Below are 144,179 nucleotides of genomic sequence, written 5' to 3'. Positions count from 1 at the left end.
TTGCTCATATTGAGACGGCTTAGAAGAGATCCTGAAAAGACCTTTTGAAATGGACCAGAGCTGGCAGTCTGGCTATTTGGTAACCCCCTCCTTTTCCTCGGCCTGTTTTACAATCTCATTAAATCAGCCCTTTGTTTTGCCACTTTCCAAGCTCTGATCTCTGGCTTAGGACGAGTCAAGAGGCCGAGACAGTTTGAAAAAGGCTCCCTCCGCCACAAAGAGGCCGCTTGTTCGCAATCATTCCCCTCTTCAACGCCGCCCAGACAAAAAAAAAAAAAAAAAAAAGGGAGCGAGAGAGCAAGCGGGTCATTCACTGGCGCGATATCGTGAGAACTTAATGAAAGTTTTATAACACTTGAAATGTTTATGACCTTCCCACTCAACAGCTTGTCCCACCAATTAATGGCTGATTCTGACAGACTCGATGAGCTCAGCTGGCCCAACCAGATAAAACAAGGAAAAAAGGCAGTGAGAAAAATATTTCAAACGCCTGACACTGCTGACATGTTCATGATTTACTAAGTAATGTGATTAACATTCAAAGCTAAAACTACTACCCGAAACAAGATGTGGTACTCCTATTTTTTTATTAAGCAAGACTATCCCCATCTGGGTTGTTATTTACTTCCTGATAGTTTATGCCATCAGTACTTTACGCTGGCTGTTCAGATGCTACAGGGAAGCACAGCAAGCAGATATTACAATCTCTCTGGCAGGCCAGGCCTCTCAGGCACAGCTAACAAAGTCTTCCTACTCTTCCCTGCCCAGAAGCTCTCCAGTGCTTGATAAATGCTGCTTTATAGAGGCCTTATTATGCAACCGTTCACTCGATTATGTCACGATGTTTACAGGGTATAAAAAAAAGAAGGGGGAATTGAAAAGGCCACAATCAAAGGTTTCCAAATAATGCATTCAAAAGTGCTGCACCAAAGACCAAATGAACAGTAAGTGAAGCCTCTTTCATCCAGTAGACAGTAGTTACTGAATTACTCTTCTTGCAGGGACTTAGCAGAGATCCATCTTGGTACCGTGAACCTGTCATAGAGCAATGAAGGGGAATCCAGCGCCCATCTGAAACAAATGACAAAGTCTATCGCCCAAGGCCCAACTCTCCCTCTTCTTAACAGCTATGCTGAGAAGCCATCACTGTCCACAAAATATGATAAAACCCATGCCATAATAGGATTCATAAACATGCCCAAATACAATTTGCTGAGATGTATTTCAGGAAAAGACAATCATTTACAACTTCTGAGGGGGATTTAGAATAAGTATGTTTGTATGCAAATCCGGCAAACACGTTTTATGTACTCCGCTCCCACAGATCATGAAAGCGCATTAGATTTATGGCAATGCATGTGCATAATTGTGAAAATGGTGGGGTGGGGGAAAAGAAGAAGAAGAAGAAGAGGTCTCAGGATTTATACTGAGACCTTTTTTGGGGGGTTTTGATTAGTGTAGAACGAGCCCAGCTTTCATGCCCCCGACATGGAAAACAAACGCTGCCACTTGGCTGAGTCCTGGGCATCAGGGCCCCCATTGCTTCCACATGGGATGCCGCCAACATTCGCTTTTGGCAATAAAGATAGCTGAGGACAAAAAAACAGACAGCAAGTACCTCTTGGCAAGTTCTTATTGCAAGCAGGGCTTCTTAATTTATATATGTTTTATTTTTTTTATAAGACCCGTTATGAGGAAAAAGTTAAACAGGAGAGGAATTTGGAGACTCGAGAATTATTCTGCTGCTTTAGTTTTGAAGAAATGAATTAATTAAACATGGTTTGACTTTATTATGTTAACATTCGCCCTAAAATTGCATTGTTAGGGTTTACATTTTTCTTTATATTTTTAACACATTAAAGATCATTTTCTGACTGATGTCATGATTGCATTCCTCGCCACATTTTGCCACATTTTTCGTTTTTTTCTCCCGTCAAGAAACTAAAGGATTTTTGTCTTCTGTGAAGATATGACTTTAAATACAGACACCATTATTGTGTGTAATGACTTTTTTTTTCCAGACGTGCTCTTATGTAAACACCGTTAGAAAGTTTAATCCAATAAAGTTCAATTTACAAACTCATTTATTACCAATAAAGAAGAAGAGAAACACCTGCTTCGTGCCATCCTAACCTCATTTTGACATGTTTTCTTTTTCTCACTCACATTATGTCTCGATTGTTGCTCTGTGCATAAATGTGGCGTAAATTTGGTGTCTGAGACAGCAGCCACCTCTTCCTCTATTTGAACTACTGGTGGGAGAGAAATTGGGGGGTGTTACCCAGGAATCTGGAGGTTTTTTTGGAATGAGAGTTCAAAGGAACTCCCCGCAGCCTACATAAACCACCCTCAATTGGCACAAAGAGGAAACTCAATTTGCAGGGAGCTGTGCTGTATACTTTTTATAGAGGAACTTTTAGTCATTAGGCCATATACTCCATCTCACTCAAAGAGCCAGGCGACGCGGCAGGAGGCTGCAACGTGCTTCTTCTACACAAAAAAGCAGGACAGAACCCCCCCGTCAACTCTAGAGAAGAGAGAAAAAAGAAAAGAAAATGGTCTTAATGAGAGCCTAGTTAGTTCCTGTGTCTTCAGATGGTGTCCTGTTTGTTCGGCAAAGCAGGGGGATCTGTGTTAACCCTTCCACAACGAAATCTGCTTAGATGGTGTAATCCTATCTAGTATGCATGTAGCAGTCTTCAGGCGGGGCTGTGCGGGAAAAACAGCCAAAGATGCTGTATCAAATCAAACATATGTGTGAAAGAAGCACACTCTTTTGGGCAACAATCAGGCCGCATTGAAAGAGACTGAATTTGTTCTGAAAATCTAATTTAGGGTTGTCATATTCATTTTAGTCAAATGGGATTTGAGAACAAAACACAGTTTGAAACATGACAAAAGCAGACCCAATAGTTGATCTGTTTATAAAGAGAAAAAAAGAAAAAAACACATCTGCATTCTCTGTTCAGTCACTGTAGGACTTAAAGCAAGTCCACAGCACCTTAAATGAAATTGGGGGATATTATGACACACATTTAATACTAAAAGTTATTAAATACAATCATCTAAATATTATTGATGTAAATATTTTAGTACAATGGAGTTGGAAGTCATAAATAAAAGAGGTGCATTGGCAATGAGACATTTACTTATTGAAATTATGAGCTAGGAATGCATTTATATGTGTTGATTACGGTCATGCAAAGTTGAGTCACCTGCTGTTTATGTTCTATTTTCTTTTTCTTCTTCTTTGCATTGAAGTAGCAAGCATGAGACTTTGTTCCTGTCTTTTTGGAATTGCTGTGGTAAACAAAATCCTGTCATTCCAGTGTTTACTTTTTTTACTCGTTTGCTAAGTGAGCAAGTCAAATCTAAAGCCGTGTGTGCAGGTGGAGAAAATAAAGTTGCATTGCATTTGTGTGCTGCAACAATCATTAGGTTTATTTTCAGTTAAGACTCCATCCAAACGCTATCATTCATAATCTCCACCACCTCCTCTAGCCCACCTGGGTTCTTGCTAACCTTTGCGAACTTTGACCTTACCACACAACCCTTTGCCAGCCATCATATTTGTCTCTTTGTGTCCTTTGTTGCCCTTCTCTCCTCCCCATTCTCCCCCTTCACTATATATGGCAGATTAATGACAGCTAATAATATCTGATGTTCCTGGACATTGCGTCCGGTAATGAGATGCATTCCCAATGGGTAGGCAAGGTGTCACCACTAACAAATTCACCATTGCTGTGCGCAATTAGCCTGTAAAAAGGGTGGAAAAATACACTAAATCAGTATCGGCCAAGATGGATGAAGTGTGCTGAAAGAAAAATACCCCTTTGTTGCCAAAACCCCAGCATTGAAGAAGAGAGGGGGAGCGAGAAAAATGTCTCTTTTCCTCCTCCACATCTTTCTCCTGCAGGAGATGTGGACAGGTTACCTTTATGGAAACATTATTCCTTGACTGCTCCCTGGCAGGACTTCATTACAGCTCAGCCTAACGTTGAAATATTCTCCGCAAAATGTCAGCATATGTAAATGAGGACTCAGCACTCATTCGCATGTCATGTTTTGTTAAAAGTTGTTGCAACCTCTCTTTGCTCGTTATTTCTGCCTTTCCTTTCCCCATTCTTCCTCATCAACAAGAATTCCGTCTACTTCCGAAATGATAGATGTCCGCTAAAAAAGGACAGAAAGGAAAATGTCTACTGGTGTATTTGTACAGTACTGATGATCCCTGGCGGCCATTTTTGATTTAATAAAGTATTAAATATTTTCAGTTTAAAATAAGACATGAAAGAGTTGTTGTCTCTTTAAAAAAAAAGTTAAATCTGAGACCAAATAATCGATTTTCTGTGTTATGTGGCTGTATTTATATCTGTACTAGTAGGCCATATTAAATCATGTTCAACAGTATTGATCCCTCAGGGCAGTTTAAATATTAGTGAGCATTAAATCAATATCAATGCAGGCTGTTGTTACACACTAAAAGGACGCTGGCATGATTCAACATTTATGCAAAACAACAGCTAAACTCTGGCATAATGTCTTGGCTGGTGCCATCCTCACTGTACAGGCCCTGTGGCTACTCCAAATGATGAGAATGGATAGAGCTTCCATTCACAACCATCCATGTGCGCCCAGTAGCTTAAAGCATCAACTAGTTGCCCAGTCATTCCCCAATGTGACAGCTAGCTGCAGTCAGAGCGAGCGGCTAACGCTACGCTAATGCTGAAACATCACCCACTTCTTTGCTGTGAACTTGCGCGGTATTAGTGCTGATCAGCACCAGAATAAAAACTCTTTTTCTTACAAATCTGCGCGTGACGCTGGCTTAGATGGAGGGCAATATGGTAAATAATTTCCCACTTTTTCGGGGTCTTGTAGGGGGGGTGCTCAATTTATGCTACTATGCATGCATGAATGCATTGACTTCTCAGCGTTGCACTGTCAAAAATTCATTTTATGCAAGGGTACAGTTTGAAGTTGCCAACTAGTTCACCTAGAGCTGTAAGAAAAGGGGATTTAGTGCATTGCGCCGTTGAAAAGAAAACTGCAGTACTCCCATATTCAACAGCCAGCTCCCTGCTCTGTTCTGTGCCCCTACTTTACCCGTATGCACAGGCTGGATCTGTGGGGGCTCTATCAGCAGCCTGATGAAAATTACATTCACACCCGCGCCATTCCTGCCTATACAGTCTACATTATGCAACAGATGAGCATTGGGGCCATGGTGTCTAAGTTTGATAGCATTTCTTAAGCAGGATCAGACTGGAAGCGCGGGAGGAGTGTTGGCAGTGATGTGAATTTGATGAGTTCAACAGTAAAAATATTCACTTTTCACGTATAATGAGTATGACAAACAGGTCGGCGCTGGGTAGACTTTTCGAGTAGACTTTTCAGGGGGTGAATCTTCTTTGCAATATCATTATGTGGGGTAAAATTGATATAAAAATGAACTTTTTGGAATAATTGACTCTGTGCTCATAAGGAGAGGGGATCCCGTCATTTGTTATGAGCCAAATGTATGCTACAATATAGGAAATCCAGTTAGAAGAAAAGTGATGAGTTTCAGGAAGGCACTGAAATCTACATGCAAATGCATAATAATCACACATCTACAATATTGCAGTGTTAAGAAAAAAAAATACCTTGAATTCAATTATCATGTGGGCTGGAATAATCATAATGTTATTGGAAACTCAATTATGGAGGCAAGCCATGTCTGGAAATTAGCTGAACTTAGCTAAGGCAAGTCAGCCCCTTGAATTCATCAAGTATGGATTATCACAATATTACATGTTCACTTTGATTCTGCTGTCCAAAGACAAACATTCACAGTCACTGCTGCATAGTCCCCACGTTTGTTTTATTCATGAACTGCGCTCTGATCTATTATACATACAAAACTGATTCTATGCTGATCGCCCCAGGCTAAGAGGCTCAGACATAGAATTAATTATATTATATACACATGCATGATAATTGTGTACGATTCGGTCAAACACAGAGGTATTTCTCTATGTGTGATTACCATTGTTGCTTCACCGGCAATTATTTTCATTATTGTTGCTAATATTGTTAATGTTATTGTTTTCTCATTACAGCATTTCTCTGGGGCTTATTTTTAAGTTATTAGAATGTATGTGACCGCTACTCTGGAATAAATCATGGCATTGGCTGACGAGGCCCATGACATTAATACATAAACTGCATGCTCATATAGCAAGAAAATGACTTTGAAATTAAACACCAGGCTAGCACAGGTCGGGCACAGGAAATAGAGATAAGGGTGCTAATTCATTAAAAAATATTAATGAAATATCCCCCTCTACACAGTGTGCATGGAGACAACCATACTTTTGAATATTGCAACATTAAAAGCATTTCCTCTGGCTGATATGAACAGTAGATCTATCTTTATTATTAATAAGTTGATACTTTTAGCCTGTTTTCCACGCCTGAACGTGATTGAAAATATCATTTCCATTTGGTACTGGGAGCATCATGCATGGTTTTGTTATCAAATTCCAACACACACAGCGAGGTGATCCCAGCCCAAGATTGTCCAAAGACATTTACAATAAATACATCGGCTTTATGCAGATATGAAAAAAAAGGTCAATTGCATGCCTGGGTAGCATTTCTAATAACCATATTTAGGCCTGGACCACGAAAAAAAAGGTGCAAGGAACTTTATTGATATTTGCATAGATTCATCCACAATGTGAGAGCATTAGAAGGTCATAAAGAAGACAAAGGATCTTGTAGCACAAGAGGAAATTCCCTTGATTTTAAATGATCAGGGATGTTAGACGAATTATGCTAGTCCTATAATTTCTTCTTTTTTTTTTTCTGTCGGCCAGCATCGAGGATTCTTGTCATTTGTGCGTTCCTGTCCTTGTGTGCATATCAGTGTGTATGCTTCTGTCAACTTTGAGAGTTCCTTTCAGTTCACTCTGTCACCAGCCTTACCCCCGTTCCCTCTGCACCACTGCTTGCCATGGCTGAGCTGGGGAACATGCAGCCTCGCTTCGAGACGACTTCAATCCCCTATTATCAGGAGAGCGCACATTGCCGCTCACAAGGGTTTAATTTATTTGTGCCTGTTTCAGCCCAAGATTAAAGTTTAATTGGCGCTGACTGGCAGCTCCCAAGTTTTGACTAATTCTCCTTATCGGGAATCCTTACCGAGTAGCTGTGGGCAATGTGAGGCCTGCCTGCTTGCCTGCCTGTGTGCATGGCAGCGGTGCCCCCCCCCCCCCCCCCCCCCACACACACACACGCACACACACACATTCAACATAGTAATCCTTTATTTTAATTAGTCGATATATTGAGTACCTGTGACTTTGTGTTTATTTGAGTTGTGCGTTTTCTACTCGTGTGAGCTAGTGTGAAACCAATTATGTGCATTTGGGATTTTTAAATATATGTGTGTTTGCATGGTATTACGTGTGTTTGCTCCATTACTCCTTGGCAAGGCCCCCAAAAGCTTTTGAATTGTTGGGTAATAAGACACGCATCATATTATTTAGTCCGGACTTAATAATTGATTTGTAAAGGTGTAACCATTGTACTCTGTACACAGACCACTCGTGTTTCCGAAACACAGCCTGAGCCTTTGTGATACATGCACATGTAAGCATTAGCAAGAACCGCGTCTCAGTTGGGAAACAGGAGGGGAAGAAATGCTAGTTAAAAAAGCAACTTTGGATTGTGGGTTGAATCTGCCTATATGCCGCCCCATTTTCCATGAATCATTTCGGCATAAATCATTGCTGTGTCTTACCACAGAAGGATTGCATTTCCATAAATGCGTGTTTATGCCAGAGAAATACAAGCGTAAATAACACTGATAATCTCAGTCTGTGTTTGATCAGCTAAATCTGAGTCTCAGGGTGCAATCATTTGTGACCTGTAATATTAGCGGCAGCTATTAAAAGCTGTAGAGGATTTGCAAAGCTTCATTTAGTCAGTCGGGGAGATGTGCGTGAAATAGAGTTCCTTTGGTCGTAACTAATGTCTCTAATTCTAATGAGCAGAGCTTCTGCGTTGCAGCTACATGCTCCTAAACTGGGAACCACTGGATTAAGAGAGTTCTCATGAGGGCAAATGGACCCTAGTTCAAAGTCATCAGCTTTGATCATGCGTGCAGATGTACAAACTGGCATAAAAGCCTGTTTCAAATCACTCTACTGATGTACTATGCATGCTTAAACTACGCATACTCCCTTTCATCCTACAGATTTGAGGCACATTTGAATGTATAACCCTGACTTTTTTCCAACATTTGATAATTTGTCAGTGTTCCCCCATAAAAGGTTTTGATGCAACCCTACCAAAACTTACTTAGTACCACCCTTTATCCTGTATTAAATTACAGTTGTTTTAGAGGCTTTAATAAATAAACAATTTCAAAGAGAAAAAATAAAAAAAGAGCAGAGAAGAGAGTAAACAGACATCTATGCTGGGAATTGAGGACTGAAAAGAAAAAGTCAGGAAGGAAGGAGGGGCTGACGCAACTTCAGAGAGTGGATCGGAATAAAAATTAGTGACACACGTAAACAGAAGAAGAAGAAAAAAAAGGAGGAGGGTGGGGGGGTGACTGAGCCAGTCTGGCCGGCTGGAAACAGTTTCTCATTCGGCAGAGCAAATCTGGGATAACGCCAAAACTCGCAGGTAGCATGAGTGCTGTGTCCAGCTGGAGACAGCAGGTTCCCCTGTAGTACCAATAATGACTTAATATACAATCCCTGACCACATTAGCACATTTCCAGGTTGGGCTTGGCTGTGTAAGCAGACATACCACCACTGATTAGATGTATGTGGTAGAACAGAGCACAAAGTGGAAACAGCTCCTTGCTCATTTATACATTTATGACTTCAGCTAACAACTTCTGTTGATAGAAATCTTAAAAAGTCAAAAAAGAAGGAGAAAATTTTTAAATAGATATTCCTCCTTCTGCAGCTCTCCCCTCCCTGTTGTAAGCCCAGGTGTCAGGGGGCATATTGTGCTTCCTACACACCAAAAAAACAGGTGAAAGTCTTCTTGTTCCTGCTATGGTCTGCAAAGAAGTGTGATTAGCCAAAGTCTCCCATAGCCTAGATTTTCTAAACCCTGTAAACAGAGCAAAGAAGAGCTGCAGGAGTCTAGTTCCCTGCACTTGCATGTGATGATAGGTTGTTATGGATTTTTATTTGGTTCAGTAATGCCAAAAAACATGTTGCCAAGCCATGTACATAATCAATTTATCACAGGTAAGTCTCTCTCACAGAAGCTCTTTCATGACCTTCGTCTTTTCAAAACTTGAGAAAAAAACAGTACAACGTTCAGGAGGTACATTTATTATTTTCCTTGCCAGGCGTTGATGAGACTATCAATTTTACTCTCATCTGTTTCTTATGTATGAAGCTGGAGTTTGACTTGCTTAGCACTTGTCCAAAAGCAATGGATTTTTTGAAAAAAGGCACACTAGTGAGATTTAGAGGTGGTTCTGGGTGGATGTTTGTTATCTGGTGAGCTGTTTGGCTAATCTAACCACATGGCAGGTCTGCTTATCTTCATATGTGTCTCTTATATTTGTTTAAAGGGTTAGGTAAGGCCAATATTATCACTATACTATACAACACTTCAAACTACAGTTTGTATTATGATACTTTCACTGGTGCCGTATAAATCATAAAATCAATGCCTAGACACCATAACAAAACATTTTTTTTCTAATTTGGGTTTTCTGTCAATCAAAATGTAAAACTAGGAGGAAGCAGTACAAGGAAAAATGATGAAAAGCTGAGAGATAACTTCTTTAGTGATTCTGCTCTGATGTTATCTTATTGAAAGAGACAGCAAGCTTGTTGAAGTGTAGAAGAAGATACTTGTGAATGATGTTTTGTAGTTGGTGTGGTGTTTGCTGAAGTGGCCCTGTAGCATCACACACGTCCTCACAGGCAAAACAGAGAGGGCCAGGACACACATGCACTGACAAACACTCACTAACAGACACACGCATGGATACACGCTCCTCTTTGAACTTGGTGAGACTTTTCGCTGGGAGTCATTATTTGGAACAGACGGGAATGGAGTGTGTCTACCACGCACGTGTGTGTTTGGAAGTCAAGGGTGGAAGTGTGAAGGGCTGTCAGCTTGCTGAGATGGGGGCGGTTGTCCCTAATGAATCCCCCAGGTCTGAGGGTCCTTTTATTGACGGCTGCTAATTTCACCTGACACTGCTGAGCCGCTGCTGAGCACGGCCTCGCAACCAATCGGCATGCATCAGTCTCAATCAGAAAGGAGATGCCCCCTTTCTGGTGGTCACGTGCACGCTCACGCACAGACATGAACACTTTATACAGGGTCAGGGCTGCTAACAGGGTTCCCACATCGCCCGTCCCCAAGGAGAGCACCTGATCCTGACCAGGAGGAAGGTTTTTACTGAGTCTACCTCCACCTGACCTCTAGGTGCTAAAGACTGTTCTGACTCTGTTGTCACATCTGTCACACCTGAGGAAGAGGGCTAGCTGCTCTGGAGAAACACACTAATACAACACTCAGGGCCTCTTCTCTTCTCTTAGTAAAAACCCTTGATGAAACACTTGGGCTTCTTGCCATCTTTGCACGCTCAATGAAAAGTGTTCTAAGACGCGGTTTGCACCACCTGACGAGCGCCAGACTAGATTCCTCTTGAGCTGAAGTCAAGCAGCACCAAACAAACAGCACCCAGCAGACAGATCGTGTCACGCTTTTGAGCTTGAGCACTTGGGAAGCACTTCCAAATAACCAGGATTTCCTATAGAAAGAGTGTATGAATCCATGTTATATGTTAATTTATTTCTTTTATTAGCTCAAAGTCTCATATGTGCACGCTTACTTCAGCATTCAGACGGTGTCAGTAACTTGGCTGGAGAACTCTCGCATATAACACAGATGCATGATGGCAGTCTCTGCTGGTCATCTGTGCAGCAATAACTCCACAAACATCTCTTTAATTCAGAAATCTGACAAATGCACAACCATCGTCTGCCTTCATCATCCTCCCACTGGTCCTTTTATTTGGGCTTTTTTTTCAAGGTCGTTACTCCGGGGCACGAAAAAAAAAAAAGCTTCTTTCTGCCATCCACTGTCGAGTTATGATGAACAAATCGTAAGGCAAGAGTTGTTTACAGGAGAAACAAAAAAACAAGAAACAATGTTGAAAAATGGGCTCCGCAGTTAGCTTTTGCGAAACAATTAATGTTGCTTGTGGTGGGCAAAAGCGCTCGGGGCCAAAACCCATCTCTCGTTCTCCTCAGCTTGTGTATGTAGTTGACGTTGTGGGTTTCTCACTGTGTCAAGATAGAACATATTCAAATGTGTATTGCTATTAAATGTTAATTTGCACAACAGATGAATGTCAAGTACAGTACTTTATCAAGAAAATGCCCCTTTGTTTCAGCATGCAAAGAGCGGGCTTCCACCAAGTCGAATGAGCTCTTGATTTTGGCATTAAAGAAAAACTCACAAAGCGTATCATATTTCTTTCCGAGCTTTGAAAAGTTTGCTCTTGTTTTTCCACCTAGCTTCACATTTGGAAGCGGTTGATGTTTTGTTCAGCTTGACAGCAGAAAGCTTTTAATGCAACTTATTTAAATAAAAGCTCTTTTTCCTTCAGCGGTGATCAAAACACTCATTTCTCTTCTTCTGCTACACTGTACCGCGATGAGAAATGAATCTGAGCGAACAGCTTGAGCTGGCCGCAGACACAATGTGGCTAATATGTTCGCTCTGTGCAGAGTGAGGTGTCTTGATGAGAGCCTTTATTGGAAAAATGTCTTTAAGCACTGAAGATAACACTTTTTATCGCAGCTAGCTTAGTGTGTTGATAGATGGAGATTATCAGTGGCAACGGAGAGTTGTGCCTCTCAACACTTGAATGAGAATTTTAAATCCAAACTCAAACAGCTTTTGATTCCTTAATGCCTCATGTATCTTCAGCTAAAGAGTAGGTTAAGCAATACTCTTACTGTTGCTTTTTTGAGAGAAAGGTGTGGCTACTACGCCTGCGCCTTCATCCTTTTTATATTACTGTACAGTTTTGTTCATGAATCCCTAGAAATGATGTGATGGTGTGTCATATTAGGCTATGTGGGCTGTTTTATTCATGCTTCATTCTTAAAATTATTAAAAAACGGTCTCGACCAGAGCTTAAGCTTTTGTTCCCTGTCTGTACTGTAGCTAAACCACAAAGCAATGTCCAGAGGTGAGTCAGCCCCGCTCTCTTTCATCTACACATGCACTAAAGCGCCCCTGTCAGAAGTGCTCTCAGTGCATACACACCTGACACCTTCTCCCAGCCGCGATGAAGACACACAGCACGCTCGCACTCCAGATGCTGATGCAGAGACACAAAGAAAGGAAACAGCCTTCTGTGCCTCACACCCAAAGCTTGAGCTGATGTTGCTTGACACAGTCAAAACAAAGCTCGGTGTTCCTTCACCGCTACGTTAAGCATCGAGGATGGTGTGTCAGGCCTTACCTGCTTCCTGTTTAAAGGCTCCATGGAAACACGTAGTGACGAAGCCACCTGGTCAGTGTCAGCAGAAGTCAGTATGAGACAGATAACAGGGGAAGGGAAATGGGGAATAAAGGAACACCAGATCCTCATACCGTTTCCCTTTAGTGAACCGCTGTCTGTATTTACCAGCATTACTTTGATCTAAAGCAGGACCGTGCTTGTTGTCGGTCCCTGCTAGATTTTTCCACAATGCTGCCCTTTGGACTTAATTTAGACAATATGGCATTGTACTAAACCCTCACATGGAGTGTTAATCACCCTGGGTTAAAGTTTAAAATAAATGTATTTAGCACTGTTTGGGTTTGGTTGGAGCAAAAAAACTGGATTTTAAGACAGGTGAGCAGCATTAAAATGCAGTTGCTTCTGGGACACATGTGAGAGGTAATTCTCAGAAATATTTCTCTGATAATGAACCTGTTTCTTATTTTTTATTTTATTTTTTGAGCTGCAGTGTTGTCAGATGTAGCACATTGAGGCTAGAGAAACACAAGATGCCTCCGGGGGATTTTCTTTAAGCTGCTTGTGCATTTTAAGAAGTTACATACATAAAATGTATTCCTGGTGTCAGCCTATTATTTATTGATAACTAAAGCTGTCCCATGTATTCATATTTTGTATTTTGTAAGCTTGATAAAAAATAATAATAATAATAACAATCATAATAATAGATTCGGGAACATAATCTAGAAATTGTGGCTGATTTAAATTACAGTTGATTATGTAACGTGTCACTCTGTGTTTTTGAAGAAAGTGAAATATTGTAGAAAAGATATACAAGTTCTCCTAGAGTGATTCCAGTGGTGCTGTTCTTTGGTTGAATCCAACAGCTGGGGAAACTCCAATGATCAAGTCTAAAAAGCTGATATCTGATTTGCAGTATCTGCAATTAATTTACTTCCATTTTTGTGAAAAACTGTAAACAATCATGGTGATAAAAGTAGGCCATTGCAGCACAAGTGCAACGCAGAAGGAGAAGCAGAACGCGTGCATGTTTTTTTTCAGCCTTCCCCCAAATTGAGGCCACACTTTTAAGGTCAGCAGAGTGCGAGGAAGTGCAGCGGGTTGCAGAATGTTGCTGGCACTTAGCTTGGCGCACTTCTGAACCTCGTAGACGTCTGTGGCAAGGTCACCGCAGGAAGCATAAATGGGAGTTGATGGCTCCGTTGTTCCGTGTCATCCGACGTGCTCGCCACCATATTTTTTTTCAGGGACGGCACTACTGAGCGCAGCTGACGTCGTATGTGAAGAAAGGAGGAAGGCAATGTTGAAAACACGTGTGTGTGTGTGTGTGGGGGGGGGGGGGGGGGGGGGGGGGGCAAAAAAATAGAGCCGAGGTTGACATTATTAAGACACAAGCTTCAGTTAGCCCACACAATGTGACGATGGGAAATAATTGAGGCATCTCCCATTTTAAACCTGAGACAGCTTTTCACGCTAGCCTTCACAAACACACATCCTTGAGCCTTACGCCGTGCGAGTGCAAGTTTTTAAAATCTCCCCTTTCAAATGCAGAGGAATAATGGAAGCTCATGATGCGAGGGCCAGAGTTGTCCTGATTCTCCGCTCATCCTTTTTCTACTTGAGACTTTCTTTCTTTCTTTTTTTTTACTTTGGGAATGCATTGTTTTACTGCAAATTATAACCATAAAAAAGCCTCTGATCCCCCATTCTGTTAAATTAATAGAATTACGCAAAAAATGTAATGATAGCAATTAAGTCTTGAAAATGCAAATTTTATAGTCAAGGACGATTACCTCATTTATAGCATGTGCTGGAATGATGCCAGACGAAGGTAATTTAGATCCGGGTTGCTCACGGTTACATCATGATGAATATGAGGCGAATGGGGCCTCATCGCGTACCTCCAGTCACCCAACTCTCAATCAAATGAAGAGGCGGCGGCGGCGGGGGGGGGGGAGTTTTAGGGGATGAGGCGTACGTATGCTGTTAGGACAGCTCTCCCCCAAGAAAGAAAGACATACATCAGGAGTAAATGGGACTGAAGGAGGTTATTCTACAGGTATTTCTCAAAGATTTTTTTGTCTCCGTGTGTGTGTCTGTGGCATTTAAAAGGGCACTACGCACTGACCATAGGTTTTAAAGTGTCTGCTCTTGACTTCCTTGACTTTACAAATATTATGCATTCCAGCAACTTCCCACCGAGAGAAACAGTAATGCACTTTACAACCAATCTTGACATTTTAGACCGGGCTTTGATGGAAGCATCTCAGATGACAGCGAATGTCCTGTTAACCTCGTAACGTTTATTGTCCCAGATTAAAAAGTCACATCAAAAGTCCGCTCACAAATGACATTTAAATGCACAGATTTTTGAACGATAACTGCATTTGGCTGAGCAAAATACTCACATTAGTTAATTATTCGAGAAGGCAGCTGTGAATGGCATGAATCTTTTATGGTGTGGGGGGTGGGCGGGGGTCTGCCTGGTGTCACGATCTCTAATAGCTTAACATTTCACTTTAGCACTCCCTAGCACTGCTAGTGCAGTATAACCCAGGTCTGCCCTAATAAAAAAAAATGCTTTACATGCTAGAGTGTGATGCTAACTTGAGTCCAAATCATGGGTGCTATTTTTGTTGTTGTTGTTGTTGTTGTTTTTTTAATAAATCCTGATTTACTATCTGCCTGTCACTGGTTTAATCACTGCGGAGGATAACTGATTGCCATGAAAATCAAGAAAAAGATCATTTTGCTTTGGCGGTTTCAGTCGTATTTTCAAATATACTGATTTAGTTTGAGATCACCTCTAGGGAGAGACAATAGGGTAAAAAAAAGAAAAATGCCAAGATAAAATAAGAGAAATAGCACAAATATCCCTCCTGTTTCTTTTAAAACTGGAAAGCCATTTAACTAACATTTCACCCAGGCCTGGCTATTACACAGTCTATTGACACACATTGCACCCGGGCTGGACTCATTCTCAACCCCATCCATCGGTCACACAGAATGTCCCCTGGTAGGCAGAGGCCTGCGACGTTAATGGAAATGGGGCGATGCTGGGAGCATAGAGCCTGGAGAAGCCTGGATGATCCCTCAGGCCATGGCTGCCACGGGATGAAATAGAGAGACTATTACAGCAGAGTTGTAAAGCCCCACACGCTCCACGCACTATCATAATAGAATATTGATTCTATCAGATGCCAGGCCCCAGCCTGTCCCCGCAATGAAGAAAAGAGCACTAAAGGTCACTGTGCAAAAGAACAGTGTGGGGGAAGAGAGACAGAAGAGCAGAGAGGCAGAGTGGACAGGAAAGAACGAGTGGACTGCTGCTGATGCGATGCTGCATTTGTCTAATAACAGAACTTATGATGCTGGAGGCTCCGAGCTATAACTATTCGAAAAAAGTGTAACGGCAAAAATATATATATTTTGTTCCCAAGCTTGTATGAATAAAGTTAAATAAATCTGAACTTCGTTTCTGTTGTTCAATTAAACTTCTTTTTCCCACTATTTTTTTAGTTTTTTTTTTTTTTTTGCATTGCTGCATCTGTCTCCACAGCCATAAGTAACAGGGAAGCAATTTCAACCATTAATTGTTGATCAAGGCGGTTGGGAAAAGCGCCAAAGGAAAAGGATGACAAATAAGCGCCCACCACGCGAACAGCAGTACAAATTACACCACAAGCAGGAGACGTTTATGCTTGATTGGAGCAATTTAATGTTTTCTTACAAAAAAAGCCCACAAATCCTGGGAGGACAGTTAAGGAAATGACTTTTTAATCATCCAAGGAGCCGCTGCGCCTTGTATCTCCTGATGGCCCCATATTGAAGACTTGAAGCCATTAGGAGAAGGACTTCATTGGTAGAAGCTGTTGTTAGCAACAGTTGGGCTTTTTAGGGATGAACTAGTCCAAACTGAAGAGCGCCTGGGATGAAACACTGGAAACATCTGATGTGCATTTCTTTTTTTCTTTATAAATAATGGTTTTAAAAATTCTGTTCTTTGTTCAGGCCGCTTGCTGCGTACATACGCATCGATAATATATGTTTTATAAGATTCGACACAGCTGCAAATCTACTCCCATTAAATTATAATTTATGGAGTATAGATTTAATTGGGCTCTAAGGCTTTTAGGAGAAACCCAAAACACAGTTTTACTAAAACAGCACAAAGTTTTGCACCCTGCCCACAACCATCCCACTCTGTAACTCTGCGAGTCAGGAGAGGCGTATGCTTAACAGTGCCACTGTGCATTAGGAGATTGACTAATCTTTGCTGTGACATTATGGCCTGTATACAAACTTCATGATGAATTCTGTTTTTCCTGGCCCTTGGAAAATATATTCATGAAATTTCAATGTCCGATGAGACAAGTCATCTTTTAACCAGAGCTTGACTGTGACATTCCATTCCTCATTTCTTTACCAGGCAAGGCTTTATTTTAGTCAAATAAATATCCATTTGTCTTGCTGTATTTCTTTTTTTCCTTCTCCCCAATTCACAGACATCCCGGGTAATTGAACAGTAGTTGTTGTCGAGAGGCCCCAGCAAATGAAACTGCCATTGTAGCATCAAAAATAATCAATTTGATGAGTCTTGTATATACTCCCATACTAAGTAATGCGATATTGATTTGCCACTCTGATGTAGTACTCCTCTCCTGCACCAGAATGATTATTGGCTTTTGACAAATTCCAGCACAATCTTTTATTCCCGCCCTCCTCGCTCTGCCCAGCCACCTCCTTTGTCTCAAAGTCCTCGGCACCAGTGCTACACGGCAGCCTGTCTTAGCGTGTGTTTGTAGCACACTCGGACAATAAAAGACGACTTCCTTTATTTCTTCTATCCTTTATTGCTAAACAACAGTGGGAATACAATTTGACCCAATCAGTCTGCATCAAACCATTTTACACGCAGCTCAATTTGCATCTAAAAGACATCCAATTTCATCTCCTTTGCTTTCCTTCACCTTCGCACACAAGCCTGCACGCACACACGCGCACCTTTAAGTTATTATGTTTCACAGTGTTGTGAGGTATTGTGGATGGTAGCTCTGAAAAACTAATACATTATTTAAATCCAAATCACCCTCCCCTGTCCAGCTACGTTATGGATGACAATAATGCTGCCAGCCCACAATTCACTGCCGCCACACCCCCACCTCTCTTTGCGCACTCTTTCTTTTACTCTTCACAACTTCTTGTGATGCCCCCCCCCCTCTCCCTGAATCAAAGGGATGCCAAGGACCGAGACAGTCATATAGAAGGAGTGATGGCTGGGCAGTGAAATGAGCGGATAAGAGCTGATAGATGGACGAGGAAGGGGATTGATGGCATTCAGGTGCGGAGAGGTGAAGGAGGGAAGGAAAATGATAGATGAGCGATGGGTGCTGGGGGTGGAGGGTTGAAGAGGGTGTGTGTGTTGGGGAAAGATGAAAAGATGGCAAGCCTCAACGCCAGGTCAGTCTGTATTGATTAATGTGTACATAATAAAGAAAGTGAGACACCTGGCCCCCGAGAGGCCACGGTTCACTTGGTGTCTGCTTTAACAAGAAGTGTACTGTATGCGTGTGCGAGCGCGCGTTTAAGATCTGAGACCACTAAATATGCCGATGCCTGCATTTTACTCACAGAAATGCCAAAGGGTGTCTACAGAAATGAATAAATGAACAAGTACAGTATCTGTGCGTGTGCACCTGTGCATGCATCTTTTTGTGCGGCGCATTTAGCTGTGTGCGCGTGTGTGTTCGTGCATGCTGCAGGCTGCATTCCCTATGCGCTGTGCATGAAAACACTTCACACACATGCACACACACATACAACAAGGGCCTGCTCATGGAAAAATCAATTTGATGGTGATAGAAATATGCTTGAATGTGATAGATTGATCTGAGCTCCACAGAGAATCTGTCCGAAGCCAAATAATGGTTAGGAGCCAGTGACCCCGAGATCTCTGCAGAAAACAATAATTATGACCACACTGTATATGCCTGGAATAAGCATAAAGGTGTGAAAGATGAACACTAATGTTACAAATATTGTGTTTCAGCATAAAAGAAAAACCTGGAACTTTCAGCAATAATTGCATTCACACTGTCAACACTTCTGTTTCATTCTCAAATATGTGTCTTCTGGTACACATCATTTACCCTAGTTAACTATTTCCTAGCCACCTAATGATTCTCACTAAACTTGGTCACTTAAAGACAAAAAACCCTGGTTACTGTAGTAAACTTAGAGTGCTGTGAGTACTTTTCGAATGCATAAATTCTTAGACGGACGTCAATAGATTATAAAAATATTGCCTAAAGTAAAATGTACACACAAAATGTTTTACAGAGGTATCAATAATGAACACACATGAAACAAATAAAACACAAAAACCATACAAAAGCCTGAACAGATGAGTTTTAAGCTCCTATAGAGTCAGGGGTGAGAAGAATGGATGGTAAGCCGGTTTGGACTGTACAGTATCCTTAGTTTTTAGACGGGTAAGTGCAATCACAAGAAGGGCTCTGAGCATAAATAAAGATATAAGAAGAATTAAGAAACAAAACAAAATAAAAGACAAATATTCTTTTATAGATTAAACTAAACTGAAAAAATAAATGTCACAAAACCCAGATTCAAATGCATCATGTTGAGCATGCAGATCTTTATGGCAATGCCTGTGTCCAGCCTGTTCTTGGCAAATGCATTAACTGAGGCGAGTAAGACAGACTGATGGTGTGAAGCCAAAGCGTGCTGGAGGTCCTGTGGGTAGCACAGAACTAACTGGTCCAGCCCTATTGTCAGGCACAGCCTAATGAAAATAAAGTTTCTCAAATATATTCTGCCATTTTTTTTTTCAATTATGTTACAGGAGCCAAAGGTTTTCCATATGAAAAACATTTCCAGGCTCAGACTGAGTCCTTTAAGTGTTTTGGTGGAAAATATGATATTAAATTGCCCAAGTCAAATTTTTTAAGTAGCTGTTCATAATTGCAAATGAAAAAATATGCTAACATGTGACCTGGTCTTTTTCTCTCAAGGCTGGATCGGCCAACAGAACAATCTTAATATTACCTACCAAGCCTAACATCAGCACAGCCACTTTTTGAGTGATGAGTCTCCTACAGGAACCAACAGCTGTATGTGCAAATCATGCATATAAATCAATTACCGGGGCCCTATGTACTTTAAATGCACCCATTAATTAAGCAATGTCAGACACAATGAACCGTGAAGTTCATTACATTTTTAGCATTCAAACCCAGGATTATTTGAAGAGTGCATGAGAGAGAGGGAGACGGGTTTACCTAATGATTAGCCCCATAGCTCAATGTCGGGCAGACGCCAGCGGAAATTTCAGGAAAGCTGTTGCAAGAGGAGACAGAACAGCAGTGAGCTGTCTCAGCAATCTACAAAACATGAAAGGGTTGATCAAAAGGAAGCTGGGAACAACAACAACAACTATGAGCTGTGCCCACTTTTTAAACTTTCAGCTCCAAAGAGCTTGATGCAGCCGCTTAAACAATAGATCATCCAGTAGACGGTCAAGCTGCTGGATTGGAAAGAGACATACTTTACAGCCTCTTTTCCATTTTCTGAAGCTGTGCAAGCATCGCTCTGCACAAATGAAACACACGACATACAGCAGCAGTCACTTTAGAAAGTATTCTTATACCTTAACTTTTGTTTTTAAAGAGTAAAACTGATATTTTTACTTACAGGTGCACCTAAGAAACTATAATGATGCTAAAAGTAATTCAGATCAAACCCAAAATCTCTTAGTTTCCATACTTAGAAGCCCATTTGGTAACAAACACAGTCCTGCTGAGGCGATAGTGTAACGTATCAGCCAGATGATAATCACCAGATCTGGTCTCGGGAGTTCTGACCAAAATTTCTGACTGATCAAATATGCTGTCAGGTTTATTCACATGTGGTTTGGCAAACTACATGCAGACATATCAGGATAATTTATACATACACAGTAAATCATGCAATTGTGTTAAACTGAAGTACTTCATAGAAGCAGCAGAGTTGTCTTAATCGGGAAATTGAACAACACAAGGTTTCCTTTTAGGTTTCCTTATAGCTACGGAGACATCCAGGTGTCGTGTACCTGTAGCGTTTGTGAGTACCTTGCGTGCATTTGTGTGTTTTTTGTGAACTGTGTTGCCAGGCTGTAGTTTGGTTCAAGTTGCTATGAGATGACAGCAGAAATGGTGGTAGTGTTGGTGGTGAGGGTGGGGGGGAGCTCATAGAAAAGAATCTGGGCCCAGCTGCCTGGCATTAAGCAATGACCTCTGCATAATGAAAGATGGCAACAACATTTCCCACTCATTACAAGGTTCCACACTGTGACAAGATTTGCATATTCATATATTTTTCCCTTCACCACCCCACCTCTCCCCCCTTCTTTTTTTTTCTTTCCCCCCCACTGCAAATTATTTTTCCTGTGAGCAGGACATCTGCCTCCCCGACACTGCTCTGGAAGAGGAAAAATAAATAAATATGTGTGTGTAGAGAGGCACATGATCTATCCAGATGCCACAGAAATATGGCACGATGTTGACATCGTCACATACCCCGACCGTGTGGATTTTCCACAGCTTAAGCACCAGGGAATCCTTTTCGGGGTCAGCGGAGAAGAATACAGCCTGAGCATAAAAACCTGACAGAGGTCTGGAGTGTATATCTGTTTTGCATAATATTGTTCTTCCACAGTGGCAGGAATGCTGCCATCGCACTGACGTTGAGGTTTTACGGAGACCCTACTAAATTCATTTGACAAGAGGATCAGCGGACTTGCTGCTGAAGCTAGATCGCTATGCCTTGTATCTGATTTGGCACAATCTAAAGCAGAGGGATGCTTTCTTTAAAAATAACACATGAAATAATAGATAAAATAACGTAGCACACCTTTCTGACTCTAATGGTGCACACTCTATAAAAAAAGTTTGGGATTTTAAGAAGTGTGTGCCAAGAGAAAAACAAGATTTGGATTGACACTCGATCACTCTCTATGGTCTCAGACCTTCTTAAGGTCACAAAGCAACAAGCTCTTCCACTCTTTACAAGGCATAATACAATTTCAACATCAAACAAAGCGATGCCATAAATGGGGCTGTGCAAATAGAAAATCCAGGCGTGTATGCCAAAGACTAAAGGTAGAAAATTCCTCATCAAAAGAAATGCTCGGTTGCCTTAAAAACAGGTTTGAAAAGAAGAAAAAAAGTAGGAATTTGAATCCCTTTTATTTAGTTGAGCAACTTTAATTCAAATGAATCAGGCTGAGCTGCACCCGCCAACCGTGCCCGAAGAGTTGCCGATCTCAACGTGCAGCATAACGATCACGGCAGCACTTCTGAATACAAACTGTTTTATGTGAATACCTCAAGCTGAGGGCTACATAAATATAGAATTAGACAAAGTGTTATTTTTTCTTTTTATGTTTTATTTTCCCCCCTCTGTTCTCACTCTCCAGCAACATCCCCAGGTTGGGTTGGCTGCAAGCAGATGCAGGCACTTACTTCAAAAAGTTGCTGCTCCCTTATGATAGCACTGCAAAAAGGTTTTCTTTTAACTTAAATCAGCAAATGTGTGTAGCAGAGACCTAGCGGCGTGTTTCTCTCCCCTCAGAAATAATTGCTCCCAGGGATCAATTTGAAATTTAAATCGCTGTGAAACGGTGTTTGTCATTAGCAATCAAATATTTGAACCGCTGAAATACCTTTGCCCCCTCCGTTTCTGCACCCTCTGCCCCTAGTTGGGAAAAGAAAATACTGCACGGGGCATTGTTTTGATGATTGTGAACAGAAAAAGGTGATGGAGCTCCCAGAGAACATCACACGAAAGAGAAAGCAGGAGGAGAAAGAAGAGCCATTTATCAAATTTTCTCTATTTATATATGAAAAAAGAGAATAACATGCCAAAGCAAACAAGAAAACAGGTGATCATTCAGCTGCGATGACCTCAGACCAAGGTCATGTCACATATATACTATAGAACAAAGTAAGACAGAGGACACTGAGTAGTTCCGTGAAATGACGCAGGCAGCAAGGTAAGAAAATTAGAGAAAGAGCTTCCTGTCATCTCTGAAAAACAGCATCTCTGTTTAATGTTCATTTCAGGGCTGATTGAATTGGTGGGTGTAGCACTGTCACCGTTAATGGAGCGATCTCTAATTAGCTCTGTAGGTTCTGGCTAGTGTCAAAGGCAGACAGAAGGGCAAGGTGCAACACTACTCTGACACATCCTGCGAGTGCTGGAGGTACACTGTGATAAACAAATAGCTGACATTTGCATAAATTACAGATAACCTATCAACAAGTATGCCGATGTCTTCTAACTTCATTTTCTGTATTAAAAATGGACTTATGAGCCTTAAAGTGCTTTCATTCTTTTCTCTCTTTTATAGGGATTGAGAGCCCGCTTGTATGTGTGTGTGTGTCCATACGCACTGTGCACCGGGCCATAGGGGCAGGGCTGTGATGGTTTAAACATGGAGGTGAGGAGCAACTTCAAGGCCAAAGTAAGGTGTGTTCGCGATAATGATGGGCCGCAAACGGGCGCTATCGCCATTCAGCAAGACCCAGAAGTTGATCTATAATGGCTGCCCATAAAGGAGAATCATCATCAATGAAAATGACAGGTTATTAAGATCCGATTTTAGGGGGGTGGCAGGGGGTGCTATGGCTTTAGTATGATAGGTTAGCTATCTATAAAACCTTTAAAGCCTGGCCCTCAATGACAGCAGTCCCGATCCTCATCTCCCTCCACCCTGTGCAGAGACACATGCTAATAAGCTCACAACCTTTAATTAAGCAATATGTGTAAGTAGGCGGCCATTACAGTCTGATTTGTGAGCCACTTCATTACACTAAGCACCGGCTAGCAGACACATATTCAATACAAATCAAGCTGGCCTGAATATTATCCTGCTTAATGTGGGGCCAATATTGATATTTTATCACTCGTGTTCTGATTAGTGACTTTAAGAATCTTCATATTTCATTGTGTTGAGGCAGTCCCCAGCACTTAACAACCTGTATCCATTAGAAGTGGTGGTGAAGTATTTATTTGCTTTATTAGGTCACAGATGGCTTATCAGTTCACATACACCATTTATGTTTACTTGCACAGGGTCTCAAGAGTGAAAAGTACAGTGCATTTCTCACTGTAATTCTTTGAAGTACTACACAAATACACAGAACAGGGGGATATTTTTTGTAACTACTAAAAAACAAACAGGTGATGAGAGCTGTTGTCAGGAACTGTGCTGTTAGGAGATTAATAAATGCTGATTTTAACACAAAGAGCAGGAAAAGTAACATTCAGAATGCATAACTTCTGCAGTGTATTGCTAAATGATCAATAAGAGGACTCAGTGTTTATTCTCTCTTCCATCTGGTGTCATTGATTGAGGTCTTGTAGTGCAAAACTGGAGTCACACCTGTTTCCTCCTACTGGCTCAACACGATGGGACCCTAAAGGCAATGAAACGACTGATAAAACTGTGTCAATAACAGGTAGGTTTGCACAAGCAAGTGAGTCAAACGTGTGTGAGGTGAGGTGACTGGGACTACTGAATGTGCTCTAGTTGTGTGCTCTCAGTATGACTGTGAAAAACATATTTTTGTTACAGTGATAGAAATAACACAGAGAGACACTCACGCCAGAATCGTTTCTTTCGTTTCCGTAGCTGGAGAGCGTCGCCTCCTTTGTCCTCCCTCTGTTTGTCAGAGCTCTGAGCCGGGCAGGGCACCGTGCTGGATGCGTTGTCGAGGCCTTCTATGTCACCCATCACCTTCAGAAAAAGAAAAAAAAACAAACACCCAAAGCATGCTTAAATCAGCCAGGTAGCATAAACGAGAAAAGGTAACAAAAAAGAAATGAACAGCACAACAATGATAAACCCGACTGTTTCAGGAGTCCCCGCGGCCTGTAAACGTATCAAGCGTCACAAAGTGCAGGTTGAACTTGGATGACAGTGACTGAGATTGGCAGAAGAACTGCAATTTTCCTCGAGGCCTCCGAATAGTGTTGTCATGCACAGTCTCTTCCTCTGTCCCCGTGCTTAGAGTGAAGTTGGAGGAGAAGCAGAAATGGAGACTTTATATGACACACTACCTCTCGTCCCAGAGGGGAAACGGCTCTCACAACTCTGGGTTGGCCTACTTATATACAGTGATAGGAAATATAACTTAAATCTCACTGGTATAAGCAATTACAGAATGATGAACCACACATTTGTCAAAAAAAGGCATATAAAAGAAGAGAATAATGTTTATCATGTTGTGCTATACATCAAGTGGTCAGGCTGAAAATGCAGGCTGGCACAAAAGCACCCTATACATGAAACCAGTCTATATATTCAAAGTTTAGTTTTGCAAGTGTTGACAAAAATTGTTTTCTTTTCTATTATTTATTTCATTTTAGCTCATTTTACTTTTTTAAATTTTTTTCTAAAATTAGTATAAACTTGCTAGACAATTGCCTGTGGTGTACTTCAGGGAAGTCCTGTTGAACAGATATGACTGCCGGGGAGGCATTAATCTCCTCATGCAACATATAGTACATAGCCAAGGACATTCCCCTCCCTAATTCTTTTCCTCTGCCTCTCGTAGACACACGCAGCACATGAAACGGCATCACACACACGCACGCACACAGAGAGCGCGCTCACTTCCTGTAAAAATCAAATTCATATTTCTGAGGGCTGCCGATGACCTCACGGCAAATGAAGCGCAGGTCTTCAGCTCCACAGCGGCAATCAAACATGCAGCAGAGTAATTACAAAAGAGGGGTAGGAGGGAGAATTGATGTGGTTTGTCAATTAATGTTGCTGCAAGGTGTTTTTTCAAAAGGTTAACTTCTTCATATTGTCTGCATGTTAAATTAGGTCAATATTGGTCCGGTGAAGAGTCGTCATGTGCAGAAGGACAGTGGACTGAGCCATGGGAAGGAAAAAAAACACAGACACAAAAACAGCTCTGTTAATGAGAGATGGTATATAATGATTATTATGAAAACTCTTCCCAGCTTTGCATTTCTCTGCATCATTATTATCATATTTGTTTGCTTTGTCAGTGTACTTGTAAAACTCCATAAGTCCAGCTGGGAAGGTAAGCTAATAAATGTTATGGAGTTGAAACCGTATGTGTCTAAACTGCATAGCTTTGGTTTCTACAAACAGTTAAGTGCATTCCCAGAACAGGGAGAGAGAGAGAGAGGAGGGGAAAAAAAGCACAGCTGAAATTGCAGAAAAAAAAAGTGTTTTTATTTATACAAGTCGCTGGAGATGCTCATCATCAGCGTTTTTTCCGAGCCATAAATAATTTGCAGAGAGAGGTAATATTCAAGCTGGCAGAGCCTTAGTTGTGCATCTTTAATGGAAGTTTTACAGAAGCTGAGCCAGTTCTTGCATATGCTGCTGCCTCCCATATGGAGGAAAGGAGACAAAAGGAGCACAGTTGGCTTGTCCTATCTTTTTATAAGTCCATCGACACTTAAATGTTAGCCCCGGAGAAAAAACGACACAGGGGGACATAAACCCACTGTGGTTTTAGGAGGGAAGATAATGACTTTGCCTGCATTAATTTCTTCATCAGCCATCTTGTTTCTCCAGACAGAGTGGTTATGAGTCCTTCTCTGAAGGTCCTAGGTTATATAGATGCATTTCCCTGCATAATTTTGGCCCTAACAGTTGTTGTCAGCAGTGCGTTTTGTGAGTCGGCAGCTGTGGAACATCTGTTTATAGGTAATGAGTGTTTGAAAAGCTACACCTCACTTTACCTTTAATGTCTTTTATTGGAGCACACTGATGGGAACGTAGCTTTAACTTTTTCTATTGTTGTGATTCAGCGAGAAGATTCCTTCAACATGGTCCATATTACAGACACCTGCCTTGGGCAACAAACTGAGCATATGATGGATCATTAATATTAACTTTCTTTAAACAGAATTCAATATGCAAGTCAATAAAGACTTGAGCATCAGTTAATTTTTACGACGCACCCACGATTTCAGCTTTACTCCGTTTGGTCCTACGTGTCACCGAGGACGGAACGCAAACAGAGGAAAGAAAAGAACGGAGCTGTTTCAACAGTAGCTGAATAAACAACAGAAATAGTTTAGTTTCTCGTGACTCTCGCTCAGACGTTCATTTTACAGCAAATCAAACAGTACACACCTAACTGTTTTGCTCCTTCCAAACGGTGTCTTACAGTGTCTATAGCTCAGGGCACTTCTTCTGGGACTTGCTTTTTAAAATGTGCATTTAGGCAAATCTTGGGTGTATATGTGTTGCGTTATGCAAAGCTACAGGCCCCTCGAGCTGTGGTCATGTTAGGCTAAGGGCGGAACAAGTCCTCCAGGGCACCGATGTCCAGGACGCTGCCTGAAAAAAACAAAGGTTTTTAAAGGAAATGAGGCATCAGTCAATATTTCCACAGTAAATGGAAACAGACTCCTTAAGTAGTAAGATTAGCTTTTAATCTAACTGAGGCGGAGAATCGAGTACTGTCAGTACACAGTTTAATTAAGATAAATGCTTTTGTCACTGGTTGTGAAAATTTCACAAAGAAAGAATCCAACTGTAATGTAACCACATCATCACATCTCAAAACATATTTTTTTACATAAATAAGGAATGTACATATATATATACATATATATACATATATATATATATATATATATATATATATATATATATATATATATGTAGGATCCTTTGTGCTGTTCTCATCTCTCAGCAGCTGTCACCTTACATTTGAAGGCCATTTTGAATATAGGACCCGACTGCAGTGTGTATATCACTGCCACAATTACATAAAGCACTAATAAAATCAGCTCAAGTGTTCTTCCAAGTGCTGGGGATGCCCTTTGGAGATTCCTAGATCTTGCCCTATACATAAAACCAGTCTATATATCCAGGGGATTAGTTTTGCATATGTAAAGAGGGGATCTGTTCTGAAAAGCAAAAAGGAAGCAACAAAGTACTCTATCGGCGACTCCGCACATCGGCGCTATCATTCCCACCACTGGCGGGTGAAAGAGGATGCCATCAGCATCTCTTGCTGCTGGGGGTCCTTTGCCTGTGAAGTTACAAGGAACAGACAGCAATACCCATGGGACATTGTGTGTGTGTGTGTGTGTGTGTGTGTGTGTGCGTAAGAGAGAGAGAAAAGGGATCAACAGAAAGATTATGAACAGCATGTGTCTGTGTGTGCGTGTGTGTGTGTCTGTGCATGAGTGCGAGCCTGTTTTCCACAGACAGTGACACCTATCTTTCACTTGCGGTGGCTTCTCTGACACTTCCTGCGCTGTTTAAAGAATAGCATGTTGCCAGGTTGGGAATGAATTCTGTTTCTCTGAGTGAGCTAAGGCTGTGTCTGCCAAGGTTATTGGTGTAGTAAATTTGTGTGTTTATGCGAAGGGAGAGCGCTGAAGGTTTTGTGTGAACACTATAACTTATTTTTTTCACAGACAGAAAGGATCTGTGAGTCGGTGTGTGCGCGGTTTTGTTGTTTGAAAAATCCTCCCAGATGTCTCATCTGCTATGCACAGGTCTAGAGGCTACGCACACACAAACAGACAGACAGTGTGACACCAGTAATAGATATACCATGCCATGTGTTTATTCACATAAGCGCTCCATCATTCAAATTATGATTGAGAGCTATTAGCGCACAACAGAGCCTCAGAGCTAATTGTTAGTGCATATGACACCCTCCATCCTCACTCTGTTGACATTCAAAATATTAATTTTGTTGGGACGATCCAGGTTGTGAGGGGAGTGACAGAATGATTGAGGAAAGGAAAACATTCTTGCCACAGCAGCAGTCGTTAGGAAGTCCTACTTTTAATTAGGCAACAAGCTATGAATCAGCCGGTTACTCTGGCCTGTCTCTCTTGCAAGTGCTTAGAGGACAGCAATCAATATTTTCCAATGTCACCGTAAGTCGTGACTTAAACCGATGTCCGGGACTTTATACAGAGCAGACCTTTGCACCTTAAAAATTCTAAATGATTGTTACCCACACACACGGAGACAGAGGAAATTGTTTTGTTGGCTAAATTTCGGCTTGTAGTTACGCTCACATGTTGAACTCAGTCATGATTTGTTTCTCGGGGCAAATCCTGTCGTTTTCTGTTTGAAAAGAAGAAAGAATTTCAAATCTGCTTTAGCCCAAGGATAAAAAAAAAATGAATCATAGTTATTCACCCTTTCAGGCCACAGAGCTGTACTGTTGCCTCTCATTGTACTGAAAGTAGAATAGAGAAATAGTTGCTGCATCCACTTCTGTCCTTTCCCATTCTTACTCTATTCAGAGGGAATAAACCAAGTGATGCAAGGGCCAGTGCAACAATCACACCCTCTGTCTTCTTCTTGCTCTCTCTTGCCCTCTTCCTTTAATTTCCCTCTACCTTCAACGTCAGTAAGTATTAAAAGAAAGAGTGAGGGAATGAGATAAAACAAATTAAAATGGTCTCAAACTGAATAAAGATACAGATCAGTTTTAGTAATATGATCTACATTAACAGATTTCTTTTAGTCTCTTTTAGTATGACATAAATCCCAGCAACTCCACATCAAATCAAACACCCGTTGTCATGACGCCTTGTGAATAGGGGAGCAGCCAAAGGTAGCTTTTTGTTTATTTACTGCTGATCTGAATGTAGATGAAGCAAAAAGCTTCAATTTTCAGGGAAGACAACTACTCTGTTTTTTAAATGATACAATTGTCTCATGTTTTGTCATTTGTACACCATCTGAAATCTTTGAAAAGTAAATCTTTGAAAAAACAGGACAGAGCAACAGAAGAGGGAGCCCTGTTTCAGGTTTTAAAGGCATATAAATTCAGATCCAGTATAGATCACTATACAGTTTCATTTTGGAGCAAAACAGGAAGCAACGTCTTCCAACAACAGAGTCTTTTTTCCTTCTTATTTTACATTTGCATAAATTGGAGACATGCAAATAAATTAAGACTTCAGTGTCATCTCCATTGGTATCTCACCTCTATGATGGCTCCATCTGACTGTCGAAGAAAGTGCCTGTATATTTGTTTAAGCCCGCTGAGGTGCAGTGTGTAGACTGCCACGTGGGTGCTGGTCTCACCCTCTGGCATGTGCGCGCCATCCCTATGGGACTCATTGCTGGGCACTGCAGAGTCTGACAGAGTCTCCGTTGTTAAGATAAAGTCATACACGGCCACCTTTGAGAGGGAGATAAGAACATATAGGCCAGCTAACAGCAGGAACACATGAGAAGATATAAAAAAACAAAACAAATATGAACGCCGTTGTGTTAAACAGGAGCTAACAGAGTGCATGAGTACCACGTGGCATGTAAAGAGACCAGTTGTTCCTCTGTGTGTCCATATGCACATATTAGGGATTACACACCTGTAATGTGCTGCCCTTCCCTATTAGGGTGAGGCATGGGGAGCAAGCGGCGCGTGTAACATGTTATGTAGGTCATGTAACTTGAAGTCATCCATGTGTGAAGATCATGGAAGCTCTCTTCCTCTCCGAGAGTGTCTGCTGGTAAAGTCTTGAACGTGTAATGGTCACAGATTGTATACGTCACTTCAACTGAAAGACCAGGTAGTAAAGCCATGAGCACCGCCCATCTAAATCTGGCTCACAGAGAGTCTTTAAATCAACTTTTTTCTTTCATATTCATAAACTGCGACTGTGACATTGCTGAATCGGTGACGCACTCTTTCTCTGCCTGTGTGTACGTGGCTATACTTAAAGACATAATTTAAAGTCTAGCTCACAGCTACCGACCCAAAACAGTGAACATTACACGCACGTAAACTGAGCCACACACAGAGAGTCAAAAGAAGGAGGAAGTTTTTCAAGGTGACCCTCTAATTGGCGGCATAATTATGATTCGTCTAAAAATACGGGAAAAAAGGCAAACTCATTCAGAGGGCCGTGAGTGGCAGGGTCAAGCTGAAGGAGAAGTTTAATTTGGCGGTGTATCGATGTCACCTCAGACTTGGAAACGGTTAGCCAAACACAACTCTAGGCGCTTCACTGAGAAAACAGTGGGAGCTATTACCCCTCTTGTAATTAGAAGCCTAGTATAAACTGCAAAGCACACGACCCAAAGAGTGGAAAAAGACCTCAGAGTCGAAATGTCAGCGGGTTACGAGTGCAGAAAATAAGACTAGCTAAAAACACTCAAAGAAGATGTGTGTGTGTATTTGGTGTGTATGCTAGGATGGATCTCTTCGATGCTAATTCAGATGCTCATTTGTGGAATCCCCTCAGCTGCCTTGCCTCCAGCCTGGCCTCAGCCCACACGAGAGGGAAACTGATTACCTGGATTTCTTTTGTGTTTAGCGCCCCTGCAAGGCAACAATCAGTCTGTTTCGATAGGATGTTTACATCGATGTTGATATTCAGATTTTTATTGTTTTCATCTCTCTCTGAGTAAAAGCTACGTAGATCTCTTCCAATACCACGGTTCTCAGCGAGGTCAGACTGCATTTTTAAGGTCATTCATTAGTCTTAAAAAACAACTAAGAAAGCATCTTTTCCTCCTTTACTGGCCACAGGAAGTGTGCCTATGACTCAATTATGGCCCCTTTCCAGGATGTTTTAATCCAAGCTGTACAGTGGTGATAGAAACACCATGAATTCTGCCTCTGTGCTCTCAGTCACTTTGGTTAAACGCACCTGCTTAAATTCCCCCGGTATGGTGTGCTGCGTGTCTGTATTTTGGCTTGCATGAAAATGGATTTTTATTTATTTTTTTAAATGTTTGCCATGCCACCATCCTATGCTAATTAGCACGTGAAATCCAGTTGACAAGACAAGACAAAAGCTTGAAAAGGTGTTTGTGTGTTCGGTTTGGGTGATGCCATTTCATGCAATGCACCATGGCTCTCAGGAAGCATCATTGCTAAGACACAAAAAGGAAAGAGCATTAGAGGGCCTGTCTGCTCGACACTACTCTGTTCTGGTCTGTTGTGTTGTGTTATGGTGCTAGCCTGGCTTCTAGCCCTAGCTTGAGTGCTCCCTCCACTCCACCATTGTTCCATTTGATAGCACTAAGTGACTGATTTAGGTTCAATGCCTGCATGGAGCAGACAGGCCAGCTGTGGGTTAAGCAGATAGCATTCAAGTGAGCTAACCCAATTCAAACCCAATCAAGCCAGGATTTATCGTTGGGGTCTGTATTTAGAAATCTGATAGAGTCTGCATCAGTCCCTTGACTTGTATCAGGAGAGATGGGCCTTATTTCTTTTAGCGGAGGACTATAAACGGCAAACCATGTTTTCCAGCAGGGACATAAATTTCAGGATTTGTAGACATTACCGCAAATGCACATTGGGAATGGGAGGGAGGAGCAGGGGCACAGGAAGTGGGGATGGCACAGCTGCAGACGTGGCTCCATGGTTCGCAAATATAGTCTGTCTGTCTTTCTGGGAGAAGATGTGATTTCACACCTAGCGAATCATACCATACCACATATGAATGCAGAAGAAAAGCCATCAGTCTTTAAATACAAGCGCCTGTGGAAAGGTTCTCTTTTAAAAAAAAATCCAGTGTGACTTGTGATAAAATTTGACTGACCTGACAGTCATTTTTATTCAAGTGCATGTGCAAATATAAAGTCTAGCAACAGATGGATTTGGATTACCTGTCACCGATAGCATGACGCTTTGTTGCTTTTTTAGTCTGAGGGCAAACAAAATAAAAAATAAACTGCGATCGGAGGCATCTATGGCTCAGAGATAAAAGTATAAATGCACTTCCTTCTAAAAGGGTATTCTTTTGTGTTATATTTTAAGAGCGACCCATATTTATACCTAAATTAGGACTTGAACTTGCAAATAACAGCTAAAAAGAGGGCAGATGGAGAGACGCAGTTCCACTGGGTGACACATTTCTCTGGTAATGCGTGTCTGGGAAAGGTACAGTGCATTTTATTTGATTGTCTTACATGGCCTTCCCCATCATACACATATACATGTGACATCTTGCTCCATTTTGTGACATGACACATGTAAACACCATGTCTAGATTTGATTGTTATGAAAAAAAAACCTGTCATGTCGCTCCTGACAATCAAAACAGTTCCCAAATGTAACCCTGTAACCTTGTAATGAACTGATCAAAACACTGTGTCAGAGTAGGGACTAATCACGGGGCCTCAAGAGCAAGTTAAAAATCTCCCACGAATGTGTATTTTGCGAGTGAGTTAATTACATGTATTAGATATTAAAATGTTATTTTTAAAATGATGGGTTTACTATACTAAACTGCACAAACTTGTTTATACTTATACTGTAATGTACTTGTGCAGCCAGAGTGTGTGTGTATGTTTGCAACTAAAGGGAGGAGGAAAGGAGAAGTTTCAATGAGCACACAAGCTGAGCCGGGCTGGCTACTGTCCAGAACTGGAGCCTAAGGCATGGGCACAAGCAGGCTTGTCAGTCCCCCTGATCCCTTAATGATTGATCCAAACTAGATAGCCATCATTACCATTCGTGCACTCTCTCTTCTCCAGACCTCCCTACCTTCGCCTAATTTTACCTCCCATTTGCACGTTTCCATGGACTAATTAAACATTTCCCTCCTCTCTTGCTCTCTCTGTCTCCCTACCTCTTTCTGTCTCACTCTGTGTCCAGTGGTATGAAAAATAATGCAGCACATTTTTGGCACGTTATTATGTATGAAATGTGAGGGGCATAATGTATTCCAGCCGGTTGGAGTTCTCTTAGACTCGTCTTGCTTGCATCGCCTTGCTTTACAGCCAGTGTGAATGCTATACCTCCCATTTCTGCTTCCCTTCTTAAAAGCTGCTGACCTTGCCTCCGTCCCGCCCGTCACCAACTCACGCCTACTCCGCAAGGGCTGGGGTTTTCTCCACTGTCGTGATCCTTTTGGTTTGTAGTTCTGTCCCACTTGGCTTTAATTTACAGTGGGAAAATAATTAGAATCTCACTTTTGCAAAGAATGGAGTGAAAATGTAAACAATGCTTCCCTGCGGGTGGGTGCTTCATCACTTTGACAGGTGCATTTGAATTTGCCTGGGTGGCGGACAGGCTTGGTTATTTATGTGTCAGTCGCACATGGAAGCCCCGGCTGTGGCTGCAGTTGGGACTCAGACTAGGGACGAGATTGAAACTCAGTGGAGAGGGTGATACGGGGTTTGGATTTTGGGAGACTACAGAGGATGTTGCTGGTTCTGGACCCTTTGCTCAGAACGGTGCTGTGGCTCCTGGCATTTTTGCACATCTTGCCAACCAAAGCAGTTACAGCACCGGTGCCCAACCTAGCACCGCTTCCATGAACTGTTACCACAAAAAGACTGCTGCCCAGCAATTCTGTTTGCATCCAACAAGTTTGCTTGGTCCAAATCAAGATCCACGGTCGTCAGTGGTTTGGGAATTACTGCAAGAAATTAATCAAAGAGTTGCAGATTCAGTCTGCAGATTCCACCCACCATGATTGCTTTTTACCATGTAAATTACCTCAAAAATATGCTGTCTAATATTTGTAATATTTGATTCTAAACCTGCTCGATGCATGCTGCTTCTTATAAGGTAGAAAGGCAGCACCAGCACTGCCACCAAATCAGTGGAAAAGAAGTGTAGAAGAGAGGAAAGAAATAAGGGAGTGAATCTGGATGTATGGAGGAGATTTAAGGCTATAGTGGTAAGAGACCCAGTAATGGGAAGAGTAGTAGGACTGATACCTATGTTGGATTAAAGAGACTGATGTATGTCTGGGACTGTGTGTATGGATTACTGCTTTAATTTGCCCTATAGAGGTTTAGAAATAAAAAACAGAAGTCTGTGTACAGACTTGGTTTTCGGGTATCCTTAGCAAGTTACTTGGAGATTCTTACATAAGGAATATTTTGAGCACAAAGAAAGCTTTATAGAGTTCCAAGTCACCTGGTTTTTAGCAGTCTTTCTGTAAATACATTTTACGCTGTGAACCAGATCAGAGTCATGTTGGCTGGAAATGCTGAACTGTGATATGATCCAAAAGGAAACATTTTAAGTGTTTCAGCAGATCCAGTTAAGCTTCATCTGGATCACTGCATGGCATTAAGTTTACGAAGTAGACTTTGTGTCATTGACAGACAGACAGACAGACAGACAGACAGATAGATAGATAGGAACATATGTAAATAAACACATTAAAGTGATATTGTATATTCACATTTTCACTGTACATTGAATTAGTGCTCATTGGTATTACCATTTAACACCAATTTATCCATATACTTTAGAACAAAAGGCAATCACATCTAAGGCAGTTAATGCAGTGGGTTAGCACAGACAGATCTGAAAGAAGCATCAGTGATTATTACCAAGTGAGAAAAGAGGTAGATATGGTTGCTTCTTTTGTCCAAATGTACACACACGCGCGCACACACACACACACACACACACACACACACACACACACACACACACACACACACACACACACACCCACGCATAGAGAGAGAGAGGAGAGAAACAGTAACACTCATATAAATACTAACACACACATACGACCATGCTCACAGACAGACAAAGCCCCACACAGTAAGGCAACGCATGCGTGCATCTCCAATGCCTGCGGGCGCTTAGGGCTATGCAGCAGGGAGTGGGGGGAGGCAGGGAGTAGTGGGTTGTGGGTTGATGGGGAGGAGGGTGTGTGTTGGGTGTGTGTGTGTGTGTGTGTGTGTGTGTGTGTGTGTGTGTGTGTGTGTGTGTGTGTACTGTGCATTGAGGCTCTCTAAGCTATAGAGGGTCAATCCCTCCTCTCCAACACCACCATCGTTTCTGTCAGAGCTGGCTTGGGTTCAAGGCCTGGTTGCTGAACATGGGGTTCATGTAACAGATACAGACAGTATGTAGAAACACAAACACACTGTCAACATGGACTCGTGGACACATGCACCACCAACATGTAATTATACATTGCACGCAGCACAACAATTTGAATTATTAAGTGCATATGCTGTGGTGCAGATGCACAGGTGCATTGCACATACGTCAGAGGCTAAATTGTACTAAAGCACAAGCTCATTCTCTGATATTACTTCATGCATTTATGAACATAATGTTGGAAATGTTACTGGAAAATCAGTCACTTAACTCATGACATTATTTAAAAAGTAATCGCATTACTCATTACCCAGCAGCAAAAGTCATGAATAACCTGTTGTTACTCGACACTGATCTGAAAGTTTACAAGAAAAAGTTTATTTTGCATCTTAAGGAATTTTGTCTTCAAGGTCACACTAGCCTTATTTCTCAGCAGGTACACTATAACTGTTAAAGATAAAAACTAGGTGACTCCCAGTCAATAGCATGAAACAGTTTGAATTTACTAGAATTGGCATTTGTCTTTTGGTAGAGGTGAACCACCATCCTGGAACAGCTAATAAAAGAGCTAATAGGCCAACCACAAATGTCAAAGTAACAGAGAGGCACTGAGATTAGCAAATGTAATATAACAACTGAATTTCAAATTGTAACCATGTATACTTCCTGTTAAAGGGAAACAAATGCATCCTCGTTAGTGTAACATTTTTCTAAGTAACAAACTGCTGCACGCCACAGTGCATAGCAGCACACGAGGTTCGTGCAGCACATACACATCCAAAGCCAAGACACACTTCAGCACATTGCACATGGCTGGGAACAGACCAAACCATAAAGCATAAAAGACCACCGACATACATGCATGGATAAGCCAAGCAATGTCAGCCATTAGAATGGAAATAGATATGCTATTATTGCAAATTTAGCCAATATGTGGATGCTCAGCGGATATAATTGGAGCAGCTTGAAAATGGCATGGATGCACACTGTCTGCGTTGGGCCTGAGTTGGCTGAAGCAAAGGTCTGTGTCTGGTTAAACGCACCGCTGGACAAGACAGGCCACCCATTCATATTTGCATGGAGGGACACACATACGTGCATGCATACACACACACGCACAGTGACAAAATGACTGTTATGCTACAGTAGCTTCCACCCACCCTCCTCACATGGCTGTGCCCGTAAAGCAAAGATCACCGTCTGCATTTATTTCAACTTGAAGAATGATAGATTATAAGCAATAATACACTCCATCTAAAAGTAGCACAGGCTAAATTGGACTTCTAGAAAAGATAAACAAGCAAAAATGACTGTATTTACAGTCAGAATAAACCAAACGACTTTAAAAGAGATTATACAATGAGATAGCATCTCTGACTGCCTGAGATAATCCAGAAAATAAGATATGCATAATTCGCCATTACTAATCTCCTTTGCAGAAAGCCTACTCTCAACCTACAGTAAACAACTCAGATAGCAGCCCATCTTTTTTTCTGCCACACCATGTCTGACTCACCCTGGGCCTTAGGGAGATCACTTTTTCCAGGTTTGTTCTGGAGAATATTGAAGTTTACTTGAAACTTTAACAAAAGATAAATAAGCCTGTGCTACATTTAAATGCTTCAATGTTTACAGATGACTCACAGTCACAAGTTTCTGCAAGTAAAGGTGATTAAAGTTGATCGGAATCTTCACCAGTGTTGAAATAATGAATCCACCGGGAAAGGTGAACACGTAAACCAGTATCCACGAGCATTAAGACTCTTAAGACCAGGATCTGAACTGCTCTTGATAAGTCATGAGCTCACCTGAATATGATTTATGAAATGTTGCTGGTTTCTAAAATATTGATGATATGCTACTTTTTCCACACTCTTTTTTTCTGTATTTGAATTTCCATTGATCACGGGTTTTACTACAGTATTTCTCATGCATGATTCATTACTGCTTCACTTTTTTATAAAGAAACAGAATACATGCTCTCCTGCCAAGGAACATAGTTTTCACTCTTACCTCCCGTAAAACAGAAAATAAATTAGTTACTATTAGTTAAATGTATGAACCTTATGATACTTAAGAATACTGACAAGCAGGGTGAAATAGTAAAGTAGGCACTCTTTCTCTCTGTCAGGAATAAACTGTATTACTGTTATTACTGGAATAAGAAACCTCTCTCTCATAAAGACGCACAGCAGGCAGCAGCTAGTTTTCAACTGTTTTCTTATTATCCTTATTTTCACTAACAGAACTGATGATAAATGAAACTATAATCAAGTGTCAAACGTTTAGTAATTATTTTGTCTTGTCAACATTTGAACACACTCACGCACACACATGAATGCACTGGGGGCGACGCTACAACCCCAACCTCCAAGAAAGGTTTGTGTGTCATATTGGCTTCTGTCTTTATTGGCTCCTTATTAAATCCAAAATCAAATTTAAAATCTTTCTCCTCACATGCAAGTTCTTGAATTATCATTCCCCATCTTGTCTTAAAGATCTCATAGTAGAGTATCGTACTAACAGAGCACTTCGCTCTCAGACTACGGGCTTCCGTAAAGTATTTAAAAGTAGAATGGGAGGCAGAGTCGTCAGCTTTCAGGACCCTCTTCTGTGGAATCAGCTCAATAGCTCCCAACCAGTCGCAGCAGATGGCTGCTCCTCCATTAGCCTGGTTCTGCTGGAAGCTTCTTCCTGTTAAAATTGAGTTTTTCCTTTCCACTGTCGCCAAGTGCTCAAAGGAGGTCGTTTGATTTTGGGGGTTTTCTCTGTATTAATGTAGGGTCTCTACCTTACAATGTTGCTATATAACTAAAATTGAATTGAAATGAACTGATCGGGGTTCAGTATCTTGCCCAAAGATACTTTGTCATGTAGACTGTAGTATCTGGGGAACAAACCACTGACCTTCCGATTAGTAGATGGGTCTTGCTAGACTTTTCCAGCCAGCCCTTACAGTCAGGACCATAACTTTTTCACATTAAGTGTATCAAGTTCAAACTAATTGTATCACCAGTACTTTCCAACTTACTCATTTGGCATTTGTCGCATGGACTCCTCATGCTAGCCCTTTTGTGCGTCCCGTGGAGGACGCATTTCAAAATGTCATGTTGAGTTCTTAAAATTTTAGGAGACCAGGCTTCGTATTAAGATGCTGCAGACAGATGCCAAAGTTGAGTATTGCCTTTGATATCCAGAATTTGACTTTGGAGTAGCTTCCACCTAATAAAGCCTCGAAGGCTGGAGGTGATAAGTATCCAAGCCAATAACCAAAATGAGAGCTGGGAATAAGTGGTAAGACTTCACACACATTCTCACTCAGACACACTATAGCTGCATGTCCACACACACACACACACACACACACACACACACACACACACACACACACACACACACACACACACACACACTAAGTTGTCTCTTTAAGCTTATGAGGGGGAAAAAAAATCTCCAAATGTGGTGAAAAAAATCCAAATGTCTATCTCTCCTCTGGATGTCACGTGGGGCTGTTAAGACGCGACACCTGTCACAATCACCAGGACTTCTTCATCCCCTAAGGGCCACAGGAAGCAGCCAAGGTCAAACTCTTTAAAGGAGTGAAGGGAGGAGAAGTAAGTAAGGGCAGACAGTCGCAAAAAATCTGATCTGTCAAATTCAAGCCACAAAACCTCTGTGGAGCTAGAAGCTGTATACCTAAGCATGCATGTATGTTGAGTATGCATTACATACAACATCGCCCCAGTGTGTATGCAAAGTATATCTGCCTGCAGGGTACGTGCCCTGTAACATTTCCTCAGCTGATATAATCAAATCTTTTCCTCATATAATGGCATCTCACTGTGTCATTAATCACTTAAAATGTTTGGTGAAACCACATTCTGCACCGGCTTCACAGATCCGAGCCAGGTGCTCTGGGTGGAAAACCTCTTTAACCGATGTAAAACAAGTCTTCCTAAATTTGTTCCATGGTTGGAAAGCTCTCGCTACAGTCTTTTTCTCACTTTCAAGAGTCCAATTTGTTGTCTTCTGTTTCACATTAGGGGATGGCAGTGCAGCAGAAAAAAAGGACTCTTTAGGACGTGGCCCGCTGGAGGAGGAAGAAGTCGAGGGAAGGAAGGCTTGAAAGTGGCGAAAACCTGTTGTCAGTTTAATCTTCCAGCTGCGCATGTTTTGACAGCTGACATGCAAAGCTTCATATTATGAAGAAATTATAGGGAAAAGCTTTTCCTCACTAATGGTTTCATGAGAGTCAAGTGTCCAAAATATTCAAACTCAATGTTTCGAAACAACACCCGAGCATCTTACCTAAGTCCTTTTGGTTGACACAGAGGTCGAACATAATATAGGCTGCTAACCAAAGGCGCTTCCTTGTTTAGACTCCTCTTTTTCCTCTCTCACATTCCATCTCTTTGAAAGAAAAGCCTGCCCAGGCCCAGGCATTGGTAGATAATGACATCCTCTCCCTGGATTAATTGTAAGGGACACATTAAGCAATGGAGCTGACACTCCCTGTAATTAAACTGTTCACACCGACGAGTTCATACTGGAACACTTTCTCCTTTCTCTTGCTATCTAATGTTGGAACTGTGAGCCTGTTTAGGAATGCAGGCTGACTATAAGAAAAGGAAGTGTGTGGTGAAATTTAAACCCAAATAAGATAAGGTTTGTGCTTTTTAACCCTCTTTATGAACCTGCAATGATCTCACTACATTTAAAAGTAGTCAGCTCATTTTACTGAAGATATTCTGTATTTGTGTCCATAAAATCTTGCGTGCGAATTGGAAAAGAGGTGAATGTGTTTGATCTTTATCTGTTTTTTCCCCCCCTCTCTCTTCTTTTTTAACCACTGTGCACCACTTTCACACATTACTGCTCAGCAAAGTCCATGACCTTTTCAGGAACACAGGCATGTAGCCTTTGCAGTCATATCTCATATTGCGCTCCCTAATGCTCCGACTGTGGATGCTGTGCTTGCTGCTGTGTCGCTCCTGTCCTTGCCTGTCTGCTCGCTATCGCCTCGGGCCACTGGGGCCCTCAGCACTGTCCACTAAAAAAAGAAGAAAAAAAAAATCCACTGTAATTGAAGAAGTCTCTCTAATGTGACATGCACACGCAGGCAAGCAGAAAGGTTTGCATGCACACAGTCACACTTATAAATGTGCATGACAGTTTACACACATGCAGGCATACTGGGCCTACATGAACAGGTTTGCCTTCATACACACGCAACCAAGCAAATAAATGCACGCGTGCACACACACGTACACTTGCCCGCACACTGACCACATTGCTCTTTTGTAGAGGTTATTGGGGGTTGGGAGGACTATTTTGGTCCCACGCACAAAGGCGCACACACACAGACACACACACACTACAGACCAGTAGTTGCCCTCTGACTCTAAAAACCCTTCCTGTGCCAGTGAACCACTCAGCTCTTCCTCTCCTCTCCCGGGGTTCCTGTGTTGCTGTTATGGGTTCCTTTTGAGGAGCTGAAGGTTCTATTGTTCTGTGACAGCGGTTCCTGTGTATCCTGTCACGGCCTACTGCTCCCTCTGTCTACCTTCCTCTCCAAAGCTTCTTTCTTTACATGAGTCTAGATTTGCATCTCAAGTGGCTCATACTCATTTAACTGTACTATTTGAACAAGCCCAAGATTGATGAGTACAAGTGCGCAGGCACACACACTTGTAGTGTTTTAAGGACTGAATTGTATTTATTTAACTATGGGATTAAGATTTTTGTGATGCCTCTGAAAATAGAGAACGTATCGTGCAAGCCCTCATAGCTATTGTATAGATTAGGCAGGTATGATATTTGTAGCATATATTATTTTGTCTGAATCCAGATGAACTTTTGCAAAGAGATTAAAGCTCAAAATCTATTTTTATCTCTTGGTAATTGGTGGCAAAAGTGTGACCCTGACAGTCCTCTATGGTCAGGGGCTCACAACACACACAGGCTCTGGATTAAAATGGAGAACACACCTCATATGATTAACAGCCAGCCTCCCAGACACAAGTTATCATTACCACTCCAGTCTGTGCCGTTTGACTCTCAACAGGTTTACTCTCCACCAAGCGCACTGCTGTTGCAAAACACCTTGGGTGTTCCCAAACTCGCCTGCTGGTAACCCATTACCTAGACATACAGAGACAAACGGCACAAAGGTACGCAAATGTTGATGCAATCAGGTTGAGAAAACATCTCCAGGGCCATCATACAAACCCCCTCTCTCCACTCTCTCCCTCCTTCCTCACTTCTTTTAATCTCTCCCTCCCTCCTTCAATTAATACAATGTCACCACCACCACTGGGAAACTTTCCTTTCGGTGAATTAACAGCAACGGGAAAGCTGGTGCTCTACTCTGTCACTGTCATAGCGGTAGCTCCGACAAAACAGTTTGCGTACCTGCTTAAGTATTACAGAAATTAACACCTCCCTTCCAGGTACAGTAATCAAGGGGGTGACGGGAGACAATTAATTAGGTCCATCTGCATCACTGCCTTTACATAATTAATGGGGCTCATTACTGCACCACTAGTAAGATGTGGAGCATGCAAGCCCTCTCACTAGCTTGGAGCATTACTGACGGCACAGGAAAAGTGACGATTTTTGTTTATTTGAAATCACTGAAATGCGCCTCTAGTTGGCTAACCTGTGGTACTGATTGCCGTCTACTAGCAAAATATGTGAAGTTTTTATTAATTTATTCCACAGGTTTTAAAAACATCATCCTGAGTCACAACACGTTGTATATCAGTCGTATATCAGGGCAAATCTGATAAACAAATGAAGAACATATGATGTTTTCTTTACGTCTCTCAGCTGTTTTCCATGATTGTTGTTATCACAGGAAAAGGAAGATTGCATTTATCACACGATTAAATTAAAAAGCTACATACTAGTATTTTACTCGCCCTCTTTGCTTAGTCAGTGGACCCTGCTGTTGACATCTTCACCTGAGGAATTTTTAAACCTTCAAGCAACTCAATGGAACAACTCGATGGATGAATCTTATAATATAAAGTTAATTGGTGAGAAAGTAAAAATGAGATTATGTTTTATGACCACCTTGTGAAAATTACAAGTTTGATAATAATAGGCCATTTGCAGGTTGGTTATTGAATGTGGATTCTTTTTTTATTGTTTCATTGCTTGGGGGACATAGAGCATTACAGAGATTTTGCTGAGCATGCTAACACCATCAAGAATCTACTTTTAGCCTAACTGATTACCTGCCTCTCATATTTCTACTTGGTTTAATTTTAGCCTTTAAAAAAAATTCTTTAAAAAGAAACAGTGGAAAAAAAATAAAATTCAGTTTTGGTATGACTTCATGTTGCACTTGGCAGGTCTGTTGTTTGGAGATTTTTGGAGAAATTGCCACCTGTTGCAGGGCTAATTTTTATGCCCCTGAAGTTTATCTGGACTGTTTTTTACTTTGGGGTTTGGAGCACTGATCGGTGGCTCCATTATTAGCATTGCACAATCTGTAAAGTCCTTGCTTCAAGGTGTTACATGGTAAGTCAGTTCATGATTTGTATGTGTTTAAAAATAATGGAGAAGTCTCAGCAATATAGCTTCTAGAACAAGTGCGGAGATATAATAGAATCATACATTTCAGAAATTTGTAAATGATTGTCTGTAGAAATCTCCAGAATAGAAAAATAGATGGTTCTACAACTTTTAAGGAGTGGAGATGTAAGTATAAGCCTAACTTTTATTGCTCGAAAGGAAAAGAAAGTGGGGGTAAAGTGGAACCCATGCATAGGCCAGAAACAGCTATTCACTGCTAATGTTGTAACGTGCTACAAACGAATGTGTTACTTTAATCCAATTACAGTTACAGATATTTAATTACAAAGGTTCTCAGTGATTTCAACAGTAGTTAAAGAGAAAAAAGAAAACTTGCAGCTTGAAGGCTGAAGAAAACGGTCTAGATGTGGACATTACTTTTACTTGCACAAAAGGACAAGAGGTCAATGGTGAAGTGAAAAGAGCATCCAGGACAGAAACAACTACATTACAGGTAGTAAAGAACAGGGATGCCAACAAAATCTTGCCATATGAGAGCCAATAAAAGTATTGCGTTGGCACAGCAAAAACAGAAGTTCCACTTGTATTTTGCTGTTGTCAAATATAGGTTACCTGAAAAATATGGCAAAAAAGAGAGAACCCAAAACTCTGCTAATGCGCACAATGAAGACTCCGGCTCACCAACGTTCACCCATGCTAACCAACTCTGTGATGATACAGTATAACATTGACAACAACTGTGACTGTGTAACATGCACATTTAAAGTGCATACATCATGCTTGATGACATGGCTAAAGACTAGATATAGCACCCTGTTTTTCCCCATTATTATGAAGCCTCTTTGTATTTCAGTGAGGGTTAAAGAGGGTTTCTTTTAGCAGGTGAGCTTCTGTGCTACATGACAGTTAGGCAGCCAGAATATGTGCAGTTACAAACTTTCATATTTACACACTGTTTAACATGATTTTAGCCTAGATGGAAACCAGCTAGCTGTTTAGGAGGAATCATAATCAGCAGAGTTGTTTCATGCATTTACTTAAGTATGGATGGGAATAGAAGTTTTCCCCAGGCTGAGAAGAATCTGGAGGTATATCCATGATGACGCTGACACTGTGTGAGCACTGAGCAACACCCGCCCTTTTGCACATGGACCACACAAAGGTCAAGTGTGTGGTGGTGGCTGTCTGATGAATGCATTGCCTGCTTTCCGGGGGGGAGAGGGAAAAAGGGGAAGTGGCTTCTCGAAGGTGACCACATTTCAGTAGAGATGCGATGTTAAAAATAAAAAGCAATAATCGTTCTTTTCCCTTTTAAGGCTAAAGCTTCTTCCAGCTTTGGTCCAGCCTCAACACCTCTACAGGGTTATATAGAAGAGGATCTAAGACTATAAAAATATTCAAAAGTGCCAGAGTTAGTTAAAACAAACAAGGGCTATTTGCAGATCCTGATAGCCCAAGATCAGATTTGTTAAAAATATCTCACTCTATCTTTTTCAATAACGTTTTAAATTTGGTTACAAACTCTTGATGTTCCTATGGGTACCTTGTTTTTCCTTCCCCTCATCCCTCCTTTCTCTCACTCAGCTAATGAAGATCTCGTAGCCCACTGTTATTAAAATTACGCCCTTGCCTCTGATATTAATTGGGTCCATAATAAGGAATGCATCAGATTCATTATTTAATTGCAAGGGCACATTTGGAATACAGTTTCTGAAATGTATTTTTAATGAAAAACACTACATCCTGACCTAATCATATCAACCTTATTCTATCTAATTAAGGATGCAAAAAATCATTAGAGTTGCAAAATATTAGTTTCAGCTCTTTTGGGCTGCTCCTTTGCTCGCTTTCATGAATATATTTTTCCCTGTCTATGATAAATAGTTAATGAGGGAAAAATGACAAAAATTTGCATGTAGTCAAATTAGTCTAATAGGGATATGTCTTTGCTGAGTTAGGAAAGTGACCCTTTTCATAGGAGAAACTGTTACAATAATTATGAAATAATGGTAAGGCCCATCTTATTTTGATGAAAAATGGTCTGCTTGAATAATGTAAAAATGTTAAAATGCAATAACCCTAAATTTTCATCATACCAGAGAACGTGTTAACGTGTTAGCATTTTATCAGTTTAATAACATCAAATTAGGTATAATATGAAGTATGCTGTAATTGTTACCATGGAGGGGGATATGCAGTAATGCAAAGATGATTTAGCAGTGCACCACAGCAAGAGGCCATCAGCTGCTAAATGAGGCATTTTCTTAATCACAAACTTTGGGGATGTAATTTCTTTTAAAGTCTCCAAACAACGGAAGGCTCAATTTTCTTCCAATAAACAGGTCCATCACCATCCCATTAATGGTGGTGTAGTCACCTCTCAGAACAGGGGTTGCATTTCATTAAGGCATGAAGACCAATAAACAACAACAAAAAAAGAATTTAGAAAAAGAATAGCATTTACACGATTACAATTATACTATCTAGTTTAGCAATGTAGTGTAAAACTGTTTAAAAAGTGTATTTTTTAGGTCCTGCTGATGCAAAATGTATTCCTCTGTTTCTCTCACTTTTGTAGCTGAGTTTTTGTACAATTTTCTATCAAGAAGAATCCAGTTTTTCAAAGGTATCCATTCCCCTGTGTCTGGCACGTCACAATCGACATAGTTAAATACTTTGTTTAGGAAAACAAGATTTTGCATACTGTTTTGTCTCCGTGTCTCCTGTTTCCTGTTGCACGTCCTGTCTTTTGTTTCAAAATAAAGTGTAAATACAGATTTAACAAACCCCAACAAAACATTGCATCATTGAGAGGAAGACACAAGTTCTAATGCCATGTTGACACAACCGGCAACAAGCTCACTTTGTTGCATCGTTCACCGCTGAAGTTTTGTTCCATCTCTGCCTGTGGGGCTCTGTTGGTTGCTGCTTCACCCTGTTATTACTGCCCTGAAGAAATTCAGGAATGTTTAACTTTGCTTTATCACATGTCACACCTGTCACACGGCGACAAGTGTCAGGTATGAGATAGCAGCTTCATGTTGCCTTTTTCATTGAAACGAAATTCGCTTTTCCACAGCGCTGTGAACGCAACATAATGAATGCAGTCCTGCTTGTAGTGTAAACTTTGTTAGGACACGGTTTGACGCGACTTTGATGTGTAGTCGTTCAGATATTAACTGCTACGACCCTCAAAAACTACATTTTGATTTGGCCCATGCTGTTTTAGTTCTACAATTAGACAAAATAATGCATCACTTCCTAATACGCAGACCATCTTTCACCACAGTCCACTGCAGCTTCTCATCCCGTTGCCTCACATACTTATTTGAGAAAAGAGCAAGGGAGTTAATGAACATGGAGAACATGTAGCGAGCAGTGTGCTACTAAAATACCCTACAGAATAAATTAGAGGGGGCTGCAGTTTGATCGCTGCATTCTATTTCCCTTATCTCAACAAGTCACATTTTCAATCACTATGCAAAGATTTTACATCAGGGCTAGGCTTTGTGCTAATACACTGCCCTCTCCTGTGCCACCATCATCGACCTACACGGGGCTGGGCCACATGCGTCATCCTCTCCCTCGTGATAGTAATTTCATGGGGACGAGCATTTATTTCAGCTGCCTCAGATGATTTCGAAATGTCCGCAATAAGGGAATGCCCACTATATCTCACACACGCATTCCACTGTGTGTGTTGATTGAGCAGTCTCTCTTTAATGAAATATCTTCGAAAATTGGTTTCCACAGACTAATCAGGCTGCCTGTTAGCTGAGTTTCTGTTTTGGTAATTATCTTGTACTAATTAGAACGGAGCTAAAGACCTCTGAGATGAATTCTCAGCTTTCTCAAATGTAACTAAAGAAAATTTAATGATATAAAATGAACCTATTCTATACATCCTCTCGGATGTAATATCTCCTTTAAAGTGACCAGTGAATGCTAACCCTGTGTTATGTTGGCTGCCTTTAAATGCTTCTGTTAGTGCCTCACTGATCTCACCCAGCTCAGCACTTTCATTTAGCACCTGCACCACGGCAGAAGACCTTATTGGTTACAAACACCACAGTTAATTCCTCCCCTTTGACCAGGTTAATTGAAAAGACTAGTATCATTAGCCCAACAGGTCACTATTGGTTTAATTACAATGCAATTTATTTAGAGACAGCAAAGGAGACCAATAATGTATTTACCTTGCGCCTCTCTCCATTGAACCCTCTCCACTGCTCTGCTTTCTTGACAATGTAGCTCAGTTCCTGATTGGACAGCTCAAGGTCTTGAGGCAGGAAGTACAGCCCCTCCTTCGCGGTGAGTCGCTGAAAGACATCCAGCATGCGACCATCATTGTGGAGTCTGGAAGGTGTGTGGTGAGAAAAAAGAAAAGATTCAGAAATGTAAGACGGAGCAACAAAAGCAGACTGACTGGAGATCTTAGAGAACTTTTTTGACTAAACACAGCCTTTTGTAATAAAATACTGCACTGCATTCCTGATACAAAAAATATGGCTTCATATCTACATTTTAGCGTTATAATTTTTTATTTGCTGGTGGCAACTCAAGACTGATAAGAAGCTCTTTGAGCACATGAGAATATGCCCGACAGTGGCACGAGATTTAAAAAATGGCGACTTGCTATATGAGGGTAGTTAGCCTGCAAATACAGCAGATATTAAAGAAACACAGAAGGGAATGGGAACTTCCCAATGACAGGGAATGATGACCGATAAAGTATACAGCGGTAACTGTACTGCCCACCACAGACCTAGCCATTGTAAAGCCACATCTGGCCCTTTGGTTGTCCCTGACCAGCCCATGTTTGGTCAATCGGATTCAAATGTAAGTACATGCATCATGTAGTTTTTCCTATTTCACCCATTAAACACTCTTTTTTATTGGAAATATTTTGAAGAGGATTTCTCTATGTATGTACATACATGTCTGCAAGGGGATATAGCTTCACTGTAAATGCACTTGAACAGACAGTGATGAGAAATGTCAGATCACGGCAATAAAAAGAATGACTGATGCAGAATGAATGTGGAGTTTTTGACAGGCCACGGACTTCTAAGTATTTATTTACTGAAGTCAGTAAAGCTATGTCCTTAGTTTTTGTTGAGCACATTGCTGTGTTTAAGAATTACACTTTGAATTGCCATTATGAGACTAAACACACAGAGAAATACAAGAACCTGACTGATGCAGCCTAGAAACCTTTACTGGCAAACGTGCAAAAGCAACAAAGACTTTTTACTCAGATTTACGCCTTAAATCATCAGACTTTACTGAAGCATTATAACACAAACACAACTAGTGAGTGAAAATACTCATTTATGTTATTTCTACAACACGTATGTATATCAATTTAGGAGTCACTGGCAATTAACCTGCTTTACCACTGACGTATGAGAACATGTTGCTTGTTTCATTGCCACCAAGAACCAATCTTTTTTTTTTTCTTAGTTTGTTATTAAGAATATTAATTGCGTTCATTAAATCATGGTCGCTGGTTGTAAACAAGTGCACGTATGAGAAATGGAGGCTGGAGGATGGTGAACAAAAAATTGTTTCCACTGTTGCAGAAGCATGTAAAATGCAGTGCGTAATTAAATATATACGTTTGTTATTTCATAGGTTACTGCAGTATATGCCCTCAAAAGTTCCAAGAGCATTTGAAACATCACCTTTATTCACACATACATCTAGAAAAGTTCATACGAAACCTATTTTTGGTTCCAGAATACAGACATTGTGTGGATCTGCAGCTTGCAGAAATGCACAGGGCCAACTTTTTATTCTGACAGCTGGGTTGGATGCTCTATAAAAGTCTAATACATCAATTGAAACAGCAAAAGGAATCAAACAAATTGGCCTGTGAGTGGGAAGTATTTTGTGGACACAAGCTGAGTGTAGAAATGTCTGAGTTTGGCTGGGTGTCTGCGTGGTTGCACAAATATTAATGTGTGGGAGTCGGATCCTGGGATGTTCTTCAGTGTTAATGCTGGGCTTCAAAGATGGCAGATACAGTGGACGTGCTGGTTGCAGATGCATCTGGAGAGCCCGGCTTGAGTCACAAGAAAATTTTCTCCCCAGCAGAAGGCATATTGATTCATACCTCCACATGAGTACACATCACCAAAATGCTATTTTTCGTTTGCCACATGCAGCCAACCCCTAAAAAGAAACACCATGTCTGTAAACAAATGTCTTGGCTGACCATCAAAACCAACAGACCTTGTGCCCTTCCACAGAGATTCTAGCCTGTCAGAGGGTAATCAACTCTCAAATAAAACCAACATCAAGGAGGCAAGGATTTATACAAGAAGCTGGTACGGAGCTTTGAACTCAGCATCATTCCCCATTGCTCTTGGGAGTGGGATGTTTGTAGAATCTTGACCTCAGACACAGGAATAGCATGCATTCATTTTAATCCTACACTTGAATTGTGCTTCTCATTCATTTATGCGGTTTCTCTCTTGGAGGAATTCACCATCTTTGCATCTCCGAGCTTCAAAACGGGCTAATTTCTTTGGTGTGGAAAAGGCCTGAATTTAAGTATGTAATTCTTTACCATGTAGGTTGTGATCTGGATGACAAGGCTCATGGCAGGTCTTTATTTAAGCACAAGGTTCACGGGTTGAAGTCAGTGGATGAAAGGGTCAGAGAATAAAACACAAATGATTTGTCTTTCTAATGTATACGTTAGTATTATCTCACCCAAAGGTTTTTCTCACTTTGGTTGCTCCGTAGTGTAGTGGTTTACACATTTGCCTAACAAGCAAAAGACGGGAGGTGACACAAATCCCTTTGGGGTTGCATCAAGAAAGGCATTCAGTGTGAAAACTGCTCAATCAAACATGCAGAGATACCTACTGTGGAAACCCTTAGTGAACAAAGGAGCGGTCAAAAGTAGCTTAAATGGTGTTTCTCAATTTATAGAATGTGTGATTTATTTTAAAGGATCCTATCAAACTAAATTTAATGGAACAGAATGATTCAGTGGGAAAAAACATACCTTCTTATCTTATCCCATCAAAAACAAACTTGCAAACTTGTCTAATGAAGAATGAAAACTGATAAAGAATTGATGAAGTAGACACTTGCAGTAACTGAAACAAACAAAGTTTTTTTTTCTTCCTACAGTCTGGCAAGTATGTTGATGGAACTACCACTACACTACTACTTTTATAGCCGCTCATTTTGGTTTCCATAAAGGGTCAAAGAATACAGAGGTATTTTACGTGTATTTTTGCAGGCAGTGAATAAAAGCTTCCTAAATGTAATTAAGAAAAAAGGATAACAGTCCATTCTATCTATACATAAGGCCTGGAGCATATTTTTTAGAAATAGGTCACGGTCTGTGTCAGAGCCCCTTCCTTGTAGCCAATAGGAAATTGTAACCCATAAAATTATCAGCCTTGCTTCAGCCTCGTGGCCTACATTCAATACAAACCCGTGTGGCTGCTGAGTGGCAGAAGTCATTATTCCCGGCTGCTGTTTTAATATTGTCCATTTAGCCTGATCCCGATAAGCGTCTCGCTCACTGAAATTAGATGGCACCCTCTCCTTGGCCGCCAATCTCAAACTGATTAATTCAATAGGCGTTTTCTTACATTTTAAGCTGTTAATGGAATTTGGTCGTATATTAGAGTGAGAGAACACACCTTGGATGAATACTGAGTTACACAATTCAGTAATTTATCACCTGCCTGCCTTTAAAGTGAGTCCTATATTGCAAAAAGTCTGTAAAATCAAATGCCTTTGAATTTTTGAGAAAGAGCAGTGTTTGTTTTGCCTGGGCTTTCGATCTAATCAGCAAACGGTCTATAGATGACATGAAAAAAACCATTCGAGTTGCCAAATCACAATGCAGGCTAGCAAACAAATGTTTCAACATGGCTGACCTCAATCTGCAAGACATGAGTGGAACACACAGTGCATTAAGATAGAGTATGTGTGTTCATCACTATCCGCACACCGTCCTTTTCAATATGTATGAAACCTGCAGTGATCCCAACCATGCAAAACACCCAGCCTAATCGGATAAAGTAAGGGGGTTCCATATTCACGCTATATCAAAACACATCTAACTTTTGAATTAGAAATGATTTCCATTTTCCAGTGAATTGCAGCGAATGGTATGTTCAGGCAATCTAGCTGTGTGGTGCGTGTGTATATTCCTGATTCTGTGTTTAATAGGTTTGTGTATGCTTGTGTATGTGAGCCTTTGATGCATAACTCCATCAGCAATTCCCTGCAACTATAAATTCAAAATAAATTAGATCAGCATTTGTTTATATTTTTGATTTTTTTTTGTTTACAGTTTTTTTTTTGTGGACAGAAAAGACAAATAAATACTTGATGAAGGGTGGAACAAGCAGGATGGTAACATTTAGATATACTGTATTATTATTAACTGGTGCTATACAATAGCAGGTTGGTGAGTATCGGTGCATTTTAGAAAATATCTTCCTGTTCAGAGCCTGTAGCAGTCTACAGGAGTGCTCATATATACCAAACTTGCCCACAACAGGTTTCAATACGGCCCACTGGATGGCCTGATAGTAGAGAAGTCATTAATAATTGAAACACATCAACATGGTGATGCCTGCCAGCATTACTACACATGAGTGGAAATGTATAGAAAGTTAAATATATTTCTAGATCTCAAGACATTTTGACTCATGAATTTTTCTTTAGTGCAAAAGCATTTTGTATGTGAGGGTTTTGTGCCTTTACACAGCTACTTTGATGTGTAATGCACATGTAATGAGCCTCACAGGCCTGGAGACCAGTCAGCAACCCCTGTCAACCTCTAGTCCTTAAAGAAAAATGTGTATTTCCGGTTAGCAAGTGGTTGCTGGAAGTTGCTGTTAAAGAAGAAGTATACAGTCCTACACAAGAAACCTCCTTATAATTGTTTTGTTGCTAGCAGATTGCTGTTTTCACCTGCATTTTGTATGTTTCAATCAAGTTTCACTACTCCTCGAGGAGCAGTTGGCCAGTGTTTTTAGGCAGGTAGCTGACTTCCAACTATAGGTGGCCACAGCTAGTTGCTAGCTGTACTTTAGCTGTGTGATTACTAGCAACCGAAGCAATCATAAAGAGATTTTTAATGCAGAAACTTTAGCAACCACTTCTTAACCACTTGTTAACAATGTTTCCCTCGAAAATAGAGGTTGTCAGGAGATCACCGACCTGTCTCTAGGCCGGTGTGACTGAGACCCAAAGAAACCAATTTCAGAATGTCATCGTTCTTTTTTACTAAATGGGGAGGAGGTAAGGTTTGGACGATTAAGGGCTGGTTGTGCATTTGTGTGCTGTGGGTTGTGGGGGTGTTATAGGTTTTACTGCAGTGGTTTTATTGTCTCAGCTCACTTGAGATCAGATTGACCTACATGTGGCCCCTGAAACAGAATTTAAGGCAGACTTATTTGTGGGTGTCTCATAAAGATACTTTGTATTTAATGCCACAGATACAAGTGGCATTAACAAGTGATATAACTTGTTTTCACATTCAAAACAAAGTTCTTGTAGATGGTTGACTTAAACCAAGCAAGCATTAAATAAGTATTAAATAAGTTTATTGTACATATTATATACTAGGAGCATACCTGAAACAGAAACAAATTAACATTCAAAAATACATTAATTTTATCTCTAAAATAAGAAGAAAATATTTAGTCTACATTTGAGATTTATTTTAATGTTAATGCCAGTTGCTTCAAAACATTTTGTGTTTAAGATAATGTAATTGTTTTCTTGCTATATTTGGTATTCTAACCGTGTATCTCACCTGAGCAGGTACATGGAGAGGATGGTGATGGAAAGGAGAAAAAGGACGGCATAGAGGAAGAGAGTGATGATCACCCCCGCTGCACCTGATTTGTCAGCTTGATAGAAGTGCCAATAAAGCTTGGCAGCATCCCCCACTGGTGTGTCAGGGCTGTAGGAGAGGCGCTAAGGAGACAAGGATTAAAAATAAATAAATAGTTTCCTATAACTGTGGATGCAGAAAATCTCTTTTTCTAAATGAAGATCACAAGACAGTTCACGGATTTTCTTTCACATATTTCAAAAGTCAAAATATAACAACGTTTTTTCTCCCTTTTTACGTTTAAGTTGCTGCCTACATTAAACTGCAGCAAGAAATGTCCAAACCATTTCAGTCACCTTACACATCTAACCCACTGCCAAAAAAGACACCCGTCCAACCTTGCACATTTTGCTTCTCACCCTCTCTGCACTCTTTTTTTTGTAATCTAAAGTCACTTTGCCAAGATAAAGTGAACTCCTATTTAAAGTGCACAAGTGTCCAAGTTATTTTTAAGTGACTTACCCCGAGGATGGCGTCCACTGCAAAGACTGCCAGGGGGTCGAGGACTGTCCACACTCCCTGAGCCATGATAAACTTTGACGTGAAGGAAGGGAGTGAGCCAAATATCTGTTGACAGCCCCATCTGATCAGAACCAGCAGGAACGTTATTGCGTTCAAGGTCAGGGGACCCACCACCACCATTGCCAGCTCCTCCCGGGTGTGGAGTAAAGAACTCTGGTACACGAGGTCCACCGTGTGTGCGTGGAAGTGGAATCTGGTAAGAGAGGAAAGTGTCAATATGTGTGTACCATATTTGTGTTTGTGATGCTTTGCAGCTCAAGGGCAGCTGTTTCCAGCAACTCCATATACTGTGTTATAGTATTTGTGGCTAATTCACTCAAATGACTTTGATGGCATTATAACTGGTTGTTGTTAAGGAAACCTTTATACCTATTACTATCATAAAAGACACTAAAGATGCAAAGGACACTGAAAGTAAGAGTATTACCACCTTTGCCGATACTCCTGTTGTACGTTAAACTCCCCATTTACAGCAAGCCTCATGAGTTTCTTAATCTTCCCATCAGTCAGGAGGAGGTAGAGCCAGTGGTGGGAGAGGAGGGGTCCAGTTTTCTCTCATTAATTTCCATCTGATTTGCTCCAAGAGTCAAGCATCTCTCAGATTCTGTCCATTAATCTGACAGTAGAGGTCCATTGGTGTTTCATCTGAAGCAAATCTCTCAAGAGATTCAAGCCCCAAAAAGTCATTTCAGAGAACAGAGATTACCTCTCTGGATGACCGGTAAAGACATGAGACTTTGATGTGTTATTTTTTATATTTCCAGACAAAATTATAAGTAAAAATCTTAAGATCTCTCTCAAATGCTTCCTATTATTTTGCCACAAAATAAGAGACATTTTGTGCTATAATTAAAGTACATTTAGTTAAGTACAACTTTGACATACTTTTTCTGTCCTTGAAGAATGTGATTTATGCTACACTCTACTTCTGATCGCTCTTGTATTTAGCAGATTATACTGAAAAACATATTTAATAAGCACAAAAATATTATACTGCTTATGCCTACAGTATATGTCTACTTATAATTCAGGATATTCTGAACACAAGATGTTTAGTACCTTAGACCAGTGTATTACTTTGTAACTTGAGTCAGTAAAAGAAAAGAAGAGAAGAAATGAAGCACTCATAGATGACTGTAGAAGCACCGAAGGCCAGTGACTCTTGCTCCTGGGGACTCTTTGCAGTCCGATGATGTCCCGGGATGGATTATGGGAAGGGACAATGCAAAAACAAACAGACACAGAGGTAGAAAGGAAGAAAAAGGAACGAGTGTGAGATATAAGGGTGAAGCGAGGTATGCCTGTCATCATGCTAACCGCTCTGACTGTCACTTAGTCTCTCTCTCCCTCCCTCTCAATGGGCACCACCAGCTCTGACCACTGCATGGAGAGAGAAATGCTTGGAGGGAGAGCAGCAGATTTGGACATGTGGAAGTTGTCATCCAGCGTTGACCCCCTCTGTTTTCACATTTTTGTTTTCTATCCGCCCCCTCAGTCCATTCTGTTTTCCTTTTTTTTCACTCAGCCACATTTTTTTTCTTCCTGCGCTCTCCTCCATCACTTTCCATGATGTTTGCGCCCCTGAGTTATTGTAATAAAAACCTGGTTGTATGCATGTTTGCAGCCAGCCCTTTTATTGTGATGAATTAAATCAGCACCATATGCTATTCCAATGTGATTTAACAGTTCTGTGGCATCTTATTGCTGTTTATTATCAATGCTGCGTACCAAATAATAACAATAAATTCCTTCCAAATAATGTAGCCTTTTGGGACTTAAAGCTGTGTGGTGAGCAAACTCCCCCAGCAATGGTTTGTTAATATTGAGAAAGTCTTGTTAAAATGTTAATGGGGGGATTCCAAACAGATGATCTGGGTGTATCAAGCCTGCATTTGCCAACACACACACCAAGACACACACAGCACATCCTCATCCTCTCAGCTTGTTGTCCTCTCCACATCCTATTTTCCCATAACTGTACACCGCATGTGTGTGAGCCTACATACAGGTCATGTTATGCGTGGCCATGCTAATGAATTTACAGTATGGTAATATGCTACTATTATCTGGTATGTGTCAGTCCTCCGTTTTTATTAATGGATTTATGTCAGCAGCAATGTGTGCGCTCGAAAAGTTTTGCACGTCTGTGTGTGTATTCATGCGATCCTCTTCCATGCATGTGTGTGTGTGCAGGGCAATATCAAAGGAAGCAAACTCACTTGTTGACAGGAACTGCTATGGCCTGGAGGTAGAGCCACTGGCTGCAGTAATGCAGGTAGAGCCTCAGAAACCACATCAAAGCCAGCAGCAGTATAATGAGGCCGAGCTGCTGAACGGAGCCATGCCAGCTACTATGCAGTTGTTGTTGTTGCCGCAGCAACGGCAGGCCCAGCTCAGATGGCAGCATGGAGAGAGCCAGACGGGCTCGGTCAGACAGACACGGAGGACAGGAGCCAGGTCCAGTCAGTTGTGATCTGTTTTCATAAGAGGAGGATCATACACACTGTACATGACTATCTGAAGTTTTCTTCACCATTTCTTTTTTTTTAGACACTGATGCTATTACTCAAGTATGTAATTATATGAGTTCATTACTCAGATTGTAATGTCTTTTTTTCTCGATAATTTTACATCACACTTTCAGGCTGCATGATTTAAACTCACGGTGGATAAGAACGTTCATGCACAGGTGACCACATTAAGCAAGATTACTGAAACAGAGCAAAGGTGTTGACTTTGTTCAGTCGATTTGGAGGTTATGACAATCACTTTGAATAACGATGCAAATCCTTCCTCCTCTTTCTGTTGCATACTATTCAGAAGCTTATTTCCATCATGACAGCCATGCACTAAACATTAAAGGTAGGGAAATGTAGTATTCAAATTGGCACACACACGCATACAATTGCCAACATATACACAAGTGCTCTCTCTTTTTTTCCCCTCACTAACACACCAAAGACACGCAAACAGATAGGAATCCCTTTCAGCGGTGCTCAGCTTCCCTCAGCACCTCTGCCTCCTATGTGCCGCCCTTTGTCAGGCCTGCTCAACTATTCCCTTTCATAAGGAGTGCACAGATGGAGCAGTGGAGGCAGGAGCAAAGGAAAGGAAAGGAAAGGAAAGGAAAGGAAATACCCTAACATAAAAACCTGACATTTCAAATTTGTGTATAGGTAAATTAGGTGTGCATTTACAACATTCGTTGACTTTTATCCAATATAGTTTGCACATGTCAACAAGAAGTGATAGTGATGACTCCTAGCATTCGCCTGATAGTAATTAGAACAAGACTTAAAGTAGGTGTTTACAGTAGAGCTATGGCGAGGATCACACAATGTGACTTAAGGCCTATGCCTGTGGACATCCCCATGTCTCACCACTGTGTCCCAGAGCACAGTTGGAATTCACTTTGTAGTGTGTATCTAGGGAAAATGGTACATTGCCTAAAGACGAAAAACCGAATCAATTGTATTGCTCTCTCACCCCCATTACCAAATGTGGGCTAGACTTGCATCAAAATGTACCAGTGCATTGTGTTCCCTGCTTCTACTAATACAAAAATATGGAGCCTCGCATAGTTTTGTTCGAAGCCAGAGATAATTTTGGCCGTCGCTGTGAGGTGTGAAGTGTGAAATTATCTGAAGTTGAATCAAGTTTCCTCAGTGGATGCTATTTAGAGCAGTGGTATATTTTGCTGTACATGTGGGAAAAGTTGGAATTCATTGAAAAAGAAAAGTGCTCAGTCAAGAGTTTGGGCTGATAAATGTTCGAGCTTGGCTGAAATAACATTTATCCTGTTGGGCTAAATGTGTCATGAAAGTCTGTTATCACTCAGCTCTCTGTTTGAGATCTTAAACTAAAGTATATTCCACTGCGAATAAACTGCGTGTTTCCTGTGTGAAACCAGTGGTTGCTCATGCACACAGAGTAAATATATATATTTATGCAGCCAAAGTCTTTGTTTACTATCACGGAAAAAGATCCAATTCAGTGCTTTTATACAAGATTTGGAGGTAAAACGCAAAGAGAAAGATGATGTCTTAGCAAACGCATCTCATGCTTCTCCACAAAAGCACTTCCAGCTTTATCGCAACTTCGCTGTGTTGTACAAAAAATGCTCTCCGAATCCCTGTAAACGCAGTGTGTCGCAGACACAGGCGAGATGCTACCCTGTCAACCTGCATCGCGCAAAAACAGCAAATACAATCTGACGTCCATCTTTCATTTAATGAAGATATTGATGATGCATGAAAGAGGAATATTTTTAGACGTCTTCACGTAGCGGCCCCTTCTAAAGGAAACCGGTAACATGATGTGAAATCTGTTATCCCGACTGAATTGATTTGATTATGGCACCTCCAATTACAAAAGTATAATACAGAAAAATAGGGGAAGGCAGCGGGCGGACATGTGGGATTTTTATCTTGCAGGGATGAAGGATGTTTCATTTCAATATCACAGCCTGTCCTCTGAATGGCTGATAGTATGTGGCACAGTGGCCAAGTGATGAAACCAACCATTTCAACAGGCATGCATGGGACATAATACTATATTTTAATTGTAGTTTTAATGCTTTTGTGAAATCTGGGCCAGAAGCTGTTTGCTCATTATCTTAGTTTTGATATGTTTGTTCTTCATACCCGTGTCATCAAAGCATATTGCAAAAGGACTCATCATCCACTCCAAACCTTTCCTGAGTGTGCCAAGGCCTGTAAATCAGATTTAACTAGCGTGTTTCTGTCAGAAGCATCTCCTGGACTGGTTTTCCCAGGCTGGTGTCCCTTAATGTTGTACGCTATGACAACAAACAGACGCTACGCTCTTAAAAATAGCACAAAGCGAAAAGCAAGTAGTGACATGCATTATACCTTGAAGACGGCACGGGTAATACGAGATGGAAGGGTGGATGGGGGAGGGAGTACAGTGGGGTGTTCCATTTAAAATAGCACACTTATGGTGTGAAGGCTCCAGGGCTGTAGGGAGTAAAGGTAACCCACAGATTCCCTCTGCGTAGCCCCGATGGCTTAAACCCTCCAGTGTCAGACCACTTAAAGTCTTGGACTTATCCCTTTATTTGGAGGATTAAGATATTTTCTGTCACTTTCTTATTTAGGCCACCGGCATTGTTTTTAAATGCACTAAAACCACACTTCTTTTCCCACCTAGTCGATGAACGGTTTGCTGTTGGGGAAACAGAGAAAGCAAAAAGCAAAAAAAAAACCCCACTGTGAAAATAGACTTAAGAGATTGACAGATAATGTAATTGTTTTCTTAGTGGCCCAGATGCATAAGTGTTGTGGTGATTATGGAAGTGTGATTATCTCTGTCAAGAGATAGGACTCAAGATACCACATCTTTGTTTATATTTCATTTTTGAGGAACGCTGATAATGAATTTGTTTTGAATTAGGAGAGTATCTGTCATCTGTCCTACGTGCGTTACACAATCAGGTCTGAGGCGTTACTAGGGCTTGGAACGTGGTGAAAGGTTTTTGGTAATCTGAAAGAAACTTATAGGTCATCATGTCAGCCTTGTCACCTGTGTTGGCAGTACCCATTTGATACATCAAGAGCTTAGAGGCATTGCTGGCTAATGACGGTTGGAGACACAGGTAGTGGCAAAAAGCGTTTAACTGGAATAAAACAAAGAACGCTGTCGATCAGCCAAGAAAAGAGAGAGCAAGTAACTCAGAGAACAATTAGTGAGGGGATAACTGTGTATTTAAAAGTGGTGAGAGCGTCCAGAATAAAACTTGTGCTTTAAGTGGTCTTTCACAAATTTGATTGGCATTGTATATGTGCATCAGTATGCTGTCAGTGTAGATAGTTATGATGGGGCATGTAGAGGGGAAGACCTAAGCTACTAGAGTCAACAAAGCTGAATCAAAACATACCACAGGCATCACATCCAAAGCTGCAAGACTACTAAACACCTATATCACTTCAGTCAGTCAGTCAGCCCAGCAACAACAGCATCCAGCATCACTGTCTTAAAATACAACAAAACAAACATAATATGATAAACAAAATGAATAATAAAAGTAATAAATCCTCTTTTGCTTTAGATGTTAAACTAAATGGCCTTTTTGTTTCAGTGTTTCATACTTGTGTAATGTTAACCAACCCTTGCTCACTCCGGGCATGAGATATCTATCATTTTGTCAGAACATTGTTACATTTTACAAGTTGTTGGCACCCAAAAGTAGTTGGGAGCGCTTTGGCTTCTTTAGACTAACTAATTTAGCCTGGCATGCCACCTGCATAATCACTGTTACACACAAAGTAGACACACCAAGGCACTCCCTGGCCTCCCACAGCTGGATACTCCACAAAAACGGGTCCCCAACAGATTATTACTTGTTTCAATTGAATCGCTGCCAAAGCCATCACTGCTCCAGCTTCTTATGTCTTGCTTTTCATTTAACACTTTTTTTTTGCATTTTGTCCCTGGAAACCAAAGAAGTGGATGTTATCAGTTATATTTGAATACTAATAATTATTTTGATATTTGACTCTAATGCAAGTGATCCTGAAAAGCTTGAAAAGTTTTTGAAGCTGTTTTGCATCTCATGCAAGTGGTTTCTTTAGTTCTGTAGGAGATCTATAATGCGAGTGCAAAAAAATCACAATAAAGAATTACTAACTAAAGCTGCCAAATAAGTTTCAGAAGTTTGTGTAAATAAAATTCACGTGTATGCATTTCAATTATGTGAACAAACGTATTTATTTTTAAATTTTATTCATGCAGAAGTACAGATGTTTATTGCAGTTCTGGCACTGAAGCAGCGCTTTGCACAGGTGGGCCAAATATAATGCACGAAGCTTACAAAGTGGAAACCATAAAGAAACACGCTCCCACAAGAAGTATTAAATGATAATTATTGGTTTCTAAGCTGGTATCATTTTCCAAAGCACCTCGAACGTGTATGTGTGTGTGCACAATAACAACTTGGACAGAGCATCTCTCCGTGCCTGTAAGGCTTTTAGATAATTGAGTCATTTTATATCATCTTGTGAGAACTTTTATTTATACAAGGAAAAAAAAGAATCAGAAAACATGAAAAAAAAATGCATCGGATATAACTTTGTGCTCACTCTTTCTCTCGTACTCTCTCCTCTCATTTGTTTCTTTTCTTTGCTTTATTTGTTCCAAGTGAAATTACCTTAACATGTTGAGGTTTTATAAGCACATTTATTTATTTATTTATTTTGCAAATCTGCCAAAGAGTATACACATACCCTAAATGAGCTTCATTGACAAAACTGGAGCACAGTGGCAGGTATTTGGAGTCCATTGCAATGTAATAAAACCTGTACACATCACAATTAACAATCAAGCCAATTACTTGCAACTAAACAGAAGTTATGAAGAACAGAATTTTAAAAAGTAAAAATATCTATGATACATTTATAGATGAGGGGTATAGAAACGGCTCTACAACTCAAACCATGTAACCATCTCATATCTCATATTTGTGGATAAACTAGTCTTAGATCATGAGCCATAATTTAGCATTGTGACTCTTGCATTGCCTAAACTCCTCCTGCAAAAACATTTTGGCTGCCTCGCACACATTGGAATAGTTTAAATGCATAAATGAGGTAGCTGTTTCATTGCTGAGGAACATGTGGCGTTTTTATGGAGTGCCTGACTTAGCACGAGAGGGAATTAAAAAATGGAAATGGCAGGTCCCTTGGTGCACCATAAAGTAGGGTGGAAACATTTCAAATGCAGATGCACCTGGGATGGACAAACACATACTGACTTTGCGAGTGCTACACACACACACACACACACACACACACACACACACACACACACACACACACACACACACACACACACACACACACACACAAATGGTGCAACTACCACCACCCTGGTGCTCAACAATGAAGAACAGGTTGTTGTTTTCTCGCGCTCTCTCTAAATGTTTTGGGGGGGCGCTGAGAAAATACAGTGCTAGTGGATGTGCAACACAATAAGCGATAAATGCAGAACAAATAAATGTTCCACATCCATCCATTCAGCAATCTGTGTGAGGTGTACGGGGACGGGTGCTGCAGAAGCTGAGTATGGCCCCCCAGAGAGTTGCATCAGTATTTAAATGGATTTCACTTTTTTGACCTTGCTTCATAACTGCAGGACATTGTCACCAGAGAGATAGAGACAGGATGGAGAGGGAAAGATGGAGAAAATGAGAGGCAGAGAAGTGAGATAAAGACGGAATTAACAGGAGGGAGGGAGAGGAAGAAAGGAAATAATAAAGAGCTATAGAGTCTAACTGTGCGGGTACGCAGAGATCAATTAAGTGAGTGCTAAAGACAAAAAGCAAACATGATGTTTGACTTGAAGACATGGCCTGAAATGCCTTTTGGAGTAGGAGTGTGTAACTCTCAAACCACTCTCTTCTGGGTTTTTTTTTCCCAATCCCAGGCTTTGTTACAATACATTACCACTAATGGGGGCCAATTATGTTCACTGATGTAATGTTTTGTTATTGATTCAAATGTTTCATTCAAAGGAATCCAGCCTCAACACAAATATGGATTAACAAAGATCATGTTTTTTTATAGATACTATAGCCGTAACTGTCTCCAAGCAAATATAAGAAGAAGGTAAATGCCTGTCAGGCCTGCTCCACCTTTGTTCGCTGCTGATAATAATAGCTAAAACGTGTGCAGATGACATCATGCATATATATATATATATACAAACGCTGCACTGTGCAACTGCAACTTCTGATTACATCGGCATCCAGAGAGCTTGTCAGTTATAGTATCAGAGCTGCCTGTCAGTAATATTTTCCTAAGAGTTCACATTTATTTGCACAGGACACAGTCCATTAGTGCATGTTTGTGCTACAGTGCATTGGCTGTTACATAGCTGCATGTAAAACTTGTAATTTCTGGAGGAGTTATGTGTTTATATAACGCTGGGGAACTAGTGATTACAGATATAAAAGAAAAAAGGAAGAGCGTAAGTTAAGTGCCACCTCTGGCTTAGCTCTATTTTTTCAAGTGCACACAAAGGCCTCATGCACAAATCATATGCAATCACTCATATATTCTTACCTATAGCTCCTGCCACTTTTCAGTATCTGACACCTCCCTTCTTTCCCACGTGTCAGTGTGAAGCGCATTCATTTGACCCAGACCACCAATGGGACCGCAGTATGCGCCCACTGATGCGCACCATCAGTGTGAATTAACCAATCATATTGCAGTGTTAGCCTGTCAAGGATGTGACAGCTCTGATTTCCATAAAGGAAGCGGCATGTTGATTTTGCGAGTATGTGTCTGTGAGATCTGAAAGTGACCCAGGGCACGTCTGGCCACTAAAAAAAAACCCTAACATGTGCACTCGGGCCGTGGTAGCCAGGGGCCACTCTTTCACACATGCAAGCAGGTACTTGGGCATGCAGAAGCGCAGACACTTCCCTGCCCTCTCAGTACAGGAAAGAGCCCTGGAAAGCACTAGAGAGTTAGGGGTGACTAGCACCACCACGTCTCCACCCACTTATCCTACCAGTATTACATCAGAATTTATTGACCCTTGCACAGAGTTGTGATTCGTAGCTGCAGTTTGCAGAGGATTGACAGCCTGAAACTGGGTGTTATTTCAGGTGTTTTTCTGCTTTTTTTCTGTACACAACTTCAGGCTCAGCTTTCTTTCTCTCCACGACAGTTACTGGTCTTTCCCAGGCGTGTGGCACTGCGGGGCTGCACGTTACCCTTGTTATAAACACGTAAAATAGAATAACACTTAACTTGGAATCTTATACTTGAGCGAGGAAACATACTCAAACAGATGGAGGGCACAGAATGATAGAGACACAGAGATACACATCAGGGAGCGCTCCTATAGGCTCGGTTGGGGGAAACGGGTGGAGAGGAACGTTGGTCCCCAACGAGGCGAGTTAACTGGGGGAAATTAGGTCAGTGTGTTCCCTCTGACTCCACAGCAAGAGCAGGCTGTGCGTTTGTCTGTGTGTGTGTGTGTGTGTGTGAGTGTGTGTTTTCCAGTGCACCTACAGTATAATACTGCACCACTATAGCAACATACTGTGCTACACAATCAAGGTCTGCTCCTGATTTCGTGTGTGTGTGTGGATTTGTGTACCTGTTTGAGACTTATTAGCATATGAGCTACTGTGCTACCAAAAGTTCAACCTAACTTTAATCTAGTTCACTGTCACCGCAGTGGCTTCTTCCTTACTTGAGTCCAGACTTAACGGCGGTGTTTGAGAGCTGCAGCAATAACAGCTGAAACTGTATTTATTATTATTCATTCAACTTATCTAACTGAGACGGCAAACAAGCATGTAACTAATCACGGCATCATAATTAGCAGCAAAATAGTTCAGATTTTGAAACAACTACATAAAGATTAAGCGACATTTATCCCCAAATGACCAAACAGCATTTTGTAATAAAAGCTTTGGGGACAGATGGGGACAGTCCTGCAGCCAGTTGTCCTCCAGAGAATGAAAATGCTCTCTGCTACCTTCAACACAGCTTTGTCTTCACTCTCGTTCTTCATGTTTCCCGATCAGGACGAGTCACACATACTATAATTGATATGAGATTTAGGGGATATATTTCAGTGTAATTAGAATCTTGATAATTGGACTAATTAGATCTAATTGCTATATGAGAATGACTTTGATTAAAGCAGGTTTCTCTCCTCAAAACGAGAGTAGGAAAAAAAAAACAGTTGGGTGACATTGATGAGGTATAATACTACACTATAGCAATTTGAAAATAATTGTGTAAGCATGTGGTACACTACATAGGAAGAGGGGTTTTTCCAGGTATATATTATCAGATAAAAACTAATAGTAATTATAATTATTAGTAATAATTCATCAATATCACACGTGATGAGGTTTGCACAGGTCGAATGTGAGCTACCATTAGTATCTCATCACTGTGCTGAGTACACAAAATGTAAAATACTGCCAAAGTAGCCTTTAAAGTGTAAAATTAATTCAGCATGTTTATCCTCGACCAAAAGCATTAAATTGGCCCGATCGAATTACAGCAGCCATATTGAATCAGGTGCTTTGATTTTGCTCAGTGCTATTCTGTGAGAAAAAAAGAGGAGTATTGAAAATTACACTTGTAGACATCAAATAAACTGGAGGGTCGGCTGGAGTCTTTCATGCGTGTTCAAACAGATATCAGCGGCACAGTAACGCTTGACAAAAAGATCATTCCTGACATGTTTTCATTTGCCCAGAACTAATTTGCAATTGTCAATACCTGCAGTTAAAAAAAGTGCATAGCATAGTGTTTTCTTTGATTTTTGACTTCATTATTTTTTTTTTTTATTTCTATGCCTTTTTAGATCACCAGTGTGGAAATGTGAAAACAATTACACAAGAAAGCCTGATCCTCACCCAATGAAACAAAGACTTTAAGTAAAAAATATACATGTGTGTACTATAATATATAAACAATCATATGCATTGGAAACATCTCCTCCCAAAAGATGTATTTTGCAGTATTTCTGTCAAAGTAGATGACGTTGTCACCATTTGGAATAAAAAAAACTTTTACATAAAACCTCTAGAAGTTTTCATTCGTGTCAACTTGGTTCTACTTGTATCAGTATTATGTTTTTATGTAGTTGATACATTTAAAAAAAAATTTTTTTTTATCCAATTTACAGTCCCACCTGTAACGCACACACAGTCTAAGCACTTGTATACAGGTCCCATACATACTGCAGATCTCTTTAAGACATTAGCCTACTTCATTCCAATTCATCGCACTGCATTTATTTTACTTGATGAATAAAGTGCTCCTGACTGCGACACATAAATGAATGCACTATGTTAAACCGCTCGTGTGATTCTCCGACTGTCTGAACTGAATCTTACTGTTTCAAAGTCTTTGCTTAATAATGCATGAGCATCTGATTTGCACGTTTGTGTCAGGACGCCTTATAAAAATCTCAATGAGCTCAGTCTCTTGTGGCTCAATAGATGGCAGTAATATCCCTCAATCACTTCAGTATGATTCCTTTCCTCAGTTAAAATACAAGAATATACAGGCAAGTGTGTGTGTGTGCATACTCTACTCGCTTGCATAGTTAAAAAATACTGTACACACCCTCTGTCTCTCACATTCGTCTACAGATGCGCATAAACACAGACACAGAGATAAAAACCCGAGCTCCCAAAATGCCAAAAGACGACGCGGGGCGAGATGACATCATTAAGGCAAAATAAATAAAAAAATATCTGTAAATAATCCCTTTTGTCGGCATCTCTGTCAGTCCTCAGGTAATGTAGACAAACCCAGAATAAGTCAAACAACACAGTGGGAGAGACAGATGAGAGACTGCTGCGTCTTTAACGTCACCGTGAAAGCCAGCACTGCCACTGTATCTTTCTAATAGTCTGATTAGGTGAGGGCAAAAAAAATAAATAAAATTATCAGCCTTTAGCTCAAAGATACTGTAATGTGTGTGCTTGTAAAGATGAAATCAATAGCAGCAGCACCTTCACAGGGCATCAGGGAACAGCCGAGTCTCCAACTCAATACAATCCGTACCTATAACTGACAGAAATGTCTCATCTCACAGAACCCAGCAACTGCTCAGAGGTAAGAAGCGGCACTATGAATAATCGTGAAAACCATTTAATTGTGTCCCTTTGTGCGCAGTCTGCCCGGGCTCTGTGTTCATTTTTTATTTTTTTTTGTATTCACTTTCCCTCAAGATAGTCTCTATGTCGTCATTTGTTGGCAGGATACGCTGGTAATCATTTGAATTCCCTCAGTATGTTCAGAAGATGTCAGGGAGTAGTCTCTGATCTTGTTTAATATGTGACCAGCAGCTATAAATTACAAACTCCCAGAAATGAGGAAACATGGGTACTTATAAATCTCCAGGGAGCGCTCGCTTTATGTCTCTCTTGCACATACATACAGTAGACTCTCTCTCTGTCTTTACTCTCCCCCCCAGTGCAGTAATGGTAATCTCCTCCCCTCAATTTAGTTGACATTCAAATAAAAACAAATACCTGTGACTTTTCTTGTTGAAATAAGCAATTTTGCTCTCAGTCTGTTTTGATGCTCCATGGGCATGCGGGTGCTACCTAGATGCTTTTAGCAAATTTGGCCGAGGTGTTTGAAATTCGGCGCTCTGTTTGTATTTCATACATTCTTGTTTTCTCATTAAAATCAAATGCTGTGAGCCACAATAAAGATGAAACGTAATTTCCACGCATTTTTGCAGAGGACTGGGAGACAACAACAAAAAAAATTCACGGGGACATTATTGTTATAGCTTGAGCAGCGTTTGGTTTGGCTTTAAATGCGACACTGTCACAAAGCAAATTAGCTGGAATACGACTGATTATTTTGTCCTGAAAAGCAAAGCACAAAGAAACACTGTGCAGTCTTGAGATCTAAGTCAAATGTAGGCAAGTACAGATTTAATTAACAGACAAAAGAGGACTTGTGACTTCTGAAAGTATCAAATATAAAAATGATAGTATTGTGGGCAGCTGAATTTCTGTGATTCCTCACCAAATTCTTATGGAGTGCTTTCCTTTCCTTCGGGACAGATGAGGCCATCAGGCTCTGGAAATTGCTTTGAGTGTGCCTTGTTTATGTTGGGAAATTAAAATTGAGTTATATGCGATTTAAGCTATACCAAATGCAAACTCATTTGGATTCCCCTTGAAAGACACTCGACTACTTTATCTATATCTGTTAAGGAGGTGTTATAGGCACGTCTTGTTGTCAGAGTCTGTCTGGTTGATGCTGTACATTTCAGCGTCTGTGAGGCACAGAAACCACTTGTCACCCACGTTTTTCTTTCTTTTGCTTTTTTTTTCTTTTCTTTCCCCCACACATTTGAATTTTGCAAGGCTGAGCCAGGATAATGAGTGGTGAGACTTACTGTAGGGAGAATGTATACTCCTCCATCTCCTCCGCGGAGAGGTTCTCCATTGAAGGCTGCATCTTCTGTTTGTCTGCCTGCCGAGGCGGTGCACTTCTGCCGCTCATGCTGGGGCCACAGCTATTTGTCTTCTTGATTGGCTTCTTCTGTGAGGAGCAGAAATCGGGGAGAACACATGCGGATGTCATTTGTAATCAAAGCAGGAAACAGGCCTCTGAATTTATCTTGGGGGATGCACACGGTGACAGTGACAGTGTGCGTGGCACTTTGGAGCCTCTCCTATATCTCACCCGCGCCTCAATTGACACGAGACAAGAATGACGGCAAAATCGCATACGGCATGCCATCCTTCAACTTGAGTTCATTTGGGAAACATGCGTACAGTGATGGTGGCGTTAAATATGTGATATTTGAGCAGCTGGCACTGTTTTTTTCCACACAAGTCGTTTACTGTCATCGTCATAAACACAGTCAAATGGAGTTAGGAAGTGGGGTTTTAAATTTTTCACTAAGGTACTTGGGAGCAGATATTATTTGTTAAGCCGCCAACATGTTAACGGCTTGCTTTCCCTGGCCGTGTCAGCCCTGCCTGTGTTGCCCTTGGGTGGGCTTAGTGCCTTTCTGCTTGAAGTTGTGAAATACACACTGATGTATGTTAATGAGATCCACAGTTTGGAATAAGCAAGCTGCCTCTTTCTTCCGCCCCTTTCTGACTCTACCTCTCTCCGTTTTATTTTTTATTTTTTTCTTCATCTTCGCTTTCCTCCATCCCTCTCTGTCTCTCCCTCTGAGATAAACTAGGCCCAGGAAGTAGTAAATGGGCAGAGTCCCATAAAAGCTCCATCCGTTTTCATAGGGCAATCTTTGCCAAAGCAAGCTTGGATTCCAGAGTGATGATCACAATAAAAAGGTGGAAAAGAGTGAGAGAAAAAGGCAGAGAGAGGGGGGGGAAAATGCAGGAGATATACCACAATGTTCTCCAGTGTCTCCACACAATAAATTTAATGCAATACCTTAAGAGTGGATTCCGTATATAGCTGAATTCCTGCCCTGTGGGCAAAGTGGTCGCCTGGAGAAAATTCATTTTAATTAGGCCTGCACTGCAGGTTGAAGGGCTGAAATCTGATCCCTAGCGCTTCCAGGCTGGGGCAGGTTGGAGATCACTCCACTTAATCATTAGACAACTGGGTTCCAACCAAGACATTTGACAGAGTTAGCAAGGTTTTAACGATAGGCCAAGAGGGGAAGGAAAAACATGGTCTGCAGAGGCTGCGGAGATATAAAACCTCATATCAACAAACTCATTTATTTAACAGGTCATCCCTGATTAATGGTGGTCCGAAGAGCCTCTTGTACATCAGCAGGAGGAGGTTAGTAGGAATAAGGACGGGGAAGAAAGGGTGGTGGGTATATGTGTTTGAGAGAAGGAGGCTTGATGTTGTTCACAGGCGTCTAACTACCTCAACAATAACATCACAACAACAAAAGGCCGCAGCAGAGGCACAATGGAAGGGGCGGACCGGGAGGCAGCAATGCCAGATCAGCACATGGAGTAATTTTGCAATTACCACTTCAAAGTATGGCAGGTAACACGCAGGCTTTGATTAATTTAGCTTAAGTCTTCTGCAGCCCAGGAAGAGGCGTGTTTAGAACGGTTTGGAGGAAAAAAAAAAAAAAAGGCGAGGCCTGGCTAGCGTTGCTGATTTCACACAATTTGAGCTGCTTTGGCTTGTCAAGCAGATCAAAACTGGCTTTGAAGGCTGAAAAATACCTGTTAGTGTGAAATGTATTTTGACAAATCTCAGATAATAAGCCGGGGAGGTGCGCGCAAGGCCGCAGAGAGGGGCGGGAAGGAAAGGGAGGGAATGGAAGGGGAAAGCAGAAAGGGTGCTCATTTTAAGGGTGGGAACACTTCCCCTTAAATCACAGTGTTACCTTGTAGTGATTCCCACCCTCTGCTTTCTCCCTGCATGGATCACTCTTCTCTCCGGTGCTTCCAGAAATGGCTCCTGATGAGAAATTCTTGCCTGCATGCCCAAAAGAGAAATAATGTGCAGTAAGTGTAAAGAGGAAAAGAATATTTAAGGTTGTTTTCTCTTGCATACCACACTTTATCATTATAATTTCAGGGCTGAGGAATATTAATACACCTATATAATAAAAAAGGGGGAAGAAAAAAATATATAGAGAGATACAGTAAGATATATAGATATGGATATATATGCAATTACAAATGATGAAAAATCAAAAAATAAATTAAATTTTGGTTATGATACGTTTTCACACATTTTCCCATCATTTCCCTTCTTCTGAAGTGTTTTTCATCCTCCATTTCTTTTTTTTCTTTTCTCTGTCTCGCATTTTTTTTCTTGCTGTAATTTAAATGGTAAGCCGCCAGATGTGTGTCTCATGCTTGAAGAGTCGAAGATCTGCATTATTTAGCATATTAACATTCACAGAATTTAAAAAAGGGTTCCTGCTTTGCCTGGAGGTTGCAATTAAGTAAACCTTAGCTTGATACATGTAAAAATCTCACTATGTGAAACTTTTTTCCCCCCGTGGAACCAATCACATCTATATAATACATATGGAAGCCTCAGCAATGATATAATTTTTCTCCTGCTGTGGGATTAAATATATCAGTAATAATAACTTAAATATTAGCCACACATCAGAAATCCTCCTGACAGCTAAATTTTTACTGCATTTAAATGGCAGGAAGATTCTGCTCACCTCTATTTTTCACAGAGTCTGAAATCAGATTTCACACAGATGTAGTTTTTAATTACCACCCCTTTGCTGGTAAACATTTGCCCTGGTGTTATAGTTATTCTGTTCTCAGGATAAAATTTTTATTTCTACATTATAAAGACGTTACATAACCGTGTACTCAGTTGTGTGGTCACATCAGGGCTTGGGATAAACACACTTGCCAGCCACAAGATTAAAACAGCAGGTGACTAGAACTGACCACTTTGCTAAATGCAATGTTTTGCTCTCTTTCTTGTTATTTACTGCAGGCCGGGCCCTTTCTGGTTTCAGTGACCTCCTCCAGAAGACTCTAAGCCAAAAAGTGCTCAGTAATGACTCAAACAAGGAGAATAAGAGCCTGAGAAATATACCTGGTCTTTCAAACTCCCTTATTACCAATTCAATCGAGCATTTACAGTATGCACAGAGACTCCACCCCTGCAAACCACAGGAACTAAAGGATCTAAACACCATGGGACACCTCCAGACATCCTCTGTGCCAGTTTTTACTGGTTAGAACTGGTTTGGTGGCATGAAAAGAACTTGCACAATATTAGACAAGTGATTTTAAAGTTGTGTCAGATTGGTGTGTCTTAGTATAAAGAGTATAAAAAAGTACAGGTCTTCAAGTGTCAAAAAATCAAAGAATCTTTTTGTAAACTATAGGATGTTACCCTATCTTGTTTTAAAAAGCATAGTCGGATTAAATAGCACGCAGTGACACTGCTGACTTTAGTTTACATTGGACAGAAGTCTTTTTAATGTTGCACATGAGCACTACGTCTGTGCTCATGTGCAGACAGTCTGAGTCAGAACAATGCAATGCTCTCACACACAAATACACACACCCCTCATACTCTATTAGCTGAAGCATCAACCACATAAACTCACAGACTTGGACCACCGTGGATTAGGATCTTTTCAGAGACTGTACTACCACACACACACACAAACACGAACTTATTACACTAGGCCCCACTTGCTTACGCTCAGACGCTATGGAACGAGAATCAGTGCGGAGGCAGCATCGACAGCTCTGACAGCTAAAGGCTACGTCCATGAACTCAGAGTGCTAGAGCTGCCACAACTCCAGCCTCCCCGGGCACCCAAGGCCAACAACAAACTCCTTGTTTTCCCCCCTGTGCTCTGAGCTATAAGACCAGAACACATACTCATCCACTGCACACACACACACTCTGTATTGATGCACCCACACACAAAAAGGCAAAGATATTAATATGTAGACACTTGCATATATGGACAAACATTTTCCAGGGTAGAAATGTAAGAGTCTACCTCACAAAACGCATAACTCAACGCGCCTCTTTTCTTTCTTGCTTACACACAAAAACAGGCCAAGTAAAGATAAAAGCCCGAGGCCTGTAACACCATCGAGACCCCATCACTGTGTTACTGGTGAGATGGAACCAGACTGAGATGGCAGTTCTTGTTCACCTAGGCCCTTAATTGCCTGATGACTGGTCCAAATTTACAGAGGAATCGAAGGTTAGCAACTCACGGATTACCCTTGAGTCTGTCAGGCTCTCATGTTGAGGTTGCTATGATACGGTGCAGATTTATTGTTGCTTCACTCAAGTTTTTTTTCTTTCTTTCTTGTAATCCATTGCATTTTAATGACTATCAAACACTGCAGTGCATACTAATGTCTAAATAGTTATGTGCCATTATATCAGGAGTTACCGGTAAATTCTGTAGGTCTTGCAGGTTAAATCTGTCTACATCACACCTGCTGAATCAAACACAGCCTTCACTTTTCTGGGAATTCACCTTTCATTGTGTTTGTCCCATGCAGTCTGCTTATACTAAAGTAAAGCTTTAAATGTGTGTTTCTGCATACATTTGGAAGTTGGACATTAACATTGTCGAATTAATCATCAGGAAGTGGCATGCGGCTGATTGAGAGTTTATGATGTAACATCGCGGTTTGAAATGCTGATGACTGGGAGTGGCCTGGAGGGGGGAAAAAACATCCTGAAAGTAAAGGGCAACGCTCCAAAAGAGAGATGAGATGAGGAATCCTCGAAATCACCATCTATGCTCAAGGGGATGGATGTTAAGATGCCTTTGTGGGATAAAATAAATAAATGAGTTCAAAAAATGAGAGAAAAAAAGGAAGCAGTGTCATAGTTACGGCAGACTCATCTGCATGCTCATAGTGGTCCACTAAAGGCTATCATGAAACAAGATGCTAATCTAATTAGTCATTTGGGTTCAAGTAAACCCATACTAACTGGATCATTCGGTTAATGCGAAAGGTCACTTAACCCATTGTGCCTCCAGCCGATCACTGCGGTAAAAAGCCAAATACACTCCGTTCTGCTTGGACAAGTCAACTGACGTAAATCAGATTATTACCATCCGATAGCTAATAATAATAATCTGAAACAGAAACACATTAATGCCCACATAAAATTGTTTTGATTGAAACTCGTCAGAGTTATAATCTTGGTTTGGGATGTCAGGTTTCGTTCCGTATAGACACCTCACCAATGCTGTGTTTCTTCTGTGGGGATTAATTAACTTAAGGCCCGAGGAATGCAATCTTCAAGTCTCACTGTCAAGCTCTGCACTGTGCAGATTATCACAATGACAAGAGATCTCCATATACTTGTCCTGACTCAGAGACAAATGGGTAATGAGGAAAATCTAGGCGTTACATGCAGAGAGAAAGTGAGCTCCACGCAGAAGACATCAGAAACAGGGAGGCATGAAATAGGAAGGAAATGTCTGAAAACCCTCAGACTTGACTAAAAACTGAGAAGGAGGTGGGGTAAGGAGGTAATTCGTTCCTCTTTTCCTTGCTGAATTGGATTTCCATTTTTGGCTAGGTTAAAGTTGTCCATCCAATCGCTCCATTCAACCTTGACGTATCACCCCATCTGAACACCATAATTCGCTCCAGAGGTAATGCAACATGAACGGATCTGTATGCAAATGAGGCACAAACGTCAGGTCGGCTTAGGGAACGGCGCAGATGAGGTGTTGTGCAGGACACCTTTTGATCCGTTATTTCACTTGCGGATTGGGTTCACTTCCCAAGCAACCTCCTCACCTGTGAGAATGTGTGTGCGTGCGCACAAGTGCGTGTGTGTTGACATCTCTGCCTGCGTGCAAGCCAGAGTTTGAAGCCGTGTGCGGTGAAGAGACCTGGTACCTTTTGCCTTGTGTGGCAGAACATAAATCTCCCATAGTGAGTGCTCCTCTCCCTCCCTCGCTCTCTTTCTTTCTCTCTGGAAAGGCAGTCAGTTCGTTGGGGACACTTCCCTTGTGGGCGTTAGGATCTCTGTGGGGGGTCACAGGTCAGCCAGCGGAGGAAGCGACAAGCTGTGAAATGTAAAAGACCAATTTCTTCCACATGTTTCAGTGCTGGGAGAACACTGCCAAGCTGTCAGCCGGCATCACGTTTAAAATGGGCCAGGGTGCTACCCAGCAGACCTGTCACAACTCATTTGTAATTAAAAAGCCTGTGTGATGTTTAAAGCAGAGCACCCCAGAAACTTTTGAGGACTGTTAAATAAAGATGAGCTGTGCGTGCAAAAAAATAGAAAGAAAGAAAGCCAGAAAAGGAAAAAAGGGCCAGTGTATTAATAACAAAGAAGCTAGCCGGCCGTCTTTGTTGAGGATCAATACCAAATGAGTCTGCACTTGATTTGTGGCAATGGCCAGAATGCTAGATGACTAAAACTAGTATGTTTTTTAAAATAAGGAGATGGACTCTAATATTATCATGATTATTATTCTCAACAAAATCATTAGCCCCAATTAAATGTGGTTATGATTAAGTATGTGATTTCAGCATTTTTATCGCTTAGCTCAAACTTTGGACATTGTAAGATTCATGCTTATATCACTTCACTCCACTTCAGTAATGAAATAAAGCAAAAACTATATTAACCCAGACCCTCTACTAATATACATGGGTTGGACCACCACATAAGCAAGGAAACCATAAAAAAAAACATTTCACCTACGTAGCTAAACGATACCTTAATACCTACGTTGTATGACACGGGATATTATCTCTGCATGCTGTAAAAAGAAAGCAAAGGAGCGCCCATCCCTCACTTAAACATGACTTGCATGTGTTAAGATTTAAAGTAACTACAGGACACAGGAAGAGGTCACACATATATGAGGGAACACACGAACTCTAAAAGCCTCTCCTTGACTTGAAGCAACAGTAAAGAGTGAACCAAGATGAAGTCTCATAACTAAATCTAAAATTTCATCATCTGTTTTATATCTTATCTTCCTAAGGAGAAATCATATAAAATAAAGCTAACCGGATGTTATTGAAATTGTGAGTTGTGGATAAAAAGGCAGATGAAGTTAAGATGGTAATCAGAAATGCATTGCAGCATGTAAGCGCCTACTATGTATTGAACTTAAAGAAGGAATTTCGGTCAACTGGCAGAAAATTGCTATATAGCTCTTTTTATAGCTCAAACTCGGTAATTATGAGTTAGTCATCCACAATGAACCAAAGCCAGACCGCAAAACACAGTAATGTGTGTCTTCCAGGTCATGTAAGCATGTAAAATGTTTAGTTTGGCTCAGCTGGACACAGAATATAAAGAAGAAAATGTGGTTATAAATTACAAAAACCTTTGTTCTGCTAATCATGGCAGCTAGGCTAACCACTGTTCACCGATAGCTAGCTTGATTGGACTTATTTAACCAGCACTTTACATGCCAGGTTTTTGTTTGCTTGCTGAAGTGGTGGTTATATTTATCTAAATGTCTGTCAACTATCAGGTTCTGCTAATGTTGTGCATGATACTTTGCCTATGCTAACACTAACATTAGAGTCTATATACTGGATTTTTACACATAATCTAACTGAGAAAACAAATATAATGTCTGTCTGTCAAGCCTTCCCCTACCAAACCCTACCCTCAAGCACATTCACCTCAGTGGAGCTTTGCCGTAAGGGAGGCCTGTCATTCTTCTTTTCCCAGTGTTGGTGACATTAGAGTGACATTTTCTCTACACTGTGGCATAGTTGGGGGTTGTAACATCGGAGCCCTACCTGGCAGAGATGAGGAAGAGCAAGCAGAATCAGCTGACAGGTTGAGAGGGGACCCCCGGTGAGAATGTAGCACAGTGGGATCTCCCGCTCTGCAGCTGGGGTCTGTACAGGCCTGCTGTTGGGAATGGGGATGAACGAGCTGAGGACAGAGCTGGTGCTGCGATGGGGGCTTGGGCTGGAGTGGCAGCTGGTTCTGGTGGACCTCAGATTGGGGAATGATAGGTTGTTTAGAAGAGGGGATTGATAGAGTGATGCAGTGCTCTGGTCCCCTAGATGCTCCAGATGGGAGTCTCTTTACCTAAAACACAAGAAACCAGAAGAGGAACAGGCCTGCTTCGCGTGTGTCAGAGGTCTGCATATGTGTTCAGTGAACATTAATAGCTTGTAATAACCGCTTAATGTTAATCAGTAGTTATGTGCATAATGTTCCATTGCATCACCATTGTTTGTGGGAGAACATCTTGCTGCATGTAATAACATTACAGGTGTTCAAAACTGCAGGCACAGAGAACTACTAGCATTTGTCAAAGTGTGCAGTAAAACAATTCAATTAAATCTATAAATGTGACAAGAATATTGTGCTTGTTGTTGTGCTGTGCATATGCAGAGATACAAAAAAAATATCCCACAGCAATCAAAGCAACCGTACCAACAGTAATGATAATGCAGTAATACAAACAACATGTCACAGTCAAAGGGACAAATAAAGAAGCAAATCCAAGACAGAGAGCTTTGTTCTGGTTTTTAATTCAATTAAGATGTTTACTAATCTAATCAATGCATCAGCTCTAATGCTTTCAGAATTGCTGGGTAAAGATGTGGTTCTTGTTTGCTCTCTGGGGCCAATTTTCAATTTCTCTGTAAAAGCTTTTTATCGTTGAAAATCCAAAAATCCAACCCCCCATCTTTTCAGATCCACCGTTCTGCCCCCTAAACATTCCAAATAAAAGAAGAGGATCAGAGTGAAAAAGACACAAAAAAATGGCACACACAAGCATATGGTTTATAACTGAGACCAAGAAATAAACACGCACATACTGTACCTGCACGCAATTACGAATTTAAATACAATAATCGAGAGGTTCGCGTCATCAAAACAAACATGTGAACACGGGGTTTCGTAATTGCACACACACCTGAAAATACAGGTTGCACAGCCAGTGGTCGAGATCAGAGGAGATGAGGGCTTCAATCTTTTTAAACTGGTCCAGCTGTGTGCTGGGCTCGCCCCTGATCAGTGGCGTTTTGAACCTGTGCACATAACAGAAACCTGTCACTGTACAACTAAAATCCTGATGAGGAAATACTCATAAAACCTGCAGGTTGCATTTTTTTGCACTGCAGATATTTTCTCTGAAATTGAATTACAGCCATCCATTTTCATTACCAGCTATCCTATCTGGGGCGGCTGGAGGGGTCAGAGAGGCAGGGTGCACATGCTAAAAACTAATACGCTTAAGCTAAAGAGCTTGTCTTTGGACTGAGTGGGGGGGAAACTCGCAGAATGACAGAGGGAAAACACGTGATGATCATTTTGCTGTTCATCACAGTGGTTTTGACTCACCTGCCCTCGACCAAACCGAGACTTGGCCCACAAGCAGGAAATGCTGCCCAGGCCAACGCAGAGCTGACGTGACTTCTATCTCCCAGTGCTGTGATCAGTTGGAAAACCAGCACCATGGAAGGGATGATATTACAGGTGGAAGGTAAGACCTGGATAAACATACAGAGAAATATAAGGAAAGAAGAAAGTTGCTCACAGTTTCAGTCAGCTGAGCGCACATGCCTGCAGGGCGCATGCATTAACGCATGCACACATGCAGACACATCAACAGCAGAGTATCTCATGCTAACTGCCTTTTAATCTACATCCTACACTTGAATCCTCCCGTAACTTATCTGCTGTCTTAGGATCGTTCTAAACTGCCACTCTAACCCATCGAGCTCAGAAAATTGCCTAAAAGGAGATGTCGGCGTGATAAAGACTGCGGCATCAAACACTGCGAAGAGGGCAACTCGAGTTTGCTGTTGTAGAGCGTGAGCTGACAGTTACCGAATTTGTGATTCAGAGAAGCCATCATCAATCAGACTGATAATATCAAGGGTGTCTTGCGCGAAGCAAAAATTGTTAGTGGTTAGCAGTCAATGGAAAACACATACATTCTTATTTACCCAGAGAACGGTGGGTTTGCTTAAAAAATGAACTGACAGTGAGGTGCATGCGACATCATCCATCACTGGGTGGAAATATTTTATCCCTTTATTAGTTGTAATGGAAAATGCAGAGGACTTGTTTTAACACATAAATCATTTGTATCCCGTTCTCTTCAACCCCCCGCCCCCCTGTAAATCAGCCTTTGGTATGCACCTGTGAAATGATGGGTAGTAGTGTCTGACTCAAGACATAAATTTATGGAATAATATCAGAGATTATAGATATTGAGGATATTCATATTATTCATTTACTGTAAGAAATGTGACCTGCATAAATAGTCATTTACGTGCGCACGCGCAGTGCCTTTGTGTAGACACGTGGGCATATGTGCGTATGTGGTGAGAGGTTTGTGAGACTTGATATGCTTTAGAGTTTTTTCTGCTCCTCTGTTTATGGAGGATCTACTTAACCTGGATATTTATAGTAATAGTAGTAGTTTTTAAAGTGTTGAGGGGAAATTAACTGCTACAGCTGTGTAGTTCACAGTAAACTGATAAAAAGTGATCTTTTAACAATAAGCACAACACATGACAAAAGATTTAAAAAGTGGAAAAGACAAGAATAAATTCATATACCTCCAAGGATCTTTCCTAATTTTCTTCCTGTCCACCCCCCTCCTCCCCTCTTTAATTAGAATGTGGATCTTTTTTTCCTTTTTCGGTATAAAACTCTAAAATGAGTCTCTGCCCTTCTCAACTCTTTTCAAGCATTCCCACTCTTCGGCATATCCAAGACATTTCAAAACTAAGCAGCACTGTTTCTGTCTAAATCCAAACCCAGACACACAAAGCAAAGGGTGAATGAAAAAAAGTGGGAGAGAGATATGGAGAAAGAGGAAAGGAAAATAAGCTCCTGGCTTCCTCCTACCATCACTAATTCCTCATTTCCTCTTAGAAGGCACTGCAAGCTCCACTGAAATCGCACGCTATCGTGTGGGCAAGAGGCGAGAGAGACGGAGAGAAAACCAGCTAAGCCAATCCTGGTAGTCTCAGACAAATCTGATCAACGTTCCAACTACTATCAATGAGGACAACAACAACTGGTTTGTCTATAAAGCACAGCTGAGGGCTTGGGGAGGAGAGGAGGGAAGGCAGAGTGACACGAGGCATTTACCATGCTGTACTTAAACCTTTTTTTTTTTTCCTCTTTCTTTTTACCTCTGACGCAGAGCCCAGGTTTTGCTTTCAGTTCGTGCCAGATTTTACCCCATCTTTTATGTTTCATGGGAGCTTGTGACAATATTATCAGAATGCTCTAGCTCAGTGAATACACCCACCAGCACGCTGACAGTGTCCACATGTGCTAAATGCTCCAGCTAGGCCTTTAGAGTTGCCATCACAACAGTGAAGAAATGCTTTCTCAGCCTGTATGAGACTCTATGGGATCAAGAGGGACACTGCATTTAGTGGTTTCTGTTTTAAGGTTTTGCTTGTGAATCTTTTGTACCGTGCACACATCATTGAATGAATAAACCAAAGAGTTCTAATCCACTGGTCAATATCGACCATCCATAATAAGTATGTGGGTTTTTTTAAAGATTAGCACAGCTTATATAGAAGATCCGCTCCTTCATATCCAAAGGTTTAGGAAAGGGGTTGTAAAATGTGCATAATTTCATCTAATGTAATCTCCTGTGTTGTTTCAATAAAAGAACCAAACGGGAAAACATATTTAGTCATCTATTATGCAATGGAAATGTAGGCTGACATTTTTAAAAATATGTTTCAAATACATATTTTTGTCAGTTCTGCCTAACTTTTCTATTTTTGCTTTTATTTGCCTTGATCCGGCTCAAGCATGTGGCAGATGCTGAAAGACACACAGGAAAGAAACGAAATGTTTCATTCCATTTGTACTCCATTTTTATTCCAATAAAACATTATTTCTTCTATATGAATGAATAATTGATATTGGATTTGATTTACATGCATGGATTAAATGTCATGTTTGAGAAGTTGTTGTTTTATTCATATAGGGATCCCTAGAGAAAAACCTAGAGGCTGTGTGTGACATATTTTCATATGCTGCCTTTACAGTAATATAACTTCTCATAACCCTTTCAGTGTAGAAACTGCTCCATCTTCACTGCAGCTGATGAAAATAAAGGCAGCAGAAGAAGAAAGAGAAATTCTGAAATAGCACCAGAAATGCAGTGTTGTAGCTTCTGTCGTTTTAGCACGTGCAGCTTTATTGTTTGACCAATTTATAAATATAATTTAATTTCTTGCCTCCTCAGTGTCAAAATTGCTTCCCAGTGAAAGATGTATTTTATATTTAGTTCCATTTTTCTTTGAAAAAATAAAAATTAAATGCAAGTTTTCCAAAAGTCAACTGCAAAAAAGAATTATACTATATTTATACTATTTCTTAACACTTAATAGTCACAAACCAGGGACAGGTTGTGTATTTTCCCTGATGTGTGTTGAGAGAAAAGGCATGTGACACTAAAATTAAAACTTTTCTTTTGTTGTCAGAGCTCCGTGGATATCGCCCCATTAGAGCACACCCCATGCTTTGCCCTGATGCTTAAACAAAGCTTATACAAAGTGAAATTGTGGCTACCATGAACAGACTCTGGTTAATGTGGAGGTCAATGTCGTAGAAGCGTCCCCGATGCACAGTGGGCTCAGTAGACGCTGCCCAAACATGTTGCCCTTTCTTACTGCACCAGGCCAGAGCTGGACCCCCTAGATGGCTGTGAAGTGCCACTCTGACAGTATAGAGACCCCTGGGAAGTCTGTCCCTCATGGCTCTTAGGCAACGCACACACACCTCCACGGGCTGGGGAGCACTCCTCTGGTCCGCCTACAAAAAAGTACAGGCTTGATTTTATTATCTTTCTTTATTCGTGGAAACTATGTGATTATAAAAATATTTTCTTAGAGAAAATACTGTTATTTAATCAACACCCTTATTGAACCAACACTTCTGTAACTTTGTAAATAACTGTGAGTGTAAATAAAGTTTGTCAAATTCTATTTGAACAGCTTTTCTCTATACTTAAATATAAATATAAATTATTGTATGCTAAGGAAACTACGGGGCAATTAATAATTATATTAATTGATTTTGCCTGTCAACAGTGTCTTTGACTGCTGAGGATATATGAGACCCCCTGAGGAGTTTGCCAAATGGCATCTTAACGTCTGTATTATTTATCATGTAAGCTAAATATTGTCCTTACTTTAATGCTGGTGGCAACATCATTAGAACAAACAAATAAACAGACAGACGGACAAACAAACTAAAAACCCTCATACGAGTATATCTTTCAAACAAGAATTACATTTTTATCTCTCAAAAAATAAATACTCAAATTACAGGTGTTTCAAATCTGATTCCACTAAAGACAAGCTCAGTAAAGTCACAATCTTCTATCTACATATCTCCATTCAATCCCTCAGCCTTTAAAGCTTAAGGCCTTGCTCAAGGGAATACCAACATTCCTTGATAACGAAACTAGATTCCCTATTCAGACGACTGGTTTAAAAAAAAAAAACCATCCTTGTGTTACTAAGATTATCCCGTTAACCTTCAGGCTACATCATTCCACTTGCAAATGTCTTTGTTTGCTTTGGTGACATGTGCCTTGTTTCAGAGCTTAGGATGAGTAATAGTCTAAGCAGGCTAGACAGTTATTTTTATTTTGTTCTAATGAAACATAATCAGACAACAATGTATATACTTTTTAGCCTTTTGTGTCCTATGGCATCTGTTGAACAGCAGTGGATGAAAAGTCAATCTAGTTTAAGCAGAAACCCCAGATCTTAGTCACAATTTATTTACTTTTTTAGCATAAACAGTAAATTTTGCCCATTGCTTGCCTTTGCATGGCAACGTTGTAATAACCTGTACAATGTAATTATGTGCTGTTTCTAAATTTCAATGCAATTCATATTTGAGTTTAGTTTAAGTGTAGGTTAAGATTACAGCAACTCCACTCATGAGTTCATGTTCCATCAGGGGCACTTGCAAGGCAGTCTGGAAAGAATGAGACCCTGTGGAGGTGTAGCTGCAGCATGTAATGTTCATGGCATGGACGTGTGCGCGCGTGCATGTGCATGTTTGTGTGTGTGTGATGTGACATCATGCACCATAAGCCACTTTACAGCATTTGCCATTTTGATTTCACACATCAAACAGGAAGCAGCACTGCAGCCACCTGATAGCAATCACAGATCACCACAACCAGCCGGAATATAAGCTTTCTTATGTGCACATGTCATTTTTAAAAATATATTTATTTTATTTAACCAGTAACTGCATATTTTATAATCATTTGAAAACCAGCAGGAGAAACTGTCCCATCAACACGGAATGTTAAAGTCTTATGGGTGATATATATATATATATATATATATATATATATTAGTCAATATACCACTTTTAAAAAACTAGAATAAAAGTTGAGCTTATAGTTTAACTCCATCTACTTCTGCTTATTCACATCATAACATCATTTACTGCAGGCTTCTAGCTGGATTGCAACTAATCCCCTCCCCCCCACTATATTTGACACATGTTAGTACTTTGTTGCTAAAATGCAAAGATTTAAACACAGAAACTCTGAAACACAGAAACACAGAAAATATTCTGTGTTTCTGTTAAAATATTCTCTACTCTTGGCTAGTAGAGAATATTTTTGTGTCATTGCAGGGGTGTTATACTAAGAACAGCATTGTGAGTACATGGCCATTGTAACCAAATCTATATGACGTTGGTAAAAATGGCTAACTGAATGTTAATATCTCCAAAAGTTGATTCTGTTCATCTGGACGTAGTGTTTTTGATGTTCATCTACGTCCGGATGAACAGAATCAACTTTTGGAGATTTACTTACCTGTGTGATTGAGCATGCATCAAGATGAATAGTAATATGGAAATAATACTCACCCTGATTAGTGTATTAATGGTCAAAAGTGACCATGCCAACAATATACTGCTGCAAATGCAGAATATTATGTGATTAATTGTCTTTTGATATTGAAATAATTATGCATTAACATCAAGATATTACTGTTTATCTACCAACCTATAGCATAGGATGGCATGAAATTTGGTCCTTACTTTGCTAAGTTGTCGGGTAATACAACTTTATAGTTATGTTACCATGAGACTACTGATACATTGCTATGATATTAACTACTTGTAACCTATCTGTAAGCTGCCATCTGATACTGAAGTTTTAAGCAGCTCTCCTGACCTAATCCTGCTGCCAGATGAAGGTAAATAAATCCACAATACAATTCGCACAGTGATACTCAACATAGCATCCTATCCTATCCTAAATAAGTGTTGACATTATCTAAGGTCCAACTTCTAATTCCTATTTATTTTATGTGCTCAAATTTACACCATGTTAACCAGTCGCCAGGGGCAAATTATGAGTGTTTAGCAATTAAAGACCTCAGTTCCAATCAATGATATAGCATCACTCAGGGGCTAGTGTCTATACTCACACGCACGCACTTTCACACAGTGCTGTTTGTACCTGAGATTGTTCCCTGCCATTTCACAGTCACGCACCACACACGTTCACCTAGCAAGGGCTGGCGATCCCCATTGCTCTGCCAGGCAATGCAGGGGTGTGTGTGCTGAGCCCTGCAGTAATGCCCCACAATCTCCCCACTGTGAGCATCTTTGCATACCAAAACAACTAAAACAATTTAGGCAGAAGCGAAATTAGTATAATTGGTGGCAAAGCCGTTTAGCCCACACATCTCACATTTGGGAGGAGGGGATGAAGACCTCCAAACCCCCACACTGGAACGAGATGTATGCATGCAGACAAGAAAGGAAGAGAAGGAGGAGGAGAAAGGAGCATAAAGAAGCACCGGAATAAAAAATAATAACGTCATACCGGTGTCCAATTTGTAAGCATTGTTATTATCAAGCCCACATGCTTGCACAGGCATCACAGGAGTCAGTCGAGACAGCAAGGTGAAGGTAAAAGGTGAAGTGAGCCAATTTTCCATATCAGAGGTGGTTTGTTTGCCCCAAGCTTGAGTTGTGCCTAAAGTGCCATAACATTACAGCACTCCTACAGATGAGATCAAAGGCTCCAGCGAGGGATCCTCCGTGGTTTTGCTGGCAAGCGGCCGTCCTTTCACTGAAATATCTTTTCAGGGCTTTCCACACATTGACTGATCACACAAAATGCACTCTTAATAGAGACAGGAAATGCCACATACAAAAACTTCCTTTCTTTCTAAGTATGGGCTAATATTCAGAGATTAAGCTTTCTCGTTAATTATTTTCATTTTAATTAGTATATCTTAATTAACAATGAACATTTACCCTTAAAATTTTTTGGCTTTGGAATGAAGGAGGGGGGGTGAAGAAAGGAGAGAATAAATATGACAATCTTTTTGGGACCTCCGGGCAGGATTACTGATGCAGGCTGCCTTAGTTATTAAACACGTTCTAAATTAAATGCCTCCATGAATTTTGCACAGAAATATATTTTCATAGTTTTGCATGCCAAATGTGACATTTTATATTTCAGATTCATCTCGCTGCAGTGATTTTAGGGAAATGTCATATAAACAAAGATTTTGTCATTTACCAAAGGAAATTACTATGCGTGGCAGGTTTGGCCATTGCTTTCTCTTCTTTCTCTCTTTCCCTCTCCCTCTTTTGCCCCCTATTCTGCCTGTGCTAGTTGTTTCAAGTCAGCAAGCCATAAAAAATCTTTATCTCAGTGAAACACAGCAATTTGGGAGATAATCGAATGGTGACTGGGGGGCACAAACGCCAGTCTGAGGAATTATACCACAATCTCCCCTGCATTTACAACCTTCCTCAAAGCCAGTTGTCACCCTGGAAGGAAAGCCCCCGACTGAAGATTCATTACATCTTTAAGCCAGCACGGTGGCATGGCAGCCTCATCCCCAGATGCAACACAACAGCACACTCCTCCCACAGCTGGTGATGCTACCACTAAAGCTGCAGTCCCCTTCTCTCTCTTTCCTACTCGGTTATCTTTTCTCTCCTCTAACTCTGTTCCCCCCTTTTTCATCTCTAAAGGCTCCCTTTTCCTCCTACTTATTTTGCAAAAACCAAAGACAGCATCCACACAGAAAAAAGATTCTTTATATGCTACGTAAAAATACATTGTGTCAATATATATAGAGATATTGTGACTACTTATTTAGCATGCTGTATAAGGAAAACTGTTTTAGTCAGTGCTGTATTGCAAATATATGTGCCTTTGTGCAGGCGTGTGCACATACAGGAGCGAAATTTGAAAATCTAGAAAATAAAGGATTTTTTTTTTGGATACTCTAACAGGTTACAGGATTTCACAAAATTACATCATTCATTTTTGTTGTAACAAACAACACTGTTTTTTTGTGGTTATTTATAAACACTTCAGGATCAATATCTTCTCCTGCGAGACCACCCTTTTACAGATTAAGGGTATGTCACTTCCTGTTGACATGCTTTCTGTCCTCGGTGAATGTGTGGCTCGCTCTAACAGATCTTACCTGCCACAGGGGCCGTGATGCTGCAGAGGAGGATTCTGGGAGCTCTGTCATCTGGCTGTATTTGGCCATCGCTTCTTCTTGGCCTTCCCCCAACGCTCTGAGTGACGGGCTTTCGATGTCGCTGCTGCTACGTGCACAAACACACACTTGTATGCGATGCGCACAAACGCAAGAGGCTAACCCTGTTAACAGCCACCTGCATTTTGGACCCTCTGTTGTTCCACTCTGTAGCCAACAGCGGCTCAATCTAATAACACCACAACAAAACACTTTCCACTGTCTCTCGCTCTCTCTGTCTTTCTCTCCCCCTCCTCTTTTTCTTCTCTCTGCCTTTCAATCTTATCAGTGGTAATGTAATAAGCGGTTGCTTCGCTCTGTCTCCTCGCCACCTCTCTTAATTCCTCAAAATAAAGCAATATCACAAGGGCCCTGGCCTGCCTGTGACTGGGGATAAGATGCTTGTAAAAGGGAGGATAATTCAGCAAATAAATGCTGCGCATCAAAGGCGAGCACTCTTTCTTTTCTTTCTCTCATTCACTCCCTCCTCTCTGTTTGCCTATCAAAAGTATTACATGTGCTTTCATCAGTTCACAACAAGGCACAATGTGCTTCCTAATGCAATTACTCAACCTCCATTAAATTAGAAACAGTGGAAACAAATGAATTACACATTTGTTACAAAAACCACAAGTCAGCTCCGTGTCTCTGCTCTTTAATTTTTTTTCTTTCACAGGCATAGAGAGAGAGAGAGAGAGAGAGAGAGAGAGAGAGAGAGAGAGAGAGAAAGTGAAATAATTTCTCATTCAATTTCAGGCAGATGTAGCCCTAGGTGATGCATAGAAAGTCTCCCATGTCTAATAGCCACCCACCATTGATATCAGAGGGAATTTACAGGGTTCAAGGCTGTCGAGAGGAGGTCATCTCGCTAAACTCCAAACCACATTCATCTGACAGGGCTGGTGTCCGACTGCCACCCACCCATAATACAACCCGGTGCGAGACGAGATGCTGATGTGTACAGTGGTGTCTTGATTTTATCGTGTCAGCCGGCGTGGTAGTCCGTAATTACTTAAAACTTAAACATGCTAAGCTGATTGCCTTTGGGGCTCTCGCTTCAAGATGTGATGTGTGATCTCTGAATAAAGCGGATGGACCAAGAATTGATGCACCTCCGAGCCCAGTGACATGGACAGATTTCTGTGCCCCGGAGCCATAGTACCCACAACGCAATGTCTGCCGACAAGAGAAGCCATGCGGGGGACACATGAATTACATTCCTTCCCGAACGTCAGTGGGAATACAAATGCTTTTAACACAATTAATGATTACAGTCATGTGACATAAATTTTACATATGGAAAGAAATATGAAATGGGCTGGACTTTACCACTGAAGCAGTGTGTTCATCATGGGTTGTGGTCTCACTGCCTCATCGCTGTCTCTTTGTGAACCGGGCTCCTTTAATTTAAAGTGGATATGTTGTGTTCTCATATGTAGCAAAACAGCAAAATCTCTGCTCTGCACTATACAATACATGATCATTTACCTTAAAATCACCAGTGAAGAAAGCCATTAGTCTTTTCTTTCTCTTTGCCCACTCGCTTCTCTTCGGGGGTCCATTCTGAGCCACTTGCTGAAAACATGTTCAAAATCACATGCACGCGTTCTTTTAGATGCAGCTTTGTGAAACAGTGCAGTGCACCATAATGGCAGAATTAAGCACAAGGAGCAACTGTAATGCAATCTGCAGGCAATCGATACCGAGCCAGACCCTAAAGACATGTAGCGTTTGATGAGTATTTCTGCCGGTTTTACATTCAGTCAGCACATTCACACTCCCCATTCAGACACATTGACACTGCTAAGTGACAATGTCTCGCACTGCAGCGGCTTTGTGCGGCAGAATAGAGAAAGAAGAAAAACGCTATTATTTTTAAAATAGATGTGAAATCTCTGGTGGATAATGTGCTTTCAATGGGAGGTGGGAGTGGAAACAGTAGGAGAGCGCATACATATTATTGTCGAATAAGATAACACCGATCCCACTACTGATACAGTACACAGTAGATGCCGCTGATTATCCAGTGAGGGAAGATGAGTCAACTGTTGCTGTGACTTCGGAGTGACAGTAAGTCATTGTTGAGTATTGTGTTTCCTGGTTACATTTACTTTCTATTCATGTAACTTGATACTCTCTCTCCTCTCTTTTCAAATGGGATTAGAACTAAAAATACAGTGGATGGAAGTCCTGCATTCCTGTGTTTACATATGCATTAATGTGTTTCTTTGGAACCTAGATTTGCCTACACAATGAGAACCTGCTGTTCTTGTATCCACTCCCATTTCTCTTCTGTCTGATCGAATGCAAACACTTGTTTTGAAAGAAGCTTCAGATCTTAAAGCTAGTTCAGAAAATCCTCAGTTGGAAAATGAAAAGTAGTCATGATCTTTTATTTTTTTCCTGAAAAGACCATGAGACTTGTAAAGCACTGAGGAAATTCAGCTTCTGTTAGAAACAAATATGCATAATAATGCACAACAAAGTGGAAAGAGAGAATAAGAGAGTCTGCATAAATCAAATAAATTAATGGTTTGAGCTTATCATATGTAGAATAGAATATTGATTTAAAATCCATGTTCTAATTTTGAATCAAGGATGAATGAGTAATCTAACCTCTGAAGTACCTTGAATGCCCGCTGTTCAAAAGAAACATGAGTGCATTCAGCTGAGACCATCTTCCAAGAAAATGAAATGGATTGAGAAGGGAGGGAGGGGGGGGGGGGGGGAGGAGGTTTGGGACAACACAGAAAAGAAGAAAAATGGAAAATGAGAAGAAGAAAATTTAGCCAAGGAAGTTACTCACTTTGCAAACAGGCATGTGAAGAGACAAAAAACAGATAGACGTACATGCACACATGCACAGACTCTATGTCCATTAGCCAAGCCACTGGTACACAGCATAATGGACATGGCTGATGTGCTGGTGAATATGGGATGATGACACAGATATTCCTCTTTGTAGCGCTGACCTGCTGCAGTGAAAGGCTGCCAAGCATGATCATGTCAGGCCGCACGCGCTCCTTCAGCTGCTGGGTGTAGTGGGGGATCACCTCCTCAGCTGTCCTCACTGCAAGAAATATTACAGAGGCAGCAAAAGCATTCTAATATTTAACAAAACTACAAGATTACCAAAGCATGCATGATTCTTTGAATATTATGTCAAGTCTCCTATTGCATCAATGATCCAATCGTGCAACCCTGAATTGAATTAATTAATTTTGCAATGCTGAAATAATATCATGTTACCTTAAACTTTGATTTTATGAGACATTTTCTGCTCTCCAATATATATTTGTTTTAATCAGATAATACATTTAATTTAGTGCTATAAAATAGTACTATGTATATATGTATAGGATCAATCAACATTAAAACGAATAAAAGGATAGCATTACTTTTTACAGTGCTCTCTCTGCCCATTACCATCCTCCCTGCTTCGAGTCCAGCCTCTCCTCCCAGCTCAGTACTACCCTCAGCCTGGGTTTTGGCAATGGTATGGGCCTGGGAGGGCCTGGAGCCCGAGGCATCACCACCACTGTGGAGCAGCAGTCGCCGCTGAAGCACCAGATCACCCGCCTTCACCTCCAACACCTCCTCATCCCTGGAGGCTAGCAGCGTACCTGGAGAGATTCGCATCAGTGGACATGTGCAGACACACGCACAACAAGACATACACAAACACACACACGCACACGGATTTCCACTCATAAACACTGGAACATGCATTCACATACTGATGGATGAGCATATTTAGCACATCCAGAAACAGGCACAAACTGATAGATATGTGTATGTTTGCAAACAGTATGATGTACTGAAGTAGAAATTTTTACAAAAACACAATGGTGAACAGTCCAAAAGCATCATATTCAATTCACACATCCACATGTTTGGCTTAAAACTATACTGAGGCAGAACTTTTGTTTAGAGAATGAGCAAAAAAGAAATGCTGAATCCTATAATGTTAGCTTTTTTATTATAAGAGGTGTACAAAAACATCTTTTTTTAGTTAGTTTTTTTTTTTTTTTTTTTTTTTTTTTTTTAAATATGATGAATCAATGAATATGGCACATTTCATCAAATTGCTCTATTTCAGTAAAAGCCATTCTACAGGCTAGGCTAATCTAACATGCCCAGACTGAAATGGGACCAAGCCTCTAAACTGAAAAAAACACATGCAAAGTAGTTTTAAGTTAGTAACCTAAAAATCATTACTGAATGGAGAGAGGCATTGTTTGCAGTAGCTTATCATGCTCGCTGTTTCTGTTTCAGTTTTGCTGTACTGCCTCTTTGGTAGAAATATGATGTATTCTTCAACAATCTCTATATTCAACGTGTGCAGTCCAACGTGTGCAAGAGCCAAATCTGTTATAACTGCTTAATGCTTTTCACATAGAAGCTGATAGCGACGCCTAACGCCTTACAGAAAACCAGAATACCAGTTTTGTGGTCTTTCATCTCCAAGCCAAAGCAAAGGAATTCATCAAGATAAAAAAGAAGAAGAGCTGAAGATCCAAGGCAGACAGACAAGACTTCTCCAGGTTTTTTTTCTTAAAAAAGGAAAGAAACAAAGCTCCAACACTGGCCACTGTCCATTTCATTAATGTTTTGTTTTATTCAGGTTCTTTCTTGTGAAATGTGTATGGTGCTTTGTGACAGGCTGTAAAAGCGAAAACAAAAGCCTGAGAAGCAGTCACAAAATGTCAGGATCAGGGCTGACATACTCTGAGCCCTCTGCAAAGAACACTTGAAGCCTACACCGGTGGGAGGCATCCATACAACTGCATAAGGTCATTGTCTTGAAGTCTATTGTAGCTCAGTAAAGTGCTAACTGGCAGTAGTGTTGGACAGTACAGAAGTACAAGCTCTCTCTCTCTCTCTCTCTGTTTTCCTGTCTCTCTTTCCTTCCCTTTCTCTCAGCCTATTGCATGAAGCAACTCTTAATCCAAGATCCTCTTTACTTTCTCTGTGGGATTTCATGAACATTCCGAAACAATGGATGGGGTTGCTAATCTCGGTGGTACAGCTAAATCCAAAACAATAGGAAATAATACAAGCCTGCTAAATTCTACCGTGTTGAAGCGGGCCTAAACCCATCACTTGTGCGCTGGAATTACAAGAGAGATGTGCGTCATGTCAACAGGATCTGGTATGACTGTCTTCACCCAGAACAATGCTAAGCTTAAACCATCTCAGTATTGCCTGGATGGCTACATATTTAAATGAAACTGAGCTAATGAGAAAAGGCACGACTACTGTGAGACAATAGCGTTGCTTGGAAAGCACCGTCTGTTGGTGAGCGTCCCTTTCTAGTTTACTCTTTGTTCTATGGTAGTGCTGCTTTTAGTGTTAGTGGGAAATACAGCATCATATTTTTGGGTGGATGGTTTCTGTTATTTACATTTAACATTTTAAAAAAGTAGTACACAGAAGAAAATATGACATTCTTGTTCACAAAATTGTGTTTTTAATGATATTTTAATACAGATGGAAATTAACAGAAAGATGTATCTCTAAAGTTTGAAAACAAATTTAGTGCTTCTGCATCTACACTAACCAGCATGTCTGTGAATACTTATACCAATGATTTAAACCAGCAATACAAGCAAATACATGCAAACTAGTTTAAGTGATACACATAGGTTAAATGTGCAAAACTGGATGAATTTTGGCTAATTATCACAATAAATCAAGGACCCACAAATCACTATGGCACTGTAGTATAGCTAATAGGGGATACATACCAGGTAAGTCAGTGAAGGTGTCTTCGTCGTCCAGCAACGCAGTTATTCTTTCATACAGTTTCTTTTCATCAGCAGTGAAAGTTTCTGTAAATCCAAACAAGTATATTTGAATGGTGCCAAAAAAAGAAATATATTTTTTTGTGTGCTTTAATAATTACTTTCTACTTATCAGCCAACTCAATCTAAACTGCATCTTAACATGCAAATTAGTCGTGGGGAAGGGTGAAAATCAAGTGTATGTAGAGGGGTAATGAAATGGGAGCATTAACATGCCTGTTAGCTGGCCTGTCATCATGTGATGAGATTTGATTTGGTGGATCCTTTGATATTACACGGCAGTGATATCCAAAAGATACAGGTGAAATGCCTTCTCCATTAATAGCCAGGTTTCATTATAACATGCATATTACTTGGCTCCCAAGAGCTCGCCTTTAATAGGCCTACTTTAGGAGGGGGCTGCAAACTCCTGATATGGCTCTGCACGTGTCATTTGACGGGGGGGAGAGAAAACGCCACGGTGAAATGAAAACTGACCAATGATACATGACCTTCATCAATGACAACGACTTGGGTAGCCAATCTAGTGATGCCATCACTTGGTGTATTTACATAGACCGCCGTGGCATCACGAATGGCAGCCTGTTACTAGTGATCTCTCTCACCCCTCTTTAATGAACCGAGGAGAACCATTATGACAGAGAATGGCATACTTAATTCCAGCTCATCTTCAGCGCTGACCCCAGTCGTCCTGCAATGCCCCGAGTCCGTCTGCCTTGTCGATGACGGGTCAAAGTAATTTTGCGCACGTTCATTTCCTGTGGAAAGTGCACGATGAGGAAAGCGAATGAGAGAAAGAGGGATTGGGAGTTGGCGGGGTGGTAAGGGAGGGGAAGGAGGGAGTTGTACAGGTTCAGGTTAGTGGTTATTAGAAGCACATGAAGCAAAATGTTAATTTTGAAACCCACACTGTCGAAGGGCAGTGGTAGTGGCTGCTACTAGATAAGGCAGAGCCAAGATGAGACAGGAGTTCAGAGGCGCAGAGAAAGAACTGGGAAAAAGACTCCTGGGTTTCTCAGTGCACCTCTCCACGGCCTGCGGTGCTCTGGGGCCTAATTAGCATGCTGCAAAAGGTCATGGCAAGCAATCTCTTAAATATGACTGCCATATGTTTTCCATGTTCAAAAGGAACTAATGAGAAAGTCTACAAGCCCAAAAGTACCTGGAATTTCAAAGACAATACCAGCTAAATACTCCGAGGTCAGCGGCCTAGAGAAGGAGGCAAGTTTGGGGGAGCAGATCCAAAGGAAAATAACTTGAGCCCATGTCTCATTGACTTCTTATTAGCAATCACTGACCTATGGGTATCAAGTCTGCTCCACAGAGTTTATGGGAATCAGTTGGCTCAGGGGCACTTTCTATTAAAGGTACACCCCACCTACAGCTTTTTTTTAACCCCTGGAATCATTATCATTGCAAGCCTTGAATATTTTGCTCCAATCTAAATTGCTTGACTTGTATTTCTCAGATTGTGGGGGTAAAAATGGATTAAGTCATGTTATATATTCCACACAAGGCGCGTTTATAGAAGTCTGAGGGCTTCAGTGATTGGTTGCATAAAAATGCGAGTTTGTTTGCATAGAAGGACCACTGGCCACTCGGCCACTACCCCCCAAAAAAATTCCACAGAAATTCTTTTGTGTTCTTGTAAAATATCTGCATGAGGTTTTCATGCTCTTTCATACTCCAAGTTAAACACTCAGACTGAAATACTTATTAAGAGTCATGCTGCTACATGACTCTTCAATGGTGTCATAAATTGACTGTGAAATTCACATGTTAAATCCCGGTACATTGTTAGCAGAGAGTTTGAACAATTTCTCCGCAAATAGCTCTGAGGTTATGAAACCCTTTTTTCAAATACAAATTTGCATAATGGTAGTAGCTTCGTGAATCGCCTTTTGAATCATAGCTGTGATTTACCTAAATAGTCTGGCTGCCCTCCAATTCATCTCTCTAATGAAAATTTCAATTATCTGTTCTTACATGCACAATATCTGTAACTAGCACTTCTTGGCAGCCAGAGATACTGTTAGCAGAGACCAAGAGATAATGAAAGAGTCTGGAAAAGGCCAAAGTGTCACAAACATGGAACATTTTCTGTTTGGATCTTCCAGTAAAGGCACACAAGTCAGAAGTGCTTATTGCGTGCTACTGATTCATAGTTTGTGGATTCAGAGCCTATAAATTCTTCAGTGGATGTTCAATTTTATTCATTTGCAGTGTTTCAGCAACCATAAATTGCCTTCCTAATCAAGTCCATGTAAAAATGAAGGGAGTCCATCAAAGCAGGCTTCCCTTGTCCAATTGCAGCGCTACTCTGAGTTACTGGCAGTCAGATGTAATGCTCCTCTCTGAACGGATGGGGCTCGCTCTCTGATTCCGGATTTGGTCGCCTACCTTGCAAATCCTTCTAATGGATATTGACAGTGTTTAATTCACACCAAATGCGAGCCGATGGTGGGAGACAAGAAAGAGCAACTTGAGAATGAACTTTTTTTTCCACCCAGGATTTGCTCTGCCTCTTGTGCATAAAAAATAATGACAAAATAGATAATAATTACTAGCCATACACAGCAAAAGCAAAATAAACCATATTAAATCAAGAATCTAACATGTGACTCATCCCCGAGAAAACTGGCACACTCACAACCTCGAACACATCCTAATTTACCATCCCATTCCTCAAGAGTTCTCTCTGACATACTGAATTATAAGGGGGCATATTCGTATGCCTGATTGGCCTTAAGCCGTGTTTCGGGGGCGTTGTGAGTACACCACACAGACAGCGGATCGGCTCGGTAGCGTAGTAGCGTATGTAAATGCACTCTCCTATGACTCCAGCCCACCACAAGGCATGTAGCCGAGAGTGGGAGTCAAGGCTGATTGTGTCGAGGGTACTTCTAGATAGAGATAGAACACCCACTACTGTAGCGTTCTCCAGCGAAGGAAGAAGTTATACGAGGGTTGCTTGTTAGGACACGCTTGCTTTGGAATGCAGGGACCAAGGGCCCCCCAAATGGAAAGCTACAGACTGAGAGAAGGAAAGAGGCAGTGAGAGAAAGGTTAGATCAGGAACACATCTACTGTCAACAAATTTGAGGCTAATGAAGAATGAAGCTTCACCTCTTTCTTTGGCAGGGGCTCGCGGCTCCATTTTTTTTTGGTGAGCTGCAAGGGTGCTATCTGGCCTGTCACCTCGAATTTCTCTCCCGAGCCAAACCGGAGGAATGGAACGCTCGGTGCTTCTTTCTCCATCAAAGGCTGGGTTTTCAATGCCCACCACATTAGCTCTCGCTTCTCTCCCTGACAGAATAAATAGAAACATAAATGAAAATACAATGACACGCAGGGCCGAGACAACACTTACATCAAAGTGAGTCATTAAAAGAAAAAAGAAAAAAAACAAGGCATATTTATAAACAACAGAATTCTATTGGTGCTTTGACTGCCCCAAAATGTTCAAGCGCATCCTCCTCGAATGATGCTAAAACACAATTAGGTTAAAATTAAATCAGAATCTTGCAGGAGGAGGAGAAAAAAAAGAGGAGAAGAAGAAATGATTAAAATAATTACAAATTGCGCCCTGACAAGCAAGAGCAAAATTTAGCCCAAAGCCATTTGTCTGTAATTAGTTAATTAATCCTTACACAAATTATGAGCAATAACTCATCAAGCAGGACTCACCCATCAGAAATTCAGCCGACTTGGATTTCTTCTGCTTAGGTTGCTGCAGAGCCTTCTGCTGTAACTTCTGGAGGGAAATTGTTAAATGAATAAATTAGCTGCAGAATGAAGATCATCATTTATGATCCGCAACTAACGCAGTATTTTAAATATGGGACGACACTGAAATGTCATTTAATTTACATCGCCGCTAAAGGGGTCAAGCACTAATTGAACAACAGGAGTGGAAAAGAATTTAATCATAAATAGATAAGAAAAGTTGACATGAATGTGTAATGAAGGTCACATTAAAATACTTCCTCCTTGTTTCTAAAAAGAATGGGCAACAACACTCGCGCCTGGAAAATTATGCATTTTCTTTCTTTCTTTCTTTTTTTTCTGCACAAGCTGCATGAGAGTACACCGTCTCGGTGTGCAAATGAGTATGGAAATCCAGGCACACTTCTCATTACTTCCATTCACATGAACCCAACCTAAAAACCCTCAAAGGAGGGAGAGAAGTGGTGTTTAAATAACATCATGTCAGGTCTCCTGCATTTGGTAAAGACAGATTTTTGATGAAGGACTTATTCTTGAAGATGCCACAAATTTAATATAAATGGCGGCAGGGGGAATACAAAGACAGGCTAAGTCAACACTATTCCGACTTGGAGATGTAGGTGGTCTTCACTGGTATGAAGTGGAAAGAAAAAAGAAGAAGGACTATAAGAGAGAAAGTATGGGTTTCTTTGAAATCAGGAGTATGTGGAACAAACCCCGCACTCCCACATTTCTCTCATTTCTGCGGACAAGCAGAACAATAAGAAAGCCGAGGTAAAAAGCATAAGTAGTTGTTTTTGTTATTGATATGTTTACATAAGAATGCGCCATATAAAAGAGCTTTGTTGCTCAGAGCGTATGGAGCTTTTTAAGCATCATTTTATGCAGATTTCAGTGATGAACTGTGCTCATGCCCATGAACAGCATGTATTTGTATACAATATTTAATTTCAAAGGAAAAATCAAGGGGCAGAATGGGTGGGGAGGGCTTATTTCAACTCTAAATGACAGAGCAATTAAAATAGCAGAGGACTACTTCCAGACCAATCTGGTAAGAGGAGTTTTTGTAAATCTGTTTTTACATTCAACAAGCCCTACAGCAAGACATTCATTTATACCACTGAGATTAATGCTTATCTAATTGTAACTTATTTAAAAACCATTTTCTTTTCGACTGGGTACCAATCATTTTCTCTGAGTTGCACATACAAAAATGAGAGACAAATTTGGCATTGGTGAAGATGTCTCCATGTCGTTTCTTTCATTTTCTTCTTCTTCTCTCTCTCTCTGTATTTTTTTTTTTTTTTACATTTCAGTAAACAATTTACAGAACTTTCTGCACTAATGTTCAGGTGCATACTCAAATTATCGACATTCCCTGCAACAATTAGAAGAAAATTAATCAGGTAGTTCTTTTTTTTGCTAATAAAAATGCACACACTCCTCATTTTGTACACCAGACAACTTAAATAATATTATCCTGTAAACTAAAGCAGTGATTTGAATAAGCTAAATGGTATTTGCATTCTTTATATGGTATTAAAATGCTGATTGTTATTGGAACCTCAGAGCCAATTCCGAAATCCTTAATGACTAAATCTAAAATAATGTCCATCCACACTACATTTTTCCCCCTTGACACTAAAAGCTTGTTGTTCAGCCTTTTAACAACACATACTGTGATTAGAAACATTTCAAATTTGTTTGCTACTGTAATTGATTTTCAGACTAGAAAAATAATCTTTAATGGTCTGCATATATAAGGCCTTTCAACACAGGTGTTTGCTATTATTGTTCAATGTTTCTCCCAAGGACACTGTGGCATGTGGCTGGGAATTGAACCACAAACCATCTGAAGAGTGGACGTTTAAGATGAAGCCACCCTTTATGCTAGTATGTTTGAGGTAATTAACAGCCTAATTAGAAATATCTGCAATATCATTTACTTCATAATTTATAGCAGACTTTACATTTTAAGCACATAACATGAAGGGTTTTTGGGACTGTTCTTTTTTCTTTCTTTGTCTTTACCCTGGTTGTCCTCAAAGCATATTTTGTATTACTCTGATTTATAAAAGTTCCCATGTTTCTAACTGTGCATAGTGTGATAGGTTCATGCCCTGCAAATATAAGTGTTAATTTGAATATAAGGTAACCAAGTAAAGAGCCTAGACTCTATATGGTAGCCCCAGACTCAGTGCTCTGGGTGCACATCCTGCCATGTAAAACTCTCTGTCATGAAAGCTAAGAAAGGACGGTCATTTAAAAAAAAATAAAAAAAGGCCAACTAATTGGTCAGGTGCAGGACTTACTATGCAGTACACTGGGAAATGTGAAAACCAGCCCAAGCCAAAGTTTCTGCTGTTTTTTGTGACTTTGCACAAACATGTGTTAAACTTTTGGAGCCGCACCAAAATTACACGCCAAGAAATTTGGATGTATTATACCATTCACAACAGCCATACTGTAAATAGTAGCACAGCACAACAGGCCCATTCTCTTCTCATCTGAAGGCATCTACATATGCCCCTTTAAATCCACCCACTCCACCTCATTTCACTGTGAAGCACACCAAATGCTTACTTTGCAGCCAACATGGGAAAAAAATCATTTACAACGGGTGACAAAAAAAGAGAATCATGACTTTTTTCCCTTTCTTTCTTTTTAAATGTGATTGTTGTCAAAAGGAATTGAGCACAACAATGCCTTGTTCAGTTCTTGTTGCATTCAAAGGCATAGCTAGAAGGGCTTGGGGAAGACCGCTTGCTGCTAGGGGCTGGTGGGCACAGACCAGCTAGAAAGTGAATTTTGCATACTGTACGGATCATCGCCCAGTTCAGCCCAGTCACATTGAATCTGCCATCAACCAATTGTGCTTCATGAAACCGTCAACCCTCATTTACGTCTGCCTGTTTTCTTCCCCACACAGCTGTAAACAAGGCCCCAGCTTTGAGCTGTCTTCCTCTGTCCCTGTGCGCGCTGCTTGCCAGGGGAGAGTAGACAGCAAAACCTTGTCTTCACTGAGCTACTTAAAGCTACCATTTCCAGACAAGCACCCTGCGCACTAGGCAAAGGATTCAGGGACAAGAGTGATTCTGGAAGTGACAAGAGTTTTAAGAGCTTTACACAGAGATCCCATAATGTGTTTTGTGTCTTCACTGAGCTCCGACTTGTACCTAAAAATAATTTCTTATTTGTCTTGATCAACACAGTTTGAATCCAAGGGGATGATACACACAGCGAGTCATTAATATACATATGTGTGTGACTACACATCATAACTATATGCAATAAAACAATGTGACACGCAAAAGTTGAGCCTTGCTAAATCAATGAGCACTTTTGTTTTCATGTTGACAAAGTCTCTTTTTATCTATCCACATAATAAAAATGGTTATATTGATAAAATGTCATAAGAATAATTAAAACATCTACAAAGCATCTTTATTTAAATGAGTATAGATAAGGTTAGCATTTTGTTTCAAAAGCATACAAAGCCAATTCTACCCTTAAAATGTGAAACCGTCTCAATTTATAGAGCAGCCTTATATGTGCATGGTAATTGTGACCCACCAAACAGTTTCTTCTAAACAACAACCGCGTCAGTTGGTGTAGACAGAAAACATAATTAGTATTCAAGCTTAATTAATCTACGCTGGCCCCCTTTAAGTGAATTAGTCAATTATTTATGCATGTGTGCTCCTTTGATGCTAACAGATTATGTATGTTGCTGGAAAAAACCTTGAAAAATGACTTTGAAAACTTTCTACCATAAAATGTCACTACAAGCTTTTGTACCGACTTAGAAATGTCATTGAAGGGCATGAATTCTGAATGGATGTGAAAACATAAACTGCAGAGAATCTGTAAATTCTTATTGTTGCCAAAATTTTAGATAAGTTGTCTAAACACTGCAATTCCAAAATCCAGGGCAAAATACAAAACAAATACCAAAATAATGCCAGTAAATACGAGCCAAATATGCTCTTTTTGTCCTAATCCATGGAATGGAAATCTAACACAGGTCGGATCAAGGTCTTTCCTAGGATCATGGGAACTCCTTGGGATTTTCAAGAGCCTTTTTGTTTTTACCCTTGAGAACCAGGCACTGGCCTCTGCATCTCTCAGTCCCCCCCATTGAAAACCCAGAGGCAGCACAGAGGAATGCTAAATGTCAATGGTCAGGCTGCGCCAGCACCTTGAGAGAGAGGCAGAGCTGGAGGTACAAGGATTTGACCTCGCTGTGTTCAGTCACACTGTTATGAGGGCCAGAAGTGAAACTGTACTCACACTGCCAAAGGTGTCCATCTCCACAAACTGCAAAAGATCATCACTGGCTGACCCTGATCTCTGAACTTAGACCAGGCCTAAAAGAACAGAATGTGTGAAAAATGGTGGAAAAAAAATAAAGTTAAACCAAGGCTCCTGAAAAACTAAAAATAAATAAAAAGCACAAAGAGACGCTACTATTGACTTAATTTCAAACTTCAATTTTGCCTCTTAATTTAAAGCATGCCTATATTATTAGAGCTATAAATCAAAAAAAGGTTTATTTGAATGTGCGTACGAAAGCCTTTACTGCAGCACACACAGCATTACCCACTCTCCTCCTGCTTGTGTGCTTAAAACCGTTATCTCTGCAATGCATCTCAGAGAATATAGGACACTAAACACCATTTATTATCATAGATAACAAATTATTTGCCTTGATTATTCAAAGTGTTTATTCATTTACATCTGATACAATATCATTTGGTATTTTTATCGTCTTTTCCTATGGTAATTCACATGGCTTGCACAAGTTTCTGCTGAAATAGCAAAACAAACCCCAGGCAAAATGTGAAAGATTATCCCATACCATGCGAGCTAGGATGAAATGCTATACTTTTTCACACTGAACACTGCTCCACTGGGTGTGATTGAAAAACATGTAAAGCTATTGAATCTGTGGTTTGTATATGTGAGGGAAAATGAGTGTTGTAACAAGTGGGCCAGTGTTTTTGTAATTGTTTCAAATTACACTCGACGTAATAACTCAGTGAAAGCGGAGCCAGTGTGCGGTCCGCGCACATTAACTAGGCAAAGACCACAGGATATCCATGCACCTTATCACGACCCACAAAAAAAAGAGAAAAAAAAGAGAAAAGGAAAAAGCGATCGCGTAAACAACTGTAAAACTTTTCAGCTACATTTCCAGCTGCATCTATTTGTGTCTAATGGCGCTTATCACCAGAAGAAGGATAATACTTTTAGATAAAGAGGTGCTTTGTAGCATTTCCTGTACATGTGTATTTTATTGAATTAAAGACACCCTAACATTCCTGTTTTTAATTTGGTGAACTGTTTTTCTGGCATTGTGTGTTTGCGTGTGTGTGTGTGTGTGCAAACGTTTTACACAGGCTGTAAAATTGTGATGCTGTGAGAAAAATAAGTCCATTAGTAGTTAAAACTGAACACCCCCTGCCAAATACTGAGATTGCCAGTACTCTTGTTAACCATATAAAGGACTGGCTCACTTTTCTGCTTGAGGTTCATGCTTTCCGTCAAGAGCCATATGTGAATATATTACAGCACTGCACAACAAACCCCCAAAGTCCAGGAAGTTTAATGCACTTTATGGACTTTTTTTTGCTAGTATTAATCCAAAAAGAAAAGACGAGAAGTTTGGAGTTCTCTGCTGTGTTAATTTAACTCATGTGTTTACTGAGCAATACACCCATGCAAACACACTATGCCGACATGAGCCAGGGTGCAGCTAAATGATCTATATATGGTTGCCTGCAATTGCATTTGTTTTTGACCTGCACACCACAAAACTGTTCGATCACAGCAATATGGTGGGAACAAGCAGCTCGGTTCAGAGTTTAAAAAGACAATGCTGCCGTCAATTGATTGCTGTTTTAAATTTTGGAACTGAAAATATTTCGGCTTTTAAAGAACTTTTGCACGACTTTTTCTGGACCTTTCCACACAAAGCGGTGTTTTAAAGGTTTTCTCTCAAAACTTTTTAAGAGTTAAACTTTATTCACATGAATTCAAACACTGAATATATTAAATAAGGAGCTTGTGCTTTACCCTAGAAGTCTAAAATAGTGACAGCACTAATTTGAACAATGGATCTACTGATTAAAAATACAGCAAGTGTGTGCATTGTTCCTCTGGAATGTCACTATATTTGACCTGCAACCTTTTTCCATCTACTTCTTTCGCCCTGAGAAAGACCATCTCCTCTGTCATCTAGTCAGCTAAGCTCAATCAGCCCCTAATCCAGAATGACAGTGGGATCAGTGTTTGCAGTAGACAAGGCACTTCCCCTTTTTTTGAGGCATGGTGTGACCTGAAATCTTCCCTGACATTTTTTTTTCCGTTTCCACAAACACGGATCGGGGCTGTAATTCAATAGTCACAAAGAGACAGGGCATCGCGCACCAAAGAATATTTTATTTGCTTGCAGACAGAAGCCTTTTCTTGTTCTTTGACAAGCGTCAGTCTCCCCCAAAACACACAGTTCACACTGCTGACAATAAGAGTCAAAAAAGGGGTCAGGCTTTTTAACATTTTGCAGCATATTTACTTTAAATGTGCTCTTTGCACTTTATAAATTCATAGTAACATAAGAAACAATCCCTTTTTCTGAGTTTTGTCAAACTGCTCTTCTTCAGGTAAATTAAAAGCAGGTAAGAAGGCTTTTCACTAAACTATGTAATTTGATCTGAATGGATTATTAAGCCAAACCTTTGCAAATAACTAGCACACCATAACAGTAACTGAATACATATATATTGTTATTACTTAGGATTAAGAGGTATGTTACCTTGTGAAGTCAGAATCCTCCCTCTTTATGGTTAGCTACACCTCAGTCGCCAAGGCGATAGTGACGCAGGTCCTAACAGCAAGCCCTTACACTTGGTGTCAGATGACCTCCTCATGTTCACTTTCACTGGGTGAAAGTACACGCGTCCTGTTTTAAACTTTTTATATTTGAAAGATAGCACACAATTCATTATTCGAGAGCGGCAAGATGATTGTCATGAATACGACATGAATGACAGAAGCAGGAACTGTGAGTTATCCAATTTCACATTTGGGGAAGGACATTTCTGACAGTTTGTGGCAACCCATGACCAACACCATTAAGCTGGCAAGATAAAGTCTGGTCTGTGCAATAGTTTCATCTAACAGATGGCATCACTGCTCAACAAGGCTGAATTATTAATGCGGAGTGCAGTATGGCGCTTCTTCAAAAAAATGTTTACATATACTTTCACCTGAACAAAAGTACGAAACTTCCCCCTTTGTCATCGCTCAGTGTCGATTCCAGTGAACCTCCCAAACTGACGTTAAAGTGCTCGTGCTGCTGTGTAAACATCCATTATGTAGTATGTGACAATTCACACGAGTTGCCGCATGCATTATTTAAAGGAAAGTGCAGACAAATGTATTTCTCAGCCAAAGAAAACCAAGCAAGCTTTACAGCTGCTATGAAGGATAGTCACAAAATGCCCAGCGGATTGGCCCATTCATGTTTGGCATAAGGCATATTAACACTAATGTCTCCTTAAAACAGATCATGAACTACTAATGCTTCCCTTAGAACAAACAGTCAGCCTCTGCTTTATTTATGACTGCAAAGCCATCAGGCCATTGGTGGCCTTTTCAACTGAGGAAGAGCGATTGCTCATATATATCAGCAATGAATTTGTTTTTTGCCACTACGGAGTCACTGTTTTGTTTTATCAAAAGTTTATGATAGCTGCTGTGAACACTCTGAGTTCATTCAGGGGACCCGTATCACACTCTTTCTTTGGTTAATGAACAAAGCCGAAAACAATCAGAAGTTAACTACGAACAACAACGCATCATTAATGCACATTTGAATCAAAAGCAGTATTTACAGGATCTATATTACAAACCTCTGGGATTTTTATATTTGTTTAATTTTATTTTTGCTTATTAAGCTGGTTAAATATATTCTAAATAAGATGCCCACCGATTTGGACCTCCCATTTTCTGCCTAAGCTGTCATTGATCGTTTATGCGATTAAATATAGACCTAAATCTCCATCTTATCCAATTAATTCTCTTTGCAGGCATGAGAGTGGCTAATGATGTTATCTTACCTAATTAACCTGTATAGGGATTCAACTCCAGGACAGGGGATTGTTCATCCTTCATCCAAGTGTTCATTATTATCATTACAATCATTATCATAAAAGGGCCAACTTATGATGTTGGCCATTCCACCACTATTAATCTAGATTGAGTCTTTTTTTTTTTTTTTTCATTTTGGGGAGGGGGATCCTTTGGGTCATTTTTAATTATCACTAAAAGAATGGGAATTCTTGCAAAGCTGAGTAAGTTCAGTTGTGGTCACAGCAATCACTGAAATCCCACGAGGCCACATTACGCGAATGTGATCCGACTGTCTATGACTGAAGGGACATTTCAGATTTTTGCTGTGTTTAGGGCCCCGTGTCCCGAATACATTGAAACTGTTTCTACAGCTTTCTGTCAGCTTTCCATTTGAGTGTGGGCTTCAACCTATTAACTCCGCATACTTGAAGAAGATCAATAGCCTTCATTGGGCCATGTGTCATTAGCTAATCGGATATTGATGAGGGTATTGACACACACCTAATTAATCTCAGGCCTGGTGCTGGCTTTCATATGTTTCCTTAATTATGCACTTCATCTTAGTCCCAACACATCAGCAGATTTCTGCTTCCTGTGTGACAGTGAGTAAAAGTTACCTGTCAAGTCTCACTCTAGCATTTAAAGTTTTTTTTTCCTATGTTGCTCTTTTAAAACTGGTATTAATTTTAGGAGCACTGAAGTAAACAAGCATGTTAAGTATGTTTAGTTCTGAGTCAGTTTCCTAAACCTAGTATTATTGTAATCATTGCCAGGGAAATCCTATTAATATAACCTAAATGTTAATATGTTTAAGTTCTAATACAAACTTGTATTCGGTGTCACATTTTTTTACATCCCCTATATTGTTTGTGTTCACTTGTCTGCACTGGTGAAAGCATCTTCCTGCATACATGGCACAAGTTTAATGTGAAGAATGAATAAAGCATGCCAGCTTTATTCATGTGTGCACAGAAAGTATGCATACACACACTATATAGGTAGGAGGACCTATGTATTCATGTGCACGTCTTTGCACAAACCTTTCATATACGTTCGCATGTGCTTTGTGTGCAGCTGTATATGTATATCTGTTGTGTTGAAACATCCGGGCTGATCAATAGAACTGTGCATTAGCGCACTGGTGTACAGATGAGAGAGCACCTGAAGGTGACCCTGACTACTGGCATCACCACAGGGCTCCAATAAGCTGCTCCTCAACCGCTGCTCTGCAAACCACAAATCTCCAACTTTTAGCCTGCTGCTGTTGGTTTGATTATTGTTTATAGATACAGCCGAGAATTAAAGCATGGCCCGCAGGCAGCATAATTATTTACAGCTGAAAACTCATATCATTACCAGCATGCTCCTAATTGCCAGAAGTAATATCAATGTTAGTTGATTAAGCTTATTTTTTTCATCTTCACTCTCTGTAATGTGCAGAGATTGTTTTCCCTCAGCATATGGGGTGACGGTTTATCTCAATACAGCTGTTCATCTGGCTTCACTTCTATTTTTTTTTCCCCCCCGCTGTTCATTCCAAAATACAATATTGTGGTATCTTCAGAGGGTAGAGATCGATTGCTCTACTTTTTGTATTTTGCTCACAAGGTCAAAGAAAACACAAGAGATTCATCCTTCATTGCTCAAAAATAATTTATCTCTGTAAAGATTTTCCCTAAATAGACACAGATGTGACTTACAGGAGCAATTGCACATTCTGACTCAAGGTGATGTCAGAGTTACAGAGAAAGGTCCAGCGCGATGTAAACCTACCGTTAATTCACAATCGAATGATTAATTCAAACAAATGTTTCTTTGGCCTGGACCTCTCTCCCTTTGCTATGGACTTGTCAAAATATTTCACCCTGTATTTAAGGCAGCAAGAAAGATGAGGCTATTAATAACATCACCCATGAAGGGAAAATATATAAACCTTGAAGGCTACATTATTATTCGCATGTACTGTAGATTACTCAAACATGAATGTGGCGCTGCAGCACCATAAACCTATTTCTTGGATCCAAGTATAGGAAACTGATGCAAAAAAAAAAAAAGTTTATCCTGTTATTTTATGCTAAATGTTAAAATTAAAAAGGGTGAAATACTGATTTGTATTATATACTGTTTATCTGAAACTGCCTCCTATGCATGTACATAATGCCTTAACATCCACCAGGTTACTGGGAATCCATTCAGTGTTAAGGGCAAGGTTTGGGCTCTGTGTGCGTTTTTACAGAAATGGAAAAAAGCTTTTCACAGAGAAACTCTATGACATTTTATTTGAATTTTAACATCCTCTAATTTAGAAAAACCTGCCTTTTAAAACAATACCCAACTGTAACCCTAAACCTTGATGAGTCATTAGTGACCTGTTGGATTTTATAGGTGAGTGAAACTGGAAAAGGTGTTGATAAGAGTAAGTGTTAGTGCAATTCTGTCAAAAAAGAAAAAAAAGTTCTGTATCTATTGTCAAGATTTCTTTTCTGAATTCGCTTTGCTTTCTCTTTCACCGTAGAGTTCATGTAGATCTATAACAGCGGGAGTGAGTGACATTTTTTTTTTAAGTGGCTTGCATGTAAAACCTCAACTTTGGTTTCATCAATCTCGAGAACAATTACTGTAGAAGGAAACTTGCTTTACATGATGCACCATAAGCACATGTGAACTCACTTTAAAATTTCACATCACTTATTTTGAATGCCTCAAATGTCAAAGGGAAAACTGACGTGGCCCTAAAAGATTGCATCTATAAGGGAGTTAATCACAAGAATCCTTCTCCTGTTTCTATGGTTAAAATTGTGCAGAGGAGTGGAATAATTTTTAAAAGGGCAATGCAAATAGTGATTAAAAGTGTGCCTAGGGTCATCATTAGGGCATGATCTCACAGAAATTGAGAGTAAGAGGGACGTGTTTGAGAAACATTTTGGTGACCAACAAGAGGCTTTTCACATGCAAATGACTCCATATGACAAGAATTTATTATTCGTTTTTTGACAGGCAGTGAGTCTGCCCCTTTTGATGAGCACCCAAAATGCTTGAGGAAATTAGACAATTGTTAGGAAACTTTGTGCTATAAATACATTGTTTTTCTTTCTTTGCCATTTATTCTGAAATACAGCGAAGACATGGCAGAGTGAAGGACTTATGATCTCTTTTTAAAGATCAGGAAGCCAGAGGCTGCACTCTGTTAGTGGCTCAAAGGGTTGGCATGTATAGGATACGATAAGAAATACAGTCTGAGACAAGAGTGAACATACAAGTTTGGCTTTATCGATTGCTGCAACTTAACTTTGGTGACTCACAGCAAACATCAAAAGAAAATATGTAATATAAAACCGTACTGCTGCTTGGTGATTGGTTATATTTAGCTTAAAGTATCTTAAGTTCATTGACTTATTTGAACAACTAAACATCAAAAATGTAACAAAAACATGACATACAACATTGTGTAAAAGTCTTAAGCAGCCAAACTTTCTTTTAATTTGTAATTCATCCCTTTCTAAGAATTATAAAGTGATAAATCCAAATGTAAAATTTTGGTTCAAATCATCAATATATGTGGAGAAGTCCGGGAGAGAGGAACAACAATGAGTGTGTACCATCTGGAAAGCATCTGATTGGCAACAGCTTCATTTTTCAGCATGACAATGAATGCAAACACAGTAGTGCAGTAAAATCATACCTGGATATAAAAAAACACAATAAAAGACTATCTGTCATGGATTGGCCCTCCCAGAGCCTAAATCTCAATATTACTTAAGCAGTGTGGGATCATCTCGACAGAGAATAGAACAAATAAGCAGACAACATCCACAGATGAAGAAGAAGAAGAAGAGCTCTGGATGCCAATTAAAGAAGCCTGGAGAACTATTCCTGAAGACCACTTAAAGAAATTACAAGAAAGCTTGACTAAGAAAGTTCGGTTTGTTTTGAAGAAGAATTGATGTTAAGGCTTGTTGGAATTGTACAAACTCTGTTTTGCCTTGTATACTGTATTTCCTTGTATATTTGGGCATGTTCCAATCTAATGCCCTTTGCTTGCAATAAAAAGTGCAATTACATTAATATGTTCATTAATAAATTCTAATTGAATTACAATCCTAACTGTACTGTAATGACACTAAATTATTCCTATAATATATAATAGTGGGAATAGTTACTTGGGTTTTAAAACCTGACATCAGGTGTGATCACTGCAGATCAGAGTAAATCCAGTCATTTTTTTCCCTATTAAGTACAGTTTAATTCCTATTATATATACACAGTTGCAAAGCTGGACGAGCTTCTGCTTAGAAAAACCTTCTGTATTCCCGTTTAACTTTATTTCTGAAAAAAAAAATGTTTCCTCAATAACATAATCTTAAACTTTAACTGTCATTAGAACTGTATGAGAAAATTGTTAACTCGTGGGGTTTGAAAGATTGATTTGATTTGATTTGACTGAATCTTTATTTTGAACATGTTGAAAAAGTACAGCAACATAGAATTAAAAAGAGACAAACAAACGAAGCAAAACAAAAGGAAAACGAGCAACCACAACTACAAATAACTTTCATGTTCAAAAAGGAGCAGGAAGACGCATACGCTTATTTAATCCCACCCCTTTTCCACTATCTAGTAATCAACAGTCTACAGAAATACCTCCTTGCAATTACATTATATGTCACGTGTATTTTTATTTATTATATATCTATCCATACATACATATATACACATACACACATATACACATTTTCAATAACCCCAGTAACACCTCAAAGGATACACAACCTACAGATATATATACCCATACCAACATACCCGTGCACCCGCACACACATGAAAATATTGGACAAGGACACCCTATCAAATCTCTACCTCCTCTCTGTACCCTGCAAAAACCATATCCTTAAACCGCTTTTTAAACTGAGCCATGCTTGGACATTGCTTCATGTCTTTATTTAGTCTGTTCCACAGCTTCACTCCACACACAGAGATGCAAAAACTTTTTAATGTTGTACAGATACAAGGATGTTTTAAATTTAATTCCCCCCTCAAATTGTATCCCCGTTCTCTTTTAGAAAACAGTTTTAGAATACTGTCAGGAAGCAGGTTGTTTATTGCTTTATATATAATTTGTGCAGTGAGAAAATGAACCAGATCTGTGAATTTTAGAATTTTTGATTTTAAGAATAGTGGATTTGTATGATCTCTGTAACCAGTTTTGTGGATTATCCTTATGGCCCTTTTTTGTAATATAAAGATTGATTATAGCAAACATTTGTAAGTATTACCCCAAACCTCTGCACAGTAATGCAAATATGGTGCAATCAGGGAACAATGGAGAATGTGGAGGGATTTGTGGTCCAGAATGTGTTTTACTTTACTCAAAATTGAAACACTTCTTGAAATTTTATTATGTATATGATTCATATGAGACTTCCAGTTTAATTTATCATCTATAATCACACCAAGAAACTTATGTTCAAGTACTCTTTCAATTTCCACACCATCTATATGAATCTGCACTTGTGCATTTCTAAGGGAATTCCCAAATAAGACTACTTTAGTTTTACTTAGATTTAGCGATAGTTTGTTCCTGTTAAACCACTTTTTAATTTTGCACATTTCTGAAGTAATTGTATCCAGCAGCTCCTTTAGATTCCCCTCAGAACAAAAAATATTTGTGTCGTCTGCAAATAATACAAATTTTAATATATCAGATGCCTTACAAATATCATTTATATAAATAATAAATAATTTTGGACCCAGTACAGAGCCTTGTGGAACACCGCAAGCAATGTCCAAGCATGATGAGGAATGGACACCCAGCTTCACAAATTGTTTCCTGTCACTTAAATAATTTTTCACCCAGTGCAGTACAACCCCCCTTATCCCATACCGTTCCAGTTTATTAATTAATATGTCATGATTGATTGTGTCGAATGCTTTCTTGAGATCCAGAAATAGTCCAGCTGCATACTGTTTCTGATCTATAGCATTTGTAATCTCCTCAATTGATTCGATTAATGCCAGAGATGTTGATCTTTTTGATCTGAATCCATATTGACTGTCAGAAAGTAATTTATATTTATCTAAGAATTTGTCTAATCGTTTATTAAACAGGTTTTCTAGGATTTTCAGTTCATTCTTCTTGACATTCAACAGTTTACCCTGTCAAACAACTTTCTAATGTTGTGATGCTTTGTATTAAATTATAGACAGATAGTATACATAATATACATTACCTTTACATTTCCTGACAGTCATGCCTTCACATTCAATGTGAACAGTAAGAACTGCTGTGTTCCACAGAAATGCCTGTGTATGTAAGACAACTTAATAAAATATTCCAAGAGGATGTGTGCTTAATTTTTTGAAATCTCAAAAAGTGACTCTAGAAAATACTGTACGCAAGGTTTCTGAAGTTTATTTAAACCAGTTCATCAATGGCTCACAAGGACATATCCTGTTTTAATAAATGTACCAGGAAATAGTTGAGCTGTCCAGGTTAAGCTCTTTCTGTAACAGCAGCTGATTGCCTCAAATGAGTTCAACCATGATCTTTGAGGTTGTTAGCTAACCCACACGTGTGTCTAAATTTCTAGGAGAACGTTTGAAATGTTAATGTCCAATGAGCAACTCCTCTTAGCTTGTCTTCAGTGGACATGCAACGCTGACCCTGAAGGCAGTAGCAAGCTCATTGGACTATTCATAGACTATGTGTCCTCTGCCTCTTGCCTTTTAAGTTTTTTAAAGGGTATAATGTTCACTCTGTGAGTTTAACCTAGATCTCTTTTGAACTTTTAATGATCTATTTCCTACAGTTAATGATTCAACACTCGGTTTACTGCTCTGTGTGTGCACTGACATATTAACGCACAAGGGAAGCAAGGACACATTGAGAACTAGGAGTTCTCTGGGGTAAAATTGCATTTTTCTCTGTTTGTGTCACTCTCAAACTCAGTGGATGCTGTAGATTTCAAAATTTGTATGTGTATGTGTAATATAAAGGTTCTTTTCAAAATAAGACTTGAAATTTGTCACACATTTTTTAGACCAGCAGCTAACTAAGCTGCTCAAGCCACAGAAGGCTACATGAGTATTAATCAAAACTAAATAATTAAAGGTTCTACAAAATATCACACCATTTAGTGGCTTACATACTTACTGATTTATTTATTTACAATCATGTAAACGTCTATCAGATCAAAAATCAACAGATTTCTACAAAAATATTATTTCACACAGAGCCTGGTGTTTTGCAGTCACTGTTTAGGATGTTTAATAGGTGATAATATATATCTCCCTCCCACCACTTTACTGATAGCTGGCCTGATCCATGACAGAAGTGAGCTGCTACCCTGGACTGCCTGCTGTCGTTCTCTTTCTTTCATTTTCCAAATCTCTTGTTTCTTGGGATTGTGGCAACTGCTGAATACAAAAGCAGTATATTACATGATAATTAAGGTTTAATCGGCATTAAATTAATATGCAACATTTAAGGTTTAAAGACATTTGATCGATAACAGTGACCAACACTGATTTAGGTTTGTGACTTGCATTTTTGAATTGTAATTTTTCTTTTGGAGAATGCTAGGAATATTTCAGTCTGATGATGAGCAAATTATCCAAACTATTCAGGGCATCAACTCTCTCGTCTCTGTTGTTTTTTTCCTCTGCAGCATGTCACGCAATTTGCTGCTACTCATGTCTTGCAGAGTCGCACAAATTTTGCACCAACTTTGATATATTCTTTCATTTTGTTTGTACTGCTACATTGTCCACTCAGAGCAAAAGCCCAACCTCATGAAGCACCCACAGAACCAGACACCTGGTTTGTCCACTCTGACTAGATGTGTTTACGTTGTTTTCATCCAAAATAATAATGATAATTATTAAAAAGTATTTGTGTAGACAAATGATCACCTAATTCTCTCAGCAATCAAACAAAGAGACTGACTGAGCTCACGCGTACATTCTAAATCAGACTTGTTTGCTTTTTATAAGCTAAAAGTGGATTATCATTGCTTGTGTTTGGCTGGCTGTATTAAATTGATTGATAGCACATGGATGAGGCTAGGGCAAACACCATCATTACCTGGCTCACCAGAAAAAAGCAGCTTAGAGACATAATGGCGGTCGATTGGCAGGCTTAGCTGCTTATGTGTGGTCTGGCAAAATTATAAAAATATAGTTGCTGGAAATTACATTCTTTAATTGGGAATTGTGTGCTGTGGGCAAAATTTAAGATTAAAATTGAAATAAAAAAAAAAAGCCCACAAAAAAAACTGTCTTGCAAAAAGCGCACTTACCAAGGAAGAGGCCAAAAGGACAGGTGCTTGAGCACCACTGTCAAGACTCCTCCCAGAAACACGTGACTTGAATATGGCTACATGACCTCGGTGTCTTTACATCTTGAACATATTACAAAATAACCTTTAACATTAGCTAGTCTCAAGGCAATAGCAGAGGTGAGTGAACAGTATATCAAAGAAAATTTAAATAGCCCACACAGCAACTTCTTGTGGGTTTTTGTTGTTTAATTTTGCAGGGACACCATATCTTTACAAGTAGCTGTAACAGAGTAAGCCAGCAGCTTTCTAGCATTGAGCAGTCAGATATAAATAGCCTAAATAAAAAGGCAGTCAGAAAGAAGACTGGGATATAGGTAAAAACCTAAGCTATAAGGATTGTAAGCTAGCTCCTTTAGTGGTTATTAGAAAACAACAAGTTTCTTTTCAATTTGATTTCCCAAATTAATTTTCCACATATGCTAGCTAGGCAGCTCCTTCATGTCAGTACAAAAAAAAAGAGGTTTCAATGGGGATTATGTGCTCTCATAGGAATGTGAAAGTCTACAACAAGATATTAATGCTATATGTTTTGGCATTTGCCTTGACAGCAATCACGCAGACACATAATTTGATTTTTAGTTATGAACGCTTTCAGGGCTAGCACCCAAAAGTCATAAGTGATGGATTCTCAAGAATGCAGTCTCTAAAGCTGGGTAATCCATTGTTTGTTTGCTGTGAGATGAGCAGCATTAATAGCTACTGTGTAGAAGATGTTTAACCAGAGATGAAAAGTACATAAAAGGCTGGAGTCAACATTCATTTCGTGAACGCTTGTTATAACTCAGGTTTGTTAATCCTCGAGTCAACACGTCACCCCGGAGTCCTTCAGAAATCAGACTTCACTTTTCTGTTAAGATCTGACAAAATTATTTGACTGGATTGTGTTCAGCAAAGCTTTTGTCAAATACAGTAAACCCTCCAGATTCCTTTTCTGTCTGTCTTTTCAGGGCTTCAATGAAGAAAGGCATTTTAAAAGCAGGTAATGTATCTCAGGGTGCTTATACTGCTTTGTCAGTTCATATTTTTCATGCGTCTATGATCCCTAAAAACATATATTTTTAAAAAGAGTGTTATTATTTATAATCACCCCTGATTACCTGACAGCTGAGCATTTTGTCCTGCTGTAGGTTATAAGTAAAGCTTGCAACAGTCTGTTTTTTAAGTGTTGTTATCGCAAAATCCTTATCTAAGATAAGATAAGATAAGATAACCTTTATTAGTCCCACACGTGGGAAATTTGTTTTGTCACAGCAGGAAGTGGACAGTGCAAAAGTTATGAAGCAAAAATTAGAATAAAATAAAATAAGAATGAATACAGTACACAACTGTACAGAATAGAATAAAATAGAATACTATATACAGTAGGATAAAATAGAATAAAATATACAATAAGATAAAAATAGAATACAAATGCTATATACAACTGAGTAAAAATACAACGATGCCGGAAAAGATTATTGCACATTAGTGTTATTGCACATTTGTGGATGTGTGTGTTTGATCAGTTAAAGTCTTTGTTGTGGAGTCTGACAGCAGTGGGGAGGAAAGACCTGCGAAATCTCTCCGTCTCACACCGTGGATGCCGCAGTCTCCCACTGAAGGAGCTGCTCAGTGCTGTCACAGTCTCATGCATGGGGTGGGAGATGTTGTCCAACAACACATCTGTAAAATTATGCACATTTTCAGAATCTCAAAAGGAAATTATAAGATCTTTTTAGAAGTTTAACCACTGAGTAACTTAGATTGATGATTTATTTCCAATTGCATTCTTTCCCTCAGATGCTTTGTCACATCTACCTCTCTTTTTCTTCATGAGACAAAAAAAAATGCAACTGAAGGGAAGACTGTCAAATCTGAAGGCAATCAGAGTACCTCTCTCACATGAGCCAGTGTTTAATGTGGGCCTGTGTGAAGCAACTCTATAAGCTCAATATCTCCAGCACATGAAGTTATAAAGAAGACAGAAGCAAAGCATCCTCTGTTGTATAAAAGTCATACATCGCTTGCAGGCACCAAAACACAAAAGAAGTTGAGCCGTGAAAGTATTATGAAACAAGATTGGAGAGTGGCAAATTGGTAATTAGCCTCTGCGTTGCAAATGAGCATTACAGTCTTGCTTATGACTTTCCTCTCTGGTCCCCAAAGCCTCTTCTATTAATTTAGCTCTGAGGGGCCATCCATAAACAGGCTGAATAAGCTGTTAGCCTAAATGACGAGTGCAAATGAAGGGCTAGCTAAATATGCTGAAGGTAACCGAGATAGTGAAACATCCAGTACACAAATTACAGTGAAAAGAAAGTGAAGAAGCTGGAAGTAAATATGCTTTCTCAGGTATAGCTGTCATCATGCATATTTTCTGTGTAATTCCACTGAAAAAGCCCCATACTCTTTCCAAAAGTGTTTTTAGTATTTGATGATGTTTGTATCTTGGGAAACAGAATACAGCAATATAAGGTTTTAGGGACCGTACCATCAGGAAGGTGTATAATTGATCCCAGATTCGCTCTGCAGGACAGGCAACCATAAATAAATATACACTTTATCATATTGTTTGCAACCTCCAAAGGTAGTTTGGGATTACATGAAATATCTGGAAAAAGTCTAAATTCCCATAAGACTTGTGGAAAGATTCTCCTAGAACAGACTTGGCCAACTCCAGGCCTTGAGGGCCGGTGTCCTGCAGGTTTTAGATCTCACCCTGGGTCAACACACCTGAATCAAATGATTAGTTCATTACCAGGCCTCTGGAGAACTTCGGCCGTTTCTCGATTCTCAAGTACGCGAGTACATACTCGCGTTCTCGGCGAGTACGTACTGGCCGAGAACGCACGGGAGTACGGACTCGCCGAGAACGCGAGCACGGACTCGTGATTTGTACAATTGGAACACCAGCGTACGTGATGATGTCACAGGTCCGGAGTTTTTACTGCCGTCCCCTCTTAATTTAACTGTGAGTAACATGTTATGAAGCTTAACTTTAATCACAGCCAAACCGGTTTACTCAGGAACAAATAAAACACTGAAATAAACCAAACATTAACATTTAGAAGTGATCTAAGTGACTTATATATCATTTTTAACCTCAGTAGTGAAACCTCTATTAATAAAAATAGTGTACATGTACATACGTGTACATACCTTAATAAAAACAAGCAGGTGAGATGTTAGAACGCTTTTATTTCTATTTTAGTGGACATTTAATACAATAGACAGCTGCTTGGGTTTGTTTAACCTGAGTAGCGAAAAGACCGCGGGCGGGGTGATGATTGAAAACGATGTGCCGGGAGTCCGCTGTTCTGGACGAAATGCATTCTGGGATATTTAGCTGTACCAAGTCCACACCGATGCATGCTCGATAAAACGGGCGGAGCGAGAACACATCCGGGACTTTTTCGCGGAACAGTACTTGGTCTCCGACTGATGACGTATCACGAGTACACGAGAACGCAAGTACGCACAAGTACGCATATTGAGAAACGCCCAACAAGACATGTTGAGGAGGTAATTTAGCCATTTAAATCAGCTGTGTTGGATCAAGGACACATCTAAAACCTGCAGGACACCGGCCCTCGAGGCCTGGGTTTGGACACGACTGTCCTAGAACATCTAGCAGCTGTACCTAGAATAAGTGGTGCTCTGTAGATAGTTTGGTTGCACAATAAGTGGATTTATTTTACTGGACTATAAGAAGTTAGAATATAACTATTTTAAGATGGTTACTTTACTTTTAGTTACTTTGAACAACACTACAGTTTGTCTATTTGAATCATCATTCCAATTACCATCACACTAATTAAGCTGTTTCTAATTAAAAAATGTGGTAATAGTGTGTTAAATTATCTTCCTATTAACAGAGAACAAATGACTCATCTTTTTTTTCCCTCCATGTGTGGCATTTGTCACATATCATGTTCAGTCTCCTGGTTTTAATAGAAACTGTTCTGAACTCTTGGAATTTTGCTTTCCCTCATGAGGTCAGATTCCTGCTTCTAAATTCATTCAGCCCTCTAGTTGTCTTGCATAAAAAGAAGTACAGCCCATTACTACCAAATGAAAAGGAAGTAAGACAGAAACTTCCAAATTAATTTACAGTAGAACACACCTTACAGGTAACTGACTGAAGTTTGATGTAATTACTCTAGAAACCATAAATGGCTGTAATTGAGAATAAGCCTACAGCACACAAGGATAACGAATGGCAAGATAATGGAAGCAGTGAAAGTCTTAGGTATTCAGATTGATGTGGGAGGGAGACACATCTAGCTTCTTTGAGATGGGAAATTCTTGCAAATACTTCTCACCAACACTGGTAGCAGTGCTGCCCTGTTCATGCCCTCCCCTGAGCATGGCGCTTATATTCAGATGAGCCAGCCATTAGCACTAAGTGGTCTTTAGCCCCAAATTCAGCCATTTCACAAATTAGCCAATTTCAACATTAGATGTTAGCCGGTGGCTAGGGTCAAAAGGTCAGCTGTGGTAAATATGAGGTGCAAACCTGCAGTTAAGGGGATTAATAAGGGATCCCTGAAAAGCACTTAAATATAGCATGCACGTTTTAGGAAAAGAAACGTTCTGGCAATTCAGGATGAGTGACATTTCAGTGTTTTAAAATACTGGAGATATTTCACTGAGAAAGAGCTGTGCACTGCACTAACCTCAGCTACGGATGGCACAGGTTTTAAAGTTGTCTCTTTCTGGCTTTGTGTGGCCTACATAGTGGCCTAAATGGCCACTCCATGGTTTAATGCAATAGACAAAACAGCATTAAGCTTTCGCTCTGCACCAGAGTGGGGAGAAAAGCTTGTCAGCCCTGCAAAAATAGGCTGGAAGTAGAGAGAGAATAAAAAAGAGAGAGCACTCTCACATCCCTGTTCTTCCACTCCATCGAGTATGCACCAGGGCAGACGGACATATGGGTGACGCTACATTCTCTAAAGAGAGTGAAGCAAATTCCTGACCCCCTATTCCCACCCCCATCCCTCTCTCCTGGCCTGTCGCTCACAAATTGCCCGTTCGAATGTCAGCCCTCCTCTTTATCAAATAAGTTCATTGTCTGCCAATTCGTGGGGCACTGACGAGAAGGGCTAGCAAACTGTGGAACCTCTCATCTGTGAATGAGTGTGTGCACGTTTAGATATGCTTGCTAGCTGTCGTGTTAGCAGTCAGCCTCTTGAACACGGGGGCACGCAGTTAGACACACAGCCAAAAAAATCAATACAGCTTTGCATCGGCCTGACCCACATACAGCGAGGCCAGTGGCTGTCAAGGCTGTTCCATTATTTTGAAAGCAAATGTATGAATGCATGTATGGACAAGTCTGTGCTTACATACATCGCTGCAAATATTTTTATGAATTTATGGCCGTGCATGTCTCTGCACATACACTGCTCATTTGCATGCGTGCAAGTCAGAGGCTGCGTGATTGTTGATTTGACTAGGGAGGTTTTTTTGTGTGATGATGCATATGTACACATTTGTGTGTATGTGCGTGTCTGTGTGTGTGTGTGCAAGTCTGAACATTGGGCCAGAGTGGGTGTTGAGTTCACACAAGCCCTTCCTGCTGCCTGACTTCACTGTCACTGATTGCAAGCGACGCAGAGCTAATAAAAGAGCAAAGCTGACTGTCAGCAGTGATTAGGCTGGCTACACAGACAAGACAAAGAGAGGAGAGAGCACAGCAGCATTAGCCATGGTCATTAAACAACTTGAGTCAAGGAGATTTTCAGACTAACCAGGTCTATTAAAGGGGAGGAGGCCAGTGGTGCGGGGCCTGTTTACTACAATTTCGCCACAACATTTTAAGTAAAATTTGCAACTGAAACATGTGTGAACAGTGGTAATAGAGTAGAGAAATAAAAATGAATTTTAGAAAATGAGCAATTTACGAGCATTCATCACGCTGTGCAACAGCTTCTCTACCATTCAGCCTGTGCAGTGAGTAAGCTTATCAAAAACGTATCTGTCTGCATGTGTCTACCATTTTTATTCTACTCAGACTCATACCTGTGCACTCTACCCTTTTATTTATATTTAGTTCATGTCCACAAGAAAGACGAGACATCACATATCAGAAAGAAGAGAGGAAACCCCAGGTTTCTATCAACACTCAGCTCAAAAATGAAACACTTAGCTTCTTCACATCTTGCTGTCCTACTGTCTTGTTTTGGCTACAGCTCAGTTGTTAACTGTCTCTTCCGTATTGCTTGAAAGAAAAGGAAGTGATATAATTTTATAGGACTGACCTTTTTGATTGGCATGACCATGACTCATAATAATGAGATGATGTTTCTGGTTAATTACAATACAATTCTGTGTAATTCTGTGCCTTTATGTCCAGATTTATTCTGATTTTTCTGTCATAAAATGTTAACCAATGTTTTGGTGGTGAAATTTATTAATTTTTCTACTTATGCTTGCTTTGTTTATTTTTGCTCAATGCCCACTTATTTGGATTATTTGCACACACATTCTGGCATTGCTTGCAGTTGTTTAAGATCTATGTCTCACTAGTCCATGGTTGCTTTTTGATAACTTATTCATGTAGTCGAAAAAGTGTATAAACACAAACAAACACACTGGCTGCATTAGCAGGTACCTGTAGATCTTCTGAAAAATGGGTGGGAAGTCTCTTTGCTTTCAGCAGCACTAACTCTCCAGCTGGCTGAGTGGCTACCAGGAATGTTGCCGCACCATGTCCTTTCCCCAACCCCTGCCCATTATCGCCATCCATATCAATAAAAGTGCTGTTAGATAAATAATATCTGGAAGCAAACCATCTGGTTATCTTAGGATTAAGGGGGGAAACAAGTTAGGTGTTTAAATGTATGAATGAGATTGGGAGTGTGTGTGTTTGCAAAGCAGCTTTGCAAATGCTGCTAGTAATCAAAAAATTAAGGAGAGCTTCTGGCATGTCAGCACTTAGTACTACATTTATGAGCAGGTTGTTCAGTGTATCTCATCCAAAATCTTCATCAAATATCTGCTTACTCTGCTCTAGCACCGACATGTCAATAATTCAACATGTATCCTACCTTGGCATCATCCTCCACGATGTTACACATCATCAGAGTAACATTTTTCAAATAAATGTTGCCCTTATTTAAAGTGATCCAGTGAAAAAAAAATACACCTGTCAGAATTAAAGTCCATCTTGCTTGGGCTGAACTATTCAAAGTCAAGGTCCAAAAGGCTAAATAGGAAAACTGGAAAATAAAATGGATGAAAGGAAGGACAGACGGATGGAGCTAATTAAAGGTAAGAGGTGACCTCAAAGCCCAGACAGGAGGCAGTAAAAACAGCAGTTAGAGTTGCATGTGTAACTTCTTAGGAAAACTTGTAAGTGAGATGGAAACGGGTATCTCTGCTGAGATTTCAAACCTTGACTCAAAAATGAGATCACAACCCTGATAGTTTATAATGTATTACTGTGGTCTTATAATACAAATTCAACTGTGCTAGATTTACAGGATGTTTTAAAAAGAATAATCCGATTACAAAGTGGTTTCATTACACAGCCGTTCACCAGTAATGACTGAAACACATACTGTTAGAATTTGTGAGTTTCACCTGGTTACCAGTACGCAGCAGAACAACAGAGTTTCATATCGTAGGGTCCAGAGGGGACGTCCAGAGTTTTGCATGAAAAACTTTATATTCAGCCACGTATTTTAAAATTTACCGTAAGCTTCTCTCGCCTTTAATTTGAAAAATACAGCCTTTTCAAATCGGATGATTCTTTTTAAAACACCCTGTACTTACAGTAACACCCACTTACCTACACACGTACCTGTGCCTACACCTAAAAAATATAGTTGTTGAAAGATGTAAATTGAGTAATTCTGTCATGAACACTTGCAGCACAATCAGAATTCAGCATTTGAGTAACATGAAATGAAATGAGTTAGCATGAAATGTTAACACTTTTTCTCCTCCTCAGGCAATTTACTTCAAACAAAATAAAAAGAATGAAGACTTCAAATTTTGATGCTTTTTGTTTGATTTTGTCATTTATACATTCACATATAAATGCAAAATTTATCTTTCACTTTGATTAAAAGTTTAGTAACGACACAAAAGCCCTCTGCAAGAACATTTTGTAATCCTTTTGTTGCATGGACAGGAGGAGAAATGATTCGCTTTTTTAGAAACCAGTTGCTTTCGCATCTCTTCTTTTCTTAGTCTCCGGCTGATTGCCGTTTCCTCCTCTATGTGTCATTTATGTTTTTCAGCAGCTTTATCTAGTCGTGGATCTGTTTTTACCTTCTGTAATCCACACATATTTGCACAGGTGCATGCACAAGTTATCCCACAAACAAAAGGCCGTCTAAAATGCACATGCCTGAGAAACAGACGTACTCTGAAAATGCACTCACTCGTACAAAAACAAAACACGCACAGAGAATGACTCAGAAGCGCAGACGTGCGCACACAAACCCGAAGCCTGTTTTTCCAGCTTGTGTTAGATATGAGTGCCAAGAAGCAGGGATATCCCACAAGCCCTGTAGCCAAGAGACCAAGGTTGATAACCAGATTGAAACTTTATGTGAGTGCTTGTGTGGATATGTAGGTGAGAGGAAGGAAGGTTTTTTTTAGCATCTGTAGCATCAGTGAGAATTTCTTTCCCAGCTTTATATGTTCTTGTATGTCCTTTTATTAAAAAAACAAAACAAAACCCAAACATTATGATTAAGTGCTCCAGTGCATCAAGTTTTTTGCTTGTTTTCATATTCATGCGGGTACTAAGTGTGGGTTGTCCCTGACTCTCTTCAACTAACCTGCCTTTGAAGGTCTTATTACTCCCCTTTGCCTCTGTAGGTCACCCTCCTTGTGAAAAGGTTGGAGGTCTCCCCCCTAAGCTTGGCCTCCCCGGAGGTCCCCCACCCACACAAGAAAAAGCACATGATGAGGGTTTTGTACTAATGATCTAATATATTACTTGTTGCACTGCTTTGGTGCAGCACACCAGTCTGTGCAAGACTCAACGCTTGACACAAACAGGAGCCTGCCATTCCGGCTGCAGCAGAGGGCAGACTTTTACATTGTCTCCTCTATTTCTTCATTTTATATATCTTGCAAAATAACACTAACATTTGATACAAGATACACATTTTTGCATGTGTATATGAGAGAATGAGACAACGAGTCAGGCAGAATATATGATAAAAGCAAAACAGAGCATAATTACTATTTTGCTCTTTAGTTTTTTGGGGGATTTGTTGTTTTCTTTTTTTCTGTGGACATTCATACGGTTTCACTTGAGTAGTTATCCATATGCAAATCTGATTTAGTGTAGCTTGCAGCAAAAGAGAGTGTGTTAGTGAGAGATTAACTTGCCTACAGATGAGAAAATATGTCTTTGAGCCATGAGCCATAACTGACATTACCAGTTCCTCTCAGTGACTCTGATTAACTGTTGTCGGTGACTTTGTTCAGATGCAGCCATGAATTTCTGCAGTAAAAGCATGCGTGAAATGCGAATTTTATTTCACATTAAAAAGCCTAATGCAAGCATTGGAGTCCCTTACTCGGCACTTGTATGCAGGTTTGAATGCAAAGTGCAAAATATTACTGCTGCATTAACAAACACGGATGCTACCCCAGTGAGTATGACAGCCTTTAAACCACATTCCCTTCAGCTTTGAACTTTAACTCTGTGTCACACTGATCTATATATGTAACTGCACTGTGCAGGAACAGTGTACAGATACACCCGCAGAAGGACTCTAAACCTTTTGCCTCCACCTTTTTAGCTTTCATCTTAGTTTTTTATACCTCAAAGCTGTTTCTCAAATTCAAGTTTAACAACCCAATGAGCCTTTTTATATCTGGAAGTCAACATTGGTTAAAAAAAAAATGTGGTCAATAGAATATACACATCCAGATACAGAAGTGAGCAAATACACACACACATGCATGCACACATAACACACATTCACAATCTCAAAGCTCCAAACATTACCAACAGATACTTTTTTTGAACTGTTCCACATGCTCTGCAAATCAATACAATTATCTTTTGTTCTTGGTAGTATGTGTTTTCTTTCCCCAATAAAAATCGAAATGTATTTTTATATGCCTAACAAACACAGGCAAAATGTTCAATGACAACACAGCGTCTGGGGAATGAGGGAAGTCTTCGTCCCAGCAAACAAATGCGTGCATGCTATTTTCTGCTCCTCCAAGATCAGATATTTAGGGCAAGGTGTTCGCAGTTTCCTCGTGGGTCTCTCGAGGGAGTCATGTTTTGTGCTTTGTCTTCAGTCTGAGATAAATGAAAAACCTTTTGACTTTCCCTCCAAGGAGAGACTGCAAGTAGGGAGGAACTGTGAGCTATGCTGAGCAGAACCCTGGATGCCTCCAACGGCGAGAGAGAAAAAGAGAAAAGGGGGAAAACATTAATAAAACAATTTTTTCTCATTATAATACTCTATTTTTATTTTGCATTGAGGAACCTGCGTGTCACTTTAGTTGGCAATGATTTGACGTAGCAGCCTTTGCCACCGTGGCACACAATTGCATGCTCTTGCCATCACTCAATGTCACTTTTTTTATGACATTCCATAATGTCACATATTTGCCTGTTGAAATAATGATAACCGTGGCATATTGTAAACAATGTTTTGTTTCTCATTTAATTTTAAGGCTTAAAGCTGTGCAATTTTTTTTTTATTCATCTCATACCAGGCATATTTTGCATTATGTTTTTTTTAAAGTGTCAGTAGGAATGAGATATCACAAAGTGTTTTTTAAGCTTTATACTTTAGTGTTTTTGTTTAAACAACCTACATTTTCCCTTTTAATCTATATATTGCACTATTGCCTACTTAACATCCATCCACTTTAACATGCTGTTCTTCATCACACTCTTGTTAACATCGTACAGCTGTGCTTCTCTCAACAAGGAACTTTTACATAAATGTATTCGCATATACAGTTAGCGTTATGAAATCGTCATTGTCTCGATAGCTTAAATGAGATTTCACCTTATTACATATTATGAAGCAATAAAATAGGGTTTGTGTTAACTGTGAATGTAATATCTTCAACACATAAGTGCAGATTCACACACTCGCAAACCTAAAAAACATTAAGTAGTTGTTGGCGTCACAGTAGCGCGGTGGTTAGCACTGTTGCCTGGGTTTGAATTCACCTACTATGCAAGGTTTGAATGTTCTTCCTGTGCTTGTCCATGGGTTCTTTCTGAGTTCCACCCAAAGACATACATGTTAGGTTAATTAGTAATTTGTGAATGTTTTACAGTACCTGGTGATACGTCCACGGTGTTGCCTGCCTCTAACCTTATGGCAGCTGTGATAGGATACAGCCCAACCACTTGAATTGACCCCCTGTGTATATATTGCCTGTGTTTCCCTCTGTTCTCTGTTGTGTTCTTCTTCATTGTGTGTGATCTTTGTCAATCAGTTCCTGACCTGCCTTATCACTGTTTGCTTTTTGCTTTCCCTGCTGTTTTGCCAGCATTAATAAAGCCAAGATTTAGAGATGGGTCCTGCATCTGGGTTCGCTCCCTGCTTGCCACATGCCCGTACCTGACAGATGAATTAAATTGGTTTACACTGCCTTAGTGGCATTAAAAATTAATCTATAGCATTTTCAGATCACTTGAATTTAGTCCGTTCTTACTTAGAAGACCAGGAGCAATGTTTCCTCGCTTTGTTTCAGCCTTTAGCTTAAATTCTCTGATGTGCCAAACTGTTGTGGTTAAATGACTGGTGCACCATGTTTATTTTGGAACTGAACTGGTTGAATTAGCAACGTGTAACCAGTTAAAACAATGTTTAAAAAACACCTTGATGTTATTTAGTTTTGCAGGCAGTTTTTTTTTTTTTTTTTACAAGCTGCTGTCTGGGGCAATTTGACTCTTGAAGGGTCACCCTAGACAAACTTATATTTTCCAAGACTACTGCTATAAGAAGAAGTGAGCTACGTTTGAAAGAAAACTGCTAAATCTAGTTTAGATTTACCTAAATGTTCAGGTTCTTGAGCCAATCTTTTGGAGAGAGGCTGGACTCTATTGGTCTCTGGAGTTGCTCTGGGTAAGAAGCAGTGCACAGTGATGTACACTGCAGTACTCTTGGCTCCAGGTTTAGTGGCCATACATTTTGCTTTTCTCCAGTGCTTTCGTTGTACTCTTGGGTTGGGGAACTACTTCAAGTGTCTCTCTGGACTCCTTTGGTGTGACTCCATTGGGGCCTTCAATGCACACTTGGGCAGTGGAATGGGACTGTGGTGTGATCAGCAAGAATTGTCTGACCAACTCGTTGTGTTTGATCATAAAAGTGTCAGTAATCTGGGATCTCTTCAAATCTTGCAAAGCTGTTGAAGCCTTATGTAAGAGTGTGGTGAACCAGTGTTCCATGTTCCACATCTCTATTGCTTTGGTGGCTGTGCTGGTGTCAAAAGGTTGTTGTGGACACCACTGGTGAAGAAAGTTTCCTGTAGCACTTGGCTGGTTTAAAGAGGGAAGATCTGTATTTTAGCATGTATATTGGCTCTGGACACACTTGCCATGAGCCCAGTTACCTATTCTTCCAAAGAGGAGGAATGGCACGAACCCTTTCTGCACAGAGTTTGGTCGCACAATAGCATAAGGCAAATGACACCGACAGTATATATGAACTAACCTCCATTATTTAGAGTCAAATGCTTTAGTTTAAATAAAAACACAAAGAAAATAACCTACCTAAAGCATCATGTTGTCTTTGGAGGTGTTTTTTTATTTTGGTCACATAAAGTAAATGATCAAGTTGTAAAGTCTAAATCCCAGACTATTATTCTGTTTCAGTTATGGGCTGTTCAGGCATTTCTGAACAACCTGGACAGCCTTTTTCATTTCTAACATCCTGAACACTTGCAAAAAAGATTATTCTCCACACTGTTTTGAAGACAATAACACCTCTCGAGGTCATGTGTCCTCCTCTATGCTGCCCCCTGTAAACACCCAGATAGGCAAGAGAATATGGACTGATGACAAGAGCAGCAGAATTTTAAAGCGTGTAACTTTTTTGTAATGTGTTCATATAGGTCCTATATATCAGTGTATACTCTGTACATCTGTGTGGGTGTGTATGAAGTGGTGCGGGGCGTGAGATACAAGCAGAAAGAGAAGGTGTAGTATTGTTAACAAACCTGTCGCCACCTGCCAGAATCACAAATGGGTAGCGTTGGGTCATGAGTATGTTTATATCTCCTAACATGTGGACTTGAATTAATGAAAAGAGAGACAGTTGACCTTAAATCAAAAAAAGGCAATCTTCCCACGCTGGTAGGTGACACACGCACACACACACACACACACACACACACACATTCATAAACTTGTCTCTTGTCTCCTTTTGTTTATCTGGATGTTCTTCCTATCTCTACATCTCTTTGAATTTCCTCAGTAACTATGCACTACCTTTTACGTATTAGTCATCAGCGTAACAGCCGTCTAATCTTTCTGTACTATTAGATCTGCTATGACTCATACTCTCTCTACTCTTCAGATAAATATTTCATCTGAGGCACCACAGACCACATGAATGTGCCCGTGCAATCAATTGTGTTGCTATGTTCTAGAATCACAAAAAAGATTTTTGGTGCATATACAAGTTTGTTTTTGGATACCAGGCTTTTCTCCATTGCTGCGTCATTAAAAAAAACAACAAATAAATACATAAAAGTTTGACATTTGTCATCATGTATCTTAACATTCCCAACTTGGAGCTGCACTAAAATCTCCTGTTTCAGACATTCACGGTTTCAAACATAAAATTCCTGTGGAACCAGTCCCGGCATCTTGCACAGTGTCGTGAGAAAGGCTTGACAACAGAGTTATGAGCTTTCATGACACAGTCAAGTAGAAGGCTCATACAACCATGTACAATTTACCCTTTTATTTCTTGAATTGCTTTCTGGTTCAAACATGCATGGCAAATGACACCAATACTACACCTAGCCATTGTGTAGCTTCCAATGGAGGAGAGAGATGGAGAGGGTTGGTGGAGCTGGAGGCAGAGACAGGTTTGCCTTTACAAAGGTGTAGAGTTACATTTTGTCCATTTAAAGGGACCAAACAAAAACTTCTAAATATGCCATTTTGATTAAGAGAGATGAGCTTTTAGGGGTTTAATCAATACCAGGAGAGAAACTTTCAGATGACTTGTTACACTGCTGGTGTGTGCACTAACCACAAATAGGAATTAAAATCATGGCGTGAAAGGCAGAAGCTTGGTCATTTATTTTCTTCATTGCATAAAGGGTGGGGACGGAACGAGCAAAAGCCACCTCTATCATCTTCATCAAAGTCCCTAACCACATGTTGAGAGGAGAGAAATCCTTTAAACTTGCTCAAGTGGAGGTGTACGTTCAACTTCAGGCAGGGCAAAAACAGCATTAAAAAAGCTCAATGTTCCCCAGTAATCCAATCGCATCACACCAGTCCCTAAATCTTTGTCAAGGAAATGCAATTGTTATAATGCATTTATTGAAACTTGGGCAAGGTTTTATTTAATCATGCCTTGCTCTAACAGCACTGGCGGTAGATGAGAAAAACACACAATCTTTCATCACACCATCATCCTTGGGAAATCCAATTTATTGCTATTCCTCTCACCCTGGTGCGTACCAAACGTGTGATTGCTACGTGGTACAGCTTAGAACATGGAGTAAAGTGTGTTGCATGTGTTTTTCCCTTTTATGTTGCATTATGTGTCATAGCTGTTTCATTTTTCCGGTGATTATCAGAGTAATTCAGTGTGTGAGGAAGACAGGAGGTCTGTGCTGAAGAAGAGCATGTGCATCATTGTGCGTGTGTGTGGAAACATTCATATTCAAACTTATTCATCTTACACGTATAAGGAAAATATAATATACACAGACTTAATTGTGTGCCACCTTTATCACATTTCAGAGGGGGGATCTGCTTGGTGATTTTATAGCACAAAGGAAGGTTGTTTACTGCAAGCCTGACACTAGCTAACAATTGATATGAAAAATTACTTGAATAAAAATAATGCTTAATATGCCAAGGTGAAAAGGGGGAGAGAGGCTTGTTTATCTTTCAGTTTTACAACATATACTCAGTAGAGAAAGCAGAAGTGAAGTCAACATTACCACAATAACCTGTTTATCAATTCCTATTGTTGTTGTGAATAATTATGCTCAGATTATGGTTAATGGTAACCGTTGCCACAAAACCCCACTCCAGAGTTCAGCTATTTATGTCTATGGAATAATTTTAGAATCACCAGTTGACCAAAACGCACCAACTGCATGTCTTTGGATCATAGAAGAAGACACGGGAAAAACATGCAAACTCCCCACAGAAAGGCCCCGGCCAGTTGCTGGATTCAAACCCAGGACTTCAGCAGCAGCGGTAACCAGGAAACACTTTGGTAATAATAGATCAGTTGTGTGTTGTTTTGACTTGTAATTACGGCTGTGCACTTATCTATTTTTTTACGTTTTATTAAATGGTTTCTGAGTATCAACTAAATGAAACAGTGCTGTAGGCCTCTTCTAAGTAGCACACAGACCCACACACATACATTTACACCTAAGCCTAAACATTATTTATTGGAGTGTTTGAGTTGCTGACAGCTCCCAGGTCTGGGGCTCACAGTGCCTTCTTTGCAGTAAAGGTCAGGGCGACAATTGCAAAACACACTGGTTGGACTACATGATACTTCAAAATGATCTGTGTGTGTGTGTGTGTGTGCACATGCATGTAAATGTAAAACACACAATGACCTTCTAAGATGATGACTGTGTTTGTTTGGTGTGTTTATTTGGGATAACTAACACAACCGCACAAATGTGTGTTGGTTAACTTTCAAGGTCAAGCTGCTTGGCATCGGTAGCCGACACACCCTGGCAATGGGAAGTCTAGTCGCTTCATGTGCACGTAGGTGTGTGCGTGTGTGTGGTTATAAAAATTTAACAGTGACTGCTCCTCACTCTTCCACCTGCCAACTTGGCATCAGTCTCTCTCTCTTTCTCTCTTCTCTCTCTCTCGTAAAAGTTGCCAGATGTTACAGATTAGTCAACATTTCACTCTGGCTCTAGTCTTAAGTCAAATGCCATCACCTCAAGCCACCCCTAGGTAACCATAAAGGCTTGAGGTTAACCAAATGGAGGAGGGCAACAAAATATAGTTGGGCATTGTTTGCAGATGGGAAACCTTATTGGTTGTAAACCAGAAAGGCTCTAATCCAGCTGTGTTTTGAGCCATTACTGTGATGTAGCCTCAGAGGAAAGGAATTTTACTCCAACATTTCAGCCAATTATGTTCTGCTCAGTGCCTCATATGTAGCTGACATCAGTGTGTTGAAGACCAAACATTGCAGTTGGGAACTGACGGTGCAAAAGTTTCACTTTTACAATATTATTACTATTAGTTTTAATAGAATGCTAATATTCTTCCTTACTACTCTTTTTTGAGTACTGTACATATTAAATGTTAACTTGTGTGCCAAGATATTATACACCTGTATAGACTACCTGGCCAAAGGAAAGTATTCCTTTATGGTGTCCTTGAAAGGTCAATGTACTAAATAGGGTAATGCCAAAAAAACAAAGCACACAAAACACGATGGAAGTGTTTTCTGAGATGAGCTAACTGTAAAAGCAAACATGTATCTGCAGTGTTATATGACTCATGCAATTAAAGCAAGCACTTCCTTGTATCTTCTTCTTCAAAACAGCGGTGAATGCTCTGCTCCTTTGAAGCTTGTCTCAGTGCAATCCTTTCCATGTTGTGTTGTGCATGTTCTGTCACTTCCACAGCTGTTCACTCACGTTATTGTCTCCAAAAAGCACTTCTGTTGTGTTTTGTGTGCTTTTACAGCATTTTTCTTTTTGCTGGTGTTTTCTTAAGTCGAAGTGTGTTTGACTTCTCAGGGCCAACATATTCCTTGGGTCAAAAAGGCAGCAGAGCCCCAAACAGAGGAAGTCCAAAGTTGACAGGGAGCAAAAAGAAGTATTGGATGTTCAGAAAAGGTGTGCCGGGCCAACTAGCAGAACTACTTCAACCTCAAGTTGAACCTGTCAGATCGATTGTGACGATCAATAACAAAGCAGAATTATTAATAGCGGCAGGGTTATTGTTTCAAAATGACTGCACCATAAAGGTAACTGACACTGTCATCGTCAAAGTCATTGTTAGTTTATTTTTACAATGGCACTGTCACATTTTTTTAAACATACCATGCACCATATTATGTGCAAACAGTAGAACACGAGATGTAACAAATGATGCTCTATTATGTCGCCGTATCTCTTACATTTGTTTGTATGAAAAGATTAGAAGAAATTTGAATATCTCCGTAGTTTTTTTTCGGTGGAAATTTTGGGAAAGCTTGAGGCCATTGCTGTTAGAATCACAGTTAGAGAAACATATGCATTTTATCTCATAGTGAGCCATTCAGAAGAAGTATTTTGAATGGGAAATATGGCATTGCATTGTGTTCCCATTCTTCGCAAATCTGCATGACACGCAGTTTACGTGGAAACACATATCACAAAAACAAAGAACAAAGATACTCTATGTAAATAATTCTAATCCAAGTATTAGCATGCTTCCTTCTAAAAACTCTGTCACATGTATGCACACATATACCAGCGAGATGAAATCAACCGTTACCAAACAACACGAACGGGCATACACAAAGCCACGCCACACCAGTGTACTGACGGGGTGTTTTGTGTGTGTGTGTGTTTGTAGTTTATAGTGTGTGTGCATGTGCAGCATTAAGGTGCTTCAGATGTTGTGGAAGCTCAGGCCCTCTGGCTTCAGCCAGCTGGAGTTCTCTAAATTAGCCCGGCATTTCATTATGCAGCTCCTGTCTCCTTTCTCATCCCCAATGCTCCCTTCTTCCACAGTCTCACCTCCCCGTTTTTCCCAACCCTCACCCAGCGTCTCACATTATTTTTCCTGCTGATTAAAGAAAACTTGCTCCCCAACTCTCTTAGCACTGTCAAAATCTGATATAAAATTCTAGAATCAGAAACTGAACAACAGAAAAGAAAAAAAAATCATATCCATTCTTTCGATATTTGCGTTTAACCACCTCCTCTTCTGGCCTTGCCCTGTTGTCCTGCTGCCCATTTCTTCCCCCTCTCCATGTCTCTGTCCTCACCCCCCTTTCCTCCCTCGTCTCTTACTCCACTCTTCTTCAGATATTTAGCTCCAGGTAAAACAGTGAGCAAACCCTTTCGCTGCTATGAAGCTTTTGTCCTTTTGCTCATAATTGCACCAAGGCTTTCAATACAGTGTGTGTGTGTGTGTGTATGGGTGCATGTGGGGATGACTGTGAATGTGTGTTTACTGTACATGTGTCAAAGAGAAAGAAAAAAACAAGGAGAGGCTGGTAGGAGGACTGATAGCTTGTTAAAGTATGCGTGTGCATATATATGTGTTTTAACTCATACCTCCTTTGCTTTTTCATCTGTTGCCTGTGCCCCCCATGCACAAATACGCACACACTCATACACACAGATTTACAGCCCTGCAGTGAGGTTGTTAGCAGGTGCATGCAGTTTATGTTAGCATTAGCCAAGGTTAGCCTAGCCACCGTAGCCCCCTGTGACTTTCTGTCTCAGTAGAATCCAGGGATTTCTCTTCATTTTAGGGCTGAAGGGAGGGCCTCAGTTTCAGACTCACACACACACACATACACACACTGGGGGGCCTGAGGGAGGGCCAGTAACTGAGCCACCAGCCAAGGGAGCTGGACCAATTACATTGTTAGGATAAATGTAGCGCTGGCTATGCATGGATTGTGGTACTTAACAGCTGGCGCGAAAAAGAAAAGCCCTCCCTTTCCTTGCCTTCTCCTCTCTCCCGTTTGCCCGGGCGTTTTTTAATGGAGGGGAATTTAAAAACAGATTTATGGGTCAGTTAAATATAGTAGGCAAAACTGATTCCCTATCCAACCACCCCCTCCTCTGTAACTCCCTCCTTCCATCCCTCCCTTGTATCACCACCGCCCACCCAACCCAGCCCCCAGTTTTTGTCTCCATTTCCCTCCCTTTGGTCGTTTATAAAATGATATATCTCTTAAAAAGGATGGAACAGTTCCCCCAGTGGAACGCTCAAACACAAATTGACAATCCAGGCCTTGTGGTTTAATAGGCACCCTGTATCTCCCTCTCAAGCTTCCCCCTCCCTTTGTTTCTTTCTATCTCTGTCTCCCTCCCGCCCTCCTCTCTCCTGTCTCTTATTCTCCTGACCAACAAGGACTTATTAAATGAAGCCTTAACTAAATCTGAGTTAATGAATTATTCTAACACCTACGATGTGATTATTGTAATTAATGGACCACCGTCGTACCTACCTTCAGACCAGGTTTCCTAAATGAACATCTTGCTCAGGCCTAATGTCTTTCTTTTTGACAAGGATTTAAAGCTTCCTCTAGCTTCCTTCCCTCCTCTTCAACTAACAAGCCAAAATGCATTTTGGGATAGAAATCTGGGTCTGACATTCATTTTTCTTCTCTTAGGAGTGAAAAAATACCCATGGTTATTTATATTATGGTTTTAATAAATTCAAGAGCACTTAAATTAGTGTTTAAAGCATTAACTGATCTCAGTGGGCATATTTTTATGTCACTGCTAGTTTCTGTAGAGATGGTGACCGCACATAATTTGCTTTCCATTTTGTCAGCAGGCGTAAGCCCAACTGATGGTATTGGGAATGTTTGCATTTGGATGACAGGGATCATTTGGCAATCCAAAATGTTTGTTTTAGGGGCAAAGAGAATCCCTCCTCTATAGCACTGCTATTTTAGATATGTTTTTGTTGCTTTTCCTTTAAAAAAAAATCTACTGTGGAGGGGAGGGTGGGGGTTCAGTTTCACTAAAAATGTGTTTACCTCACCATACTGAGAGTTGTAAATGCAACGGTTAGCAGGTTTTCAGCAGCATGCATGGAGGTGCGAATCTTTCCTCCTCACCACACGCTAGCCTCCAGCGCCAACACACAGACATGCACACATAGGTTTTTTTTTTTCATACACACGTACACACTCTGCTTGAGTCTGCTCGCAGCTAATCCTGTGCACCAGCAAAATCCACTTTAAGGGCTGCGCTACTGCAGGCGCGCCAAACAGGCCACAAGTTTGGTTCCCTCTCCAAGACACACAGTTCTAGGCCATGTTTGAGATTCAGTTTCAGCAGCAAACACACAAACCAGCACTGTTCAAAGTTCTGGTAGTATAAAAGCAGATAATTTGACAACAAACAACCTTCCTGGTGTCGGCACTAGTTCACGAACCTCGGCCAAGCCTTTCATCCCGCAGCCAATGTGTATGGGGCAAACATTCACCGCGCTTTGATTTTCTACACATTTAAGAAGATTTGGTCATGCTTAATCCAGTTTCTCATCCAAATTTCCCTCCAAGCTGGCAATTACGGCTGAATAAAGTGCATACTCGAAGTATTGCTGTCGTTGCTGTTGTCAGCCCCTGAGTCAAGTGTCGTACCTGTGCTGTTTACTTGCAGGCAAACTAAGAAAGTCACTGACCTGTTCTTCCATGTTAGCTTTGTGGTAAAGCCAAACTGACTTGTATCTAATTGACTCGTATCTGCTGATGTGGATATTTGTTTTTAGGGCAGTGACACAGGCATATTCTACATTAGTGTGTTAAGGAGTCCAGCAAGAAGCAGTTATGGGGGAGTTAGGACAGTGAGCTTTAACCACTTTGTCAGCAGATGTTAAGTTTCACTCACTGGGTACCAATTATTTACTTTTCCTTCTAGCCTAAAAGGGGGGCTGAACTGTGCGAACCACAGGCTCTGTTTCAAGAATTCCTGCTACTACACCATCATATGTTTAAGCTTGTGTAACTTTTCTTTATTTTTATTTTATAACAATTCATTAGAGCTGAAATACATTCGAATACATGTCGTATTTCGAAGAAATAACTTACTAAAGAGGAAATGCTTTGTGTGCAGATTATCTCATCACCACTGTCTTGTTGTATGACATCTGTTTTCGTGTCAAACTCGGTGCTTACATCTTTGCTCTATCCTTCTTATGGTTGCATGGCGTCTTTGAAATCACCTTTAGAGGCACAACTTTAAAACAAAGCTTGTCTGTTTTTCTTTCTTAGGACATTTTTTCATGTTTCAACAGGTGTGTTGTGAAGTTAGTGTTTCTGAATTTAAATTTCACAAAATTAACATGATTTTTCTTTTGTATTTAGATTTTGTTTTATGTGACAGCAGTCCTTTTTCACAGAGACAACAATACATAACAAATAACTTTGGCCAGATCACCTTAGGAAATTTAAGCATTTTTAGCTTCTTCATTTGTTTACATAATTTTTGTCTGGTTGTATTACAATACAGTATGTATTATGTTTTTAAAGAAAAACACCTTCTTCTTTTTTTTCTTTGTATGTGAGCCCAACAAGAATAATTTTCCTTTTTCTGTTTTTTTTCCCGTCTTTTATGTATCAAGTCTACCAAACTGCATCTCCCAGGTATGCTCATTGTGCAGAAATGTGCAGGGTACAGGGTTGACCCATGTGGACCCTCGGCTGGTCTGTGTGCTCTGCGCCTGCAGCAAAAGACAGCCCAGCGCTGATGAGAATCCCTATAATTGGCCCAAACCTGCACACATGGCCTCAAGCTCCTCCACTCTACATTGCCAATGAGAGAGTGGAGGATAAAGATGGAGAAAGTGTAGCAGAAAAAGAGAGCTGACCTGACTGAAGATGCACTACACACTGGTCTATGTGAAAAGAGTCTGAGTTACCAAATTCTGGGGAATGAAACTTGAAGAATGCATCATTTTTAATGCAGAGTCATCCAGAAGCTGAAAAATCTCCCAAGAGACGTGAACATCATTTTTTTCTTTCTTTCTTTTGTTTTTTTTACCTTTAGTTTATTCCCTGTATCTTTGGGACATTTTCCCTTAAGCGTCCCGATACATACATTGCTCAATGTCTTCATTTTCACTGTCAGTCCATGTGTGTGGATGTCTGCATGTGTATGGTGCACCACTGCACGTGGGCTTGCTATCTCCTAGCCACACTTCTGGGGCTGGCAGTGGGACAGAACATCCTGAGGGCCCAAACTTTCCCCAGGCTCCCCGCCCCTCCCTCTATTCTCTGTTTCTCTGTTTGTTAGCTATCCAAGAATATGCCAGTCAGGTCTTGGGCAATCTTCATGCTGCCCTCATGCCATCTCCTACCTCCTCTCTTCTCCTCTCTCTTTCCATTCTCACTTCCACTTTTCCTTTCTCTCTCTCTTCATCTTCTCTTTACATCTTTCAGTCCCACATTTTTTTTCTCCACACACCTCATACTCCTTTCCTCTCTGGCCTTTGGCAGCCACTGTAAACCCACTGCATGAAGTGGTGTCTGTTTGTAGCTCAGTACAGTATGTGTGGTGACGCCCTCTGGACATGTTGGCACACTCGCTGACAGCTTGATTTGGACTCAGAGTAGCAGAGTAGCAGACTGGCATTAGGGATTGTGGCAATATTTAAGCATTTTTATGTATATTTATGTATCCCTTATGTTTCCTTTTTTTTTACTTTAAATTACATTTTTAATAAAAATTTCTCTGTGAATCTTCTAACTATAGCAAAAATAAATGAGCATTTTAAAAAATTGGGGTCTAAACAGGCTTATCTTTAGCATCAGGTACCTCTTTGTGCTACATCTTGTACTTTTGACAAACCACTACTGGGTCATTCCAGAATGAGGATGATTTAGGCTTCAAAACTGGTAAAATAAAAAAAATAGACCCTTTACTTTATAATACTCCATTATGCATTTAAGACATTAACAATAAATCATTAAGAGTTATTCTTGCTCAGATGAGGCATTAAGTGCACATTTTTACAAGATATTTTAGTTGCTGTGTGCTATGAATAAACCATCACCATTAAGTTACCCTGATACTGCATAGTCATTCAGTTTTAGATAAGCCCAACTTTTCATTAGTCATTTTGTTACAGTTTTTTTTTAAGTTACACTTTTTTTGTAACAGGGTTGATCTTAAAGTAAGTTTCACTAGATCACAGTGTTAAATGAATATATTACTTTTAATTGTAGATTAGGACATAAGTGTGAAAAATAAATACTCAGGACCACAGAAATGTTGCTTAATAATATTTTATATGGTTTTAACATATGTTTGTAACATTTGCTTTACATGTATCCTAATAGGGTTGCAAACAGTATTTGTGTTTTCCCAACAAAAAAAAAAAGATGCCAACAGGGGAAAGTAATGCAATGTAAAATGAAGTTATATAAATAAAGTAAGGAAACTGAAATTGATGTGTTTTGTTTCGTTAGACTGACATACTCGATCTAGTCAGAAAAGACTGGAAGAATACAAAAATTAACGAGCACCGACACGACTCGATTTTCCTAAATAGTTTCCAGTAACAGGGTTGCACATGTGCAGTGCAAAATTATTTATTTATTTATGTTAAACTGGTTTAACAGTTATTAAAAGGCACATATCAATACAATCAAAACAAAAATAACTTATTTCACCTGCAATTTGGTAACCAAAAGTTGCCTTTTTGGGAGGTGCTCAAAAGCTATTTCATTTTGATTATTTCTATAAATACTATTTTGGAACTGCTTTTCCACAAATTGGTTCACATGTTGTCTCAGGAGAATACACCAAATGTATGTTTTAGTATTTTGAACATGAGTTATTCAAATTCCAGAGTAGGACAGAAACTGCCCTGCAATGCTTGAATGACCTTAACTTCATTTCTGCTGCACAAAATGGACTCAGATACACATAATTAGCTTGTGAACATGTAGTTTATTCAAATATGATTGACTGCTGTGGAACAAAACTGCCCTTTCTAATCTGCTTCTAACTTGAACCGCTGCTGTACGCTGAAACCTGATGTGCCTGCATGTGGTTTGTATCTGTAACTATGGCAAACATCACGAAAGGTCAGGACTAAAAATGTTTTTGCTCATTACTGAATTATGAAACAGTACTTCAAATTTAACCTCCAGACTTCTAAGTAGATGTCTCAGCCATATTACTACCTGCAAAAGAGTTTCTTCAGGTAAAGAAAAATTCCTGAGGCTTTGTGTTGCAGGATAAAGAAACGGCTTTAATACTTAAACATTGTTGCAGGGAGGCAACTCTTTCTGTTTGTTAAATTTGTTATTACTTTTCTGTAATACTGACCTTATCACTCTCCCTACTGATACTTTATTTAAGTTACTTTATGGAAGTTTTTTTTTTTCTTGATGCAGCCCAAAATCCACAGGATGTACACAGTGTTTGGGTTGAATAGTGGACACATCAATAGGCAATTGACTTGCTGTTATTGAATGTTATTGACTGGCCATGTGTATCTGTATATGAATTGGTGTAACTTCACTGTAGGCCACATCTGTGTGGAAACAAATGGGAGGAAACACAGCAGCCACCATAGCAGGACCTCCTTTGAAAAGAACTGATTAATGCAGACTCCTTAAGGGGTAAAGATGGAGGGATGGATGGATGGATGCTAAAGAGGAGAGCCTGGCAGCTAGCTCATAATGCTACAGGGAGAGTGACAAGAGGGAGGGAGGAGAAGGAGCGAGAACATCCGGGGGCAGGCATGCAGGAGCAAATACGCATGCAGACACACACACACACACTACACACTACATTGGGAGGATTTTGACTCTTTAATCTTGCCCTGTGTAGCTTTGATAAGAAGAGAAATCCCTTCCTTGCAACGAAGATAGAGCTGTTCTCCTTTTGTCTTAAAGTTACGGGCATATTTATGCATGAGCTGTTTATTTGTGTCAGGCTTACAAATTAATTTTTTAGAGTCCTCCAAAAAAAATAAAAATAAAGTGTGAGCCCAAGTTTAATGTGACTTTGCAGAGTTTTGAGACAAAGAGAGCCAATGCTGATGCCTGTGTACTGATTACTTCTTAGTGTAAAGAATAGCTCGGCTGCATCTATGAGCATTTCGTGTTAAGATCAGCCCACACACATTTAAATTCTTTTGAGGATGTCAATCAAGTTTCCCTTAAGCAAGTACATACCAAAGTGGCAACAGGTCAGTGGATGTCAAGTGCATCACAGCCACAGCTTTTCCCCAGTTGTTCTGAAAGTGGTGGCACTTTCAGAACAATAACTTTATAACGAGTTTTTGGGAAGATGAACATCTGCCTGCATTAAATGGGAATTATCTGAAGCACTTTTAAGGATTTTTGAATTGGAACTAAAATTAAAAATTAAAATATGTATATGCCAAAAGTGGGACAGTGATTTTGTCATAATGTCTGCTCACATGAGGAAAAAATCTACTGAATATAACTGAAAACTTGTTGCAGTATTCTGTTCCTGAGTGCTTCTACTTACAAGCCTCCTTCACTGAACATCTCCTTTCCCCGACGCATTGTTACGAAAGTGTTTCCACTGTTGAGCCATCAAGATAAAGCGATAGGTATTCTTGGCAGGTTTTCATTAAAACCCACCCATTTCAAAATGTTTCATTTTCATACCTCACAAACAGGTTTAGACTTCTACAAGCATTATGTAGCTGTCAGATGTGCCGAGCTCTGTTTTGAAGCTGCTTCCAGGCTTTCAAGTTACTGACCTTTTGGTGTGGCTTGTCACACACGGATGCAGAACTGGATTGTCAAGTTGCCACAGTCTTTCGCCACATTCCACAGTGACTGCCACTAAAAAAAATGTATACATATATATATACACACACACACATAGACAGGCCTTCTCAGAACAGAGTGAAGCACATGTTCAACTAGTAGGGTGCACATATATTTTACTAAAAATGTTTTTTTAAAATATTAATGTTTTTAAAAAAACAATAACACACTCAGGGGAAGGGAAATTCCTAAAATGGGAATGAGTGATTTTCTTAACCTGTTGCCCAGTTAGGGGTCATGGGGTATGGTGGGGGTTAGAGGTGGAGTCTATCACAGATGTAATTGGCTGAAAAGTGTGTACACCCTGTGCCAGTGTCAGTCTGTCACGTTGCCAACACATAGAGATGCTCACATTCACATCGATGGCCAATTTAGAATCCCCAGTGACCCTAACAAACATGTGTTTGGACTGTGGGAGGATGGAACCTGGAGAGAACCCGTGCAGGTACAGGGAGGCATGCGGAGTCCACACAGAAAGGTTCCACCTGGCTGGCAGATTCAGGTCTGTGAGTTGACAGTGCTAACCACTTCACCACTGGGCCGCCTGTCATGGTAAAATGCAGTGTTAAAAACACAGAAACACACACAGACACACACACACAACAGGGATTCATACGTGTTCGTAAACATTACCCTGCTGTGTACGTACTTCTGTTCTTGTGTGTGCAAGAGGGGAACTTGCATACATCTGTTTATGAGTGTGTGCTCACATTTAATGTCTCTCAGGATCACTTTTTTCTTTCCCTCTTCCAGACAGTTACTCATGCACTTAATTTATGGCACACCTGCAGAGTCTGTGTGTGTGTATATGCGTGTGTTTTTGTATTCGTGTCTGTGGGTATGACTGTGTGGTAACTCTCAGGCTCGCAGGGGAACTGTTGATGAAGGAATGCTTCTCGCTCTGACTCACCTGATGATTTGTCCCTTACTTTGTAATCAGCACAGCAGGCAGATCCCGCACAATAGGAAGGCAATGAGCAACACACAACAGTGCTTTTCAGTTCATGAGTCGAGACTCAAAGACAATGCTGCTTTCTTAGACACAATTGGATAAAATATGAATTTTAAGATAGCAGCCACTCTGTTCCCAACACAGTTTAGAGAAGCTCCATCAGAAGCAGATACAAATAAAAAATTCTGCCCCACAATACCATTCAGTTACTACATGGGTGAAATAAGGAGTCCCTGATCAAACACGCAAACATGTAAGAAAGAACACCCACTCACACTTATCCTTCACACACAGTCCTAAAAGAACTGAGTGTCTCATGAGACATATTGCAGGCTGGTGCTAGATAAACGCTAAGCCAGTATAATCACATAATCAATGACTAAAAAGTTCAGTCCGCTGCCCTTTCTTAAGACAGGCACTGACAGACAGGCAATGGGAAACAGTCGGGTGGGTGGTATTTAAAGTTCACATGTGTAAAAGGTTTGAGTGCTGCCTTGGATGGATGGACTCATTTGCATTTTTGCTTCTTTACACTCACGTCTGTCTCCTGAAGCATGGTCTACAGAGAATCGCTCCAGCGTGCTGCCATCTTTCTTTCTCTCTTTCACACACACAAACTTTGAACTGTCAGTTGTGTAAATGCAAGGGATGCTTCCAGTTAAGCCTCTAGGCTAGCTAGAGTACACCCTAATTATGTAAAATATGATTTTGAGTATGCTGTTGTTAGAATGGTTACTGTTTCTTGGCCGAGGTAAGGTAGACGGATCTCCACGGGGACTTTTCTATGTGGATTGAAGTAAACATGACTGTGTGATATTTTTTTGCCTTCAACCTTCACATCTGACTTCTGGGGACAGATTTAAACCTGATTTAAAGCCAAAGTTTGCTCATTCATATTCAATGAATTAGCCAGTTATTATTAATAACATACAGGAAAAAATATAGTTGAAGTTGACCAAAGAATGAGATAGTTCGAGTATATGACTGGACTTAAAATTGACTGCACTCAAAGGGTCTTGCAATCTATGCGTCATATAAGACTGTCTAAGCTATATCATCTCTTTGAGAGCACTACGCTAAGTATATCTTAGTGTCAGTACTTAAAACCACTGCTAATTTTTGAACATCACAAAGGTGTTTATTAGTTCCTCATTTAGGCAGACTGCAAAGTTTGCATATCATAGTTATTACAAAATTCCTTTGTGTGGAGTAAGATCACCTGATATCCTGAGTCATAAGTTGAAGACAGACTGTGGCTCCGTGTTTGTGTTGGTACTAAGAAAACTAATACAAATGGCAATTTTTAAAGAAAATTGTATCACCTGTTAAACAGTACTAAGTGTTGCTGACATACTCCATGTGTACAGAAACTGCATTAACATTTATGCTTTATTTAAACATTTTAGGTCACATCAGATCACATGCTATGAAAGAAATTTAAAGAACAGGGGAAGTAATCTATCCTAATGTCGGCATTTGTTGTTTTGTCTGCTCATCGTATTTAAACCATATGTTTGTGATCAGCAGCAACACATGGCACGAGCATGGGATCCTGGGAAAGAAAGGACAGAGATGGGCCCCACACATCCTGTTGGAAAGTAAAAGAGAAAACGACAGAGACGGCGTAATAGATTGCCTCTGTGTTAGCGGGGTTTGGACACCAGGCTTATGTGTTCTTTTGAGCTTAGGTCAGCGCTTATTAAAGAAATACATATTTCTCATTATCAGATTTCTCTTGCTCTGTTTTCCACCACCCTCAGTCTCGAGAGACGGCAAGAACATTAAAGTACCTGAAAGGGATCAGCATTAAAAATGGCTATTGGATGGTGACAGTCAGTAGTAGCAGCAGAGCTACTACTCCAAGCCCCCGCAGCCATGTGACAGTGATGTGATCTAGTTTAAACAACAGCTGTTTGTGATTCCAAGGGAAATTAGGAGCAAGATTCCCCTTGAGATGACAGTGGCTCACTACTCCAGTTATCTAAATGAGGTGTCTCCACGTCTCAGGCACGCTCACCTTGTAAAAACACACCACCTTCTTCTCTGCTGCCTCTGATGTGTGGAGCTGTTACATCACTTCTGAGTCTGCTTTTCTCTTTTCTCCCTCTCTTGTGGATCATAACACAAACTATCCAACCCTTTTCTTTCGCTTCCTTGAGTTCACTTCTTATCGTATGTCATCTTCTCGTAATGTCCCTGAAGGTTTCATGAATGTCACCTGTTGCTGGGAATGTGTGTGCTTGTGGACATAAAGCTATCATCCTGCCTACCTCGGTGCTGTATTGAAATGATTAGTGAGCCATTTTTTAAGATGCCTGCCTGCTTTTTGAGCGTGTGAATACTTGTACAGGACTTAGACCGAGCTCCCCTCCATCCCCCAACCCTCCCCTCCAGCTATCCCTGCCTCGTCCCATAAAAAATGATGCAACGCAACTGAATTACAAAGGCTGAGATAATCTGCAAATGAAGCAGCATTGAGCCCCCTATAAATTCCTTTAAATTACAAAAAAGGGCTTTAATGTAAGTCTGCTGTTTTTGTCACATTTAACCCTTCTGTGAATGTTTTTTTCTAGCAGGAGGATTTGTAATGTTGAAAATCAACACTAAATGTTAACTAAACTCTGATATGACTGGTATGACTGAAAATCTTACATATATTGAAAAAGGAGGGAGAGTCAACCTTGAAAGGCTTTATATCCTTGAGCAAGTGTCTAAATGCCTTTTCAGGCTTGCAACAGCCAATGACCACACAAGTCAGGGTAATATTCCTCATACATTTACATGAATTAATGGGTTTCATTTGCTCAATGTGACTCCTAAATAAATGGCTGTAAAACTTAGATGCCAGGACACCGTGAGACTATTGGAGGTAAGATCAACTAGATAAACAACAGATGCCATGGATAGTTCAAGCAGGCCACAAATATCTCAAAGTGAAACCAAGTATGCTTCATCATTAGAGCAAGTTATAGAAAAGTTACTAATTGTGCCACACCTAGAATTCTCTCCTAAAGAAGACACCAACCAACACAAAGTCTCAAAAGTGACCAGTTTAATTTTAGTGGTAAAAATGCGAATGTTGCTGCATATATGTAAGCTGCATGTCTGGGATGTAAATCTTCCATTGAACCATATCCCAGGCCCAATCCATGCTCTCTTAGATTGAGATTTGGTGACCGGGGAGCTCATTTGTGCACAGTGATTTCATTATCATGTTTAGGAAACCAGTTTGAGATTATCTGAGCTTTATTACATGACATGTTATCTTCCCTGAAGCAGCCATCAGGAGATGGAGATACTGTGGACATAAAGGGATGGCATGGTCAGCAGCAATAACTGAGTAGGCTGTGGCGATCAAATGGTGATCAGTTCATACTAAAGGACCCCAAGGATGCCAAGAAAGCATCCCCACACCATCACATCATTAGCCTGAACCTTTGATACAAGTCATGATGCATTCATGTTGTTTGACCCTACCACTGGGCAACATTTTTCTATTTGGTAACACTGTGCAAATTATAAGTTCATAATACTGTATTATAAACTTAGTTTCTGGTATAAACTGACAGGAGTGGTCTGCTGCTGTTACCCATCTCCTAAAAGGTCCAACATGTTTTGCATTCAGTGATGCACGTATCATTTTGAATCAGTCCATTCTCCTCAGTTTTCTTGATTCTCTTAAACAACATATTTAAATTCACCTTTAAATTTGTAGTTCTCCATTGAAAAAAAAACAATGGTGATGTGAATTACATATGGCTCTGTAAACCATTTGTTTTCCATCTTATTTCTGTATTTCTAAGAGAAAAACACACACATGGATTCCAAATTTAACTGGCTTTAACCCTGAAGTACCACCACGGCTACACTGCTTCTGGGAAACCCAGAATTTCAGCTAGCCCATGAAACCCTAGCCTCCTTCCCCCCCCCCCCCCCCCCCCCCCCCCACGTGTCTTTAACCAGGTCGTATTGTTTCTGCTCTGTGTCAAGTTGTTGTACCAGCCAACACATGGGTGTGCTTAATTAAAGTTATATAGCCTCTATAAATGGAGTTGCCATGATGGATAAGGAACCTTTATAGGAACTTAAAAAATTAAACAGTTTCTTTGAAGTGTGAACCATTTATAGCCATAAAAGTTGTTGAGTCACACACATTTGAATGATATTTTTACTTTTTCCATAAAACACCTGGGTTTGATGTCAAACTTTATAGTTCTGGTAGAAGTATTAATTGGTTATTTTAAAAAGATTATATTGGCCAACTTAAAAGTTTTATAAACTGAAAAGCACATTGGCAGCATATGTATGTGTCTTGATGTATGGGAATGGGACAAGGTGCAACACATTGCTATAATACAAGCATTGCCCTAAATTCTTTCGATTTATAAACTTGAGCTTAAGGGAAGAAGCTGTAAAACCCAAATTCTTTTTCTGTGCGGGACAACATCTCTCGCTTTACTTTCTTGTTAAAGTATTGTGTCAGCAGTGCACATCAGAATTACAAAGCTGAGAATTATGAAACACATTAGTTGAAATCTTATTCATAAAGTAATTCATCCAGTTTCAAAGGTTTCTCTTTATGCAGATGATGCCATTATGTTAATTCTCGCTTAGTTCAGTATACTTAAAAGTCCATGACAGCACATAAGAAATAAAAATATTCGATGTACACTAAAATACATTTAAAAGACAGATTACGAGACAGTTTGGGAAAATAAAATCTGTGGCACCCTTTCACTGAGCTGTGATTCTCGCCATCTTAGAGCTAAAGGCTTTGTTGTCAAGTTCTAGCCACAAAAATAACTTCTCACACCAGACTGCACATTGGCCACCAGTAGTCCCACAAATATGCACTCATTCATCAAATCAATGCATTCCCCTCCCATTCACCGAGATCTCCTCCAGCAGAGAACAGCACAGCCCAGCACAGCAGCAAACTAGACATGTCTGTTGGAGACTTCACAATGGTTCAGCAAGCAAACATACTTCCCTTAAGGCCCTTGGGACAAACACAGCATCAAGCAGAGGCACTCTATGAGTGGTTGCTGTGGTCTTTTTTTCCTTGTGTGTGTGCTTTCCAGTGTGTATTGTGTGTTATGAGTGTGTTCTTGGACTGTTCTACCTGTATGTTTCACCATTAACAGATTATTCTCCAAATAACAGCATTTTCATTATTACTCACTGTCTTAAGCTCAGTTTTAGGTTAAATTAAAATATTTTTGCTTGATTTGTTTTCCATCTCTTGAGATCTCAGTGTATGTCAATTATGTAATACAGTGCAACAAAAGCGCATTTAGGGAATAAAGCAGCAACCACTAGTTAAGGGAAAAGGGCATCATAACAGAGTTTGATGAGTGAAGAGAATCCATCTTTGGGCTGTCTTGCATGCATAAATATGACTGAAATTGCGGAGAATTAAATGAAACAGATGAAAGTTTGGTGAAAAAAAATAATGCCAAGTGGCCATAACTGGCTATGGCCACTGGCCACTTGGTTATGGCGTTCCATCTTGCATCTTGCACCCAGCTGTTATGGGCTGGATTGTCTTAGGGGCATCTTTGCACAGCATGCACCTGGGGTCTTGCCTGGTGTGGTTAGACCCCAGCCTCTATCGATCTTGTGCTGAGAGCTTGTTCCTGTGCTGTGCTGCCTCTGTGTTGCCTTTCAGTCCAGCTTTGTCCATCCACCAGTAGGATTCTGGATGTTAGCCACTTCTTGTATCTGCTGGGGATACATACCGTACCGTCTCAGGGTGCTGGATTTGGGGTGAAATCCTCCATGCATCGTCAGGAGCTTCCTGGTCTTTATGTCAGTGAGGGTGTAGGTGTTAATTGTCTCGATCGTGATCATTCCATTCAGCTGACTCCTCAGGACTTGCCTTTCCCTCTGCAGGTATTTGGTAGTTACGGGTGTCCTCTTCGGGGTTCCCATTCGTCTGTGGGATTCCCAGGTGCTTGTAGCTGTCCCCAATTTCTGCAATGTTATATACATGTATATGACTTTCTTATTGAGTCACCAGAACACTGACAGCTTTTACATGCTATGCAATGCAACACTCTGTGACCCTGCTCTGCAACTTTACATGGTCTACCACATTGTGGCTGAGCTGCTGTGGTTGCAGTGATGGATTCCTATTACAGTACAATGCCCAAATTTAGAGATCCTTAGAAAAAAGAACTTCTTTTAGAATTTTTTGTAAGTATAGACTGCATGACTAGGTACTTAATTTTATACACCTGTGGCAACTGGACTGAAAACACCCGACTTTAATGGTCAAGAGGTGTGGCCCAGTGCTTTTTTCCATATAGTGTGTGTAGGTTTGTAACTTTTTTTAGCCTTTGCTGATCATAAACTACCAACTCCTATGTGCATTAGTTATCTTCTCTTGGTGATAAGTAATCATTAATGATGTAATACACTGTAGCTCTGGCTTACAGAAGGGAAGAGAAGCAGACTTAATTTTGGGCACACTGTTGGAAACATTAAACAATCAAATCTGAGTTAATTTAATGGGATGTCATTTTGGCAAAGCAACAGTGGGGTTTTTTGTGGTGTTTTTTTTAAAAATCCTGTATATGTTTTTCAGTGACACATTCAACTATCTACGGGTTGTCATGAATCACTGAGTAAGTGGGGTGGGGGGTCCACCCAGGTTAGCACACCGCACTGGGCCTGTCAGAAAAAGTGGGAAGGGTTCACATTCTTCACCTCCCCCAGAATGGCACCTTCCAAAGCGGATCCCCTGTCTACCCATTCCCCAGGCCCCAGATAAGAAGCTCATCCGTCATCCACTGGGGCTGCATTAAATTTT

At 40.3% G+C, this 144,179-nt stretch overlaps 1 protein-coding gene across 1 annotated transcript; it reads right to left on the bottom strand.

Moving 5' to 3' along the window:
• Window positions 1–23,244: 23,244 nt before the first annotated feature.
• ofcc1 (orofacial cleft 1 candidate 1) lies at window positions 23,245–143,299 on the bottom strand. The gene is made up of 24 exons (XM_063483218.1): window positions 143,107–143,299; window positions 94,440–94,462; window positions 94,253–94,323; window positions 93,696–93,871; window positions 91,223–91,327; window positions 90,513–90,596; window positions 88,164–88,388; window positions 87,738–87,835; window positions 86,254–86,340; window positions 86,095–86,165; window positions 84,709–84,832; window positions 79,784–80,026; window positions 76,571–76,719; window positions 76,143–76,257; window positions 75,007–75,304; window positions 69,141–69,232; window positions 67,206–67,351; window positions 55,508–55,762; window positions 53,229–53,481; window positions 52,686–52,849; window positions 47,086–47,245; window positions 29,522–29,719; window positions 24,171–24,303; window positions 23,245–23,983 (listed from the first exon to the last, which is right to left on the bottom strand). The coding sequence occupies exons 1-24, from the start codon at window positions 143,297–143,299 to the stop codon at window positions 23,910–23,912; spliced, it is 3,537 nt and encodes a 1,178-aa protein (XP_063339288.1). The 3' UTR covers window positions 23,245–23,909.
• Between the last annotated feature and the right edge of the window lie 880 nt (window positions 143,300–144,179).

The sequence above is a fragment of the Pelmatolapia mariae genome, linkage group LG9, assembly GCF_036321145.2.
Source record: "Pelmatolapia mariae isolate MD_Pm_ZW linkage group LG9, Pm_UMD_F_2, whole genome shotgun sequence".
Classification (NCBI taxonomy): domain Eukaryota; kingdom Metazoa; phylum Chordata; class Actinopteri; order Cichliformes; family Cichlidae; genus Pelmatolapia; species Pelmatolapia mariae.
This window is presented reverse-complemented; position numbering and strand designations above follow the sequence as displayed.

Coding starts and splice junctions, on each gene's coding strand:
- ofcc1 (XM_063483218.1), bottom strand. CDS start 143,299: ATGGGAACCCCGAAGAGGACACCCGTAACTACCAAATACCTGCAGAGG. Junction 80,027..84,708: donor CATCACGGCCCCTGTGGCAG/GTAAGATCTGTT, acceptor ACTTTTTTGTAG/GCGGACCAGAGGAGTGCTCC. Junction 69,233..75,006: donor CTCTTCCTCATCTCTGCCAG/GTAGGGCTCCGA, acceptor TTGGGCATGCAG/GCAAGAATTTCTCATCAGGA.